The sequence below is a fragment of the Mustela putorius genome, unplaced genomic scaffold (assembly GCF_011764305.1).
Source record: "Mustela putorius furo isolate JIRA1106 unplaced genomic scaffold, ASM1176430v1.1 tig00000580_pilon_pilon_pilon, whole genome shotgun sequence".
Taxonomy (NCBI): Eukaryota; Metazoa; Chordata; class Mammalia; order Carnivora; family Mustelidae; genus Mustela; species Mustela putorius.
Genome location: NW_025421423.1, coordinates 4,398,302 through 4,542,480, shown reverse-complemented (window position 1 = coordinate 4,542,480; position 144,179 = coordinate 4,398,302). Strand labels below are relative to the sequence as shown.

Below are 144,179 nucleotides of genomic sequence, written 5' to 3'. Positions count from 1 at the left end.
ATTTTCCCCTACTGTCCTTGTTCTTTGTGCATGCCAAAGCATGATGCTTAATTTGCTTCAAGTTGGTGTTTCTTTAATCTAAATGTAGGTGCATTCTCTTTTTCCCCAGTTATGCTGAAGACATGGGTTTTGTGTGGTTCTATTTATCCTTCTTGCTCTGTGTTGTTTTTGAGATATTCAGAATTTTTGGCCATCATCTTGGCTACCCTTAGGGCTAATTTTGAATGCTTTAATTTAGAACACCATATCTTTTGTGTGACCCTATCAACCATGAAGATTTCATCGAGCTTTACTCCCTGGAGTTTTCACTAGGAATCTGTTAGCTATTTTGTGTTTTCTAGATGAAACTATGTGACGATATTGAATATGTTTTTACAAACTGCATGCTCCTCAACCCACAGGTTCTAATATTTCCCTCCCCCACCCCAGGAGACATCTTCCACACAGTTATGGATCTGAACTTAAGGTCCTCGGGTATGAGGGTGAACAAATAAAATATCCACTGGGACTTGTCCCTACATTGTCTCCAGTCTCTTTGTTTGTGTCTCAAACAAATAGCTCTTATCTTTTGACACCCTAGCCCAGAGCAATACTGAAGCAACCTTCTTAACTTGAGAGGTATAATTTATCATCTGACAGGGCCTGGTGCAAATTGTTACTCACCAACCTTAAATGAGACAGAGGGGACTGATGAGGGCCAATAGGGAATAATGAGAAGACAAAGCATTGGAAAGCAGAAGGCTGAGGCCTAGCCCCAGCTCTGCCACTGGCTCACTGTTTAACCTGGTGTAAGTCCTTATCCTGCTCTTTAACCCTCACCTTTCTCATCTGAACTGGATAATGCCCGGGGACCTTAGCAGCTCTAAAGAATTTAGGCGTCTCCTGAACCAAAGGGACTTTGGTTAGAATTTGGCCTCATGGCCTCCAAGAGCTCTATAGCCCTCATGGAGTAAGGCTACACAAGTAGGAGAAAGAGGAGTCCGATAAAGTAGGGCTGAACCCTCACCCTATGTTTAAGTGAGAGAAGATGAATAAAACAGTCATAGTCACCCAGCATCTAGCCCCTACTATATCACTCATGCCAAGTGACCAACCAGTCTCTGCTTGCATACCACCAACAATGGTAAGCTCACTCCCTTTAAAAAGTAATCCCTTTCACTTTATACCTTTAATGTAGTAGAGAAGGAAAGAAAAGAGTACTTACTTAAAGAGATATTATTCACAGAAAAAAAAAGTGATAAGAGGGAGATGTCAAGGATGAAGCCTAGGTTTCTCACTTATGAAAACACATGGATTAGTGGTACATTCACTTAGATAGGAAGAGATTAGGAGTGGGTAGAGAAAGATCATGAGTTCAGGCTCAGACACACAACTTTGAGGAACCATTAAGAAATCCAAGCCACAGCAAGTAGCTAGCTGGATATTCAGATCCAGAGCTCAAAGCAGACATTCAGACTGAGGATGAATAAGTCAAAGCTGCTTTTCTAAAGATTGATAAATGTGATCACTGAGGAAAATAGTATGAAATGAAAAGGAGGCACAGGGCATTGGATGGGAAGTTGAGGGCTACCAACTTCGAGAGCATGGGGAGATGAAGAAATATTTGCCAGTCTGAGAGGTGAAGGAAGAACCAGAAGAGTGTCACTTCAGAAATCATGGGAGGAGACATTCAGGAAAGGTGAGGTTGTCAGTATGTGAAGTGCTCTGAGGAGTCAGTAAGGACTGAAAATGTCTACTGGATGCAATGCAATGGAGATGCTTGGTGACTTTATTATGGTTTTGGTAAATCAATGGGGCCAGAAGTTAGAGTGGAGGGGTTGAGGGCCAGGTGGGAAGTGAGGAAATGGGCAACGAGTGTAGACAACTCCACGGAGGCATTTAGCTGTAAAAGGAGAGGAAAGAGATGGGCAGGACAGGGGTGGAATGTGACACATTAGATGCTTTCTTAAGTAGGAAAAGGTTTATCCTGGCTACGCATCAAGGTGATGATCCAGTTAAGACAGAATCATTGAATATACAGGTGAGGAAAGGAGGCTACCGATAGTTCCTTTGAACGCAGGAGGAGATGGGCTCAAAAGAGCAAAAAAGAAGGGTTGTTTCATCAGAGTTTCAAAACTCCTAGTACTGGGGCACCTGGGTGGCTCAGTGGGTTAAAGCTTCTGCCTTTGGCTCAGGTCATGATCTCAGGGTCCTGGGATCGAGCCCAACATCAGGCTCTCTGCTCAGCGGGGAGCCTGCTTCCTCCTCTCTCTCTCTCTCTCTCTCTCTCTTTCTCTCACTCTCTCTCTCTCTCTGCCTGCCTCTCTGCCTACTTGTGATCTCTGTCTGTCAAATAAATAAATAAAATCTTTAAAAAAAATTCTTAGTACTGTATTTCTACTAAGGCTGTACAAGTAAATAACTGGGGTGTTTTGTTTGAAATACCAGGTCAACTTATAAAATTACAAGTTTACAAAATTCTTTACATATATATTGTCTTTTTTTTGTTCTCTTCACATCTCAAAATTATCCAATTACTATGAAACATGTTTAAAAATATAACCAGTGTCTACAAACATTATGATATCTGAAGAAAAGTATTATTTATTCAGGAAAATAGAATTTAAGTAGTTTAGAGAAAGAAAATCCAGAAAACTGTTTTTGGCATACTCTTCTAGAATATTCTTTATCTTCTGAGTAACTGAAGGAAATCCAAACGGAAAATAACACCAACATTTGTATGATGATGTGCCATCTTTTTCCTCAAAGCAGAACCACTGAGCTAACAGGGAAGCAGACTGCTACAGTCTTGGGTCATCACCTGGTTCCTTACAAAGTCCCTGGCCAGTGTTTTTTTACCCCTCATTCACTGGCAGTTTAACTCATGTAAATTCAGAGCCATTCTCATTCCAACTCAAAAAGGGGAAAGGTCTCTCCATGAGGATCATCACTCAGAGGAGTTATTCCCCTTTCAAGGTCAAGCCCCACAAAGCCACTGAGGAGCTCACATTTACCTATTACCATGGGCTGCAACTCATTCTTCCATAGACCATTCATTTACAGATTCCTTCTCTAGTCTCATTTGCAGAGACCTTCAGGCAACTCACAGAGAAGGCCACAGGGACAAGTGCATAATGAAAATGAATACAACCCTTCACCACTAAGTCTTAGATTCATATAATCTAGGAGAATTCTAAGGAACCATGGGTTAGTGGGATCAAGCAGGGAAACCTCTCACCAATGGGGGTGCCCCTTATCAGCTTCTCTAACACAGCACTATGGCCTCTATTTGAACCCCTCAAGTGACAGGGGGATTCTATGCCATGAAACTGACACCAGAGAAAACAGGACACTCTCTTTGAGTTTTTAAAATGCTCTCCTTAGGAAGATAGGCTTGACTCCAATGAACCTTGGATACCACAAAAAAAGCGGATTCCCGCTTCACACAAAGGGCCATTTGAATAGATCTCACAGACTCATGTTAGCTGGTCTCTCTCTTTCCTTCTAATCAACAGGGTCTCCCGCCTAAGCCCACTTACAATCCAATATCATGGTTGGAAAAGTCCTCTGGGTATACAGCCCCACGTCTTCTGGGAGATTTTACTGGTTTGTCCTCTTTCCCTCATGGAGAAATGGTGGCTGTTCCATTCTTTCACTAAGAAGAAACCTTCAGAATTTGATAGAAGGGTCATGTCCTACCTTAAACCCACTTAACAAGGCAAAGTTAAGTCCACCCAGCAGAATGGTGAGAGGAAGAAGGCTCAGGCAAGAGCCCTCCTCGGACAGTGGCTTGTGAAAAGCAGGGCATCATGGGAACTGGGGCTGCTGCTCAGCTTTGCCCGCAATGCTGGCTCAGCCTCCATCCGCAGCACCCCCAGCCACCCAAGTGGAGGCAGACAAGATTGCAGAGTTCATAGTCTCCTTTACAGAAAGGAGAGCTAATGTCACTTAAAGTCCTGCAACCTGCTTTTGAAATAATGATTCTGGATATTATTGGGTTTTTTATTATCATGCACATCTTTCCATATCTATACATATAGATTGACCTCATTCATTTTGTAAGCTGAGTAGTACTCCGTTAAGTGGACGTACATTATTTATTTACATTAGCTCTTCTTAGACAGCTGAGATACTTCCAAGTCCTTCCAAAACTATAGTGACAATTTTCATGCATACACTTGTGGGCACTTCCCTTAGCATTCTCTGCCATCTGTGAATCCCTTTCCCTTTACCTTTTTTTCCACAATAAGCAATTAGCACCTTTTTGCACACATCTCTGTGCACACGTATAGTAGTTCTGAGGATATATCTCTTGAAGCTAAACTTGCTACACCAGAAAGGATGAATGTTTTTAAAATTAACCTCCAAATTGCCCTCCTAGAGGCCTTACTGATTTGTATAATCTCAGCAGTGGGAACCTAAGAATAAGTGCTTCCCTCATATTGACTACAACTTTGGCGATTTCTGAGTTAAAATTTTTGACAATTGGTTAGGTGGGAAAGGGACCTTTTTTATTTTTTTAAGAATTGCATTTGCCTGGTTATTGGTGAGATTGAGCATCCGTTTACATCTTTGTTGGTCATTTTTATTTCTACCTTGGTGGTGTGCCTGTTCACAGCCTTTGCTGTTTCTCTTCTGAGTTGTCTTTTTTCACACTGAGAGGAGCGCTCAGTACAATGAATACTTCATTAATATTCAATCTGTTTTATACACTACAGACTTCTTTTCACAGGTCCGTCACTTAACTTTCAACTTTTCTTGTCTTTGTTCATTTTTCTGTTGACATCGTCATATTTTCTGCTGATTTATAAGGACTTTCTCTACCTGAAGGGTATCTATCTTCGTCACCAGTCTCGCAAATATGTTTGTGTTCACCATTTTGTTTTCGGCTTTGTTGAGTCAGAAAAGATTTTTTGTTTATTTAGACACAGACGTATGCCTGTGGATATCTTAGGACTTTACAAAGCTTTTCCCCAGCCCGTCCTGAGGTATTCCCCAATATCTTCTTTAGCTTTGCCTAGCCATGACTCTTCAACACATCTGGAATTTATTTGTTGTGGAGGTATGCCGGAGGAATCTCATTTTTTGTTTCCAAAATAGTTGGTTACATTTCTCGGTATCTTTCATCAAATTAGTCATCCTTTCCTCTCTGGTTCGTAATCCCAACTTACTCATATACTCTTTATTTGGACTTAAAAGAGATTGAAATGATTAATATCAACAATCTTGACTTCATTTACAAGGGAGAAAAGAATCATTATTTGCTTTGGCTAGGAAAGGAGAGTGTGGTGTGGGATAAAATCGGGGGCAGGCAGTTAGGAGAGTCATGGAATTTGCTGTGAAAAAGGGAAGTCTGAGGAGGGAATGGCAAGAGAAAACTACTGAGTCACAGCAGGAACGCTGTTATCGCAGAAAGGATGGCGGGGGGGGGGGGGGGGGGGGGGGGGGAGTCCTGGAGAAAGTCTTACAAAGCAGATGATGCAAGCAGGACTGAGGAAGGGGCCCTGGGCTCCCCCCCACCCCACCCCGCTGAAGGGGAAAGCGTCCCAGTCGGTCCCCTGGCCATAGAGCCAAAATGGCGGTCACAAAGCCTGGGGAGTAGTGCGTGGGGAGTCATGGTTTGCTAATTAACTACTATGAAGAACGGATGTTGAGGCCATATTAAATAGCTTTAAAGTAATACATGTTCATTATTAAAAAGAGAGAAAACATTATTAAAATGAGAGAAAAGAGAAAAAAATAGAATAATGCCAGCTGCCTCCTATGGAGCACCTACTACGGCCCAGCACTTTATCAGCTGCTTTACATATATTTTATTTTACAAAGAAGAAAATGAAAACTCCCATAATTCCACCACCAGGGATGAACTACTGTTAACACTCTGCTGTGTTTCCTTCCCATCTTGCCCTTCTGACAGGTTCTGAGACACCTGCTAATATTTATTGAGCCCTTACTCCCATGCCCAGACTACCCAGACTAATAAAATATTTTGGACTTAAAAAAAAAAAAAACACTTTAGTAAGCCTTGTAACAATCCTAAGAGAAAGGGGCCCTTATTGTTTTAATTTTACAGATAAGGAGCTTGGGACCAAAGAGCTTAAGTAAAGTGCCCATTCTGTGTACTCAGTTTTGTAGATGACTTTGTATCATTTAAGCTAGTACCAGGAGGGTTTTCTCACATCAGTGACTCTCCCGAAGCAGAGATCATTTACAGCTGCCTGACATCCCCTCTCACGGGTATGCCGTTTACTTAACCATTTCAGTACTTCCGTTCAATCGCTAACGAGTTTTTAATAGAATAAACACTGCTGTTAGGAACCGAATATCCTTGCCCTGAAAACTCTGTGCATATCTAAACACGCAAATTCTTTTGAAAAATGACAGTGGAATTACTGAGTCAAGGTTTTTTCAGGCTTCTTCTCCATACTGTCAAATTGCCCTCCAGATAGGTCCTATCATTTTACACCCCACCAGAAACGAACAAAAGCACCCGTTCTATGCCCTTGCCAACACTATTACTGATTTTAAATCTTGACCAATTCATTTTTTAAAAAATAAAAATAAATCCTAACCTATTTAAATGGGCAAACAATTATGTCACATTTTAGTTCGTTTTTACCATGAGGGAGAAACAAAAAGAGACCGTGGTTCTTCCAAAATTCTTAATTAAGCCTCTCTCTAACGCCAAGCACTCTTCTGGAGGCTAAAGAGGGGACAATGAGCAAAACCGAACCAATCCCTGCCTTCCTGGGACTCTCAACCTAACATCAAACGTACTGACCCAGTAAATTCCAGTTGTAAGTTCTCTGTCTTTAGTGTTTACCAGCCCCTTTTAAAATAAAGCACTAAGGGTGCCTGGGTGGCTCAGTGGGTTAAGCCACTGCCTTCGGCTCAGGTCATGATCTCAGGGTCCTGGGATCGAGTCCCGCATTGGGCTCTCTGCTCAGCGGGGAGCCTGCTTCCCTCTCTCTCTCTATCCCTGCCTCTCTGTCTACTTGTGATCTCTCTCTGTCAAATAAATAAATGAAATCTTTAAAAAAAAATTAAAAAATAAAATAAAATAAAGCACTAAGGACTCATTTAATCCTCACAACAACCCTTTTGGGTAGTGACTATTATTACCCCCATTTTACAGATGAGGAAATTGAGTCATCAAAGATCAAGTAAGCTGTGCCAGGTCAGACGGGAAGGTATCAAAGGCAAGAATCAGACCCAGGCAGGCTGGCTCCTGGACGTCTAACCACCGCACCACACTACCTCCCCTCTGCCTGAGGTGTGCTAAGGGGCCACTGAGTCCCTGAAGGGATGGAAAGAAGATATAGGAAAATAGGAAAACCAAAATAAAATGTGTATGAGGGACTCCTGGGTGGCTCAGATGGTCAAGCTTCTGCCCTCAGTTCAGGTCATGATTTCAGGGTCCTGGGATCCAGTGCGGTGTCAGGATCCTTGCTCAGGAAGGAAGCCTGCTTCTCCCTCAGCCTGCCGCTGTCCGTCCTTCTGTTTTCTCTCTCTCTCCCTCTCTCTCACAAATTAATAAAATCTTTTAAAATTTCAAAAGAAGAAGAAGCAGCAAAGAAAATGTGTTTGAACAAATAGGAAGAGGATCAGACATATGCGTTCCTTTGGTCCAGAAATATTATCACGGAGTCCTGAACTGTATCTTTCCTCTCCTTGTGTCGGAGGTGGGGGTAAGGACAACTTGCAGCAAAAAGCAGCAGAGCATACATACATACACTGGGTAATAAACTGGAACAGTCCAAAGACAGAGGAAAGGAATGGTTTAAATTCCCCTGCTATGAGGCAGCGTCCTTGGACATCCTAGCCCTCAAGGAATGGCAACTACAGAGGGTTCAATCCTAGTAGCTTTCAGAACTCAGCAGACGGGGCGGAAAGAGGGGAGGAGAGGAGGGCGGGGAATGGAAACTTGTACTTTTCCTGGGCTTCTGGCCAAGCAATCTCCCAGTTTGGCCTGAGGCTACTTACTGCCTTCTCCGGACCTGCACTTCTGCGGGAGCCCGCGGGGCACGTTCCCCTGGGCTGCAGCGCCACCTAGCAGATGTGCCCTTGAAATGGCACCAGAACCGCCTGGGCCATCCTGGAGTCGGTCAACCACCACCTAGCCTCCGTGCTCAGTGCAGAGGTCACCGGGAGAAAACAAGTCATTGTCCTTGAGAAGGTCACCATCCATCGGGGGAGACCATCCCAGGTTCTAGAGCAGAGACTTATGCAAGCGCCTAGGGAACAGGGAGCACCAGGGAGGAGCGGGGCTGACCTTCAATGCGGTTCCCATTCCGGAAAGGCCACGCAGAGGAAGCCATATTCAAACCACTTCTTAACAAACAGAAGATGTGTTGCTATTAGTCTAGCAGCAGAAGATGAAAGGCAAGGAGATGAAAGGAAGGAGACCGGAGGTTCGAAGGCCCAGGAGTGTGACAGGTGAGTGCATTCAGGGAAGGTTGGAAAGTTCAAATCACAAGCCAATAGCAACCTTAACAGAGGATCAAGTTTAACTTCCTATTCGCAGAGGCCATTCCTGACATTCAGGCAAGGAGGGGACTTCATGCAGATTCACACCACCCTGGAACCCATATCTCCTGACACTGGGTCCCAGGCTCTTCCTCTGAACCACGGACGAACAAGGCCAGCAGCCAGCTCTCTAGAAAAGGTCACTATTACCTGCCAGGACCCAGTAGTAAGGCTGTGCCCATGGAACTTACACCTTGAACTCAAGAAGACCTGCTTGCGTTCAGAGCCCATGTCCATCAGTAGCTATGGGGCTTGCATCAGGGTGCTTAGTCTTGCTGAGTCTCCCTTTCCGTATCTCTTGGGTGGGAATCATAGAAGTCCTTACCCTATGGAGAGAGTTAATCTCAGGGACACAATGCCCAGCATACGCTCTATGCTCAGTCACCAGGTAGTAAAGATCATAATTGTAATATTGTCACTCTATTGAAATATTACTAGTATTTTTCTTACTTGAAAGTATCCACTAGTATTAATTGATTGTTTATGATGTATTATTTCTACCGTTTTAGTCCTGAATGCTTCCTGGAGAAACTGGAGCTATTCTATCTGGGGAAGAACAAACACAGAAGCCACAGTCCTATTTTAAAACTTGAAGGGCTGAGCTGGAACAGAAGGAGTGGAGGTGGTCTGAGGGGCCCCAGGGGGCTGGGCCAATGATGGTTGAGAGCTGCGGGATGGAAGATTTTACGTCCAAGTAAAGAAAACCTTCCTTACCCTCTGGGTGGCCTTGGGAGGAAGGTATGCACTTGCTCGTGGAAATATTCCTCCGAGACCAGATGACCATGTGTCGGGCCCTCACCCCACCTTGCACAGGACAGGAGATCATCTAGTCCATTTCACTTTCTGATCCCTTAAACATCTAATTTAGCTCTGCTTTCTAGGGGAATATGATTTGGTAGGTCATCTGGGAAGACAGATGTCTATGTTTATAAATTTCAAAGTCATGAGCAATGCTCAAAGAAGTCGGAATCCAAAATGCATAACCCTGTTTTTCAGAGTAATTCATTAGATTTTTGCTGGAAATGTGAGAAAGAGGCTGAGAAGTCCATGTCAGATTGGAGACACAGGGAATAGGACAGAGGAACAGAGGGCAGCTCAGCCTTATTCACCAGGTGCTGCTTGGAAAATGTGTCTTCATTCTGAGAAGATGGGAAGAGCTTTCACCATGCTGATAGTCACACAGGGTGTAGAGGTATCATCTTAAAATCATTAAATAATAGAACACCTTGAATGCTCCCTGTTCAAACATTTATGTAGAGTCTGCTGTGTGCAAAGCATTTGGAATATTCAAGTAAATCTAGGGATGCCTGGGTGGCTCAGTCAGTTAAATGTCTGCTTTCAGCTCAGGTCATGATCCTGGGGTCCTGAGATGGAGTCTGTATCAGGCTTCCTGCTCAGCAACGAGCCTGCTTCTCCCTCTTCCTGCAGCTCCTCCTGCTTGTGCTCTCTCTTTCTGTATCTCTTTCTGTCTCTGACAAGAAAGAAAGAAAGAAAGAAAAAGAAAGAAAGAAAGAAAGAAAATCTTTCAAAGTAAATCTAAAACCAGAGTCTATATGAAGCTAGGAGGTATATACTCTAGGAAAGTAATAAGACCCAGGCACAAAATAACTGTGATCCAAAGCCGAAAATCCTAATGTTACAATCAACATGTGACGTTGCATGACTCTCTGTAAGAGGCATTCGAGGAAGGTTTTGTGGAGGAACTGATAGTTGGGCTAGGCCTTTAATAACACATAGGATTTGGATCCCAAATGATAGATGGGAAGAACTTCTCAGGGGAGACAGGCAGTGTGGGCAGAGCATCAGGGGACTCAAGTATGGACTAGAGGTGGGAAAGTAGAGTCCCACTGCGGTCAGAGCACAGGGTGGTACAGGATATAAGATCAGAGAAGTCATCCTTCCACAATCCCACTCCCAGGTATATAGCCAAGAACATTGAAAATATGCCTCCACATAAAAACCTGTACACCAGTGTTCACAGCAGCAATACTCATAATAGCCAAAAAGTGGAAACAACCCAAATGTCCATCAACTGATGAATGGGTAAATAAAATGTAGTACATCTACCTATGCAATATCATTTAGCGTTGGCAATAAAAAGGAATGGTGGGCCGATAAATGTTACAACATGGATGAACCTTAGAAACATGTGCTCAGGGAAAGAAGTCAGACAGACACACACACAAAAGCCACACATGATATGATTCCACGTATATGAAAGGCCCGAAAACAGCATATCTATAGAGACAGAAAGACTGGTGGTTGCCCAAGGCTGGAGGGGATACATGATGGCATGTTTTGAAAGTTACACTTCAGATTTTCTGGCTCTTCCCACTGTTAGAGAATTCCTCCGCTCACAGCTCCCTCCAGGACTCTCCAGCCAAACTTGCCCTCCGGGTGAGCCTGGGAGGCAATTCTGAGTGTCCCCAGACATCCCAACTGAATGTTGCCCATCGTCGCAGATGTCCAAGACCGACTCATCGTGCCTTCACCGAGAGCAGCACCCTCCCCAGACTTTCCTGCCTCTTATTCGTACCAAATATGGCAGGAAAATACTCTGGTAAGTTAACAAGTACATCTTGACTCTCATTTTTCTTTTTTTAAAGCGCTCTCTTCACCCATTAAAGGAGGCTAAGACATTCAGGACTTAACTGCCTCCAAGCAAAGCTGGCATAGCTGAGATGTAAAGAGAAAGCAAAGAATCAGATTCTTGGCTTTTGGAGTGGGCTTTGGAAAGTCATAGCAAAAACAGTCTTGAAAGCCAAGAATGTGGTTTGGAAGAGCCAAGCATTTTAAGATTGAATAAGGCTCTGAGTTCTAGAGGCATGGTTTGCAGCATGGGAAGCAGAGTCAAAGGAGTGGGGACCTTAACTCCAGCTATCCATGGCTTTTCCTTCCCTCTTTAAACATATCTTCATCACATGGGCTCAGCCATTCCCATGTCTTCATCCCTTCCCTCCTGTCTGGCTCGAGGCTGAACCCCTCCCTGCCCTCCAGGCCTGGGCCTCACCTCATTCTCCCCTTCGCCCATCCTACACAGCCGACCACAGTGATCTTACTGAAATCCTACCGCAGCCCCGCGCCGTGTTTCCTCGTCACTCACTGGAAATGCCTATTGAATACCCGCTAGATGCTAGACATTGTGCTAGACAGGGGGCGGCGGGGGGGGCGTTATAAGCCAACTCTGGCCCCTGAGGCGAATCAGGTCTGCTACCTGTTTTTTGTGAATAAAGTTTTATTGGAACACAGCCCCACTCTCATTTATGTATCATTTATAGAAGTTGTCAGGCTAGGAGGGCAGAGCCAAGTAGTTGTGACAGAGGCAATACGGCCCAAAAAGTCTCAAAAATTGAATACCAGGCCCGTTACAGAAAACAACTTTACTGACCCATGTGCTCTGTGCTGAGCTTACCTCAGGGAGCAAAACAGACGCAGTCACCTGCTGCCTGTAGACCGAGGTCTTCCAGTTCCCACACTTTCTTCCATTTCCCTCTAATCACGAATCCTCTGAGAATACACTGGTTCCTAGACATCTGGAATTCATCCATCAGTGAAAATAATTTTCTTAATGACAGAGGACTGACGTGGGTGGTCAGGTGGGTATGTTTTTTTAAAAACCAACTACCATCTAATATTGTTAACATTTCCTAAGGAGGAAAACATTTTAACATTAAAGGGTAGCGAGGATATCATTTAAAATGAAGAAAAATTCCTCAAGCCACATGAGTTTTAAAAATTCATTCTGTTGGCTCTATTTTCCCCCCATTTTGCCGTGGCTGGTGAACATTCTTCACAAATCCTCACAGGTCTGTGATCAGGTGCTGAGGAACCTTCGATCGAGTCTAGGAGGACTGGTCTCGTCTGTATTGCTCCGATGTGTTATGAATCTCCCCCATGCAATTTTGCTTCCTCTCGCTCTCCTGCTCACTAAGCTGAACTGAGCTCATAAGTGGCCCGCGTGTAGGGTTCCCTCCGGCCACAGGCTACAGGCCCAGCTGCTCAACCAGATCCAGGCCATTGGCAGCACAGATGAGAGATACGGCTGTGGGTGTCTGTCAGCCACAGAGCAGGGTGACGGGACGGCCAGGAGGGCCACCTGGAGCGTGGCCCTGCCCCTAGGAACCCATTTGACACAGGGATGCTGACAGCTCCATGGCAAAGGTCCCCACCCAAATGCTTGAGAAATGAGCACTGGCCTCCTGATAAGTCTCTCACATGACCTGGGATGCCATGAGGGCCCCAGGCGGCAGCCACCAGCGCCCAGTCAGCAGGTGGTGGCAGGCGACACAGGGAGCTCGCCTTACTGACCAGCAGCCTTAGGATACCAGGTCCTCACTGCTCACATGAAGCTTCTGGAATCCCCTTAAACGATCTCGAAGTTCAGGGAAAAATAAATTATCGCTCCTCCAGGAAGATAATCCCAGCAGGGCTTGATGCCAAAGGGCACTTTTCTGCCTGACTTTCATTCTGGGACAAACACTGTCGTCCCCCAGCATCTCCCCACTGGTGTGTGTGTGTGTGTGTGTGTGTGTGTGTGTGTGTGAAAGACCCCTCGTGAAAAGCCTCCACCATGGGGGCAGTATGAACACAAAACATCCTATCTTTTTTGCAAACAGGGTGGGGATGGCAAATTTCAATCTGCCTTCCACATTAGAGGTTAGAGCTTTATTGTCCTGAGCAGGTCTCCAGCCAAAATGCACCATTTCTCAGACATTCCCATTTAATCCATTGGTAAGACAAAGGGGGGGGGGAAGCAAAGTTAAATTTCCAAAAGAAAATTAGAAACCTTGAGACGAAATTGGAAAGAAACACCTCACACACTACAAAGAAGGAAACTGAGGCCGGAAGGGGCAGAGAATTGCTCAAGATACCACCAGTAGAGCCGGAACTAGAAAGACTTTCTTGGTCAGTCCAAGTCTCTTCAACTATGCAGTGAAATGTCCAGGTTATCATTCCCCATAATCCAGAATGAAGGAGTTTTCCTTCTAGAAAATGAGAGAAGTACCAGCTTGGATATAGGACATGGTGAAGAGGGAGAATGCCCACAGCAGCAGATAGTGACGCAGCATTCTCTTACCCTTCATAGCCACGTTTCCATTAAAGGCTGAAGGAGGAGCGTCCCCAAATTTTAAGTGAAGACACCACAAAATTTGCTCTCTTAACACCTTCGTATTCACCCCGCAGGGGGAGCCGGATCCTGAAGAAGCACAGGAACCAAGCGAAGGTCATATACAGTCAGGTGGACGGTGGGATTAGGGGCTCGGCCTCAGAGGGTCCGTCCAGCTCTCTCCTTGGCAGGGCTTCAGATCAGCAGCAATCCCTGTCCTGAGGCTACCAGCCAGTCTTGAACTTGGGACTTCATCTCAGCTTTCCCTACAGAGAGTCAGCTGTTGTTTTAGGCCAGTCTGTGCCAGGCTGATATCGCATTCCTCTCCTTGGCCCTAGGGCCAGGGACACGCTTTCCTGCAGCCTGATGCCATCCCCCATGGTGTGATTTCTGTGTGGTGGCCCAGGGAACAGCTGGCTCGGGGGCTGGCAGGCTAAGCTCTGAGTCAGGCCTGGCTAACTTCATGAGGGTCACCTGCCCACCAGAAGGGCTTGAGTTTTACTGCCCTCCGGCCATGTGTCATAGCAGGACATACTGAACTCTCCCCGTGACTTGAGGACATGAGTTGGGCTGTCTAGGGCGAGGGGAGGGCAAGAGCCCTGAAGGGAATCCAGGCAGCACCCTTTCCCTGGGGGAGGGGGAATGCTTCGGTGCATTTGGCGGGGAGGCACCAATCTCAGGTCCCACCCTCATGCAAGGGGAACCAACAGTCTTGGCCTCAGAACCCCCAGTTCCAGACCCATCTCCAGCACACCGTCTTATGGGGCCTGTCTAGGGAACCAGCAGATTTCTTGGCAAAGGGTGGAGTGGTCGGGGTGCCCTTCCCTGGAGAAAGAGTCAAGAGCATCAGGAAGTGACACCCTGCCCATGGCCCAGATCCCCGGCTTCTATAGGCCCAAGGACCTCAAGGTCCTTTCCCTTGAAAGCAGAGGCTCAGAGAAGGGAAGAAGCTTCCCTTGGTCACATAGGCATTGAGAGCCAGGACTGAAATCCTGTCCTCTGTCCTGTCCAGTTCTCAGCCCACAAATGCTTTCAGGCGAAACACAGAACACTACCCAACAACAACACACCCATTCTCCTCAAGTACACATAGGACCTTCCTCTGGCCAGGCCACAAATTAAGTCACGATAGCCAAAAGGTAGAATCAACCCAAGTGTCCATCAACAGATGAATGGATAAACAAAATCTCATATATATGTATACACACACACACACACACACACACATTGGATACTCCTCAGCCTTAAAGAGGAGGGAAATTCTGACACATACGACAGCATGGATGAAACTTGAAGACATTATGCTAAGTGAAACGTCAGTCTCAAAAGGATAATTATTGTATGTTTCCAGCCTTATAAGGCGCCTTCAGTGGGCAAATTCATGGAGACAGAAACAGAATGGTGGCTGCCAGGGACTGTGGCAGGAGAGGGACTGGGAGCCATTGTCCGATGAGGACAGAGTTTTGGTTTTGGAAGATGACACGTTCTGGAGATGGATGACAGCGATGGTTGCACAGCAATGTGAATGTGCTTAATGCCGCTGAATAGTACACTCAAAAAATGGCTAAAATGATAAATTTTGGGTTATGTCCATTATATCACAATTTATAAAAATAAGTCACTTTTAAAAATGAAAGAATGAGGAGAGAATGTTCCAAGCAGTCCAGATTGGGGAGAGAAGTCTAGACATTAGAAACAGTTTGTACAAAAGCACAGAGGTCTGAAAGACATCTCTGTGTGTCAGGCTCACAGAGGCAAGGGCAGCCCCGTGGGCGGGAGAAGGTCTCAGAATGCCCGGCTGGGGAACCTTCATGCCGCTGTCTGGGCTCTAGGGAGGACATGCTCACCAGCCGCAGCTCAGAACATCAGACAGAGAGGTGCGCAGGTAGGGCAGACAGGACCTGGGACATGGGTGAAGAGTAACCTCTAGCCAGACAGTCCAAGGGAAACTTCTTTCTAAACAGCCCCAGCTGCCCAGCCCTGTGGTCACCGTCTGTGGTCTCCACCCCAGGGCTGTGGCAACAGTGATTCAAGCCATTTGCCTCAGGAGGCCCTTGGCTGAAGGCAGGAGGGATTCCCCTAAAAATGAAACCAGGAGTAGATGTGTTGGTGGGGGAGGAAGGGTGCGCCCGAAGCTCTTCTCTGCCGTGTCACTCTCCCTGCACCGTGCAGTCTGGGTGACGCCTGAGCCGTGACATCGGGCCGGTCTCCCCGCAGGCCCACTCTGCGGTGTCTGTCAGCTCACAGGGAGGCGAGGTCAGCAGCTCCCGTGTGAATATGGGCGTGAGGAGTGGGAGAGGGCCTCTGTGAAGTCTTCGAATCAAGTAAATGTGGAAAAACCCAACTTTGCATCTTTTACGGTGACATCAGGCAGCCCCATGTCTCTGTATGGGCCTCAGTTTGCCCGTCCGTGAAATGAAGGAATCAGACCCGTAATTCCATCGTTAGGCCCCCAACATGAGGAAGGACAGGGCGTTACTGGACACATTTCAGTAGGCGCACACATGGGTCAAAGCATGGGGGGAAAATAGATTAGCCCGTGTGGGAGATACACATCGCTACCACTCAACTTCTATGGCCTGGCCCGAAATCACATGTCGACCAAGTCCCTGAGCAGGCAACCTCTCCCTGGTGACAACTCTGAGAGCCGTCAAAGGAAGCTCTTATCTTCAGTGGAGAGTCAGCCATCTTGGCCACGTACATGTTTCAGACACAAAGCTCCTCTCAAATGCTCAACATCCTACACAAACACATGTGGGTCTTTTCTTGTCCATGGCTGTTCCTCTGTTTGCCAAACTTATATTCTGTACCCGCCTCTGCCCCAGATGTGGAACACGTGAACGAGTGGAATTTCCTTGAACATGGTTCTCGTGTGGTGGTGCATCCAGCCCCAACTGTGGCTTCTTCATCTGGGTGACCTCAGCCTCTGCCTCCGCCTCACCTCTGAAATTGCCAGGGCATCTCCCTCAGCCCTCTGTTTCACAAATAAACTTGCTCTTCAATACAGACTACTGTTTTCACTACTTCTAAAAACTTGTGCCACCCACCTCGGAAAGTAGAGTCTAAGAAGCACAGATAAGAAGCAGAGAGCTTAGCTCTGTGTCTGCACCAAGAGGCTGCTTTTTGAGTTCTTTGAGATAACAGAAAAAAGAGGGAGCCCTTGCACTTTGAAACTGTCCTGGCCCCTCAGAAATCTCCCTAAAAAGACAACAACAACAAAAAATGTCAGTGGCAAGGGGAATGTCCCCCAGAGAGGGACAGCTAATACTTGGGAATAATAATCAAGCTAAGAATTGACAAACTTCTGATACAGAGTCAGAGAGTAACTGTTTTAAGCTTTTCAGACCCCACAGTCTCAGTCCCAAGTATTCACCTCCACTCCTATAGCAAGAAAGCAGCCATAGACAATGTGTCAATGAATGAGCATGGCTCGGTTCCAATAAAACTTTATTTACAAAAACGGCCAGTGGCTACATTAGGCTCAACCAAAGTTGGTCAGCCCCTGACCTAAACAACCCCATTTGCTGGTCCTAACTTGAGAGGAAATGGAAAACTCTATTCATTTTGTAACAAAGTAAGAACTTGACTGGATGGTTTTTTAATTTTCCCACAAAGAAACTATAGTTTGCAGACGGTTTCCCAGGGGATCCCCTAAACTTTCATGGCAACAGTTCAACGTACAAAGGATGTAATGACAAAATCCATGAGTTCAGATTATGGCAGGGCACAGAAGACTTGGAAGCACAGACGTCAAAGAGCAAGCGGGACCCAGTGTACCCACCGGCTGAAAAGCAGAATGTACACCTGCTACCAGAAGATGAAGATTATTTCCCCAGCTCTGCCTGGTCTTCCTGCCTCCTGATCAACTCATTTTCCTCTTGGTCACTCTGGGCCGTCATGCTAGTTTCACTTCCTCCCTGTTCCAAAGAGTACACCCCACTTTAAACAGAAAACTGCTGATGGACCTCATCTTCAGAGAAGAGGGCAATTGTGGCATTCATATTGACCCAGACAAAGAGATGCAACCTGGCTTTGTGACTTTCCTGCTCATGACCTTGAGACTCTCACATTCTTCATTCTCCAGTTATTTCCTTGGTACAATAGGGATTCAAATTATTTCCCTAATTCATTGGGGGGCGATTAGGATCTAGTCATTCACCATGAAAGAACATGCTCATAAAGGACCATACCAGCAGACACACCGGTCATCACAGAATAAACAGAACACCTTTAGAGAGGGCCGGGGAGAGGCAATCTGGTCTGTCTGCTAGGGCAGGCTGAGGTCGAAATCATTTTTTTAACTTGAATAATGCAGTGAACCTGCTTATTTATTTATTTATTTATTCAAGAGTGAGAGCTCGCATGAGAGAGTGCATGACTGGGGAGGTGAGGGGTAGAGGGAGAAGGAGAAGCAGGCTCCCCACTGAGCAGGGAGCCCAATGTGAGGCTCGATCACAGGACCCCAAGATCATGACCTGAGCTGAAAGCAGAGGCTTAACCCACTGAGCCACCCAGGCGGTTAGACGGCAAGCACTGACTTCAGTGACTCTTACTATAATGTGTTTGATACATGATGAAACATAAAACTAGTTTTTGATTTCTAATCCTTTTTCATTTTTTTTTTCTAATTTTTCATAGAGAGAGAGAGCGAGCACAGGCAGGCAGAGGGGCAGGTAGAGGTAAATGGAGAAGCAGCTCCCCGCCAAGCAAGGAGCCCAATATGGGACTCGATCCCAGGATACCGGGATCATGACCTGAGCCGAAAGCAGCTGCCCAACCAACCGAGCCACCCAGGCGTCCCTCTTATCCTTCTTATGTAATGTATAGTGAGAGCATCTTTTAAAGAAGCCCGTGTCTAATGGCATCGAGGTACGGTGAGCCGCGTGGAGCGAAGGCCTGAGGAAGAGAGTGGAGGCGGGGACCCACCTTTTGAAAAAGATCCTCCAACTTTGTCCTGCCTTTTCTTTCTCGCATGGAGAGTATAACTGGCTGTATTCAGATCAACACGACTATGGTGGGCTACTTGGTGCCCTTCCCCCCAAATCCATATCTCAAAGTCCTAACCCCCTGTACCATGAGAGAGAATGGGGCTGTATTTGGAAATGGGGCCATTAAAGAGGGGATTAATGTAAAATGAGGCCATTCGTGTGGGCTCTAGCCCAGTGTGACTGGGGACTTCATAGAAGAGCAGCACAGAGAGGGAGAGAGTGAGGAGTTGGAGGGACGACCTCTTGAGGACAGAAGGCAGCCATCTGCAAGCCAAGGAGAGAAGCTGCCAGAGAAACCAAACCTGCCAACACCTTGATCTTGGACTTCCAGCCTCCAGAGCTGTGGAAAGACACTCCTGCTGTTTAAGCCCTTAGTCCGGGGTATTCCATTATAGTAGCCTGAGCTGACACATATGATGACATAAAGTTCATGATTTCTTTCAAAAGCCTTGCTTCTTGAGAAGAATACTGTGAGGCAGAAGCTGTTGTTGTAAATAGGTATGATTTGCATATGTGACTATGACTAACCTCCCATGGACACAGGGTGGGGGTTGGGGGTTGCTGGCAGCAGGGGTGGGGGACGTTTTGCTTATTTCTATCCAGTGATGACTGTCTAATGGCTACCAGGCCTGAGTGGCCATGCAGGGCCAAACAGATGGCGTTTAAGAAGTTTCTGGCTGGTGTGGGCCAGGCCCACAGTCTGTATTCATACGACCCAGTACTCCAGAGCTATTCAAACGGGCCAAGCATGGCCACCAGGCACAACGGGGCTGATCTCACAAACAGAACGAGAGAAAATGCAAGTCACGGAAGAGTACGTGTGGAATTCATACAGAACTCACACACGGGTGACTCAACTCTGCCATCCTGGGACAGATACTTACTTAGGTCATAAAACCAAAAAGAAAAGCAAGAAAATGACTTTCACATAAGTGAGAGGAGTGATGATCTGGACTGGGGAAGGGAGGTGGCGTTGTCGGGGGGCAGGGGACGCAGAGCAGTCGGGGGGGCAGGGGACGCAGAGCACGTGCAAGGCCCCATTTCTTGGCCTGCGTGGGGCTCTCACACAGCACTCTCAAAACCGCTCTCAAAAAGCGGTTTGCTTTCTAACTGGTCATTAAAATGTACAGATTTTAAAAATGTTTTGTTTTTATGTAAATGACATTACCAAAAAAAAAATAAATAAAAAACCAGAAAGAAAGCTGAAGCAAATAGGACTAAACATTAATTGTTCTCAATCCAGGCCTGGCAGGTCTATGTTACATCATTAATTATGCTTCTCTGTAATTTGGGTTTGGGTGGGGTTTTTTCTGCTCATATTATCATGCTGAGTGAAAGAAGCCAGGCAAAAAAGTGCACATACATTATATACACTTGCATGATGTTTAAGAAAATGCGAAGTCATCGTTAGTGACAGAAAGCAGCCCAGGGACTGCTGGTGGGGAGGAGGTGGCAGGGCAGGGGCAGGAGGAGAGGAAATGAGGAACGTTTTGGGGGGTGATGGATATGTGATGCTGATTGTGGCAATGATTTCATGGGTAGATACTTGGGTCAAAATGTATCAAATTATACCCTTTAAATATGGACAGTTTAGTCTATGTCAATTACACACCAAGAAAGCAGTTTTCAAAATATTCTTTCTTGTGCCTTTTCATATGTTTCACATAGTCTTCAATATACATATATTGTTTTGGAATGAGGGAGCCTGGAATAAAGAACTGGGGTGTCGGTTCCCAGACCACTGTATGTACCTTTGGGTCACTCACAGGCGTGGATACTGTCAATGTATTTTTGTCCTGCCTTGGATGTTAAAAAGCCCTCTGCTCTTCCCTCTTCCCTCTTCCTTCCCCTCTTTCTCTGTCCCCACTGCCTCTCCTTTCCCCTTGGCTCCTTTTCTCTTTGGCTCTCACTCTTGCTATCTCAGAAAACCCCTTTCTTGGGGCGCCTGGGTGGCTCAGTGGGTTGAGCCCTGGCTCTTGGTTTCGGCTCAGGTTCTGATCTCAGGATCCTAGAATCAAGCCCCACGTCAGGCTCTGACCTGAGCATGGAGTCTGCTTAGGATTCTCTCTCTCTCTTCCTCGCCCTCTGCCCCTCCCCCTCTCACTCTCATAAATAAACAAACAAACAAAATCTTTTAAAAAAAAAACAAACCTTTCTTCAGCTGAACCCACAGCTTTAGGAGACATAGTGACACTCAGACAATCCTTGGGCAGCACAACAGGAATCCAAAAAAAAAAAAAAAAAAAAAACCGTAACTTCTTCTGTTCAAAGCAAAGCAGGATGGTCAGTTTCAAATCCTGGTTGGGAGGCTGGGGATAAAGAAATAAATAAATCTTTCCCCTGGCCCTTCCACTTTCAGAGACTTTAATGGAGACAGCAGATGAAAGTGCCAACCATTGCTAGTACCCCATTCCCTCCCTTCAGCAGTGTGATGGCCTCTTAGTTTTAAGGCAATGAGTCATTGGCTATGCAAAGGGAGGCCCAGAACAGAGTCAGGGGCTGTGGCAGCCATTGCTGGTTTGCCTACCCAAAGTTTATTCCTCTCTTCTTACTTACACAGGGCCCTGATTTTGTTGAAGGTAGCAAAGTGCCTGGCTGAAAAGTTAGATTTCCCAGCCTCCCTTCCAGAGAAGAGTGGTCATATGACTACCTTCTGGTTAATGGTATAAAGGAAGAAACTAGATAAGATTTCTGGAAATTCTTCCTGAAAATGGGACTATATGGGCAGGTTCTTTGTTGGTCTTCCATCTTTTTCTGCCTGAAACATGGTTGTAATGACTGGTGTGGCTGCAGCCATTTTGTAGTCCTGAGGTGAGCTTGATTGAAGAGCGTTGGCTAGTGCTAAGGATAGCAAAACAGAAAGACAAGAGTTTAGGACATTGATGAGATTATGGCACCAGCCCTAGGATGCCTATCTCCAAAGTCCTTTCACAAAGGAGAAAAACCTAAATCATATTTAAGACATTGTTTTACAGGTCATTGTTGAGGCAAAACATAATTCCTCAATGATAGAGAATAGATGAGCTAAGTAATTCTGTGTTTTGAAGTGAGAGACAGGTAACTTCTGGGGTGAACCTTAAAGAAGTATGTTCTAACAAGGGAAAACAAGCAACACAATGATGCAAAACTCTCTTGTTTTCTTGAGTCTTCTAGAAAGTCTGCAACGCATGTGTAGGTGCTTTTTGTGCCCATGAGGGGAAATCCAGAAAAGAGGGTTGTGGTTCCTCATCAAATGGGCCCAAGGCAGGGGCAACACCTGGGTGATAGCAAGTTGATCCAGCAGTTGGATTAACTCAACATAAACAAAATCTCCAGCTAGAGGATGGGGAACCTTTATCATCACTAAAGAAGCTCATCTCACTATACCGGGGGTGAGTTCTAAACCAGTACCATTTGGTTTAGATACAACAGATACCGCAGTTAGGAGGAGGGCTGGGGAGGTAGGGGAAAAAACTCCATTTTATACATGAGGGAACTGAGGACCAGAGAGGTAGAGTGACAGATGGTTTGAAGGCCAGCTGTTCCAATTCAGGGCTTCTCTGTTTTTTATTCCCCCACAGCTAACGCTGGGATTCAAGAGAGGGAGGCAAGGCAACAGCCATGGAAGCACCAGTTGGACCCCAAAAATCCTGGTGGTCAGTGCTGACAAACATTGCAGTCAGACACCCTTATCGTAAACATGCTTATGTGTGAGTGTGTCCTCCCTCCGGTGCGGGTGTGCACCTGAAAGCCAGACACATACACATGTAGTAAGGGATGGTAGAAAGAGCGCTACGTTTGAATGTGTACAATCAAGGCTAGAATCCCAGCCCTGTGCTCACTACCAATGTGATGGTGGGCAAATCCTTTAATGTCTCTGGGCCTCAATGTTTTCATCTGTAACAGGAAGGATTGGCCAAATTAAGTTCTAAGAGCCAATCCAAACCTTCTAGAAGCCTATATAACATATGTCATTAAAATATGATTACATCAATTGAGCATGAAATGAGAATAAATTTAGCTTTATGTAAACACAGAAATGTGACTCCGCTGCTGTGCAAATCATAAGTCTTGGGAGAACAGTATAGATCTACAATGAGTACATTAATGGAGCCATGAATGAGTAGTTGTTCCTTCTATACTGTGCTATCCTTGAGTCACTTCCTTGTCGCCTTGGTGCATGCGACAGCACATTTCTAATTCCTCACTCCTAGGTATATAGGTACATTTACATTAGAAAATCTGCCTTAAACAGTGAAAATCATTTCCTTTAAATAAAAATTAAATAGACACAATGGGGACTTAAAATACATTCTGGTACTGTCACAATTGCACAAGAGCGTGTGACACGAAGCTGGTAATGTTAGACAAATCGGGTAGCTTATATTAAACACCCCAGTGACTTCTCTTCATAAATGCAGCCAAGCGGCCCCGGAGTAAGAGCCGGGGCCCCTCGTGAACTCTACACTCTTTACTCTGACATTTAACGAGCATGAATAACCAGGCATAAGACGGTATCATTTATGAGTGCTCCTGAACCCAGTGAAAGGGTGATTTCAAAGATTCTTTGAGGATCTTTAAGGCCTTGTCTATAAAATGTGCCTGGATTAGCTGGGCTCCTCCTCAGCCCCAGTCTCATCTTCAGCTGACCTAGAGTCCCAGGAACCAGGGAAGGGGAGAGTCGGGAGTCTGGAACCCTCACCTAAGACTACATTATGGAATTATCTGCTCGATTATCCTCCAATCATTCAGTCCTCCAGCAGCAGTTGAATAGGGAAAGGCATCCTGTTCCCTGCAGTTAGAAAGTTTAAGCTCATCAGACCTGTAAATGGAGCTCCTACTTGGCATCTACAGAATGGCCCAAAGAAGGCAGGGATTCCCGAAGAGCAGTGAGCTCCCCATTGCAGGAAGCATCCAAGCAGAGACCGAGCAGATGACTTCAGATTCAAACTGGAGGCTGGAATTGGAATTTTCTTTTCGGTACTAAAAGATGGGGATTCTACAACCTCCAGGACCAAATGTTACTCACTGTGAATACTCATTGTGACTACTTGTCGTTGAAGGCTTCTTACGAGCCAGGCACTGTGCTGAATGCCTGAGTTGAATTCTTTCATTTGCCCTCACACAATGGAAACACAGGTCTTTCTTTATCCCTTTCACACGGTATGATGTCTGAATATCTGCAGTCGAGGGAACCGAGGCTCCGGGTAGCGGAGCGTGGAGATTGCACAGCTCCTAGGGGCCAGGCTGGGTCGGGTCTCAGACCCAGGCAGGGCAGAAGGGGCAGCAACTGAATCATACAGGAAGCTCGCGGCAGCCCCACCTGGAATCCTCCCCCCTCCCCTAGCAACTGTTTTTTGAGGTTTGCCCACAAAGACAGAAGACACTGAGGGCTGGCAAAAACAGAGTTTGAGGGCCGGGTAGGTCTCTTCAAGGTCAGGGTCGTGTACTGAGACCATGAGGGAACAGTGGGAGCGTGGGGCATGGAGGCTTTGTGTCCTGAGAGCGACACTCCAGGGAAGGGAAATTCTAGCCCGCAGTGTTTCTGTTCCCTTGAGCTACAGCCTTAGTTCCTCTGAGAGACCCCAACTGGGCAGGATGTTTGAGGCCCGAGCTAGCCCCTGCTGCCATTCCTCACCCTCCTGACAGAGAGCCCTCATTTCTCAAGGCTGGACTGCCTCTTCTGGAGCCTTCGCTCCACCCGCTCCCAGCCTGAGCCCTTGAGGAGCCTGGGGCTCTCAGGCTCCTCTCAGATCCTGAGATTAGAGTCAGTAGAAAGTGAAAGAAAAATCTATGAGACTTCGCTTTCTCTGTCTCTCTCTCTCTCTCAAAAGGCAGCCCCCAGCAGTGTTTGTTCTCAGAGAGGCCCCCGAGAAGAAGGACAGTCACTTCCCTTTTTCTGGGAGATAATTGAAGAGAAGTAAGAAAGTACCTGTGTTTGAAGGCGAAATGATGACAATTAATCTCTAAGCAGAGGGCCTCACTGTTAAATTCTTTGGAGAAACAATTGTGGGAGTTTAATGACAATCAAGAGAGTGAAATTGAATTAAGAGAAGTAGTAATTAAATCAGGAAAGAAGTTTTTGCAAAGGGGATGGTAGAGGAAATTAAAACCAGTAATGCTGAAAAATGTGGTGGGCAGAGCACGGGGGCGGGGGGCTTGGTGCAGAAGAGGAAGGAGCAGACGCGGCCCAGCGGGTCGGGAGGGCTAGTGTCTGGCACCAGGAAAAGGAATTTGGAACTTGTTCTCCTTGGGAGGCCAGGTATGTGACTCTTCCAATTCGGGGCTAACTATGCCCACCTCCTAAAAGGGACAAGCTCTCCTGTAGGACAACAGAAGTCTCCAGTCAGATAGAGTAGAAAATAGCAGTAGATTCGAAGTAAGGTGACCCACAGTCCAGGTTTGCCCCAGACCCAGAATGATTTTTTTAGTAACTTTCCTGGGATTATTGCTTCTTTGCACACGCGAGCCCAGGAGTCTGAGCTGTGTAGACCAGAAGAGAGCAAGGGGAGGGTGGAACGGAAGAAGGGTAGAGAGGAAGAAGCAAAGAAGAAGGGGGAGAGAGGGAAGGAAGGAGGAAAAGAGAAGGAGCAGTGAACTGGGTCGGGCTCTTCAAGCCTGTAGCAGGGTCAGAGCTTGGTGAGAATACCTCACTGCTCACCTAAATTTAATTTGGATTTATGACAAAGGCCACCAATAGGCGAGGCAAAGGATGCCCAGGGCAATAGCGCCCATGTTTCCCAGTTCCCTGGTGTGTGTCACAGAGGTGTCCCCCCCACACACCAGCTCCCGCAGCTGTCCGTCAGGGAGGCTCCCTGCCAGTGACACCTCAGGGATGGACCAGGGGTTGCCACACCAGTATCTGATGGCCCACCCAGCCAGGATCATCACACGCTTGCCCCTTTCATTGTGTTCTGCCTCCTAGAGCCGACGGCAGGTTCCAGCTCAAGGAGCCTGTGGCAGTAGGTCCCAGACCTAGAGTTACAAGCTGGGCGGTTGGACCTTCTGTTTCCTAGTGTGTAAAATAGGGCAAATAGTCAATTCATTTACCTGCTGATTCAATAAGAAACCTCCATCTCTGAAATTATTGAAAAGAAGTACTTGTTGGGTACCTGGGTGGCTCAGTCAGTTAAGCATCTGCCTTCGGGTCCTGGGATTGAACACTGGGCTCCCTGGTCTGCGGGGAGTCTGCTTCTCTATCTTCCTCTGCCCTGATCTCCCTCTCTCACGTGCTCTCTCTCTCAAATAAATAAAATCTTAAAAAAAAAGAAAGAAAAGAAAAGCAGCACTTGTTAACCATTAGCTAATTAACAAGGCACTCTTGTATCTTCTCTCTCACTTATCCTTTTTGGTGGGAATCCTCACACCATGGGCAGTGACACAAAAGACAAACCAGAGGAGAACAGAGGAAGAAAGGGGGCCAACCACGATCTCCCAACGGGTAAACCGCAGGCCCGGCGCGTGAACCCAGGTCAGCACACCTCCACGTCTGGAAGATGGGGCAGGAAGCACACTAACTTTGGATGACTGAGTAGTGGCCCCAGAGTCCAACAGACTTACTTGGTCCTGGCCTGAGCCCTCCTCCTGCAGCATTTGAAGTGAGGGGTGACATAGCACTTTGCAGGAATCAAGAGCAGGACACTGTGCCCAGAAAAACTCCATATAGTGTACGGGATTTTCTGTTGAATAAAGCCGGCTCTGTAGACATTTTCCTCCATTTTAACTTGATGCCAACACTTGTAACATTTCAGAATGCCTTTTTCAATTCTTTCTATGACATCAGCCCCTGGAAGAAATACTGGAGTCTAGACCAAGCCAGGTGTGGAAACAAAAGCTCTGGCAGGATCCCCCTCTCCCAGGAACAGAGCTCACACCCAGTTTTACTGGAATGTGTTCAGGCTACTAGTGGACGCAGGGGCCCTAGTCTTTCCGTCCCTCACTAGTCTCAGGGACTCTTGGGGTCTTTCCCCAATGATTTAAAAGGCTCCACCCACACTGCAGTTGTAATTCATCTTCCCAGTTCTAATCTCTCAGCACTTCTGCTTAGCAGGAGCTGGCTCTCGTAGCCACTCAGAAGGGGCTAGAATGAGAGCCCACGGCAAAGGGGGTTTGAGAATTCTCTGGGCCAAGGTAGACAATGCAAGTAAAGATTTAATTTGTTAGGCTTTCAGAATTGTTATGAATGGCATATGGTCGCCTAGGACTCAAGAAGGAACACTCTAGAAATCTCTAAAAGAAAGGAAGACAAAAGGTGGTATATACATACAATGGAACATCATTCAGCCTTCAAAAGACTGACCTCACAGGCTGAGGAAGGGGAGCTCCTACACACACTACAACTTGGATGAATCTTGAGGACATGATGCTAAGTAGGATAAGCCAGTGACAAAATGGCAAAATGAGTCTACTCATTCGAGGCACTGAGAGTCCAATTCAGAGACAGAAATTCTAAGGGTGGTTTGCCAGAGGCTAAGGGGAGATGTGCGGGAGAGGGGAGTTGTTATTTGGCAGGTTTAGAGTTTAGGTTTTGCGAGATGAGAGTTCTGGAAATGGCAGGTGGTGACGGCTTCACAACACGCCACGTGCTCAGTACCCTTGACCTGCGCTCTTAAGGACGGCGAATACGGCGCATTTTGTGGTATGTGTATTTTAGCCCAGTTTTTCAAACTGAGAAAGAAAAGAGAAAGGAACAGCTTGAACACTGAGATTCTCAGCTACGGGATTAGCATTGTACCATCAGAGCCAAAAGCAGCTACGTAACATAATAGATGTTGTACAATTTTATACCCAACCACCAATTTTCTTTCTGCTGAATGAAGCATCTCCCTGCTCACCACTGAAAACTAGCATTTCCCTATCAATTGCCAGCTCCCAAAGCCCCATGACTTTTGGCTGTCAGTCCACTGGAGACCACTATGAGGCACACGGGGCTAACAGCCAGCATCTTGCAGGGAAGAGAACATACCCCCAAGAGCAAACAGCTCCTCCAAGTGGCTTCGGCATCTCCCCCAGAGAAAAAGACACCCCTCTAGACAGAGGAAGAGATTTCGTTTGCAAATTAAATACCTAACTTTTAGCTGTTACTGGAACCATCAACCTGAGTATCGGGGGAAAAAAAAAAATCCCATTAAATCTTTAATTTCTTCCAAGGGAAACTGACTCTTTCCCCTGAATTTCAAAACGAAGACAGCTGCTGTCTTTTCGTGCGATGAGCAGTGCCCAGGATCCAAGGGAGCCAGTTTTTCATTTTCCCCCAATAATCTGCCATTTATTTGGATTTACAAGTGCATGCTCGCCCATATACTGCCTTAGGAAATCTGTTTAAAAGACACATACTTCTCATCATTTAAACCTGGTTCCCCAGACCTAAAATTACTCCGCAGCCAGGACTCAAGAAATACACTAACGAAGCTGTTTAACTGTTCAATGAAGTTTTCCTTAAATGGACCTGAGAAAGAGATTTTTTAAATTCTCTATTTTTCAACTAATACACCTCTACATTTTGTGATCTGCACAACAATCAGGGCATTTCATATGGATCTCTCTTTAGAAATCATGGCTCAGGGTCCTGAGCTCCTGGAGCATGCACACTGAGCTACACTGGGTGTTTCCTAGGGTCGACGAGAAACTGAATGCTTATCCCCAGAAAGGCTACATAAGCTAAGTGAAACCTTAAAATTTTATTTTGGATTGGAATTATAACAACTCAGTTCAGAAGTGCTGGTATCTCACTCTGATTATGAAGGTCCCTTAATTATTGTCCCTGATTATTACAAATGAAAATTTTCCAAATGAAGACAAAATTTTATTTGATAAATCCAATTTACCAAATAAATTCTTTCAGAACAGTTTTAGCGACTAGTGAGAAATCAATGGAAATCTCTGGTCTGCACTCACAGAATTAAGAACTGAGAGAGACAAGAGGCAAACATATTATCTACAGTTTCAGAGACAAAGAACAGAATGAACAAACATTTTATCCAAGATATCTGGTTTATGATCCCTATGTCTTCTTCCCTGGGTACCAGCTGCCTCTGAACACAGATCTTCCTGATGGAGTCACAGGCACACGCTTTAATAATCACAAACACACAAAATTACAATCACCAGGACGTACCTGGAAGAAAGTAAACCATGGCCAATTACAGGATCTTGGATTTGAGTGACTACATGGTCAAATAAGGAACTGTTAATCCAACAAAGAAAACAATCTCCCCCAGTGTTTTCTCCATACTTACAAATCTAAAGGCAGAGAGACTACCGGCTCTAGCAGTCAGATATCAGCCATGAGACTTGGTATAAATCAATTAAAAAGTTTATTAGTCATAGAAAAAAACTGATTCCTTAAAGTCAATTCTTGTTAAGTTCCCTGTAAAACAATAAGCTTACAGAATATTTCTCTCTCACAAACAGAAAATCACTATGCTTTTGGTCCAAGATACGTTGGGTTTTTTTCCTTCTTCTTCAGATGACAGACAGATGGATGCAGCCGAATCTATGAACGAGTGTACTTGCCCCAAATGTGCAACATAAATACAGAAGCGATGAACAGAAGACTCATAACCAATACTGGGACAGGGCCACTGGAAGGAAGAAGAGAAGGCACGCTTACTCTGAGTAATAATACATATTATAGCTGTAACGAGGGAATAAAGCAGGGGAAGTACCTAAGACTCATCCAAGAATATCATTTACAACATTTAATACTATTCCTCAAATTATTATTATGGATATTTTGACAGTGCAGGGATGGCACTGTGATTACTTAGGAGGAATCCTTATCTCTCAGTAAAATGTATTAAAATATATACAAATAAAACGATTTGATGTCTTAGAGACACTAGTCTAATTTCAGTATTTCATATCTTTGATATTTTCCATAATAAAAAAATGAGAAAAATTTCCCAAACTCTTTAAGTGCCAATGACCCAATTACCAAACTATTATTTCAAATTAATATTTATAAAGGCAACCTTCACTGTCTAACTAAAATCTACTAGGCATACAAAGACACATACCACATTGTAAATTACAAAGTGTTTTTACTTGATCAACAAACTCATGACCCAGGGAAAACAAGTATTAATCTCATTTTTTTTCAAAGATTTTTTAAATTTATTTGACAGAGAGAGAGAGATAGAGAGATCACAAATAGGCAGAGAAGCAGGCAGAGAGAGAGGAGGAAACAGGCTCCCTGCTGAGCAAGAAGCCTGGAGTGGGGCTTGATCCTGGGACCCTGAGATCATGACCCAAGCCAAAGGCAGCAGCTTAACCCACTGAGCAACCCAGGCAGCCCTTAATCTCATTTTATAACAAGGAAAATTGAGGCGCAGAGATGATCACTTGCCTAACACACAGCCAGAACAGAAAGGAAAGATCTGAACTTCGGTTTTCTGATTTGATATATATTGCTTGTCTCTCTCTCTCTCTCTTTTTTTTTATTTTAGATTTTATTTATGTATTTGAGCTAGAGCATGCACAATCGGGGAGGGGCAGAAGGAAACAGATTCCCCACTGAGTATGGTGCTTGTCTCTCTCTCTCTCTCCCTCTCTCTCTAAGGTTCCCAACTAGTTCCACGTATGAGTTTATTAAAGGAAGGAGACAGGTTTTACTCAACAGCCCTTCACTAAATCAAATGCTTCTCAAATTGAGAATTAGTACATGGGTTTCTTAAAGGGAGAAGCCCTTGACCTCACATAACCTGTGAATGGGACTCTGATGAAACGTTATGGGGCCCTCCTTTGTGACTCTTCCTGCCAATACTGGTTTTGGAGAATTCAAGACGTCATTTGACCTCCCAGATACAACTGGGGAGTGGACAACAGAAAAGACCCCAGAAATCTTTACAGCGAAGGCAGTGGAGTAACCCAATGGAGCAGTGGAGTAAGAGTCCACTAGTGGCCAAAAGACAATGCACAGAGATCAAAGTCCTTGCTACACTATTCTGTTCTTCCAAAACGTGTACAATTCTGGGAATAAACAAATTTAAAAGTACATGGGAAGTAATCTTCATGGAGTTACACTTAATCACTCCCTTCCTTTGGTGCATGCAACGTTAGAGCAACAGGAGACACAAAGCACAAAGCCGAGAGCACAGCTCCCAGAGAGCTGGAATTCGGGAACCAGCTCTGTCAACCACGAGCAGAGACTGTGGCCCTGTTACTTACCTTCTCTGGCCTCATTTTCCTCAACCGTAAAATGGGAATAATCCCAGTGCTTCTCCCACAGGGTTGCTGAGGTACTAAATAAGTTCATATGAACACAATGCAGGGTTATAGTAAGGTCCCAGGAGATGCTATTATTGGCCTGAAAAAATTTTTTCTCAACTCCTGGGAAGAACCAGGACAAGCTCCAAGATATGGATCTGTGGATACAAATTCCCAACTGTGTCTTTTCATCGAAAACATCTATCTTACTGATGATCAACTGTGGCTGATGACACTTCAAGGAACAGCTTCTATCCTGGGGGGACTCACACGGTAAGCAGCAGCAGGCCAGCCCGGCTGTTGGAAAGCACAGAGCCGAGAGCTAGCGCAGGCCAGACGCCCCAGAAGAGGTCTGACCGCCTGACTGAGAAGTGTATACAGCGAGTCCCCTGGAGACCCTGAGGGTCGAGGGAATTCACAATTTCTCTCTGAAATACTCACAAAGATTACCTCAAAACAAAGACCAAAGGGTTTTTCACGCCACCAACTCACTAACCCCAACCCCAGGAGCACTTTCCGAAACTCATTCCCATCCAACCACAACAGAACAGTAAAAAAATCACTCAGTAAGACCAGATCTCAGGGAAGCCTTCGTCAACTACCCTGGTGATCCAAGCCACGCTATGAGTTAATGAAACTAATCCAAATAAATCTGACTTTGTCTCCTTCTGCTAGACAGCAGCAGCAGTACGGAAAGAGCATGGGACTGAACAGTCCGAAGACGCAGCTCCCGCCCCTGCGGGCTGTCTTCCACGTACAGGTAACAGCCTCTGTGAACCGAGCGGCTCTGAGAACAGGAGTGCGTCATTATGCCAATGCCTCAGGCACTGGGTTCAAGCAGGAAACAGCTGTAAGCAGGGGTGTTCGGGAGCCTCGTGCAAAGAGACGTGTGGGACCAGCTCGGCCACGTGGTACAAGAAACCATGGACGGAAAGTGAGGCGAGCGAGGCCTAGAGACTCTGGATGCCCATGTCCCGTCACCTAATAGCACTCCCGGACCAAAGAACTTAAGCCAGTGGTTATGTTCACCCTCCAGGGTCACCCACCACCCACCAAAGGCAAAGGGGGGGGCAAAGAACTTTTGGTAACACAGCCTAATACAGACACTCCCTTTAGGCTGTAATAACATCAGCTTGTGCCTCCAGGAGAGCTCTTAAAAATCACCCAGCTCCAATTCAAGTGGTTACTCCTATTTCTCAGTGTGGGACAAGAACAGCAAATGAGGAGCAATTTCATCTCATTAAGCAGTTTCCCCTCCAGTTCTCTCTGTTCTCGTCATTAATTCTGACACAGCTGCACGCAGGTTTTTCCCTTGCTTTCATCCAATCCATGGAGATGTTATTCCAGGTTCTGAACTAAATGACTGATAAGCAGACAAACCAAACTGAGCCCACCTGGCACGAGTGAAGCTGTCGGGTACATCTCATGAGAGCAAACGCCACCAGTGGAAGACACTGCACTCCCCCACACATGTGTGACGCTCAGAAACACAAGGTCTGTTCCCCAACACTTACACCTTGAGCCCAGGTGAGTCTTCTGTGTAGAATCGCCACATGCCCCCAGTGCCTGCTGAGGTCGTGCGCCCCGTGCTCCTTGTTCCACAGCTAGCATTTTTTCTGGAAAAAAGAAATAGTACAAAAAGGTTTTTCTCAGAAGCCCTTACTATAGTATTTAAACATACGCTCCCACTACGTTGTTTAAAAAAACAAAACAAAACAAAACAAAAAAAAAAAAACTTTCTTTGCTAGACCCGCTCCCCAAATTCTTGCTTTTACTTCATTGATCGTGATAACCACCAAGGACCTAGTACCTGCCATATGTTAATGAAGACAAGCATCCCAGAAAGTAGTCACCATTTCCAATGCATAAATGAAGAAAACGGACTCATAAAAGGTTAGGTAAAGTGCCTGGGACCACACAGCCAGCAGGCAGCCAAGCTCGGCAGTGAACCCAGTTCTCACCCCATCCACATGGGCACCTCATTTGAACATTGAATTTCAGATTCTCTTCTCAAGTATTTTCATGAAGTCAAGTAATAAACCCCTGCTTAAAAAGCCCTGAATCCATATAATCCATATAATCGGATTTTAAAATGACTACATTAAAATGTTTTTAAGTGACTGTATATACTACCAAAGAGAAAAAAACAATTAAGCTTTCATTGTCATCCAGGTCCTAAAATAGAGTGTACATTTTATAAAAAATTATTTTATAATCTGTTTTCACTATTTTTATATACTTGATTTTTTTTTATATATTTCACTATTTTGAATATATTCACTATTTTGATATACCATAGATCTTGGGTAGAAGTAGGGTGTAAAAAAGTGCAGAAAACACCCCAACCAGAACGTGTCCTCCTCACAGGGGATCCAGGTCTGTGAGATGAGCTGCGTGACACGGGCAGCCCAGGCTCACAGGAATAGCCCACTAGCGCTCGTGCCGTCCACCAGAGAACACAGGGAGAAACTAGAAGTGAAAACCCTATTACACCATCTCTTCTCACTGCTTTTCCAACTCTGGTCATAATCCCCACCTCCCCCTGCCATGGCCTTTACCCCAAAAACTAGTGCAGACTACATAGTGGGCCAGGAACTCATTAGTCCATGTGTATCACTGTTTCTATGAGATAACTGATGGAAAACAGTAAACATAATTGTACAGGGATTTACACAGCAATTCACACTTAGAAGAGCCTTCACACACAAGGCTATATATACATCATTTAAGCTGTGAGGTAGGCACCTGAAATTTTCCTTCTTGGTCGTTAAAAGGAACTTGAGCTAGATGGTAAACCCATGTGGACATGATAAGTCATCAGCTGAGCCAGGACTAGGACCCATGCACTTTCCCCTATTCCCAGAGCCTTCCAACTGCAGTGCCTGTTCTCAAAGTCTCTGGAATTACATGAGCCCCAAAGAAATCAGTCTAGGCTCTGTAAGATCTCTTACACCTACTGGCACATGGGACATGCAAAGGATTTGATAACCAGGAACTGGAAATACCAAATGTACTCAGAATATCCCCCATTCCTCCACTGGAAAGCCAGGGAGAAGTTAACAGAGCCCACTTAATCATTTAAGCTTCTGTTAGGGGTCTATTTTACCCTTTCTTTTTGGCCACAGTGTAACTGCCTCCCTCTTCCTATACCCTATGGTTCTTTCAAAAATCCTAAGATTACAGGGTGGCTTGATTCCTTCATGTATTCATCCTTTATTCTGTCAAGTCTTACAGCTGGATACGGATGATGGGCCACTTCTGCCCAAATCTAATGGAGATAAATATGGAAACATGAATGCTATTATAACCCCATGAACAAAATGCTTTGGCAGCAAAAGAGAAAACTCACAGCTGCTGCTGCTTTCCAAGTCAGGGAAGGCCTCAAGAACCCCTGAGCTTAGTCTAGCAGAATAAACAGAAGTGGGGGGAGGGGTCACCTAGTGAGTTCAGCAGTAATAAGCTCACTGTTGCTCGATCAGCAGAGAGGAGGAGAGGCAGGTGGGCTCAAGCAACACCAAGAACATTGGTATCCACCCTTTTTTTCAAGTTCAGCAACAAGAAAATGAGATAGGAACTAAGAAGATATGTGACAGAATCAGAGGGGAGGGCAGACTGGAGCGGAAATGACCTGGAGAAAAGACTTAGGTAGGAAATGCAAACACCCAGATGAGAGAAGTTGGGCTAAACTGGAAGAATGGACATGAAAAAGGAAATCCATTGGTGAGAAGTTGTTCCTGTGCCATTCGGTCCTGCAAATGACTAAACGACAGGGCACAGGAAAAGCGCACAAGGACCCTGAAGTTTAGGCCTTGGGGAAATGAATGTATAGTAGTAGTGCCGGATGGAAGTAAGAGAGATAAAACTGGGGCCGAAGCTAGAATGAAAAGACACCGAGTTTTGCATGGGACAAGTGACAGTGTGTGATGGGGACCTGCAGATCAAAACGTGACTGCAAAGCTTAGATCGAGACACACGAGTGGAATGACATCAGCTTTCTCAAAGTTGTCTCTGAGACAACAAACTCCAGTTTGTTGGCTTTCCTCTTACAAGGATGCCCCAAGGTGCCCCAAACTGAGTAATTACAAGAAAATACTGACGCTTTCTCAAGACACACAACACCTACGGCCACGTCGCCTGAGGTTCGGTGTGCCCTTGTGACTCTTTTCATCCCGGGGTCTCCTCCTCTGGACCAGCGAGTTCTTGGGCCCCATCTCTCCGAGCCCACAGCCAGAGGGTCGCGGGGGTCCTTACCTCTGCCGGACCGTGGATCCGGCCGCCCGGGCGGCCACTGCTTTGCTGGGAGAGCGCCCCGACGAGCCCACATTAGTGCCACTGGGGGTCGGACCAGGCTACAGAGAGAGACAAGTGGACAAGCTGGTGAGCGCCCCGCCACGCGCCCCCGACCCCCCGGCCCTGACGACCGAGACCAGCACCTGCAGGGGAGGCTGGGGAAAGCAAGAGTGCTACAAGCGGAGGGCCAGGCGGAAGGCCAGTGACAGGGCGAAGAGGAGAAGCGGGATCAAGGAGGGAAGGCTGTAGAGAAGTAAGTAGGGAAGCCGCCGTACCATGCTGGAGACTGAAAGGCGCTGGACGCTGAAACTGACGTCCAAGAAGCGGTCAGGGAACTCCTCAAAGGACCGGCGTCTGGAGGGGCTGGCTCAGGCCCCGCCCCCAGACCCCTCGCAGGGTCCTCGCCGGCTCCAGGGACGCCTGAGTTGTCCCACCATATGCCTGTACAAATTTTGTTACAGGCGACGTGGTCAACCGCTGTGTGGGAAGCACAGACCTTCCGCCTCCTTCCGTGGAATCGCAGCGTCCTTCATAGAGTCTAATCCCTACCAAAGGGCGGATATACCCACGGTCAGACGGGAAATTTCTTCTGGCAGACACAGGGCGCCCGCAGCTTTGCGCTGATGTGGCCCAACTGACGCCAGCGCCGCGAGGCGTGGTCGGCCCGGCAGAGGCCCGCTGGGAGCCGGGAAGGAGCATGCGCGGAAGCTCGGTAGAGCGCAGGGCGGTGGCGGGGCTTCTCGACCATGGCGGAGAGGCTGGGCGAAGACGAGGATCCTGGTCCCAACCCGTCGGTGCTGTTTCTGCACCCGGACCTGGGCGTGGGCGGCGCCGAGCGGCTGGTGCTAGACGCGGCGCTGGCCCTGCAGGCGCGCGGATGTAGCGTCAAGGTCTGGACGGCGCACTACGATCCCAGCCACAGCTTCGCGGACAGTCGCGAGCTGCAGGTGCGCTGCGCCGGGGACTGGCTCCCGCGCAGCCTGGGCTGGGGAGGCCGCGGGGCCGCGGTCTGCGCTTACGTGCGCATGATCTTCCTGGCGCTCTACGTGTTGTTCCTCGGCGATGAAGAGTTCGACGTGGTCGTGTGCGACCAGGTGAGGCGGCCACGAGTACGGCCACGCCCGACCCTCGCCTCGCCTCCTTTTCCCTCTAGGGAGGACGCCCTGTATGGCCTCTCGTGAGCTTTCCCGGCCTGCGGCTCGGAGAGCTCGGAACCGATCTGGAGAGGAGAGAACTGGGCGTGAGACTGGTTCTCGGACTGTAGTGTGGACACATTAAAGTTGCACGTTGGTACAGGACCCCACCCCCAGAAGCTTTCATCCTGGAGTCCTGAGGTTGGGGCCCAGAAATCTGCATTTTCGCTTGGGATCTTTGGGCGATTCCAAAGTAGTTGGGTCTTGGGGCTGCTCTAAGAAACACAAGCATTAGCAGTCAACCCTGAGTCACCTTTACTAATGAGTAACTCGTAGGTCTTCCCCTCTTTGCATTAATTATGTTGACTCTACTTCCAGGCCACATGCATCCATCCCACTGTGTGTAGCTTTTGCAGACAGCCCACCTCGTCCGCAGTGTTGTGTTAAAAACACCAAGTGAAACATGTCATCCCCCGTTAAAGTTTTAACGTGGCTCCCTCTTCGTCTTGGGAGAAGTCAGGTTTTTTTACCTCCATGCATCCTTCCAGAAGTTGCCTTCAGCTACACTAGCAGATATATCTGTTCTCCGATGCATCTTATTTGTAATAGTGAGGACTATGACACACCTGCTGTTTGATGACTTGCCCTTTTTTTCATCAGAAATTCTATTTGGGACATTTTTATGTATCAATATTAGAGCTTCACTTCATGGTTCTCAGTGGTTGCTGGAAAATCTGCTCTTGTTTAAAAGTATCATAATTTATACATTCTCTGTTAAAGGACATCATTGTGGCCAGTTTTATGCAAATAGATCAGTATTGAAATGGACATCCTTGTACCTGTTTTTCTTCTTCTGTCTGCTTGTCCTTGGAATAAATTCCTAGAAATAGTGTCCGAGAGTTTAAATGTCAATAGCGGTTGCCAAATTTGCCTTTCAAAGAAGTTCTGTCATTTTGCTCTGGTGCACAGTGGATGTATAAACTGTTTTAATCTTTGCCAAACTGATAGGTGGAAATGGTTTCACATTTGTATTTGTGTGTTTATCATGCTTGAGTTAGTTTGATCCTCCTTGCTTGTCCAGAAACTGTTCCCTTTTTTAAGAAATGTGGACATTTCTAGACATCCTGCATTTGTAGCCAGTCATTCAGCATGAGGCAGCTGAGACTAGAGAATAGAAAAAAAAAACCTGAACTTGGAAGTGGGAGACCTGGGTTTTGTACCAGATCTGCTACCTTCTAAGAAGCTTCAGATAAATCTGGCAGGATTCTTCAAGTGGTCAGAGAGGTAACCTAGAGATTAAGTAACCTGTAAAGATTACCCAACAAGAACATCTCTAGTAATGCCAGCATGTCGTTCATGCTTAGTAACAGTTATGGTTAACATTTACTGAGCGCATGCTGTGTGCTAAATTCTGGAGCATTTTACACATGCCGGTACATTTAGCAATCACAAGACAATCCAGGGGTTTTTTGAACTACAGTTGTCACCATGTTACAGAATAGAAAACAGACAGAGAAGGAGGTAAGATTACTTGTTCATGGTCACACAGCCAGCAGTCTTCATTCCAGAGCCTGCACTCCACTTTTTTAGGAGGAGACACTTGCTAGAGCCGCCCTGTCCAGTAGCATAGTCTCTAGACTCTGTGGCTATTAAGCACTTGAAATGTGGCTAGTCTGAGCTAAGATGAGGTATAAGTGTAAATTACACATCTGGTTTTAAAGATTTATGTGGCAAAATTGAACGTAAAGTGTCCTGTTAACTTTTTTGATAATGATACATTTTGAAATGATAATATTTTAGATAAAATTTTTTTTAATTTCATCCTTTAAAAATATTGTCATACAGTTACTAGATTTTTATTTCCATTGAGCCATGCTGTCCTAGAGAAAACCATTGGACTTACAGCTTTAAATATTTAGCACACAGCCAGCAGATGGGTCCAAGCCTTCCATACACGAGGCGTTGTATTGGGTGAGAGTCCAGGAGGTCACAAAGCAGAATCAGGCATTGCCCGTGATGAGCCCACAGACCAACAGGCAGGGTGGGTGGACATGCTTTTGACTTGGTTGAAGCTCAGCTGACTAGTCCATATCTGCTGTTGATTTTTGCTTCGGCTAGGTGTCTGCCTGCATCCCGGTGCTCAAGCTGGCCAGACGGCGCAAGAAAATCCTGTTTTATTGTCACTTCCCAGATCTGCTTCTCACCAGGAGAGATTCTTTTCTGAAACGCTTGTACAGGGCGCCGATTGACTGGGTAGAGGAATACACCACGGGCATGGCGGACTGCATCTTGGTCAATAGCCGGTTTACAGCTGCCGTTTTTAAGGAAACATTCAAGTCCCTGTCTCACATAGACCCCCATGTCCTCTACCCATCTCTGAATGTCACCAGCTTTGACTCCGCTGTTCCTGAGAAGCTCGATGGCCTTGTCCCCAAGGGGAAGAAATACCTGTTCCTCTCCATCAACAGATATGAAAGGAAGAAAAATCTGACTTTGGCACTGGAAGCCCTAGAAGAACTGCGTGGAAGGTTGACATCCCAGGATTGGGACAAGGTTCATCTAATCATGGCCGGCGGTTATGACGAAAGAGTCCTGGAGAATGTGGAACACTATCAGGAATTGAAGGAAATGGTCCGACAGTCCAACCTTGGACAGTGTGTGACCTTCCTGCGGTCTTTCTCAGACACACAGAAAATCGCACTTCTCCATGGCTGTACCTGTGTGCTTTACACACCGAGCAATGAACACTTCGGCATCGTCCCTTTGGAGGCCATGTACATGCAGTGCCCAGTCATTGCTGTGAATTCGGGTGGGCCCCTGGAGTCCGTCGTCCACGGCGTCACAGGGTTTCTATGTGAACCTGACCCAGTGCGCTTCTCAGAAGCGATGGAAAAGTTCATCCATGAACCTTCCTTAAAAGCCACAATGGGACTGGCTGGGAGAGCCAGGGTGAAGGAAAAGTTCTCCTCTGCAGCTTTTACAGAACAGCTCTACCAGTATGTCACCAAACTGCTGGTATAATCCAACTTTTATAAAGGCCTTTATGCTATATTCGTTAGTATCATTTTTTACAGATTGTAGACTCACTTTTGAAACTGAAAAAGAAACCTAAAATCTATTGCAGAAGAGATTAAAAGAAAAATGCACTTGAATCTTGAATCTGAACCACTTCCCCATGCACCGCTCCTTTTCATCTACTTTTGAAGAAAAATGGAATATCTTTTATGCTGTAACTATTCCATGTCTTACCAGTGTTAAGATATAAAAATGGTACAATTCCACATTCATCAAAAGATTTCAATTATAATTCTCTAGATTATTGTTGCTTTGCCTGTAAGTTTTGAGTTATAGTGTGCCTTGGTACACTATAGTTTAACTGTATCATCATTAAAGTTGATTAATTTAGGTTCATAGCATAATGAGAACAGGATCGCTGTAGTTCCCAAAATCAGTGCATTCACTGTCCTGTGTTAGTAAATTTTTGCTAGTCATACCTTCTCCGGGACCCATAGCAAGGATGTTCTGTACTTTTTTACAAAGATGATTTATTATATTTTTGCACACTGAGATGTGACAGTAAAATATGTTTGTCATAGGAAAAGAAAGCATACTAGATTTTGGCCTCTGTGATCTGGGATCGTTAAGAGTGTGGACAGCCAAGCCTGAAGTCTGAAGCTAGAGTAAACAAGATGTTAAAGTAAGAGGATGTCCTCACTCATGGGTGTGCGTCTGATGTAAGTTTGGTTTCTTCATGTCATCTGAGTCATCGGCTTTGTTAGTGTTGGTGTTTGGTTAGGGAAGCTCCTACTAAGCGTAAGACAGAATTGCTTTGTGTCCAAGTCCTGTGCCAGATGTCATGGCTATGGCGCTTCCCTTGACCCCCACCTCCTTCCTCCTCCCTCCTGCCAGCCTCAACGTGGTTTTCCTCTGCCATGGACCCTAGCCCTTTTGTGGCCCGGACCAGTCTTAGAGTTTCTTACTTACCTGTTGGCCTAAGTACGAATAAACGTAAAGCACTTTTCAACATATCTTCACAGCTAAATTTTTTTTTAACTGTTTTTTTTTTTAATTCCAGCCCAACATGGGGCTTGAACTCATGACCCCAAGGTCAAGAGTCTCATGTTCTACCAGCTGACCCAGTCAAGTACCCTAAAAGCTAAATTCATCTTTAGAAGAGCAACGATCACTAGCCAAAGGCTCCACATTGATCAATTCTGAGAGTATAGACGTGAGAGCCTAACAGCCTGTGTGACCTTGGATGAATTACGTCATTTCTCTGCCTCAGCTTTTTCATCTGCTGTAATATTCTACATTCGTCATAGAGCAGTTACGGCAGATTACCATAATGTATGTGAAGTACTTAAAACAGTACTTGGCACATAGTATGGGCTATATAAATGTTAGCTATTTTGTTACTTTGGTATATTGAAAAGCTGTAGAAATTCCACAGGGGTTCATGCTGCACTACTATATTGTTCTTTGGGTTGTTTTTTTGGTTTTTTTGTGTTGTTTTTTTTTTTTACGGAATAAAATTTCAGGTTGTAATTTATCACATTTGTCTGTATCAAAGAAGTATTTAATTAAATGAAATGACTGTACCAAAAAGATTTCTAAAACAAGAGTTAAATAAAGTGTTTTATGGAATGAAAAGTTGAGTTTGCTTTCCTTTGTCATCGTGAAAGCTTCCAGAGTCCAATCGAGTAGCTCATCCCCACGTGGAGGGTTTTGTATTTTGTGGCTTGGGTGCATGTGTTCCCCCAGGTTGCTGCAGCCTTTGCAAAAAGGCCTGGTGGTTCTGACCCCCCAGGTTTAAGACAGACTCCAGTCCATAAGTGGGGCCTGCCCATTCAGAGCCCTAAATCTTTTGCCTATTTGACCATTTTTAGGCAGTTCCTTCCAAAATGGACACCAGGGCCTCATGGGCCTTCAGTCTAACCACCCTTCATTGTCTCAAGTCCCAGCAGGTGACATAAGACCACAGATCTGGGGGGCAGGGTAGGGTGGGGAGTGGATGCAGAAGTCTGGATGCCGGGAGCTTCCAGCCTCTGGTGGATAGGTTCCTGGTTCCCAGACCCGGGATGCAACTTTGTCCACAGGAGGCGTCCCCAGCTTCCAAAACTAAACTGAAGCTGGGGAGGGCAGAAGCCTGGCACACTGAAGTAAATTGTCCAGGACCCTATCAGCAGTAATTCTAGCAATTACTGTGTGCTGGGCATGGTACTACACAGCAGACAACTCACTCATCCTGAGTTCTAGGAGGTGTATGTATTCTCACCTTTACAGAGGAGTGTGGGTAAGCAGCTTGCCTGGGTCACTCAGCCTGGTGGGGGGGCCGTCTTGAGGCCCTCCAGGTCCAAGTCCAACCACTCAGCCACTCAGTTTGCCTTCGCTCTAACCACACTTCCGTAGCATTTTTCCGTGAAACCACAGCACCGCAGGTGGGCTATGGAGGTCCTCAGGATGAGAAAGGTGTCGCTTGTCATCTCCCCACCTCGGCTTCAAAGCAATCTTGTAAGACCCGGTTTCATCTCCCTTCTTACCGACAAGGAAGCTCAGGGAGATGAAAGACTTGAAAGACGAACCAGCCAGGATTCAACAGCAGTTACCCAATCCCTCCAGGACGGCTCCAAACAGGACCTCTCTGCCCACTGCCCTTCAGCCACTGTTATGTACGGCAGCCCCCGAGTTTGCAGAGCTCTTTCCAGATTGCTCTCCACAGGATCACAGGCCCGTTGTAGGTAGCTTTGCAGCTGAGTTCGTGGGGGAAAGCTGAGGCGTAGAGCTGGGAAGACCCGGAGCTCTGACTCAAGCCCAGCACAGTGATGCCAGGTTGGCACTTGCCAGCTGTTGTACAACCTCTAACCTGCCCGATTCCCACCTGCACCTGCACTGTCTTGCCCAACCTCTTCCAACATCAGGAAGATGGGGCGCCCGAATGAGCACCTCGCTTCCCTGCTCTCTGCCCACCACCCCACCGCCAGCCAACCGCTCGCCTCCCCCAGCATCAGCCACTCTCCCGGAACCTCCTTTCTTTGCAATCCCGGACCCCATCATCCAGTCCACTCTGAGCTGAGCAGAGCCCCAGAGGTCACCAGCCTACTTTGCTTGTACACGGGTGGGAAAATGGAGGCCACAAAAGCAAAAGGGACCCACATAAGGTCATATGGGGTCATCAACTTCTTAAGGAAGCCACTCACATCCCCTGTACTTTTATCAGAGCCCCTCGTCGCCTGCCACTCGCTTTGAGCCCCTTATTTCTTCATCACTCATCGCAGCTCCCGCAGCTCCATCCCCAGCAGCCCGGGAGGGGGCTGCAGTCCAGACACCAGGGCCGTGCCTGCGAGCCAGGGCTGGCAACTCACTTCCCACCTGCCCTCTGATCAAAGAACAACCCCTGGGGAGGGAGGGGAGGGAGGGGCTTTACCGTCCTGAGTCCTGAGCCCGGGAGCTGTTGGCACCAGCCCTCTGTCCTGTCCGGAGGATTGGAGGATGGGGTGGGGCTCACAATGAGGGCGAACTGTCCTCGGACCCAGTGACATGAACACAAGCAAATGCTGCAATGCCTCGTAAGAAGCACTATCACTAGGCCAGCCCCTGATGTCATTCAGACAAATAGAGAAGAGACTCTTGGGGGACGTGCGTGTTGGGGTTTGAGGAAGGGGGGAAGGGGGCACAAGTGTAGCATAGATGTGACTTGCCTTTGTGACCTGCCACTCACCCAAGAAGTTGGCACACACCATTAGAACAGACTGCTAAGGGGCGCCTGGGTGGCTCAGTCAGTTAAGCATCAGGTCATGATCCCAAGGTCCTGGAATTGAGCCCCACATCGGGCTCCCTGCTTAACAGGGAGTCTGCTTCTCCCTCTGCCACTCCCACTGCTCAGGCTCTCACACACTCTCTAATAAATAAATAAAGTATATATTTTTAAATCCCCAAAAGAGAACAGACTGCTCAAATGTCAACGTCTGATTGGCTTTTGCTTTCTGGGTTACACAGAGAATTCCAGGGTTCCACAGTTATTGAGAAGTTGTCCTCATGATGATAATCTTAAGATCTACATTTCCTTCTTCGTAAAGTGGTATGATTGGCTCTAAGTAGCGCACCCCACAGGGTGGTTGTGGAGAAGGACAGATAAAAGAGTGAGTTTGGGGGGAGGGGAGGAACGGGGAGGGGTGCCTGGGTAGCTCAGTTGGTTAAGGGTCCCACCTGATTTCAGCTCAGGTCATGATCTCAGAGTCGTTTTGCCAAATATTCTGAGGTAATTCAATGGGGGAAAAGATAGTCTTTTCAAAAAATGGTGCTGGGACAATTGGATATCTGTATAGGGGGAAAAAATGAGCCTCAACCTTTACGTCACATCATATACAATACACTTGAAGGGGATTATAGGCCTACACATAAAAAGTAGACCGCAGAACTTACAGAAGAAAACAAAAGAAAATCTCCATAACCTTGGGGTAAGGAAAGATTTCTTAATAGGACACAAAAAGCAGAAAGCCTAAAGGGAAAAATTGATAAGTTGAATTTCATCAAAATTAAAAACTGCTGCTCTTCAAAAGACCCTTTAAAAAAAAAAAATGAAAAGACAAGCCACAGACTGGGAGAAAATATTCATAGTTAATATATCTGATAAAGACCTGCAGCGAGAATATGTAAAGAATTCTTACAACTTCAGAGAAAGAGGACAAAAACCCACATGTTATTTAATGAGCAGCAGATCTGAAAGGCCACTTCACAGAGAAGATGCATAAATACGGTATGCACATGATAAGACATCAGCGTCATTGATCGCCAAGGAAATGGGAAATTAAAACCACGGAGAGATCCCAGTACACGCCCATGAAACGAAAGACCCTGAGGAAGACTGTGGACAGAAAGATGGAACACGGAACACCTAGAGCTCTCAGCCATTGTTGGTGGGGGCTTGAAAAAGTACAAACACTTTCGAAAGCTGTTTGCAAGTTTCTTACAAAGTGAAGCATCACCCCTAGCATCCCAACCAGCAATCCCATTCAGGTATTTTGCTTCAACTAAGTGAACATATACCTGAACAAAGTCTTCTATTCAAATAGTCACAGCAACTTTATTCATTAATAGTCAAAAGCTGAGGGGCACCTGGGTGGCTCAGATGGTTAGGCGTCTGCCTTAGGCTCAAGTCAGGATCCCAGCCCCCATCCCAACCCCTGTGCAGGGGATCTGCTTCTCCCTCTCCCTCTGCCTCTGCCCTCTGCTCTCTCTCTCTCTCAAAATGAATGAATAAAATCCTTTTTAAAAAAAAATAGTCAAAAGCCGAAAACAATCCAAGCGCCCATCAATAGGTGAGTAAGAAATAAAATGTGGTTTTATACCATGTAATATTTCTCAGCAATAAAAAGGAATGAACTACTGATGAACACAGTGACATAGATAGATCTCAGAGCCACGTGACAGAAGTCAGACACAGAAGAATTCATACTTTAGGATTCCATTAATGTGAAACTTAAGAGAAAAAAATCCTATCTACAGTGACAGAAAGCAGGTCACTGTGTGCCTGTGGCCCAGGGCGAGGCAGAGACCTACTAGGTAAGGGCCCAAAGGAACTTTGGGATAATGGACATGTTCTATGTATTTATTATGGTTATAAGGATGTATGAATTTTTCAGAACTAATAAAATACTCACTCAAATTGAATGTATGTTATTGTATGGAAATCACACCCCATAAAGTTTTTTTAAAGCACGTGTGCTATAGTTTCATTTTTATAGGAAATAAAAGGTATTATAAGTGGGCACCTGGGTGGCTCAGTGGGTTAAAGCCTCTGCTTTCGGCTCAGGTCATGATCTCAGGGTCCTGGGATCAAGCCCCATATCTGGCTCTCTGCTCAGCAGGGATCCTGCTTCCTCCTCTCTCTGCCTCCCTCTCTGCCTACTTGTGATCTCTCGCTGCCAAATAAATAAATAAAATCTTTCATAAAAAGATATATAAGTGAAGAAATGTGGGAATATATGTGCATTTGTAGTTATAAAAGTTTCTAATCGAATATACACCAAGGTGGTAACTTTGGTTGTCCCCAGGTAAGTGTGACTATCCAAAGGCATTAAGTTTTTCTTCTGTTTGCTTTTATTTTCTGATATTCCATAAGCTGACTTTCCCATAAGAAAATAAAATAAAATTGAACATAAAAGTATAAAAGAATCTTAATGGTCAGTTATGTTTTCACAACATATTTTTAGACATTTGTATTTCCATCTGTGGCCCTCTTGGGGATGTATAGTTTATTCTAATTATTATTATTATTAATATGTATTTATTATTATTATTATTATGTATTAACATTGTTTATTATTATGTATTAAGATTGCTTCAACTTTTTGCTACTACAAGCAGCCTAGAGGAAAACTGACTTGAATTTCTTTTTTTTTTTTTTTTTTTTTTTTTTTAAAGATTTTATTTATTTATTTGACAGAGAGAGATCACAAGTAGGCAGAGAGGCAGGCAGAGAGAGAGAGAGGAGGAAGCAGGCTCCCTGCGGAGCAGAGAGCCCAATGCGGGACTCGATCCCAGGACCCTGAGATCATGACCTGAGCCGAAGGCAGCGGCTTAACCCACTGAGCCACCCAGGCGCCCCTGACTTGAATTTCTAAAAGCAAATATGTAGACTTTTCAAAAATGGAAATTTAGAAAGCAAAAGCATCCAAAACACAAACATATGAAAAGGTTGCCATACTGCCTAGCAACATACCAAAAGAAAAAAAAAAAGTAATTCTCAAAAACAAAACAAAACAAAATAAAATCACTCACTGGTGATTTTATTTTATTTTCAAACCAGATCGCCATGTTGACCAGCTTGCTTGCAGCCAAATTTTAGGCCTCTGTTGAGTTGTGGAACCTGGAAACCTAACTTAACCCTTCTGTTCAATAGAGCGATTCAGTACCTTGTATCAGGATGGACGTGCCACTATTTAACATTCTTAACAATTAGCTACGACTCTTTCCATGGCAAGTGACAGAAACCCAGTGCTAGCTTGGGCAGAAAAGGGAATTTTTAGGGAGCTACAGGGAGAGGTCATGTCATTCCAGAAAAACCTGTGCACCTGAAGGAGGAGAAGGGCAGGGAGGTAGCTAGGCTTGAGGTTCAACAGAAATTCAGATGCCACCACAACACCGTTTCTTCATGGGAGACTTCATTGTTGTTCACCATAAACTAGTCTCCTCCTCATGGCAGGAAACACGGTCACCAGTGGGAGCTAAGACCTCCATTTTACTGTCTGCGTCACCGAAGAGGATCAGGTCCTCTTTTTCAGACTGTGGAGAGACACCAGTGAAGGAATGAGATAGACCCTTCTCTTAAATTAGTACAGCAAGTTGGGGGCAAGGCTCTACAGTTTGCCAGACGCAGGTCATCTGCCATAGACTGTGCCCAGGATCCAGGATCCCACAGCAGCAGGACTCAAGGAGCCGAGAGAAGGGAGCCCAGGGGGAACCAAGGAACGAGGAGGAGGTCTGTGATAAAATAAAATCTTAAAAAGAAAAAAAAAGAAAAGAAATAAGCAGAGAAACCCTGGATTTAGAGTTTTTTCCCCTTACATCTAGGAGTAATGGCCTTTAATGCTTTATGAAAGATTACTGGAGTTGCTCTCATTATACCTTTATATAGATAGAGATAGATAGATAGTTATCTTTGTTTACCTACCTTCTTTAAAAAAAAAATCACTTTCTTTCTCTTTTGCCTTCTTCATTCTTGCACTGTTCTATGCATCTGCATAGAACATCTGCATTGTTTTATGTTGTTCTCCCATTACTTTAATAGAAATAATTTCTTTCAAATATTTTAATCTTTTTTTTAAAGATTTTATTTATTCATTTGACAGACAGAGATCACGAGTAGGGAGAGAGGCAACCAGAGAGAGAGGAAGGGAAGTAGGCTCCCTGCTGAGCAGAGAGCCCGATACGGGGCTCCATCCCAGGACCCAGGGATCACGAACTGAGCTAAAGGCAGAGGCTTTAACCCATTGAGCCACCCAGGCACCCCTTAATCTTTTGATGTCAGTTTGACAAGATAGTGGCTACGATTGCTCAGACGTATTTCAATGCAATCAGCTGATCTCACTGTTACTTACAAGTTCTTATCTGCCATCCTTACATTTCCTCCATGTGGAACACATCTTTGAATGACTTATTTCTCAGAGAGAACATATGCATCTGAGCAATTAATTCCCATGACCTGCACCTATAAATAGCTTGATTGTATATAAAATTCTCAAATTCCATGTTTTTCTTTCAAATCTTTGCCAATGTTGTATTATATTCTAGGCACCTTTTCCTGATTGTATGTTCTGGGGATAATAAGCTATCAAGGATGCTTCTGGGGCAAAGATTCCATGATCAGGGAAGCATGGGACATGTTCCATACGCATGGAATTATGCCAGACAAAGCAGCATAGTAAAGGCCAGGAGACATCCTGAGGTAATGAAGACGAGTTCAACTTTATTTTCAGTGTATCCAAGCTATCAGACCTCAGTAATCTTGAGAAAAAGCAAATGACCAATAATACAGGAATAGTTAACATTTGTTAACTATTGTTAACATTTGTTAACTACTATGAGTCAGGCACTGTTCTAGGACTTAGTCTATGTATATTGCCTCACTGGGTTCTCACAGCAGCTCTGTGTGGTGAATTTTCCCACCCATTCTAACAGAGGAGAAAAACTGAGGTGAAATGAGCTTAAGCAAATAAGCTAGAACATGGCAACATCAAACCCAACCCGTCAGCTCTACATCACAGCCTTAAGAGTCGTCGAGTAAGCGCACAATAAAGGCAACTTCTCTTCTCTACCCATCTCATTGCACCGAAGAGCAAAGGGAACTTTCCACCAACCGGTCTCTAACAGAATTTGCTGCTGCATTACCGTGAAGGCACTTTTGGAGGATAATGTGATTATCCACAGAGCAAGTGCTCCCACTCTGCTGTTGGCCACCATCCAGGACCCATCACTGAATACTCATCACCTCATCAATTCAGCCTCCTCGACTGACGGGCAAAACAACATCCAAATATTCATCGCACATCTGTGCCGGGCAGATTACACATTAGCAATTCAAATCCATCCAGCGCACGGGCCATTCCTGAAAATGTGTCTGTTTGGGTGAGATGCCTTGTTGTCTGGGACGGATAATAAGGCAACTCGGTCTAATCTTGAAGAACAATCAGCCCATCTTGCGAAGGTGACTGGCTGTGTGTGTTCTTGCCCTGGAAGCGTCAGAACAATGGCCCCTAATGCACTCGACTCAGCTGGCAATGAAGTCCCATCCTGATTAGTAGCTGTGGCTTGTGTCAATCACCACGGGATGCACCATTGTCCTCTGGTCCCCAACACGGTTTATTTACAGGGAAACAAAGGCTTTGGGGGGCTATGGCTGCTTCCCAGAGATTGCAAAATAGATTGAGCTGTCAAGCGCACAAAGTAGATGAAGATTAATGAGTTGTGTGGACAATAAATTTGAAGACATGACCATGAATATGCTAATAGGCATTATCCTGATACACTGTAATTGCTACCAAAATTAAAAGGTGGCATGAAGAAGATGGGTCACAAGGTGACAGGGAGATAATCTTGGACGCTTGAGACGCTCACCCCAGATAAGACCCTCTACAGGTTTCCTTTCCCCGGTTTAGCCGTCCCAGAGTATCATTGTTCGCAAGCGGTCTGAATAGGCTCCGTTTAAATGGGGACCTAAAGGCTGGGGTAAGGGGTTAAGCTGTAAAAGTCACTTTAGGGAGAGGTGCAATTAGAATTAGGAAGGTACTGATCAAAGGCGAGAAGCAGTCAGCTGTCGGGCTCCCTCCTCGTCTCCCAGGGACAGAATGAGGGACACCACTTCAAACTTGGGACCACCCTCCATCCCAAGCCAGAGCCACGGGGATTATTACAACTCCAAGAATGCTATTTGGATCACTTTTCAGGGAGGAGTGGGTGAGGTTTCAGAGTATTCCAATACTCTGATGATTTGGGGGAAAATAAACCTGATGGAGAAATCTGAAGAACGTAATGTTTCAAAGCAAGTGAAATCTTGTTTCCGTGCATGGTTTTGGAAAATCCTTACCCTGTAGACCTGTGGCATGACAGATTCCCAACCCTTTAGCATAGGCTACAGTCTTCCATGCAGTGGGATGCTGTTCTCTGTCCATATTCATCCCTTTCTTCCTTTCCAGCCTCACCTCTGGAGGATGACGGTTATGATTGAATAAAAAACATGGTGAAGCAATGTTCTGAGAGGCCATGAACACAAGGAAGAGAAAAACCCTCTTGTTTCATAGTTTCTATCCTCTGGGGGACCTGGGACCCTGAACCTCACACCCGGGAGGTCTGTGGAGCATCGCCCGTTGCTTGTTAAGAACTCCCCTTTGGCATCAGAGGAATAGACCCAGTCTTCTTCCCTGTGCTGGTTGCTGACTCCACAGAGAAAACCAGTCCCAGCATGACTCCCTCCCATCCCCCAAATCCTCACAGGTCTTTGTAGGGCTTCTGGAGCTGAGCCTGAGCTTTCAGATCTTTCTCCTGAAGCTACTTAGCCACCTGGAGATCATGTTGGACCAAGCGGTTCTGCTGAATGTTCAATGCCAAGTGATGCTCAACTGGACAGAAAGATTAAAGAGAGGAATGACAATGTCATGTTTTTTTTTGGCTTATTAGTACTATGCCTCAGAATAACTTAAGAAGAGCTTTTCCATTAAAAAGAGCTTCACATCCCAAAAAAAAAAAAAAAAAAAAAAAACTCCCCTTTGCTCCTTCAGGATAGAGACTGAGCACATATCCCCTGGTCTACCCCATGGAAAGGGCCCGCAGGAGGAAAGCCGGTTTGGGGAAGAGGCAGAGGGTAGAAAAGAGGAAGCAAGGTCGGGAGAAAGAAGGGGTCCCAGAGACTGTCTCAGGCTGACTCCGTATGGGCTGAAATCTGCCTCAGGGGAGGAAAAAAGGGATTTTGCACAAATGTGTGAAACAACCTCACTGAACGGTGGAGAAGAAGGCTCTGCCTGAAGTCACTTTGAAAATTCACGGTGTTTGTAAAACAAAAGGCACAAGGAACAGCACAGAAGCCTTTCAGTCTAGTTGACAAAATGGTTTCCCATGGGGGTGAAGGTTAATTCTGAAACTCCTCTGTGTGGGCACTGGGATCGGACCATTAACTAAAGGGATGGCAGGTGGTGGGAGCAGGTTGATCGTTGTTGGCGTGGGGGTTCGCAGGTGAGTCTGATGAGGGCAGCAGGGATGGGAGTTGGAGATAACAGTATGAATTCCTGTTGAACTTAAGAGAGACCCAGATGGTCACACAGAGAAATACGTACAGGGGCACCTGGGTGGCTCAGTCGATTGAGCATCAGATTCTTGATTTCTGCTGGGGTCATGACCTCAGGGTCCTGGGATTAAGCTCAACCTCGGGCTCCGCACTCAGCGTAGAGTCTGCTTGAGATTCTCTCCCTCTCCCTCTGTCCCTCCCCTGGCTCTTTCTCTCTCTCAAATAAATAAGTAAAATCTTTTTAAAAATTTTTTAAATAAATACATATAGACATGCGAATACACACAGAGTAGTGTACATGCAGGCATTTCCTGGTTTTCTCAGCAGAGAGGCCTCAGAAATAGTTATACTATTAGAATATACTATTAGAATAGAAATACTTTGGTAGCAACAAGCACACCCATACCCTGAACTGTGATGTCTAAGACTGTCCTCCAGTCAAAGGCTCCTTAGAGAAATGGCTGATCCCAGGATGGCACAGAAAATACACAAGCTGAGCCTAGAGCATCTTGGAATGCCAAAAAGGAAGATAGTGCTAAAAAGAAAAAAAATTTTAAACCCACATTGATGGGGGGCTATGTCATTGAGATATGGAAATGACAAAATAAAATAGTACTGGATTATAATCCAAAATATAAAGTAAATATCAATGAGTTCATAGTGATCTGAATAAATGACAAATAAATAAATAAATAAATGGGGGTAGGAAACCAATTTTTCAGGCAGAAGATATCCCATCTCAAGGAGGTGAGTGAGTCATAACCCTCTACACTATGGAAAGAGGGAAAAGAGTAACCTTTTTTTTTTTTTTAAAGATTTTATTTATTTATTTGTCAGAGAGAGAGGGAGAGAGAGCAAGCATAGTAAGACGGAATGGCAGGCAGAGGCAGAGGGAGAAGCAGGCTCCCTGCCGAGCAAGGAGTCCGATGTGGGACTCGATCCCAGGACGCTGGGATCATGACCTGAGTCGAAGGCAGCTGCTTAACCAACTGAGCCACCCAGGTGTCCCGACAAGAGTAACCTTATAGGAGAGAAATCTAACAAACACAACTTGGGGCAGCCGAACAAGGTCAACGGCCACAGTGACCAGTCCTGTTGACGGGATGTATCCTTGACATGCTCTGATGAGAAGGGAGATTTACGTCTGTGGCCCTCCTCCCCTAAATGCAGAACCCCAGCCTAATCCTGAGAAAAACACTGGGAAGTCCCAACAGGAAGACATTCTACAATACCCCTGATGCATACTTCTCAAAACAAATCATCAAAAGCAAGGCAAGTCTGGGGAGCTGCCACAGCCAAGAGGAGCCTAAGGAAACGTGCCCACTACATGTAATGCATCATGGATGGGGTCCTGGGACAGAAAAGGGACATGGAGGAAAATGGGTGAAAAGAAAGAAATCTGAACCATGTTTGGGCTTTAGTTAATTATAACGTATCAGCAACAGTTTATTCACTGTGACAAGGATACCACACTAATACAAGATGTTAATGACAGAGATAACTGGTGGTGAAATGTACAAGAACACTCTGCATCATCTATGCAATTTTTCTGTGTGTCTAAAATTATTCTAAGATAAAAAGTATATTTGGGGGAAAAGGAAGTTTGCAGCATCGTTTGTGCCTAGTCGTAAGCTAATACAAAAGACTATTCATTTTATTAATGGACTGTGTCTACACAGCCTTCTAGGGCTTGTGCAGGACGCAGCCCGAGTTCTTAGCTGCAAGTGACAGAAATCTCCTCTGAGAGATTGACGCAGACAAGGACTTCGCTGTAGGACACCGAGTAGCACACAGACACTACAAAAGGGCCTCTGAGGCCATGCAGCTGGGGCAGGGTTGGAAACCATGTTCAGAACTGGTCCAGGGGAGACACCACCGCTGCTGCCATGGGCCCCCTCACCCCACCCCGGGAGTTTATGCTGCACAGTTTACACTGTCGGTCCACTGATGCTAGGACATTCAGACGTAGCCCCCAGATCTACCTCCTCAGAGAAACCATGTAGCTGCTCTTGCTGTTAGTACCTTGCCAGAAGGACTTCTGCAGGACCCTCTCCTCTGCTTCAATAGTTCGAGAGTCAAATCAGGGGCACGAGTCCGATTTGGCCAAGGCACGACCACAGTCCTGCTTGGTGCAAAGAAGATGCGACAGTGACCATTTGGCATCCTCAGTCCCTACAGTGGGAGGCTATGAGAAGACCGGAGGAGGAAACTGAGGGCTGAGCTGGGTTTTCCTCCAAGGTGTGATTAATTGGCATTTCCTGTCACTGGGTTTGTGGGCAAAGCCAAGGGAACCCAGCTGAGATGGGAAATGGTCATTAATGAAGAGAAGTAAGTATCTAGGTTCTGGGTGACCCAGACGGCCAACTACACTGTGCTAACAGTGACTTAGATGGGAGCGAAATACTTGCTTTTAGTCAAACCACTGAACGGGTGTCATGGACTGCATTGTATTCCCACCAAATCCACATGTTGAAGCCCTAAGCTATAAGTCTATTTGGAGACAGGGCCTTTAAGGAGGTAACTGAGGTTAACTGAGAGTGTAACAGTCAGGCCCTAATCCAACAAGGGCTAGGTCGTAATCAGAAGAGGAAGAGACACAACCACACTCTCTCACCAGAAACCAACCCTGATGGCACCTTGACCATGGGCTTCCAGCCACCAGAGCTTTGAGGGAGTAGATGGTACTGGTATTTTGTTATGGCAGCCTGAGCTACGGCAGTGGGTGTTCAGGGGGTTATTTTCTTTGTTTTCTTGAAGCTCTTGTATGGTTTCTGTGGGGGACTGTGAGGAGAATCCCCATCGGACAGAAATGGTCTCCACAGAGCAGGGTCCACTTCCTGCTCAGACGTCAGAGGTGGTCCCTCCAGAGGTCCCTGCGCAGAGCAGAAGTGGCAGGGGCTGGGGATCAGAAAACCCCGATCCAGAGTTTCCAGGTAGTGACTCTGGGCAAAGTAGGTCTGAGTCTTCGCTCTAGGACAACAGCCTAAGCTCTTCCTGGTGCTGTTGGAAAAGGGTCTGAAGGGGCCACTTTTCTCCCAAGACCTGGTATTGGTTGTCACATAAAGGCAAGCCCTGCGGAACGCGTGACTTCCTTTCACACAGGACCCTGCAAGGACAGCAAATGCTGTGGGAAGAACACAGTTCCACTGGCTACACTGAGCAAAGGTCATTCTCACTTAAATTAAAAAACAATGAAAAACACAGCATCAGTGCAGATTACATCAAAACAGCTTAAAAAGAGAGAGACATTTGAATATAGACTGAATATTAGAAATTATAAAAATTTTTATTGATTTTCTTGGTAATAGTAATAGTAATAGAAGTATATGGTGATCTAGGACTATGTTACTATCCTTACAACATTTATGCTGAAGGATATAGGGATAAGGAGTCACGATGTCTGCAAATTACTTTCAAATGGTTTTGTGAAACAATTTTATGATTTTTTAAAAGATTTTATTTATTTATTTGACAGAGAGAGACAGAGAAGGAACACAAGCAGGGGAATGGGAGAGGGAGAAGCAGGCTTCCTGCCGAGCAGGAAGCCTGATGTGGGTGGGGTTCCATCCCAGGACCCTGGGAACATGACCTGAGCCGAAGGCAGACACCTAACAACTATCCACCCACGCACCCTGCAAAACAATTTTAAAAGACGTAGAAAGCAAGATAGAGCAAATATGGGGAAATGTTACAGGAGATAATGAGCTCATAGAAACCGGTGACTTGGATTGATCCATTTTTCTTCATCCACTCACCATCCACTCACCACTCCCTGCCCAAATCTGTCCTCCAGTCTCCCCGGCACATGGTGGGCACTCGATTTGTTTGGTGAATTCATATTAAAAATAAAATTCTCTTTACCTGTTAACATTTGCATAGCTAAGCAAAGATGCGGTTTGAAGCCATTTGCAGAGAAATACCCACATCTAATGACTTCCATAAGTAAACATAATCTCCTTAAAATCACAGTCGAACATTGATTTTTCCTCCCAGACTATAGTGTCAAGCAAGAGCCCACTTGTCCTCTGTCCCCAGATGCGCCCGCTGGACCCCACATTCTCAGGACACCTGGCTCACAGCACCCCACGCACTCCCCCCAGTGCTGCATGCCCCCACTAAGGTCCCTCCCCCACAAGGTCTTGGGAGCAAACCATGTGGGCAAAAGCAGTTCCGTGGAAAATAGTGCATGTGTGGTACATTTGGAAAACATTTATTTGAAACCAGCTGGTGAAAATTAAAATAATGGAGGGATGCCTGGGTGGTTCAATCAGTTAAGCATCTGCCTTCGGCTCAGGTTGTGACCCCAGGGTCCTAGGATCGAGTCCCGCATAGGGCTCCTTGCTCAGCAGGGAGCCTGCTTCTCCCTCTGCCTGCCACTCCCTCTGCTTGTGCTCTCTCGCTCTCTCTCTCTGACAATTAATAAATAAATGAAATCTTAAAAAATAACTAAAGTAATTGAAACATTACCCAAGAGGCAATGAACTCTATCTAGTTTCTTGTTTGAGAATGAATCAGACATTTAAAATACCCTATAAACATTTTCAGATTCTTCATTGTTTCAATTCACCTTCTATTTACTTTTTTTCTTATTCCAAAGGAAATTTAGTCTATGATAGAAAAATCAGAAATCAAGGGCAAGAAAAATAAAGTCATCCTTACCCTGAGATGACCATCACATTGCTGTAGGTCCTTTTGTGTAATAATAATAACAATAATAATAATAGATATTACCGTTCTAGTGGATGCTTAATACATAGTGGGCACATTTCAGTCTGCACAACAAGAATATGAGATTTACAGATGAAGAAATTGAGGCTGAGAGACGGTAAATCCCTTGCTCAGAATCACACAGCTGGGGAGCATAGGACCAGGGCTGGACCTACAGATCTGTTCACTTCCAGAGGCCAAATTCATGACCATAAATATCTGTGTTTTTTTTGTTTGTTTTTTTGTTTTTTGTTTTTTTTTTTACAAAAACAAGATTCTGCCAGAAATCTTCTGGATCTGGATCATTACATGTTTTTTTCTCCTTTCATTTTCCTTCTTTTTTTATTTTTTAGTAAAGATTTTATTGACTTTCTTTCTTTAGAGATAGAGCAAGAGCGAGGGGAGGAGCAGAGGGAGAGGGACAAGCAGACTCCTCACTGAGTGTGGAGATGCGGGACTTAATCTCAGGCCCCTGAGATTGTGACCTGAGCTAAAATCAAGAGTCACCTGCTCAACCAACTGAGAACCCAGGCACCCTTTGTGTTCATTTCCTCTTGCTGCTGCAACCAATTATTCCACATGTAGTGGCTTAAAACAACATATATTTATTCTGCACTGTTATGCCCTTATACCATAGGGCAGTCTGCACTGGGGTCTTCCCCTGGGATGGCTGGTCCCATCTGATCTGGTCATGACAGGAGGAAATCTGAAGACCTTCTGGAGCCGGAGATCCCAAGGGCCTGCCCTTGATGTGAGCATCTCTGTGCTAATCTCTAATCCAAACAAACCAAGTAGCTCTCCCAGACATTCCTCGCCCCCCACCAGATGTCTGGGAATTCCTGGATCTCTAGCCAAGATGGGTATGAAGCCAGGCGCACTACCCCTGCCCGCCCCTGGGCGGCGCTGTTTCTACCCTCCCTGTGCCCCATCGGACATGGCACCACAGGGACCGGCTGGCTCTGAGAAGCTTAGAGCACCAGCCCGCATACATCCTAATTCCCCCAAACTTAGCGGGTGGTTTCCTCCACGTGTACGGCCTCTCTGCGGCTCAGCCCCACAGTGAACAGTGTATTAGTCAGCTGTTGCCACCCTCGTGCTGTGTAACGAACCACGTGAAAACTCAGTGGCATCCACCATAAGCATCGATTTTTTTCACTCACCTGTCTGTGCTTTGGCTGGGACAGCTCTGCTCCCGGCTGAGGGCGGCTGGGACTGGCTCCAGGTTCAAGCTGAACTCACATTTGCTCCACAGGATTCCCTATTCTCCTTGGAACAGCAGCTGTCAGAGACACGTTCTTCCCGTGGAAAATCAAAGAAGCACTAGAGAACATGAAAACACATCACCTTTTAAGGCCTTGGCTCTGCCGTTCACAATCCACTGGTTTAATCAAGCCCCTTGGCCAACTCCGACACTAGCGAGGCAGGGAAATCCGTTCTGCCGTTCTGTGTATGGCAAGGTCACAAGACAGAGAGAGCGATGTTCAGGGTTTAGGAGAAACAGGAAGGGGGGGGAGAAACCATCTCTTCCCAGGAGCCTTTATGAAGACTTCAGAGACAAGATGACCTTCATGCTGTTTTTTAAAAAGTAGCCGTTTTTTAACCAAATGCCTCACAGAGGAGGGATATTCTGGTAGAAGTCACAGGTTAAGGGACCGAGACGTGGAAAGCACGCACTGAGTCCCGAAAGCGTGGTGTGATGGTCAGGGAGCCTGGAGAGAGGGGCAGAGTCCAATCACAGAGGATTTTATGAGCCAGGCTAGGGATTCTGAGGGTTGGACTTTGTTCTAGAAGCCATGAGGAGTCTGTGATGGGTTTTAAGCAAAGAAGAGGTCTGACCAACCTTGCACAAGGGCAGACGAGGAAGGGAGCTCCATGTGGGTCTTCTCACTTCCAAAGCAACACTCTTCCCAGGAGGGACTTTCTGCCCCACCCCCACCATCCCCCACCCCGCCCCAGCATTAAGCAGCACCACCAGGGTCTCATCCTCATGGTGAAAGAGGGCTGAGGAGGATCTTTTGACGGTCCTATGAACAGGAGCTGTCCTGTTTCACATGACCTACTTACAAAACTTGGATGACTACAGACCACTGATATAAATCCCTCATCTCTACAACATCTATTTTACTTGGTGACTAGGAATGTTTGAACAGCATACAAATTTACGGTCAGAAAATATTAGCTCCTAAACACTGAAACCCTGCACCCCAAATCACCTCTTTAAATTCAGATTGTTTTCCCATTCCATCATTTGCGATCGGAGTTTTCATCTTGGACAGATTTTTACAGGTCAGCCCTACACCAGGGATTTATTTGTGCCCATAAACAAAACCCCGATATTAATCGTCAACTATTTCTGATTCTTGGTTAACATTCTTAAACATCTTGTGTCCCAGGGGACTCTTTGCCCTGTCATATGAAGATGATGTTTCAAGATTTATATTTCCCCAAAGAAGCGAGTAGATCATAAAACCTAATGTATTCCGTGGTTCGGAATGATAATTTCGCAAAGAGGTGAGGGAATATTTCACTGCAGATCATTACAACATCCATGTAAGTTGTTAATATACTACTTACTACTTCCCTTTAAATATTCATCCAGCTCCTGTTTATGGACTAGTTCCTATGCCCCCCGTGTGGGCTGTGGGTGAGTCAGGCACCGGGGATGGGGACGAGTGAGGACAAAGCTGTGGTCTGTTTCCTGACCTGGGAAAGGAGGGTCGGAGGGTCGGGGATGGACATAGAAGGGAAGAAGCTGCCAGAGACACAACGACCCGTTGTGAACAGTGTGCTGGAGACCAAGACGGGAGAGAGCTTTGGCAAGGAGAAGGGGCTGGGGTGGGGGGAACATCAGGGTCCAGGACTGACACTCTCTGGGGCCACAGGACATCTTTTCCTAGACTCTTGGCCAGGTTGGGCAGAGGTCCATGTGTGTTTGTTTAATGGAATCAGAATCAGGAAATTTTAACACAGTATGGACTCTGTGTGTATTTACTGAGACAGGGTGAGGAGGAAGAGACAATGGTTAGAGATCACCTAGTCCAACCCACCCATTCCACAGATGAGAAAATCAAGGCCTGAAGAAAGAGAGGAGTGTCCCCAGGTTCCAGGTGCATCAGAAGCTCTTCTTCACCCCCTCCCTCCGACTTCCACAGCTGTGATCTTTCCTTCTCAGAACTGCTCCGAGGGCCAAAGGCTGAGAGATGCCCCAAGAGATCCCATCTCCTGACCACTGGACAGGTGAGGCGCACCTGAGGTCACACTGCGAGGCTGTGTCAAAACCGGGGCCAGAGTTCTCGCCCTGCGATCTACCACCTGCCCTCGCCTCCCTCCTGGCCTTGAGCTCTCAGATGTAGGGACATGGCTCTGTACCTTGACCACGAAGCAACCACCTGCTGGGACACCCCAAACATGCAGCGGTCTCCTCGGTCTCCCCCTCCTTCTTCACCATAGGCAGGATCCTGGCACAGACACCAGCAGGAGCAGCTGTGATTGAAACCTCTTGTCCTCACGCATCCTGTCCTTTAGAGCCCCTTCCCTTCCCTCCTGTCATGTAAGCCATCCCATTTTACAGACCAGACCACTGAGGCTGGAGAGTGTCAGAGCCCCCTGTGAACCAGTCCTCTGGACTCCCTAGATCAAGGGCCCGGCTTCCTAAGGTGCTGTCCCTAAACTAGGTTGCTCCCTGGGATTGGAGTAGCCGCTTTGAAGGCATTTAAAAGCTCAGGGAGTTGGGCAGGGTGGGGGCATCCCCACCAACTTTCCTTAGCAGTCATCTTCCAAGGCCTCAGGGACCAGGTGGAGGCCCAGTGTCCCTGCAGGAAAGTCCAATGTGTGAGTCACTGTCGCCCTCTGGTGGCCAAAGGACAAAGTGCTTCATTGCCCACTGGGAGAACAAAGACGCTCTCCAGGTCTCCTCCACCGTCCTCGGGAGAATTGGAGAGGAGACAGGTTTTTATCCTGGGGTCCCAGCCTTTGCTGCCATGGCACCACTGACAGAGAGGATGGACATCAGCTCAGGAGAGAGCGGCCTAGACCTGGCTGAGGGGCTGAGTCTGAGGACTGAGGTGAAGACATGACTTGCCTGTTGCTTTGCAGGGCGCTGTCGGAGAGTGCTCCAGGGCTCGCCAGGTGTGGGTCCCCCCTCAAAATCCACCCCGCCTGCTCCTCAGCTGCCACTGAAACCCGCTGTCGAGGCCCAGCTCTCGCCCCCTGCAGGAAGACTGGCTTTTCACAGCCCCCCAACTCATGTCCCCCTGCGACCCCCACACCCCGACTCTCCCAGAGCAGGGGACAGCTGGTGACACCTCCGCTTCCATGTCTGTCACAGGTCAGGGTGAGTGGGGACTGTGGCTGGTGAAATTTTGTGAAAGCAGGGGCTGGTCTTGTTCGGCTCCCACAATGAGGCCAGGCCCGGCCTGGGGTGAGTGAGCATGTTTGAGAGAAAAATCTCAGCCCAGCCCCGCCTGGCTATGGGTTTGAGGCTGAGGCCACAGAAAGAATTTCTGGGGTGGGGAGGAGGGAGGACTGAACAAGCCACCTGCCGGGCGTGTCTAGGCCTTTCCCACCTGCTTGCTCACTCGGTCCCGGCAGCTGTGCAGGAAGGTGGGCCCGAGTCTGGGCACAGGAACCAGGCTGCCCGGAGTCTGAGTTCTCACTCTGACGCTCGCCAGCTCTGGCACCTTACGTGGGTTATCCAACTTCATGCGACTCCGACGGTCCATCCAGAAAAGGGGGGTGATGTCAGCCTCCCCTCCTCCGGGCTCTTTGGAGCATCCAATGAGTGGACCTATAAAGGGGCGAGAGCCGTGGCTGGCACTTAGGAATGGTTCAGAAAAGCGAGCTCTTCCCGCATCGCTATGGACAAGTACTTGCAGGGAGCCTGGCCCCGGCGGGGAATGGTGTATCTCCAAGATGGAGCTAAGTAAGCTGCCTTCTCCATAAACATGGATCTTCCTAACGCCTGCACTTGGGATAAGCTTCTTCACCCTGTGGCCAGCATGCCGTTGATGGGAGGGAAAAAACATTATATGCCTTAAAGACATTTGTGGCGCGACGTGTATTGAATTAATGAATGAATGAAGAGGTTCTGTTTTCCTCTACATAGACCCACACCGCCTGCCTGGATCTGTGAAGGCAATAACTTCCTACCGAGATGCTGGCCGTGATGGCCAAGGTCTGCCGGTGCGGAGCAGAGACCAGCGGCAGAGAGAGGAGCCATCTATCTCTCGAGAACCCTGAAGACCGTCGTGTTAACCCAGGACCATTTAATATTTTCATTAATGACTTGAAGGATGGAACCAAGACCCAGCTAATCAGATGTCCGCACGATACAAAGCTGGAAGGGATCTTAGCTACTTTGGAGGACAAGATTAAAATACGATCCAAGCTTGATGAATGGCAGAGAGGGGCCTAAATCAATAAGAGAACGGCAATAAAGACAAACACCAGCTGCCGTTCACAGAGCCGAGGACATTACGCGGGTACCAAAGGGCGAGGAAAGAAATGAGTTTTGAGGGGGCCGAGAGGAGCCACTTGGAGGTAAATTCATCAAGTCAGAGTATTCGTAAAGTGGAGGCTCAGCTCTGTCATCCAGGGGACCTCAGACATCAGTGAGTTTTAAGAATTACCAGGAGAGCTTGGAAAAATGCAGACGGCCAGGCCTTGAGCTCCCCCCTCCCCCCGAGATTATGGCTCAGTAAGCTGGAGGGGGCGGAGATGATTCTGGTTGCTGTACGTCCTGTCCCCGGGTAGCCAGAGCCTGGCAGGGGAGCAGGCAGCCTCTGACTCCACCACTGGTTCTCAAATGTTTGCTCTAGAACACTCGTCCTGTGGGAGCTCTGCAAGAAGTGACTTCCGTGATCGAATCAGCTTGGAAATGCTTTTAGAAAGAAAAACCAAAAAGATCACAAAGTAAGTGAGCGTGTTTATGACTCCAGATTTCTCTGCAATTAACTAAACAGCTTGACTTGGTTTCATCCAGAGTCTCCCAGGTGTGTGACCAGAGAGCCATTGATTTCTTCACGTTCCATGGAGGAACAGATGTGGAGCACACTTCAGAAAATGGGATTCCCATTCAAGACCCTCCCACGTCAAATTCTCTGGGATGTCTCAGTCCTTTGCACTGTCTTGTGCTGAAACGTGTCCAGGGGGCTGGAAATTGAAATCGGTTTGAATGCTGCTCTCTCAGACTTCCCTGGGTCCTCTACCATTTAAGGAGAGGGCAAAGAAAACTTGCCAGAGGCTTCTGTTGCCTGCTAACAGTGCACCATGTATCCCAGATGAAGGAAGAGAGGGAGGGAGCTTTTCCTTCTTTGTTCATTGTCTTCCTTGAGCTTGTGTCAAAAACTGCTAGTTGCCTCCCCGTAGCCTATTCTCTTTGTGGGCTCAGTAACAGAATCCCCATAGTGTTGAAAGAAGGCCTGTGTCTCACTATAAAACCACACTTTTCAGCCTCCTTTGCAAATGAGGTGGTCAAGCAGATGCAGGCAGAAGTCACTGGGGAGATTTCTGGGGAATTCCTTTATAAGGGACTCACGCATTTGGAAGGCACCCTTTTTGCTCTTCCTCACTTCCTTCTTCTTCCTGCCTGGAATACAGATATAGTAGGAGCACTGGCAGCCATCTTGGGACATGCGGTGAACTCACAGTCGGAAGCCACTCAATAAGTAAGGATGGTATTGCAGAAAGCAGATTTTGATGGCATTGTGAGGTGACCCGGGCAACCCTGTGCTGCCTAGGAGAAAAAGATGCTCCCCACTTTGGTTTAAGCCATTGTTTTTCAGGTCTCTTTTTTACTAGCAGTTAAATGCAATTTTGAATTCACAGAGAGCAGAACCATCAAAACCTTTCTGTCCTAGTGAGGCTGTCACACTTTCCCAGAGACTCACATGGGAGACTCCTGCAAGAAGGGACTTGTGTCCGGTGAATGCCTGGCGATCGGCAGGTGCTCCCATCACCGGTCGCTGCACTCCTGGCTTGTTCTCTCCTCCTCTTCCTGATCTCCTGGACCGGCCTCACTAACTTTGCCATAGGACCTCCTCTTCACCGTTCCCATTGTGACTCCGGTATACATTCCAAACCTCACAGAAAGTCTATTTTCTTCTAATAATACAGGCCACCTTCTTACCCCTGAAGACAGGCAGGAGCCTGGTATCTCGCGTTCCATATTCCCAGTGCCTCCCGGTGACTGAGGAGATGCAGGGACCCATGGATGGGGGCTGAAGAAACACTGAACACATCAGATCCGTAGACACCTGTACCTACTGTGGCTCTGACATTGGGAAGCACTTGAAGGCAAATCTCACAAGGTTTTACTCAAGGATAATCAGACTCTTATCCCGGACACTCGACACCACAGCAGACCGCACTCTTTCTGCACAGTTCCCAGATCGTAGCCTCTCCTTATAAATGAAACCATCCCCCCATAAAAACTTTGTGAAATTCAAGAGGTCGGCATCTCCTATGTCATGTTTTTCCATCCACTCCCCGGTTGTCTGTCAGGTGCCCTGTGCTTCGTCTTCAGCCTCCTTTGGCCAAATAAACCAGTCAGGGCTCCATCCTCCAACTAACTGGATGGCTCAGGGAACAAACCCTCAAATCTGATTACAGGAAAATTCATTACTTGAAGTCTTCCTTCAGGGTTCCAAGCTCATAAAAGAAGCCTCCAGAGGCCCTGGCTTAGAGGAAAAGAGCCCCCCCCTCGTGCTGCACATCTACACATTGGCAATAATTAACCTGAACTAATTACGGTCAAGCCCCCGGTCAGTCTTCCCAGAGCAGGGCTGCCTCTGGACATGTCGGGTTGCAGAGCAAGATCTTTCACTCACACACAAAAGGAGCATTCAGTCGATCTTGGCATGAAAGAGCATGAGACCCAGAGAGGATCCTCCAGCAGCCAAAGCCGGGGCAGACTGGCATGTACGTGGTTGGAGCCCCCGTGAGGCGAATGCACCAGAATGTTCTCCACGGAGTCTGCTGCAGGATCCATCAGGAGTCCAGAGCAAAGATGACCGAAAATACCAGCACGTAAAGACAGGCAGCAAGCTAGGATTGGATATGCACATTTTATTTACCTGTTAACAGATGACATGGGACACCAGGGACAAAATGAGCACTCCAAAAGAAAAAACAGTCAGTGGTAAGGAAAGACCACTGACCGCGGGCAGAGCAACCAGACCACATCATCGGTGTGGTCTTTCCAAAGCTCAGCCTCACGCTAGAAATAAAAAGATGGGGGCAAAGAAATTACACACAGGGAGACTGTCTTTTCTTTTGAGATGGATAAAGTGGCTTCCGATGTTAATGTACATATTCACAAGGTGAGGGGGGCGAAAAGGTGAGAACAAAGGATGCAACTTTTTAGAAGGCAATTTGTCAACAGATAATAAGTCTTAAAATATGCACGTCCTTTAAGCGGGTAGCTTAACAACTTTAGCCTGGGGGCAGTGGCTCTCAAGCAGGGGCTGTTTTGTTACCCAGGGGACACGAGGCAGTCTGTGGATATTGCTTGTCAGGATATGGTGAGGGGAAGGCATCTAGGGGGTTGAGGCCAAGGATGCCGCCAGCACTCGGCAGTGCACAGCTCGGCCCCCCGCAATATGAATTAACCGTCCGAGAGGTCGATAGCGTCACCGTTCAGAAACCCTGCCTTAGGGGAGAAACGCAGGTAGGTACACAGGAACATATAGCCAAGGCTTTTCCATGTAGCATTGCATACAAAGTTAAAAGATTAAAAGCAGCGCACATCAATAGGGGACTTGCTCAATAAATCACACTTGGTGCATAGACTAGGAGACCAGAAAGCCACTAAAAATGAAATAAATCTCTTCACATGGAAATACATGCATCATCTACTGCTAAATGAGAACATCTGGTTTCAAAATCATATGCCTGATAGGATCCTCCTTTTTGTGCACGTATGGGTACAGAAAGCTGTCTGAATGCTCGAAGCCACCGTGTCACGCTTGATAAGGGTTTCCTCTAGGTGGAAACATGGTAGGTGATTACAGTTGTTTCTTTTAGCCTGTCGGTGTTTTCTGTTTTTTCTTCCAATAGCACGGCCAAGGGGGACCCTGCAATGGAGCATTTGAGACCGAGGACTTGAGAGTGGGGACACTGGCGGTCCCAGCTGGGTCATGTCCCAGCCGTGGGAAGACCACTCACATCTGGCACCAGTGAGCCCGCCTTCCCCCAGAGACGGGTTCACACCTCACCCTCATACAGTCACCTCCGGGCATGGCCATATTTCCCTTTTCTCTTCCTGGAAACTACCCAAAGCAACAATTTGTACTAAACCTGGAGACATTTAAAGTTCCAGAACCAAAATTACTTGCAAGGGCAACAGGAACAGGAAGAACATAGGAGGAAGTGGAGAGAAAGCCACCAGACAGAGCTCTGCAAACGAGAGATACCCCTACATGCAGAACTGGAGCGCCTTCTTCATAGCAGTGGGAAGGTAGGGGCTACTGGTTAGCAAAAGGTCATTTTCTGGACATGGTTGGGTTTGAAGAAACGGAGCAGGTGAGCCAAATGAGAAGTCACCCAAACAAGCACAGTGCCTTTAAAGGAAGCAGTTTTCCCCGAAAGCAGTTGAGGAGATGGAATTTGCGTGGCAAAACCAATCCTCACTCCCCCCAATAAAAGAAAAACAAATAAAAACCAGCTTCTTACCTCCAATGGCTAGGGAGCCATGAAATCTAACAAACTCAGTAGACCTTGGCATTATTTTTTTTAATATTTTATTTATTTATTTGACAGACAGAGATCACAAGTAGGCAGAGAGGCAGGCGGGGGTGTGGAAAGCAGACTCCCAGCTGAGCAGAGCCCGATGCTGTGCTCGATCCCAGGCCCCTAAGATCATGACCTGAGCTGAAGACCAGAGGCTTAACCCACTGAGCCACCCAGGCACCCCCCTCTTTGCATTATTTTTAAGACATCATTGTGCTGGGGACATAGTGGTGAAGCAGTGAGACCTGGTTCCTGCCTCTTAGAGCTCCCAGGCTGGTGGGGGAGCCAAAGCCATATGGGGGGTAGGAGCCTGGGCTCTGGAGGCAGACGAACCCAGCATCTAGACGCTACTTCTCCATGAAACCTCTCAGAGATGGTCTGTTTGCCTGCCCGGCAGGGGGAAGGACAACAGCACCTCCCTCGTGGGATTGTTGCAGGGTCTACCGACGGTAATGGGCATGAACGTCAGCGCGGTGGCCTGCAGGTAGCAGGAGCGGACTAGATGCTTGCTACCATGGCCTTCATACAGCCACAGTTACCAGGAGCGGCGACGAGCCGCAGCGGCAGCAGCAGGGAGAGTATGACGAAGGGCGAACAGAAATTGTCCTAAGAGCCTCATCCCAGCGCAGGGTGGAGGAGGTCTCTTTCAGATGGCGAGTCATGAAAGCCCCAGGAGACAGACCAGGAGTCTCTGGGCATTTACAAAAATCTGGGGGACAATTTGGATTCCACCAGTGTGGGGCACGGGTGTTCCAGCTGAGCTTAGCTGGATCTCAGGGGCCAGGAGACCCTTGCTGACATCTGCCCTATTATAAAGCAGAGGGCCCTCCGCCTCCCACCCCCAGCCCGCCTCTCCTGTCAGCAGGTGCAAGCAGCCTGGAGAAGCGAATGAAATGTTTACTGGAAAGATTAGCTTGTCAGTGGAGCCTGGACAGATGGCTATTGATCCTTCGCCCGTCTGTCATCCCTAGCTCATCTGAGACTAGGTGTGCAAGCGGGTTCTCTCTGACCCAGAGCTCGGGAGGGGGGCTGAGGCCCCAGATATAGGGGAGCACACGGGAAAAGAGGTTTACCATGTGAGAAGGTCTCTGAGATCTAGGCGTGGTCCGAGCGGTCTCTGAGTGTCTGGAAGCCCCCTGCTCAGGGGGCATGGAAAGAGCACAGGAAATTGCAGACTGGTGTTCAAATCCCGCCTTGATTTTGTGACCTCGGGCTCTGTGAGACTCAATTATTCTCATCTGTAAAATGGGAACAATAACACCTACCTCCTGGAGGTGTTTCAAGACCCAAATCAGGAAGTAGATACCAAAGTTCTGAGAACTACCATTGTGGAAGGGCTGTTTGATCTTAAAAACATGAGAAGTGGACCAGCAGTGAGAACTCTTGTCCTAGTCCCTGAATTCTTCTAACATGAAACACCATTCAGGGATCTTGAGGAGTCTGGCTTGTAGGACGTGCTGAAGAATCTGACCTTTGACCTGAGCACAGTGCTGAGCCACTAAGGGGTGAGACTTGATAAACTATAGGTTTAGTAAGATCATTCTGGCAGTAGGGAGACAAGGCTAAATTTGTCACAGCTAAAATAACCGCAGTAGGAATACAGAGGCCCCTTGGAGATCGAAGGTATGGGTCTCGACGATTAATTGGCTGGCTGATTGGACATGACGGATGGGGGGATAGGTGACTCCCACGTGCCTGGTGACCCTTTCAGGGAGACAGGAAGCCCCAAGAAGAAGCAGACAAGGGGAGGACAATGAGCTTATTTATAACACAGTAAGACTCCCAAGGAAGGTTCTCACCCCAGGTGGTTGGACGAGCCCAATGCTCAGGGGTCAGATCTGGACACCATAGGATTCAGGAGTCCTCGTCCTCCTCATCACCATCACTTAGTTGGTAATGGAAGCCACCAGAGTGGACAGGGCTCCCAGGAGGATGCCTGATGAGGAGAGAAGGGGCCGGAAGGGACAGGCAGAAGGAGATGCTTGAAAAGGGAAGAGAGGTTTCCTGAAAGCCAAAGGACAGTGAGTTTCAGGAAGGAGGGAGGCAGTGATCCACAGAAGAAGATTATGTAGAAAGATCCTATTCTTTAAAAAAAAAAAAAAACCCTAAAACGTGTCTTCTGAATTTAGGAACAAGGAGGTTATTTCGAACTTGGGAAGGCATTTCTGTGGGGCAAGTGAGAGTGGGCGGAAGGTGAGACTGTGCACTGAAGGTAGGCAGATCGCTCCACAGCGGAGGAGCGGAGAGAGGGGGGCTGGCCCCGCAGGGCACTGCGGGAGAGGGGGCTGTTGGAGAACTAGGACCGGGTCATAGAGAGTATTGCAATGTGGGGGAAGAATCCAGCACACAGAGAAGAAAGGAAGGAGGTCCCCGAGGGCAGGCAGACCGGGTGGGGGTGGGGGGATGCGGGGGCTCAGGACACCTCTACAACTACAGGGCAGCCCTTTAGTGAAGGGGGGAGGGCAGCTGAGCCCCAGCAGGGAGGAAGGGTGGCTAAACAGATACCCTACCTGTGTCTGTCCTCTTGGGTTGGGAGGTGAGGCCCTCTGATAAAGACGTGGAGGGATAGGGTAGGGCATTGAGGCCAAGCAGGAACTTGTCAACAGTCACTGTGGGACCTAAAGCGGCAGGACGACAGGAAAGGCCTGCCAGGCCCCGGGGGAGTGGGGGGGAGGCCCCCTGGGATGGAATCCTCCGCGAAGAGCTGGGACGGAGGGAGCGGCGCGAGGCTGAAGTTTCAGACAAGCGGGCCGTGGGAGCTGATGATGGGGGACTGGGCCGAGGAGGGTCAGCCGGGACCCCCACCATCAGATTGCCTGGCCGGGGGAGGCACGCCCCATCCCCACCCAGATGCGCATGTGGGGAGAAGCGGCGAGAACAGGCTGCGTGGGGACGCTGCCGCGGCCGTCCACAGAAGCTTCTCCCTCTGCATGGGTCTGAACTGTGACCCAGCCTGGCCCCCAGGCGCCGAGAGGACGCGGCTGGGCCCTTCAGACCTCGGATGCACCTGGCGGTGGAGCGAAAACCGCAGGGTGGGGCGGTGGTGGTGGAAGGGAGCGCCCGCTGCCTTCTCAGCCTCAGTTTCCCCACCCAGACAAGAAGCAGAGCGTTTGCAGGAAACCCTTAGGCCGCAGGCCAGCGCGGACCCTCTGCAGCGGCAAGCTTCGTGGGAACGCGCGCGTCACAGCCTGCGGTGCGGGCGAGGGGGGCGCGCTGGGCGAACCCAGTACCCCAGCGAGGCCGCCACCGGAGCTGAAGGTGTGGCGAGTCCCGTTAATGAAAGGCTTCTTTCGAGGTTATTAAGTTAGACTGGGGAGGTGGGTGGTCTTTCTTTCTACTGCCCTTCCAATTAACCATGCTTTGCTCGCTAAATGTTAATCTGGAGGACGGAGGAAGCCAGGCCTTCGGCAATGCTGCCTCTTATACAGGTTAATTGCTGGTAAGTGTTGCGCCTGGAGCACTGGGCCCAATGATGAAGGGCTTGGGAGTCCCTTGGAGGGTCCTCCTAGACTTAACCCCTTGGTGACCGACAGGAGGGCCGAGAAAAACCCCAGTGGGTCTTCCTGGGTTTTTGAGCAAGTGTGTGTGCTCACGGTGCGCTCCTCGCGGGTAAGAAGAGCCCGGTGGACCCCTTCCACGGGTTTGTCCTGAGATCAGGTATCCATCAAGAGAATGTTGGCAAAAATGCTTCTTGCCATCGTAGCGACGGCTGGTACCCGCCTCTGGCCCCCTCACATAATTACCTTTTCTTTTCTGCTATGAGAAAGTTTAAGACTTACTTTCAGAACAACTTTCAAGGAGGCAATGCAGCATTACTAGCTGTAATCGCCAAGCTGTAGTCAGAGCCTCCAAACTTGTTAATCTTATAACCGGAAGTTGTAAGACCAATATCTTCCTTTGACCAATATCTTCCCATGCTCCCTTCCCGCCCACAACTACCATTGTTGGCTTCTGTGAATTTGGCTTTTTAAAAAATTCCACATACACATGATTAACCTAGGAGATACATATCATGTAGCATTTGTCTTTCTCTGTCTGGCTTATTATCACTTAGCATAATGACCTTAAATTTTCTTCAAGTTGTTGAGAAGGGCAGGATTTCCTCATTTCTCACGGCTGAATAATACACCGTGTACAGGCATCACAGATACATCTCACATCTTTATCCATTCATCTGTTGAAGGACATTCGGGTTGTATCCCATCTTGCTTATTGTGAATAATGCTGCAATGAATATGGGAGCTCAGATATCTCTTTGAGATGCTGTTTTCAATTCCTTCTTTTGTTTTTTTAAAGGTATTATTTATTTATTTATTTATTTGAGAGCGAGAGAGAGAGAGAGAGTGCAGGTGCCAGAGAGAGATCACAAGCAAGAGGAGGGAGAAGCAAGCTCCTGGCTGAGCAATATGCCTGACATGCGGCTCCGTCCCAGAACCCTGGGATCGTGACCCCAGCCAAAGGCAGACGCTTAACTGACTGAGCCCCCCAGAGCCCCCCATTTCCTTCTGATATATACCCAGAAGTGGGATTGCTGGATCAGATGGCTGTTCTGGTTCTAATTTTTTGAGGAAATTCCATGCTGTTTTCCATAGTGACTGTCCTGTCTGCAGATTCTTTCAGGGCATTATCTATTCAAAAAATAAAAATTTTAAAAGAATATCCATTCCACAAGAAGCCCCTATGCTCCTAAGCACCGCTGTGAGCAGAGGGTGTAGTTGTGAGCTGGGTTCAGACAGGCAGAAGGAGTGAGGAAAACCAGGAAGACACAAATGTGACAGTTCTGTGGTGGCCGAGGCTACATAGGAAGCCGGCCCCGCATATGCTCTCTCTGTTCTGAGACTGATCCCACCCATCTCACCCCCCAACCCATAAACCTGTCCTCTTCCCCAACCGAGGGGGATTCTTGGCCTCTTCCTTCTTTTCAGAAAGGGTATAAATAGAAAGTTCAGAGTAGAAGCTGTCCCATTTCTAGTGCTTTCTCTCACAAGATCAGTTCAGAGCACAGGAACCCAGCCCAGGAGTGGCAGTGGGGGAGGGAAAGATGGATGGAGGGAGAAGACCTTTCCAGGAGGCCTTCAAGTGTCAGCTCATTCTTCAGCTGAATCGTCTACACTCGTTGCTGCCATAGGCGGCCCCCAGGCTGGGATCACGGGTGCGCCCACTGGGCAGTTGCTGGAGCAGCAGCTCCTACTGCGCAGACTCCAGCAAAAGGCAAGATGGGGGGAAATGAATTTACAGGAACTTCTCACAAAGATTATTGTGTGGTTACAACATTTCAATATATCTCTTTTTTTAGAGGGGAAGGAGTAATGAGTCATCTGAGGGACATGCTTGGGTAAGAAACTCTCAGCGTAGAGTGGGCTGGTTTTGGGTTTCACAGGCTGCTGGGGCCGGAGGGTGCACATCTCGTTTGCAGGCGGAGCTCACTTTGTCAGCAACGGAGAGAAGTCGGGCTGCGGCTGTCACCAGCAATCCTACTTCTTCTCCAGCAGGACACAGCCTCTTCCAAAAGTAGCAGTTTGGGGGACACCTGGGTGGCTCAGTCTGTTAAGTGTTGGACTCTTGGTTTGGGCTCAGGTCATGATCTCAGCAGCTTGGGGTCGAGCCCCGCAGTGGGCTCCATGCCCAGCAGGGACTCTGCTTGAGATTCTCTCTCTCCCCTCCTGCATGATTTCTCTCAAATAAATAAGTAATTTTTTAAAAGATTTGGTTTTGTTTGGTATAATATCATTTATGTAAAAGTGGGCAGGAGCTATGTATATGTATGTCTGTGTCTGTGTGTTTATACACATGTATCCCCAGAAGGATCCAGTAATGTGTTCACACTGGGTGCTTCTGGGGGAGCTCAGTAGCCCAGAGATTGTCTCAGTTAGGAGACAGAATAGGTGTTGTAAGATGTGACCCCAGGATACAAGGCTTAAACAAGATAGCATTTCATTTTTCTGCCACATACCAGGGCTGGTAGAATGGCAATGAAGGGTCAGAGACTCCCAGGCTGCTCCTGTTTAGTTGTCCTGCCATTGCTATGGTGTTGCCGAGCTCCGCATGGACAAGGACGGCTCCCCACCACATCTGCATTCTGGCCAACAGGAAAGGGAGAGTCAAGGGATTGGTAGGCACATCCCTATCCTTCAGAGGAGCCCAGCAATGTTGATCATGCTGCTTCCATTGGCCAGAACTCAGTCACTTGGCCACACCAAGGAAGTGTCCTCAGCAGAGCAGTCAGGAGCCTAGCTAAAATTTGGGGCTTTATTTCCAACAGAAGAAGGAAAGAACAGACAGAAGGAGACAAATAGTGGTCTTCATTTGCACTAGGATAAAGAAGCCATTTTCATTTTATATATCCATCTTAGACCATGTGCATTAAGAAGAATTTTAGGTTGGAACAATGTATTACATTGGAAGTCACAAATTGAGCACATGCACCCACTTCTCTGCTATGCCATGCACTCATTAGAATAAAATATAAGGTGTTTTAAAGAGAATTAAATCATATCAGTGCCAGAAAACAAGAGAGGGTGGCAGCAGATCAGAAAGTCTGAGAAAATGCAGGAAGCCAGAAGTCGATGGAAATGGGTTAACTGAGAAAGAATGAAGGTAAACCGTAGCCCCAGACTCCAGGACCAAGAACTTCCTTCTCAAGGGAGTCCCAGAGAAACTCCCAACTCAGACCCCAAAACTCCGAAACAGAAATACAGAGCATCCTCAAAATAACTGAGCAAGGGCCTATACTCAGTAGGGGCCCCCACCCTTGCCCCGACCCCCAACCCATAAGGAGAAACTGTGATTTCCAAAACTATGGGCAGTGTAGGGGTACCCTCCTACACTGTTGGTAGGAATGCAAGTTGGTGTAGCCACTCTAGAAAACAGTATGGAGGTTCCTCAAAAAGTTGAAAATACAGCTACCCTATGATCCAGCAATCACACTACTGGGTATTTACCCTAAAGATACAAATGTAGGGATCCAAAGGGGCACATGCACCCAAATGTTTATAGCAGCAATGTCCACAACAGCAAAACTAGGGAAAGAACCTAGATGTCCATCAACAGATGAATGGATAAAGAAGATGTGGTGTGTGTATACACACACACACACACACACACACTGGAATATTATGCAGCCATCAAAAGAAATTAAATCTTGCCATTTGCATCGACATAGATGGAACTAGAGGCCATTATGCTTAGTGAAATAACTCAATCAGTGAAAGACAATTATTGTATGATCTCTCTGAGATGAGAAATTTGAGAGGCAGGGTGGGGAGTTTTGGGGATAGGGAAGGAAAAAATGAAACAAGATGGGATCGAGAGAGAGACAAACCATAAAAGACTCTTAATCTCACAAAACAAACTGAGGGTTGCTGTGGGGAGGGAGGGAGGGAGGGTAGTTGGGTTATGGACATTGGGGAGGGTGTGTGCTATGGTGAGTGCTGTGAAATGTGTAAGCCTGATGATTCACAGACCTGTACCCCTGGAGCTAGTAATACATTATATGTTAATAAAAATAATTTTTAAAAATGTTTGAGGGAAACCAATAGCAAGAAAGCTAAACAAAGAAAAATAAAACAAGCCACCTTGGAAAAAATAAGACACAGTAGGGAATGTTCAAGAAGAAAACTCAAAGTATCTTTGGACAGATTTGAGAGAATGTTAAATCTCTAAAACAAGATCAGGCTGCCATTAAAAAGGGAGCCATGAGGAGAACAGGAAATCATTTCTGTATATACATAAGGTTGTCAAAGTTTAAAAATCCAGCAAACAGAAGGAATAATATAGCCAAGGCTGGAAACCAGACCAGTTATCTGGAAGTCAATGAAATCTACAACACAAGAAAAAAACACAAAGCAGTGAAAAATGAAAGAAAAGTCCATAGACAGATAAAAATTCAGGAAGATCACATCCATTCATTCAGTAGGAGTTTGAGGAAGAAAGAACTGCCCCCTCCCAAAAAAAAAAAAAGATAAAGAAAAAGAAAAGAGAAGAAAAAGAAAAAAGAAAAAGGCAGGGGGTGGGGATCAAAGACATAACAGAAAATTTTTCTTCGCTAGGGAAAACACAAATCTTCAAATTGAAAGAGCCCACCATGTATCAAGCAGGATAAATAAAAGCGAGATTCAGACTTAGATACTTACCAAAATTTCAGAACAACGATAAAAATCTTGAAGTCCTCCAGAAAGAAAAAAAAATAGGTCAGCTACCAAGGAGTGCAAATCTGACTAACATCAGATTTCACATCACAAATACTTTTAAACTATGCCTTTAAAATTCCAATGAACTATGAACTTGAGCCTAAATTACAGTGTTGGCCAAGCCAGCAGTCAGCCATGCTGGGAAATCTTATGATGGTGGCTCTTAAATTCACAAATCACTCAAGGGGGTACTGCAGGAAAGCCAAAGGATGCAGGAATGAAATTTCAAGGAACGTGAGATTAAAACAAACTACTAAAGAATAATGATAGCTGAGTAAAAGTGAGGAAAGTAAAAATGAAATTAGAAGGCAGCTTTGACACAGGGACTATAATCAGTAATCCAGTAACAACACTGTATAGCGACTGTTGGTACTAGATCACCACGGTGATCACTTCATGTGTAAGGATATCAAATCAGTATGCTGTACACCCTGCAAATCACAGGATATTGTATTTTAATTATAATTCAATTTAATTAACTTTAAAAATAAAGTGGGAAATTCCATTAGAAAAAAAAAAAGACAGCTTTGAACCTTGACAATTTCGTGGTCGTCGTTAAGTACGTGGGATTTTCTTTATTTCACTGTAGATCTGATTTCATTTTGTTCTGCTGTGATTAATATTTACATAACCACAGTACAGTGAATGCTATTTTTATTGGGTTTAAGTATGCAGAAGTTCAAGCCTGGAAGACTTGACTATGGTTTCTGGAACAGAATGTAAATGTTATAAACCATGAACATGGGGAAAATGATGGTGTTATGTGTTGCTGTGCAAGAGTGCACAGTCCAGGAAGAAGTAAATGTAAGTTGCAGAGTAATAGTAATAGTATGGACCGGGTTGTGAGGGATGGCAGGTTATGTACCTTGCGGTTGGGGGAAGGTATATATACATATACATATGGTATACATGGTATATATACATATTGTTAAAGATGTAAATTACATGCCCAGTAAAACACCTGGAAAACCTTCATTCACTTTCACTTTCTACACTTCTGTATCTTTTTGAATTTTTACAAGAAAGCTTAGGTTTTATAATTAAAAAATTTTAAATAGAAATATTGGTTTGAAGATTTGCTTAATTATTAGCCTGCCTGCGGGACTTAAGGTTTTTGGTGAGGCCCAAACAAAAAAACCCTGAGTAAAAAGAACTATGTGTTGTGGAACCCACATCTAAAGCAAGGCAGAAATGTTGGCTGGTCTAAATTTGTCGAAATAAAACAAAACAAAAATTCTCTGTGGACCAAACTCCAATGAAAGATCAACACTGCCATCTGCTGAGGACTTCTTGGAGAATAGGCTGAGTTGGGACAGCTTTCTGTTTTGGTTTTGGTTTTTTTGTTGTTGTTGTTCTTGTTTGTTTGTTTGTTTTTTAATTTTTTTTTATTTTTTCTTTTCAGCGTAACAGTATTCATTGTTTTTGCACCACACCCAGTGCTCCGTGCAATACGTGCCCTCCCTAATACCTACCACCAGGTTCCCCCAACCTCCCAGCTTCAAACCCTGAGGCTGTTTTTCAGAGTCCATAGTCTCTCATGATTCATCTCCCCTTCCAATTACCCTCAACTCCCTTCTCTCCATCTCCCCATGTCCTCTGTGTTATTTGTTATGCTCCACAAATAAGTGAAACCATATGATAATTGACTCTCTCTGCTTGACTTATTTCACTCAGCATAATCTGTTTTGTTTTTTAAGTTAACAAATACCTCCTGAGACCGGCACAGACCTGAAATCTGGTTTATCTTCTCCTGAGACCATGGGCTATGAGCAGCATGAGTAGGAAATCGGGATCATACAGAGAGATGCTCAGGAGGGCTGGGGCAAGGGTTTCAGAAATGCCAAAGAGCTGGCCCAAAGGACAAGACGATCTCCAGTTTCTGAGATCGTCAGAAACTAGAGCAAAGCCTTGGTGTGTGGGACCGATGACGAGGGGGAATAGGATACCAGAAAGGACTTTTCTTTTCATAAGTATTCCTCTCCAGAAATATACTGTGAAACAGTGAATACATCCCTGGTTACTAAAAATGGGTAGAGAGGCAGGATAACCCTCCATCCTGAGGTCACAGCAAGAATGTCTGCATTTCTGAGAAGTCAGATTACATGGCCCTGGCAAGCAGGCATTCAACAAGTCCCTCTTGGGTGCCTCCTGTGTGGAGTACTGGGCAAGTCCCCTTACAGCCAGGGACACGGATCCACAGATTGGCTTTTGGAACAACTCCCTCAGAGCCAATGTACCGAAGAGCCCAGGAGTCAAACTAGATCTGGTGAGCCTCTGCCAAGCCCAACTTGGGCTTATCGAGCCTCGGATTTCCATATCAACCTCATCCACGCTTAGGACACATTCCTTAAAAACATAGGCCCTGGGGCATCTTGGGGGCTAGGTTGGTTAAGCGTCTGCCTTTCGCTCAAGTCATGATCCCAGGGTCCTGGAACTGGGGCCCCACCTCAGGTCCCCTTATCAGTGGGGAGTCTGCTTCCCCTTCTCCCTCTGCCTCTCTCCCCTTGCTTGTGCTCTCTCAGGTGGTTGCTCTCTTTCTCTCAAATAAATAAATAAAATCTTAAAAAAAAAAACAAACCTATTTCCTACCATCTAACAAACCAAACTCTTATTCCTTTATATTTTAATTTTTTTATGTCCTGTTAGTCACCATACAGTACATCATTAGTTTTTGATATAGTGTTCCATGATGCATTGCTTGCGTAAAACACTCAGTGTTCATTACAACACATACCCTCTTTAATAATCATCACCCAGTTACTCCATCCTCCCCCCCACCCCACCCCACTTTAAACCCCTGTTTGTTTCCTGCAGTCCATAGTCTGTCATGGTTCTTCTCTGCCTCTGATTCCCCTCCTTTATTTTTCTCTTCCTTCTCCTAATGCCCTCCATGCTTTTCCTTCTGTTCCACAAATAAGTGAAACCATATGATAATTGTCTTTCTCTGCTTGACTTACTTCCCTTAGGATCATCTCCTCCAGTCCCATCCATGTCAATGCAAATGGTGGGTATTCATCCTTTCTGATGGCTGAGTAATATTCCATTGTATATATGGACCACATCTTCTTTATCCATTCGTCTGTTGAAGGGCATCTCGGCTCCCTCCCAAGTTTGAAAGTATCAGCATCCCAGTAACAGCAAAGCAGACTTCATTCTCTGATGAGTTTAAAAAAGAAACATAAGGAGAAAACTATTAGGATCACAAAATACTAGAACTGGAAAGACTTCCAAAATCATCCAGTTCACAATGTTTATACGCTGGGCTGAGTTCTGGAATGCTGTAAGTAAGTATTCTGAGTGTTTGTCAATCTGGAAGGACAGTACAAGAATAATAGAAAGATGTGAATGATCTGTATAGAAATTGCTATATTGTCAATGCTCAGTAAGTATTTAAGTATAAAAAGTATTCTTTCACTTTAAATAATTTAAATAAAAAATCCCCAAACTTCATCTTACTAAAAGGTGCTGGGTTCTAAGGACAGCCCACTGTCTTAGAAAAAATAACATCAAGTGCAAGAAAAATTCAAAGAAAAGGACATGGGTGGGGCTGATGGAAGAAATGAACAGAATAGCAAAAGTGAAGCCAGGGATTAGTGGAACCACGAGGAAGGACGAAGGAAGGGAGGCTGGGGATTGAGTTGAACCTACGGGATGATTTGGGGAGGACTGCCATTGTAATAGTACCGAGTCCTCTAACCCACAAACATGGAATGTTTCTCCCTTTATTTAGATCCCTAAATTCTCAGGAATTACATAAATTTCAATGAAATCAGTCTGTTTCTGTGTTCTCTTTGTGCTATTGTGAGTGGTTTTTTTCTTTTTTTTTAATTTGAGGGATTGTTAATATAGAGAATTCAATAGATCTTTTGTGTATGTATTGTACTTGTAGTCTATAACCTTGATAAATTTACTAGTTCTAGTAGTTTTTTTTGTGGATTCCTTAAGATCTTATAGGATCATGTCCTTTGTGAATAAAGATAGACCCCCCCACACACTTTAAATGACTCCTTCTTTGGGGGGAGAACAAGTGCGGGAGCTAGATAGAAGTTTCACTACAAGGTTGAATAGAGATAAGGAGAGTAGACATTCTTCATTTGCTCCTGATTTCAGGAGAAATGCACTCTCCCTCCATTAAGTATGTTAGACATGGTTTTTCATAGATTGAAGAGTCCTTTGTTAGGTTGAAGAAGTTGCCTCCTATTCCTACTTTGTTGAGTGTTTATCATGAATGGGTGTTGAATTCTGTCCAATGCTTTTCCTGTAGTCTATTTAATTGATCATATGGGTTTTATCCTTTTATCAATATGGTGTAAAGGATTGATTTGGGATGGTAAATCGCTTGATTTGCAGCGCTTGGATAAATCTCATTTAGTCCTGATGTATAAACATTTTTATTTTTTGCTGGATTCAGTTTGCTAATATTGTGTTAAGGATTTGTATCTATCTTTGTGGGATTTAAATAACTTTTTAAATATAGGTATTTAAAAGCATAAATATCCCTGTCAGCACTGTTTTAGCAGCATGCCATGAATTTGGATGTTTTTATCTTCATTTAGTTAAAATTATTTTCTAATTTCCCTTGTGGTTTCCTTAATGAGTTATTTAGAAAATGTGTTAATTTCCAATATATTTTGGGATTTCTTTCTGTGGTGACTTCTAATTTAATTTCAACATGGTTGGAGAAGATACTACCTATGATTTCAATTTGTTGTTGTTGTTGAGACCTGTTTTATGGCACAGTATATGGTCTTCTCTGGAGAATGTTCCATGTGGACTTGAGAAGAATGTATCTTTTGCTGCTGGTGGCTGGTGTTCTACAAATGAAGGACAAGTTGACTAACAGTGTTCTTTTATTTGCTTTTTTGTTTGTTCTATCAATTGTTGATAGATTGTTCTATCAGTTGTTGAGAGTAGGATATTGAAATCTCCATGTATTATTGTTGAATTATTTATTTCTTCTTCCAAATCTGTCCCTTTTTCTTCATGTATTGGGGGTTCTGTTGGTAGGTGCATACATATACACTAATGGTTGTTATATCTCCCTGATATATTGACCCTTTTAAAAATCATTTGAAATGTCCTCTATTTCTGGTAACATTTCTTGTCTCAAAGCCCATTTTGCCTGATACTATTATAGCTAATTATGCTTTTCTACTAATATAGCTATTCCTGCTTTCTTATGGTTACCATTTGCACAGTATATGTTTTTCCATACTTTTACTTTCAAACTATTTGTCTTTGAATCTTAAGTGTGTCTCTTGTAAACACCATATAGTTGAGTCTTTTTTTTTTTAATCCATTCTGACAATTTCTACCTTTTGAGTATTTAGTCCAATCACATTTAATGAAATTATTGGTATGCTTAGAGTTATGGCTAACATTTTGCTATTTGTTTTCCAAATGTCTGTATCTTTTTGCTTCTCTGTTCCTCTCTTGCTACCTTTTGTGTGCCATTTTAATTTCTGTTGATTTTTTAACACTGTTTTTTGAAGTATAGTGTTAGTGCTTGCTCTAGGGACCATGATAATATGCATTTCAATTTGTCAGTCTTCTTCATTTTAACACTAACATAATTCCAATAAAACATAAACGTTTGTTTCAATATAGCTCCATTTCCTACTCCCTCCTTTGTGCTGTTATTATAATACACATTGCATCTATGCTAGAGTGTTGCCATTATTGCTCTATACAGTAACATGCCATTTAAAAAAGAAAAGATACATTTATTGTGTAGGCAAATGTCTCCCCAAGATTCTCATCCTCTAGTTATTCAATCAAGGTACTGCCACGAAAGGACTTTGCAAATGAAATTAAAGTTACTAAATGGGGAAATGATCCTAGATTATCCAGATGGGCCCATTGTAATCACACTGTAATCACACATAATCTATAAACAATAGAAGAGGGAGGTAGAAGAGTCCATCAGAGAGAAATGCAATGGGAGAGAGAAACGAGATGAGGCAGGAGAGAACAGGGAGATGAAGTATGAAAAGGACCCATATTACTGTTGTTGGCTTTATTACTGTTGAAGATGGAGGAAAGGAACCAATAGCCAAGAATTGCAAGTGGCTTCCAGAGGCTGAGAATAACTCCTGGGACAGTCAGCAAGGAAATGGGGACCGTAGTCTTACAACCGCATGGAGCCGATTTTACCAACAACCTGACTGAGCTTGGAAGTGAATTTATCCTAAGCCTCCAGAAGGAATGCAGTACAGCCAACACCTTGATTTTGACCTAAAACATGGAGCAGAGAACCAACTCAGCCACATTATACGTGGACTTCTGAGCTACAGAAGCATGTGATCGATCATAAGCGGGTATTGTTGTAAGCCAGGACATTGGTGGTCATTTGTTACGTCGGTAATGCATGTACATGGTTCTATTTACTCATGTATTTACCATTTCCAGTAGTCCTCTTTGCATCCTGTGGGTTCGAGTGACCATCTGGTGTTATTTTTCATTCTGAAGGGTTTCTTTAAAAGCAGATCCACAGGCAACAAACAGAGTCTTTTTATCTCTTTACTTTGCCACCTTATTTATTTATTTATTTATTTATTTGCCTTCATTTTTGAAAGCCAGTTGTATCCAAATCCTCCCAACCAAAAATCTCTGGAGCTTCCTGAAAGTGCAAGCATCACTCATGAGCCCAACATCCCTCCACTGGCCTTGAGTCAGAGATTCCCAAGGGGACTCTTAGGATAACTTAGGACAGTTATCCTAAGCAGGCTTAAGATTAGATGTGGAAATACGGACACTCTGGGGCCTACTGGAGAGTGGTAACTTAATCCGAAACTGTAGGCCCTAAATCTGAGTCACACCCACAGGGTGGATGTTGAGCCCTTCTGAGCTGCTGGAGGAGCCTCAGGGCAGCAGGAGTCACCTTCCCTACATTCCTGTGTATCCAAGAATTGGAAAAAGAAGGAAAGGTCTGGGCTTGGTGTATAAAATTCTGCTCCATTGTACCCACTGCCCTCCCTGAGCCTCCCCGACTCAGGAACCAGAGATGAATGTGCCCATGGCATATTCTGCCTGCCCTGTTTGTAACTGCTGTAGCCTGTTCAGATCTAGGTAGGTCTGCTACACATTGAGAACATCTAGAATGTTTGGCTAAGTTTGGGGTAGGGGGGGTCCTGTTGTTGTTGTTGTTTTGAAGATTTTATTTATTTGACATACAGAGATCACAAGTAGGCGGGGAGGCAGGCAGAGAGAGGCGAGGAAGCAGGCTCCCCGCTGAGCAGAGAGCCCAATGCATGGCTCGATCCCAGGACCCTGAGATCATGAGCTGAGCTGAAGGCAGAGGCTTCAACCCACTGAGCCACTCAGGCGCCCCCCTGTTGTTGTTCTGAGAGATTTTTGCGGCCTCACTCTCTCTCCTTGAGACTGAGGTGAGCACCAAGGCTGGCTCGGGGCCTCCCCCAGCTACCACTGGGCCTCCCAAGCTGCAAGGCTTTGAACTGCCACATCAGACTCTCAGGGAACAAGCCAGAAGCGAAAGAAGCTCACAAAGGGGAAGCCCAGTGAAGGACACACAGCGACTCCTGAGCCTCTTATCTGCTCTCTCTGGACTCACCCCCCAAAATCCACACCCAGTTCACCTTTACCCATTCCCTAAACGCTCTTCTTAGTCCTCTGTCCCCTCCTTAGGGCACTTTGTTGGCCACCATCTCTCCTAGTTGCAAAAATCAGGTGAGATCATATATATGAAAACACGTGGAAAAACTCAAACACTAGGTAATGACAAGTGCAATCATCTCTCCGCATCTGGAATTAAGTCTCAAAAGTGTATTTAATCCACTCCGCACTGAATGACCACATCTATTTCAGCTTATGAATCCAATGACCACCTGGCTCCTCTTTTGAGTATCAGGGGTGCCAAGCAACAGTTCTAATGTTATTTTATGGTTGGTGTCCATAACCTTCCCCACATAGTTTTTGGCACGTAGGTGGCTCAGCCGGTTGAGCATCTGACTCTTGGTTTTGCTCAGGTAGTGATCTCATGGGTCAGTGGACGAAGTCCCCAGGACAGGAATACCACTCAGGCTCAGCGGAGGGGCTGCTTAAAGATTCTCTCCCTCTGTTCCTCCCCCCACCTGCACACACACTCTCTAAAATAAACCTTTAAAATAGATAAAAATGCCTAGGATTGCCAAAGTTTCTCAATCACACCTCCCTTTAAGCAAAGAACCGACCTCCTCTACACCATCTACTACAACATTAAGACCCCAAGTGTTTTAGTGCTGTCTACCACAGTATGTGCACATTCTATTATCGGTCTATGCCAATATTCCCCTTTCCTTCCGATTTTTCTTATCCTCTCAATGGATTCTTTCCCCTTTGAAATACTTAAATTGCCAATACTCCTTTATAATTCTACTCCTTCTGATAGAAAAGTTACCTTAAATTTCTTACCTTTCCCATTTCTCTTTAGCTCTCACAAAGAATCCTTTATTTCCATAATGATTTAATATTATTTCTTTCCCAATTCTTAAAAATTATGCATGGCTAAACCATGCATGACTGAGCGTCAGCTTTTATAACATCAACTTTTTCTACTCCTCTTTCAGAATAGCCCCATTGTTTTGTAAATCCTCAACTGTAAAACATACAAACAGTGCAGAGTTGCAAGATATGTCTGTGAGACCACATATGAAGAAACATTTTTTCTAAATTAGAAGAGGCCAGTATGAAACTGGTTCTGCTGTTTCTCTACATCTGTGTTTTAAAAATAATTTAACTTTTTTCCATGTTTTGACAAAAGCTCTACATGCTGGTGATGTGTCTTCTTTACTATGGAGAAGGAAAAAGAAAACCCCTAAATCCAGTCTTTGAACTGAAGTGACAGTCTGTAATGCAAGAGCCACAAGCCAGTCCGCAAAACCCCTTCCAGCGGTTAGTCAAGAGTTTGGGGGACACATCTCCTCATCCATTCTCTGCTCCGTTTTCTCATGAGCCAAGTTCCCACTCCCCGCATACTGTTTAAATCTACTTTAAACAAAGGGGGTGGGGGGGGGGCGCCTGAGTGGCTCAGTAGTATGGTTAAAGCCTCTGCTTTCAGCTCAGGTCATGATCTCAGGGTCCTGAGATCAAGCCCCACATTGGGCTCTCTGCTCAGCAGGGAGCCTGCTTCCTCCTCTCTCTCTGCCTACTTGTGAGCTCCATCTGTCAAATAAATAAAATCTTTAAAAAAAAAAAAGGAAAGGCTATTTTTACAAATTATGCCAATTCTCACAGATCCTTAAATTAGGAAAAGATGAGAACCCTCTAAATTTCCTTTGAAAACAACTGCAAAACTTTTGAGAATCAAAATACTTTCACTTTAACACAACCTTAGCAAATTTGCTGAGCAAGAGACAACGTAGTTCACAGGGAGGCAGGTCCCATCCTGCCCACCGACAGGTCAGCACCCCTGCGCATGTAGGAGGCACCTTGGGGCTGGGGCACTTCTCAACCATGTTAACCTGTACTGGGGAATAATCCAAAAGTTCTAATGTCTATCTACAGCAACTACATTTCATAACAGCATGGCTCGGTCCAATATACACACTTTATTTTAAATTATGCCACTTGTACTTGGGAAAAAAAGTCATTTATTTGCACTGCTTCCATTTTTCTACTGTAGTGTTAGGACTTGACATAAGCATCGCTCTTCTACTTCCTATTTACAACTCATTCAGAATATTACTACAAATACAATATACAACTTTAAAAACTTATGGGGAACTGCAGTTTTTGTTTTTCTTTCCTCTTTACAGGTTTCTCAAAATCATTCAATTTAAATGAAAATTTATATGGATATTTTCTGTACACATCTGAAAGGGCAGAAATCACACTGATAAAGCCAAAAGAATTTTGCACAAATACAATAAAATACAGAGAACAAAAACTATAGAAGATGTTATTTGGGGTACAAATATAAACAATACAGTACCATTTGAGTAATTTAGCAACATAACACTCATACTTTATAGAAATAAAACTGCAAACCTGGAGAATGCTCTGACAAATATTAAACATTATATATACAATGAGGTAAATGTACCTTGGTCTCTTGAGAGGTAATTTAAGTTTAAAGCAATTGACATTTTGAAGCATCTCCTTGACATATAAAGAAATACCAAACACCCCATTCCATTGGCACAATGTGAAAAAGGGATATCAAAACACGGTTCATGATATTCAATTCACAAATCTTGTCAAAATATAAAAACAAATTCAATTAAGTTCTTTTTTTAAGCTTTAAGAAACAGGCTGAATGTTATTAAACACATTCTTTAAAGTCTACAGTTACAAATAAGATTGCATAATGGTGCTGACAAGTTTAGGAGTACTGACAATCCTCAGAAGGTCTTAGAATTTCAGCATTCCTAGAGAGAGGGCCTGTGGGTAGTCTAGCATTCCAAAGTAGACACAAGGAGCTACAGATTACATGTCCAGACCCATTCTTTAGCATCTCAAAAATATCTGAACTGGCATTTCCTGCCATGCTGTAACAGAACCATTATTTGGAATCTCCATCATTTGGAGCCAGAACACTGCCACAGTCAAGAAACAAAAAGAAAGCTGACTTACAATCACTCTTTCAGTGCAAGGATAAAAATAAATGTCGACAGGACATGTCCAACAGGATACTGATTTTGTTCTGCATTTTAGTTGGCACTATGCCATCTTGTTTTAGAAAATATTCTATACGGGACAGCTCTCAGATGTACAGGGGGAACTGAAGGGAGCTCACGTGTGAGCTGCAGAATGGCCAAGTGGCCACTTTGTAAGAAGAACTGCAGTGTGCAATTGCTGACGTCACTAATCATGTCACTGTGCGCGGACTCGAGGCCCTTCTTGAGCCCTCTGACTATAGCAGAACTACAGGCTCCTCTCTTCTGACGGCGCCCTGTGCCCCTGCTTCGGGCACAATGAACTCCTGCCGCCGTAACTGCGACCTTGCTGCCTTCCACTGCTTAGCCATAGCCGAAGTCACAAAGCAGCCAGCAGGGCCATCATCCACTCCATCTCCAAACTTAGAGAACCCTCCCAGCAACATCCAGTGATTCAAGGAAATGGAAGCACGTTCCACAGCTATTCAAGGCTGCTGAGGGGAGATGGCTGGGGTGGTGGCAAGGCAATCTGTCTCTGAGTCAGGGGCCAGCAGGAAGACAGGCTGAGAGAAATGTAGGCTGAAGTTAAGAAGGAAGGACCAGGGATACCCGTGCCCCATGGGGTCTTACCTCCCTCATCCCCATTCCTCCGTGGCACTGATGAAATGGATGTGGACAGGTTATTGGTCTTAAGGTATATTTTAAACCAAGTTTAATTTTGAAAGGTGAGCATGTGAAGATGGGCAGTATAAACAAAGGCTTGTGTATCTAAACGACAAAATTAATACTCTAGTCAAACGTATCTGCAGTTACAGCCATAGTAATCATGATCTATTTCATTTTTAAGTGACTTTGATTTTCAATAATAACTAATCGGGGTTTATCAAACTGTCATTACCCATAAAAGGAATTTGCTGCGGTAATTTGTAAACTGAATTTAGAACTAAACTCGCATTTTTTAAAAAAGTTCCCTGACTCACCAAAAGTACATTTTATCCACTTAGACAAGAAGAGTATAATTACAATTCAATCTTTGATTTAATAAAGAATATCTTTAGTAAAAGTTGATTACCTTATATGAGAGTGAGAAATCATGTATCTCAATTTTAGATCAGACAAGAACTTTTGGTATGTTCTCAAAATTATATAAAAATAGTTTTAGCATTGGTCCCCTGGATTTCATAAAGCAGATCTGGCAGGCTTAGAATGGCGGGGGGGGGGGGGGGAATACCTAATCACAGAGCTAGAGATTAATCAGGAAATAAAACATAATTATAAAACAAACCCCTCAAACTCATTCATTTGCTTTGACAAAATCATGGTAACTAAAGAAAAAAACTCAAATTTGGAGTCAAAATATTAACCTCTAAGCACATTTTCCCCATGATGTTTTTAAACACATGAAACTGACACTAAATTCCTATGCATATGTCATTCATTCTAAAATTACTTTGGCTTTAAGACCAAATAGTCTTTCAAATTTATTCTATGTTTAAGAGATAAGACATAATCAGAATGCAGCTCAGTCAGTGTAAATGGCCACTACCTCTTATTGACCAAATACTATAAAGGTAATTCTGACCCTTTCATTTGGAAATTGATAGCACTATGAAGTCAATGTCTTGCCTCACTGCTATGATAGTTTTTCTCCCATCAGAATAAGATCACAGTGATAAAGAGAACTCTGAAAACTCTGAAAAGCCCTAAGACTTCAAGCACTGGAAGTAAAAATCAGTTATTATAAGCTAGTTTCAACTTACTGGGAAGAGTTGGCTTTAAACATTGAATCTGACTGAAAACATCTGTTAAATGGAGAACCTATACCCAGAACATTCTTTAGCTACCACTCTCCCAAATGTTAAGGGTGTACTAAACTTATTACCTAACCATGTAAATAAGCAGTTGCAGTATCTGCACACAGAAGGAAAGACTGAATTAGAAGCTGCCTTCCTCAAAGTGTAGTGAGACCTCAGAACCACGCTAACTCTAACCTTAGTTACAAAGACAGAAAGTCCACTGAACAATGACTCCTACATAACAAATGTGACTCTTTTGCACACCTGTTATCTACTCAAATGATTAACTACCTTTACCTTCCTAGAAAAAAGGCCTATTATTTAACATTAACCATACCCTAATTTTAAATGTAACTCATTTCTTAAAAAAATAACACTGTCTTTGAACAGATAAAGGAAAAAATGGCTTACAGAATGCCATACAACTTTTCACAAGCAGCTAGACAAATTTTCCCTTTTAGAAAAATCAATCTGTATGCTACAAGTTTTAAATTATTAGAGTACTATAAGCATCTACAGTGCCACTTGGTTTTTTTTTTTTTAAGGTATACTTACAGACAACACAATTTAGATGCAAAAACTTGATGTGAGAATATTCAAAAATGGCCATAATAACATTTACCAATTAATGCCACTTCATTTCTTTAGTGGTTTAAGCACATTTGGGTAGGAGAAAGGCATTTTCAAAATGGAATACCAAATGACATACTACAAAAAAACCTTCCAAAAAACAAAACAGAAAATGTCTGGGTTACCCAGATAAATAAACTTTTTGAATTAAAATACTCCAGCTTTTAAGACACACAGACTGTAAGCAATTCTACTCATTTTCATTAGAAAGACACAGAAGCGGCACTTACTGGTATAGTACAATCCCATTTTGAAGGCATGTAATGTTCTGAATATGTGAAAGAACAGTAATAGTATACAAAATACAATTGCATAAATTATGTTCCTCACTACTATATGAGGTCATTTTTAGACTCAAGATAAGAGTTTTATAAGTGTTAGTTTTAAGATCCTGAAAATTATAGAACAGTACATTCAAAGTCTGAATCAAGGAAACTCTTTAGTGGTTCAGAATCCTCTGAGAATGTACTAACCAGGAATAATAAATCACTTTCTTTAAAAATAAGAAATGTTTTGTATAACTCAACAATCCAGCTCCTTTACCCTTAAAGATGATCTTCAGCACAGCAGAGTTAACCTAAAGTTAAGACCAGCAATCATCTTTTCAAAAAAAAAAACAATACAAAAAAACCCCCAAGTTTTGTGTTAATAAAAAATAAAGGTAGACTACACAACATTTTGTAACTGTCCTGGGAAAGAAGTGTTCATAGTGCACAGAAAGGACCCTGGGTCCAAAGAAATCCTGGGGAGTTTCCGTTGACCTTATTACACTGTTGCAAAAGGAAGCAATATCCTTCTATTCCCTCTCAGTGAGGTAGAACAATTGACCTCCCAAATTAAAACCCAGGAGCAGATCTGAAGGAAAAGTAAAGTTCAGGCAAAGCTGCAGAACTACATTTTGATGCCTTCCTGTTGACTGAGTTGTGACAGTGTTTTCTTAATACGCAAAGCCGTAAGTCTTGCTGCTCCATTGGCATACCAACATTCTCTCATAATTTTAGCCATTACTCTCAAGGCCTGCAAAAAAATAGAAGAAAAATAATTAATGAGTGCCAATGAGTGCTTTCCATTCATCTGAATAAGACCCTTACTCTGTACATCTTATTTCCAAGTATTATATGTTCAATTTTTTTGTTTTGTTATATTTCCACATTATTTGTAATAGCAAATGAATAGAAATGACTTCAATTCCCATGAGAGAGTACTGGTGTCAGCAGCTGGAAAGCAGATGAATGAGGGCCAACCAACTTAGGAGACCTGAAAAAGCTGAATCCTAACCCAGAACTGTCAAGGCACAAGAGGAACCTGACTCAACCTTGATTCCTAGAATCAAGGAATTAACTGCATTGAGTTCCTCTGATGTGAATTTCAAGCTAAAAACAGGAGGATCAATCAGCTACAAGAGCTGGAACCCCAGGTACTTGCCTCTCCCCAAGCTTCACACAGTTGGATGACTGCCCCACTCCGACCCCAGCAAAAGATTAGAGGTTGTATCCAAGAGGGTAAAACAGATTTCTGACTTGGGGAAGGTGGGGGCAAAGTTCCATACTGACAACTCGCTAAATGACAAGACCATAGGTTTTCTCCCCAAAACACGGGCAGCAACTTGTAGATACTTCTCCAGGCAAGAGACTGAAAGAGTCTTATTTGGGAAATGTGAGCCCAATAGGAAAGACCTGAAGAAACCAACACATCAGTGACTCCCAATCACCGACAGAAGTAACCCAGTTAGGTCACTCCAAAGGTCACAGTGCATAAGCTCCATTCACATGCACAAAGTTTCCACCAGCTTCCAGCATCCTGTCCTTACACATGAGGAGAACAGGAGTTTGATCGGACATCGGAGAAAGCAGTATGAATACAGAAGCTGATACAAAGAGACCAAAGTAACTTGGACAAAATAGTTGTACAGAGAAGAAAATATCAACAATTTATTGTTTTTTGCTTCTTGTTTGATTTTGGACAAATGTGACAGAAGAATTGGAAAATAAACCTGATTTTTAAAAAAAGATAAAAGTTGATAAACCTCTCAGAAATTTTAGAAAAAAACCTGATGGATAAGAGGGAATAGATAAGAAAATGAGAAGGCCTCTTCAAGGGGCCTAACATTCAAAACTAGAGCGCAAGAAAGAGAATGGAGGAAAACAGAAAGGAACAAATCAAAGAAATACTTCTTTGTACTTCTAGGGACACTTCCTAGAAATGAACATTGGTTTCCATATAAAAACAACCAAATGCCCATCACATACATATACTTATTCCACATAATTATACATTTATGGGGAGCCTACCATTTATCAGATACTATCTTGGGTATTGTGGATACAAAAAAGAACAGACAAAATATCCCTACCCTCGTAAAGCTCACGTTCTAGGGAGCTGAAGTATCTCATTAATAAGTAAGTAAGATACACGGACAGTCAGTGGTAAGTGTTAAGGAGAAACATCATTTAGGGAAGGAGACAAAATATGCCAGGGAAAGAAGGTGATATTTTAAATGGGTATAATGTCTACTAACAAGGTAACATCTGAGCAGAGACTTAAAAAAGATGGGGGAAGTTGAATACACCAAGAGACAGGAAGTCACTGGGGTCCAGGAAGGAAGATTCACTGTAACAGAAACAAAGGGAATCCCAGGACAAAAGGTGAGGGATATTCCAAGATGAAAAGTGCACAGCTGGCCTAGGGAGCTATAGTTCCTGACTGGAAAGGATCAGAAGGTTCTGGAAGATACTTCCTCAGTTATTCTATCGGTTTCATGTTCTTAATGTATTTCAACTATTGAGAGGTGATTTATAAACCATAGAAAAGTGAAAGACTGACTTACTGTAAAGTGAAATAGAAAACTAACCAAATAGAGAAAAAACAAAAATGACAGCAATAGCATTAATTCAGTACACTGTGACAGTAACTGCAAATTGCATTTGTGCTCTTCATGTTTTCTCTTAACTTTTCCTCATGTTTAAAAAGAAATCTGCTTAATAATGTGCTCTACTTATTTAATGAATGCATGAATACTTAGGGTTTGAACTCCATAACATCAAGATCAAATTTGTAAAAGAAAAAATCTAGCCCAATTTCATTTGTTAAACATGCAAATTCTCTGACCACACTAAGAAGTATTTTTATCTGGGCCTGGATACTTGATTTCATTGAAACTCTCTCAATGTCTTGACTATTGAGTCCTACATTAATTTAAGATGTAAAATCAACTACTTAAGTCACCAGCTTCTTATTCCTCTTAAGCTATAAAACTTCACATCTGGAGGAAAAAGTTCTGCCTTGCCAATATTATAATAGTGATGGCTAGCAATTGCATAAAGATTAAATAAAATTTGTCTAATGAATTCTTTAAATTTACAAGTACAGAAGCATTCCTAAATTTTTTTTTAAGAGCTGGGGTTGAGACTCTCAGGCCCTGCTGGAAAGCATTTTCCCCACATTCCAGGTGAATGGTCACACAGGAAATCAGGTGAGTAAGACGTCAAATCATCGGAACCATCCTCTCAATCACCTTACCCAACTTCCTCCTTTTAAAAGGCACGTTAGGGTCTGGAAAACTGAAATGATTTGCCCAAAGTCAGACTCTGGAACGGTGGCCAGGCTAGTCTAGAATACAGTTTTCCTAATTTCCATCCAGCATCCACCCTGCTGTTCTGGGCTGCCCTGATAAAAGGACGGATCCATTTAAAATGCAGGTGACTTCTATTTGTAGAAGACATGATACTATACATAGGAAACCCTGAAGACTCCACCAAAAAAACTACTGGAACTGAGAAATAAATTCAGTAAAGTCACAAGATACAAATCAATGTACAGAAATCTTGTTGCATTCCTACACACTAATAACGAAACAGCAAGAGTGAAATTAGGAAAACAATCCCATTCACAGCCGTACCCAAAACAACAAAATATCTAGGAATAAACTTAACCACAGAGGTAAAAGACCTATACTATAAAACACTGCTGAAAGAAGTTCAAGATGATGCAAAGAAATTCAAAACATTCTATGCGCATGGGTTTGAAGAACAAATATTGTTAAAAATGTCTGTACTGCTCAAAGCAATCTACAAATATAAAGCAATCCCTATCAAAATACTAGCAGCATTTTTCATAGAACTAAAACAATTTTAAAATTTGTATGGAAATACAAAAAAAGCCGAACCAATCTTGGAAAAACAAAACAATAAAACTGGAGGTATCACAAATCCAGACTGTTTTATTACAAAGCTGTAGTAATTAAAAACAAGGTGATACCTGCATAAAAATAGACACAGAGATAAATGGAATAGAACAGAAAACCCAGAAATGAACCCAGATTATACGGTCGTATCTTTGACAAAACAAAAATGAATATACAATGGGAAAAATCTCTTCAACAAACGGTGTTGAGAAAACTGGTCAGTCACATGGAAAAGAGCGACACCGGACCACTTTGTTAAACCACACACAAAAATAAACTCAAAATGGATTAAAGACCTAAATGTGAGACCTGAAAGCACAAAAATCCCTGAAGAGAACACAGGCAGTAATTTCTCTAACATCAGCTGCAGCAATTATTTTTCTAGGTGTGTCTCCCGAGGCAAGGAAAATAAAAGCAAAAGTAAACTACTGGGACTACATTAAAATAACAAGCTTCTGAACAGCAAAGGAAAAAATCCACAAAACTAAAAGCAACCTACTGAATAAGAGAAGATTTTTTTTTTTTTAATTAACTTATTTATTTTAGAGAGAGAGAGAGAAGAGTGGGAGAAGGGGCAGAGGGAGAAGGAGAGAGTCTTAGGCAGACTCTGCACTGAGGGCAGAGCTTGATGGGGGGCTCAATCTCACCACCCTGAGATCATGACCGGAGCCAAACCAAGAGTCGGATGCTTAACTGAACTGCACCATCCAGGCACTCAGAGATGGTACTTTTTTTTTTAATTTTAATTTTTAATTTTTTATAAACATATATTTTTATCCCCAGGGGTACAGGTCTGTGAATCGCCAGGTTTACACACTTCACAGCACTCATCAAAGCACATACCCTCCCCAATGTCAGAGATGATACTTTTAAACGACATTATCGATAGAGGGATAGTATCCAAAATATGTAAAGAACTGATACAACTCAATACCCCAAAAAACAAAAAATCCAATTAAAAAATGGGCAGAAGACACAAACAGACATTTCTTCAAAGAAAACATCTAGATGGCCAACAGACACGTAAAAAGATGCTCAACATCATGCATCATCAGGGAAATGCAAATCCAAGCCACAATGAGGTATCACTTCACGCCTGTCAGAATGGCTAAAACCGAAAACAAGAAACAAGTGTTGTCGAGGATGTGAAGAAAAAGGGACCCTCTTGTATTGTTGGTGGGAAAGCAAACTGGTGCAGCCATTGTGGAAGACAGTATGGAGGCTCCTCAAAAAATTAAGAAGAGAAATACCCTATGATCCAGGAATCACACTACTGGGTATTTACCACCCCCACCCCAAATACAAAAAACATTGAGGGTTACAAGTACCCTATGTTTGTTGTAGCATTATTTTACAATCGCCAAACTATGGAAGCAGCTGTGTCCATACATACATGGATGGATAAAGAAAATGTGGTATATATACAATGGAATATTAAAAAAGAATGAAACCTTACCATTGGCAACAACCTGCATGAAGCTAGAGGGCAAAATGCTAAGTGAAGTAAGCTAAGTGAAGAGAAAGACAAATACAATATGATCTCACATGTGGAATTTAAGAAACAAAACAAATGAGCAAAGAAAAAAGCGAGAGAGAGAAAGAGAGACACAAACCAAGAGACAAACTCTTAACTACTGAGAACAAATTGATGATAACCAAAGGGGAGATACATTGGGGAATGGGTTAAATAGGTGATGGGAACTAGAGAGTGCACTTATTTTAAAACAAAAAACAAAAAAGGTAAACTTAGATCCCTCCATACTGGTAAGTGCATTTAATGTAACTGGATTGCACATTCCATGTAAAAGATAGATAAAATGAAAATGCAACTGCTTTGGTTCACTGGTAGATTTAAATACTATTCTGATACACTGATGGCCACTACAAGTGCTGCACAGCCCTTTTGATGTCCTTGAGACTAAACCTGAAAACCAAATTATTCTGTTTTTCACCCACTGGTTTAACTGCCATGGGGACAAAAAAAGAAAAAAGAAAATGCTTGTGTCTATTTTCCTTAAAGAAAAGTACCAAATTTCCACACACCAAGCAGAAGCAGTTTAGAAAATTGTGTATAATCCAAAATAAATACTCACTTCACAACTCTGCCATCTGTTTGGAATATTTGGCCTTAACTTCTGTTCACAAACAACTTTTCTCATTTCTTCAACTGATGGATCAGAAGGTACGAGATCATAATAAGGCAGCTGGTAATCTTCATGAATTCCTATATTGGTTAAAGAAATTTTTTTTTGAAAAATTTACTCAGATAATGCTAGACTATTCTTTGTCTAGGAACACCCAAGAGTTCTATTTCAGGGATTCATTAATTAATTAGTGAAGTGGAACAGGGCTTATAGCTTGCTCTGTCTCATAGACACCTGCCATCAACAGCCCATCTCTCTGAGTTGGTACTGGGCCCATACCCTGAAACTAAGTTTCACTGTGGGATCAGCAAAGACTCTTTTAATGATGGTTAACTACGAGCTGTAATGACCTGATTATCTTTTCCCAAAGAACCCTCATGTGCAAAAAATGAGAGTTTTTATTCTGTGAGTACTCAGCTTTGGTATAAGGAAAGACACTTTACCATGAAGATATAAATCCTACAAGCAAATCTGAGGTTTAAGTCCTTTACCTCTACTTGGATCTGTCCTCTTTGCTACAAAACAGAGACACAGTCTCCCTCTTATTGCCACATAAACCTGAGTCCCTAATCTCAACCAAGCCTAGACCCCGCAAGGATAAGAAACTACTGCTCAAGCAAATATCCAAAGTGCTCAATCTAAAATTTACTTAAAATAAACTTGTTTAAAAAGTAGTGAAATGGCAATGTAAGTATATTCTGTATATGTAACTTTCAGCTAAGAAGTTAGACAAAATAACAACATTCTTGGCAGGGGAGGGGAGAGGGAATGAATTTGACCCAAGTACATGCTAGAAACAGCTTCCTGGGTGGCCTCTCCATTCTAAATAACTATATTCCAAGATAACAAGGGCTTGGTTTTTGATGCTTCCCAAGATTCAAATGCAAACAGTAAAAGAATATACTAGAAGTGTGTCATTGCATTTCCTCTTACTGTAGGTTTATCTCCTTTACTTTCTTTGGCACGCTCAGTGATCACCTGGTGAACATAATTTTAGACTATTGATGTATATGATTTCATTCAGTTAAAAAAAAAAAAAAAGGCTCTCCTGGAACAGCCTCTGTTCATGACAAACTGTTGGGGGAAGGGGAGAAATTTACCACCAATGGAACATCGTCGAGCTATTTCCCAGAATACTAAGCCCATTGCATAGATGTCAGCACGTTTGAAGGATTCAAAGTGTTTCATATTTATGGAATCATCTAGAACTTCAGGGGCCATGTACCTAAAAAAGAAGTCAGCAAATTACTCTATGGAATGGTGGTCACATTACTTTTGAACTGTTTCATATATTTTCTTTTTCTCCTGAGAATTTTTTAAAAAATCAGTATTAAGACTTTTCTCCCCTTTCAGCATGGTTCTGCTACTTTTTAAAATGACTCCTAACTCTTATGGAAATTTTCCCAAAGTTCATAAAGTACAAAGTGAAAAATCATTCCATTATAACCACCCAGTGTTAACACTTTGATCAACATTCACAAATATTATATAGCCAAGATCATATTAAACTCAAGAAAAATATTAAATATACAAACTGATTTGAAAATTAATGATGTTAACTAAATGCCATGAAAAGCTGAAATAGCAATTTGATGCTATCTCGCTGTCTTATGATCTTAGTTTCCAATGGAAGACACATATGTGGGGCGCCTGGGTGGCTCAATGGGTTAAGCGTCTGCCTTTGGCTCACGTCATGATCTCAGGGTCCTGGGATTGAGCCCCACACTGGGCTCCCTGCTCAGTGGGAAGCCTGCTTCTCCCTCTCCCTCTGCTTGTGTTCCCTCTCCCCCTGCTTGTGTTCCCTCTCTTGCTGTCTCTCTTTCTGTCAAATAAGTAAAATCTTCAACAAAAAAAGAAAGAAAGACACATATGTAACAATCATGACTATTATCAATGTCTTAACATACACCACCTACTTTGTCAAGTACTATGCACAGACCACATAATTTAATCTAGAAGTCTTCTCACTAAAACAGATGTAAGGCAGGATGAGGACATAATCCAGGGAACAAAATAATAGATAAAAAATGAATGCTGGTCCTCCTACTGATGACACATTATAGGGTTCTGAAGTTTTAAAAATGCTACTAAGGTTACAGATCAGGATTCCTGAAGACTTGCAGCAACCACTGTCCTGGACCCCTAAGTCAAGAGTTCTGAGAGTCCTTGTTGAATCCAGAAATCATAAATACAACTGAGATAGACTGAAGCTTGGCTCTACCTAAGGCCAAGGCATTAACGTGAAGATACGCTGTGGCAACATGCTGTGACAATACACAGAGTAAGGCCTTTTGGGTCAGAAAAACTTAGGTTCAGTCTCAGCTCCTTAGGTTACCATCTGTATGAAGCTGACCCCATTACTTAATTTCCATGGGGCTGTTTCCTCATCTGTGAAATGAGGGCAATGACACCTACCTAGTCACGTTCCTTAGAAAACTCATGGATTCAACAAATGTTTACCGAGGATCTACTATGTATTAGACACTATAATGGTCTCTGGTAAAACAAGTCTACTCTCAAGCAGCTTGCAATCCAGTGGAATACGCAGACAGTAAATGGAGAGTTAGAATACGCTAAGTGCCTTAATAGTCCAGGTTCAGCCTGCTATGAGAGCCCTTGGTAAGAGCACCTCAGTCTAGAAAGGGTTTCCTCTGAGAAAGGGGGAGTACAAATCAGGGAAACAGCAGGGCAAAGTCTACTCTAAGATACAGTACATGCAGAAATTCTAAGGAAGAAAGAAAGGTGTATCTCCAGGAACTAAAAATCAGAAAATGCTTGGGCTAGCTATCATAGAGCATTTGAAGAGATCATTAACTGAGATTATATATATAAATTATATATGACAAATTAAAATGATTGGTACATATTGGGAACCCTATAAACATCAGCTACCATTACTATTATAACTAATATAACGAATGATAATATTTTCTGGAAGGGCCACCTTCATCAGCAGGCATCTTTAAAAGTCAGGTAACCTTGGCTTCAGAGCAGGCAAGACCATGAGATCTTCTACCTGTGGGCAATCTAATAAAGTAGAGGTTTGAGTTTCAGAAGATATGTACATACAAACAAGAAGGAAATGAAAAAGAAGTTGATTTCAGAAGATATTAAACACTCTTCACAAGCATACCTTTTTGTTCCCACTCTGTGATTTGGAGCAATATCTATCGTATCTGTGGCTGAATCATGTCTCACTGCCAGTCCTAAGTCTGCAATACAGCAAGTTCCATTCTTCTTTACCAAGATATTCTTGGATTTCAAATCTCTATGAGCAATGGCTGGTTTCCCTAAAGAAACAAAAAGTAAATGTGATTGCTTAAAAGGTGGTACCAATCACAGTTCTGCCGTTTAGGCCCAAAGCCTCTGCTCCAGCATTTCAGCCCACATTGCCCGCAATGCCTGACATGACTAAACAACCTCAAGTAAATCGTTATACCAAAAATTGCTGAAATTACATTTCTTCAAAGAAAAGAGAGAAAATAACATGCTCCAAAAGATGGTGCTCAAAAAACACAAGTAACAACTCAAAGACTGGGAGTTCAAGATGTTTGTTTGTTGATATCTTATGAATTATTTATGGAACTCTTGTCGCAGACTGGTATTTCAGTCCAAGGACCAAGCATCTACACCACTTCCTTTACCCACCAACTGTAATATATGCAGTATAAAATTGACAACCTTTAATACTAACAGTGGAAATCCTGGAGTCCTCCTATACTGCTGGCAGGAATGTAAAATTCTGCAGCCACTTTGGACAAGAGTCATAGTCTAGTAGTGCCTCAAACCATTAGTTACTGTATAATCCAGCAACTCCACTGTATAAGAGAACTAAAAACATATACCCACCAAAAAAGTATACACCAGTGTTCATAGCAGCATTATTCACAAAAGCCAAAAGTGGAAACAACCCAAGTGTCCTTCAACCAATGGACAAATGCAGTATACCCAATTAATGAAATACTACTCAGCCATAAAAAGGAATGAACTACTGATACATGCTATAACATGGATGAATCCCAAAAACATGCCAAGAGAAAGAAGCCAGTCACAGAAGACTACATATGATATGATTCCATTTACAGGAACTATCCAGAATAAGCAAATCTAAAGAGGCAGAAAATAGATTAGTGGTTGCTCAGGATTAAGGAGTTTGGGAGGAAATGGGGAGTGACTGCTATGGGCACAGTGTTTCTTCTTGGAGAGATGAAACGTTCTAAAACAGACTGTGGTGATACACAACTCTGTGAACATACTAAAAGCCACTGAATTATACACTTAAAATGGGTGAATTATATGACATGTGAATCATAACGCAATAGAACTGTTATTATCAACAGTAATGATTTACAGAGATGAGGGAGGCTAAGATGTGAAACAGCATGTGTGTAGTAATGTGGGGAGTGAGGGAGCCACCAGGTGGCAAGGGGATAATCACTAGAGAAGAGAGATATATTGGCATTTGATACCCTACATGGCACAAAAATCATACCATAACAATTTCATAACTAAAATTTAGTATATAATTTTTCAACTATAAAATGATTTCATACAGTCTCCTTATCTCAGGGTCAAATATAATTATTAGATGGCCAGATAACATTCGATGGTGGCATGCTGATTTTTAAAAAGCATGTTTCATATTACATTTGATACTACACATAAAAACACACATTCTGTTAGACTTGAATTCTCAAATCGGGATCCTCATAAATCACAAGACCAAATGCTACTTTTAAGAACTCACGTATCAGTGTTGCTACAATGACTAGAGACTCTCTGAACAAATTCCCCTATTCCTAACTCCACCTGAAATTTTCAACAGAAAGATAAAATAATTTCATCAAAATTTTAAATCATTTTAAACTTAAAATTTATTTTAAACATCTTCATTTAGGCTGACTTCTTACAAAAATTTTCTAACGGACGTTAGATTCATGGGAATTTCAAGCTTAAATAACGTAAGTACTTCGAGTTACCTTGGGTACCAACAATCTCCATGTGGAGATGGGCAAGTCCGCTTGCTGTGGACAAGGCAAGTTTTATCATTCCTTCCACAGTAACTGTATATCTGTTCAAATAATCAAAAAGGGATCCATGCTCATGATAATCTGACACCAACCAGAGCTGAGTCCATGTACCATTGTCTGTAGAGGAGAATAACAATGTTTCAAATGGGTTGCAGAACATCCATTTATCCATTCAAAATTTACCACTTTTACTCAGTCCTGAATTCCATGACTGCAACATGATGACGGTAATTAAGTCTATATGTTATTTCCCTCATATTTTCACACTGTCTCACACTAATACATACATAGCTTTTGGATCCTCTGAGTAAGTCCCCTATTCTTGAGATAAGGCAAGGAGAACTAATCCCACTTAAGAGATAAGGAATCATAGTTCAAAGATGGTGATTTTGAATCTATACAGATGATAGCAGAGCTGGGACTCCTGAGAAGTTAGAAAAATGTTTGGTTCAGGTTGGGTGCTCAGTGGTTCTTTCTAGAAGGAGGAAAGGAAAGGGGAGCATGAGGAAGATGAGAAGTATCTGGAGCCCACTGTGGCCACAGTAGGTAGGAATGGAATAGTATAAGACAAAACTGAAAGTGAGCTTAAACGAAGAAATGCAAGCTTTAATCACAGACTGTACATTCAGTTTACAAAGAAGTCAGGTAAGAGGATTATGATTCCAAGGTTTCCAACTCAGAAAAAATGTAAAAATAGTGGTATTATTGATAAATGAGAAAGCTGGGACAGGTCAGGAGGAAAAAAAACTGGGGCTGAATCCAGTTTTACATAAGGTGATTTTGAACCTCAACAACCAGGAATATGGATTCCAAATATTTGTCTATAAACTAATACATGGATTTGAAATATGTTTTCCCATGGAAATCGTGGTAAAGTTTCTGGCTAGGCTTCTAGGTTAGGCTGGTCCACAAAAGCTTATCTAGCATAGGAATAGCAAGAAAACCACATAGTAGGAAGCAGCACAATTCAGTAAAAGATACACACTTGGGGGTCATCCTGCCCTGGGATGAAATCCAGGGCCTAGTTATTATTGACTATGTGACCTCAGATAAGTGAGGCTCTGTTGCTTCTTTTACACAGCAAGAACACCTTACTTTCGCAAAACTGCTAAGAAGATTTAAAAAAACAGGACAACCTTCATTAAGCATTTAGTAGAATGCATGGCTCATAAGAACTTAAAATGGGTTGTCCCCTCCCTAATGGTTGCAAAAAACAGCAACAACAACAAAAACCCACCCCAACTGACATAAAATAGATTCTATATTTTAAGGCTGTTACTTCAAGGAAAGTAACTGATTATATGAGATTAAGAAGGGTATTTTCACAAGATTCGGGAGGGGATTTCTGGGTATTTTCAAAAGAATTTAGATACTCAGGACACTAGTTCTTTACAAACTTTATATATAAACAAAGTTTATTCTTCCTAAACTTTATAAACTGATTCTATTCAAACATATACCTTTTCTTTTCCCTGATACAAATGCATCACCATTTGTATCTGCATGCTTATTAATCATGACTGAATTCTGAAAGGCTGACAAAGAGGAACACAGGCAGATGGAAGAAAGAGAGATTTTCTGAGGTAATTAACAAGAGAGGCAGAAGAAGGATATGTAAGAGGCTGTGTAATATAAAGGGTTGCCTGAGGGGGGATTAACTAAATCAGGAGGATAAAGATAAAGAAGGGAACTGGGGTGGATGTAGCCCATCCTACAATGTGTGTAGGATGGACAAAGTCCATTAACCCCTGACAAAGAAGAAAGAAGAGGGTAGTGAAGACGCAGGAGGGTGAGCCAGTTCCCATGGTGACCACCAGATGACAGCACCAGCTTGGCTGCTGCCTGAGCAAATGGGGAAAAAAATTTCAGGGCACAGCAGCAAGGGCATTTTCTGCCAGGCTGTTTGCAACTTGGAACGTGCCTAAAACATGTTGGGCCTGGGTGAGGTTTGAGCCCCAAAAGGCAGATTTAAAAGCAACCACCACAGTCAAGTTTGAAACTATGCATGTGGCTAAGTCCTTAAAGGGAGCAATTACTGTTTGTAGACCTAGAGCCTTCACACAAATCAATAAAAAGAGTTTTTAGAAAACAAACACAACTACTAAGAAGTAAGAAATGAACACAGAAAATCTACAGTCACAGAACATTGTCTGTAAGGTTGTTTTAATAGTTAGAAGGGAAACTAAATGGTGCCAAAGCAGAAGAAAATGAAAACAAAGGACGTAATGGAACTATAACCACTGCTTTTGTTTTCACATTAAGTAATACTGAATTGGAAGTAACCACTGATAGATCACTGCCTACATCCATCACATTCATCACTGCCCCAAGTCACAAAAAAGAGATAATCAAGAGGCCCCTGGGAGGCTCAGTCAGTTAAGCATCCAACCCCTTCTTTTCTGCTCAGCTCAGGATCTCAGGATTTTGAGATCAAGCCCCAGGTGGTGCTCAGAGTTCAGCTGGGAGTCTGCTTAAGATTCCTTCCCCTTTCCCCCTCCCTGCCCTCCCTATCTGCTCTTCCGCCCTGCTCATGCTCTCTCTCTCTCTAAAATAAATAAATAAAATATTTTTCTTAATAGAAAGAGATAATCAAATATTATATGGCTCCTAATGTGATATATATATCGATATGTAACAAACAATATACAATACATTTTATACAAATATCATATAAAGTGCATAATATACAGGCAGGTATACAATATTTTCAGGAAACCAATAAAATGACTCAGATTGTCTCTAATCCTAACTACCAGTTTTTAAATACAAGGAGCAAGATCAAAGATACTATGGAAATTCAATCCACACACTCCAGAATGTGATAAGCCCTATAGGACAAACAATCCAGTTCTTCAAGAAACCACAAGGAAAAAAAAAATGAAGAGGAACAAAGGAATTTTAAGGGATTTAAATTAAATATCAACCAAATGCCATGTGTGGATTTTGCATCCTAAAAGTGAATAGCCAATTTTTTTTAAAAAAAGAATACACAACTGCAGAATGTGAAACTGACTGGATACTGATGACATTTCAAAAATTAACAACAGTAGTGTGGTCACGTTGCATTAAGATTCCTTAATCTAAAGATACAAATGAAACATGTTTATGGATAAAAAGATATACTATCATATCTTTGGCTTCAAATAATTCAGAGGCAGAGTAGGTAGAATCAGATCAAATATGATTGGCAATGACCTAATCACATTTGAAGATGGGTGATAGGCTCTATTTGCTCCACTTTTTATATATTGGAAATTTTCTAGAAATAAACTCTAAAAAAGAAACAAGTAATAACTGCTTACTGATAATAAATTCAAAAATATGGGAAAGCAAAAGGGAAAATCATTAAACAGTATTCTGAAGAAATAAATACTTGAAAGAAAATGGGAAGGGAGAAGAGGAAAAAGAGGACCATAGTTCAGGCCAATCTCAAAGAGAAAGGGACAGCATGCATCTGATTGCAGGCGGGGATGATGAGAGTGCTAACACGAGTCTCTGATGAAGCTACAAAAGCAGGAACTATGGGCACAACAGTAGAAGCCGGAGCCAAGACGGTAGATGAAGTACAGGGTGAAACCACTGGTCCCCGTCAGCACTCATTCTGACTCTCCCCTGACATACCTTCCGTGCTTCTTGCAGCATCGAACTGAGGCCAGGGCCCCAGGTATCTGTACCAAAGGCAAGAAAGCAGCCAGACGGTTGGTTACCTATGGGCACAGTGGCCCTGGAGAAACTATTTCTCTACTTAATGGAATTGATTTAAAAGTTTGTTTATTTAAAAGACTACTTAGCCCCTGCCAACTTAAAACACAGAACACACTGAGAAGTTATTTTTAATAGATAAGGTCATTAGTATCTATTAGAATGCCCTAATGGTCATGAAGAAATGTAAAGGAAACAGATCTCTGGGCTCTAACTTACCTCAAAATTTTGAGCACCCAGAGTTTATAAAACTCTATCTTTTCTATGCTATGACTATACTCAAATAACTAACTGCCTAAAACCAAAATAACAAAAGCACATCACTTTTAAATTTAAATATAGCTCTTTTATCTTATAGAACAATTGGAGATTTAGAAGCATGTCATGAGTCAAGAAAATCTTTAAAAAGTTCCTGTTTGTAAAGGTTTCTCATATATTCTATTTGACTTAATGGGTTTAATCTGTATGACAAACATTTATTTCTCATCAAATCTGACAGTGTTTAGTAGCCGTATTTGTAGAAAGGCTCAAGCAGATTTCATTATACTCAAAGGAGAAGTAGATGTTACTGACCTTTATTGTCTGCTGCTATAAATCCCAGGATGTTTTCATGACGTAACATTACGGTCTGATAAATCTCTGCCTCACGGAACCATGAGCGCTCTTCTCTAGAGGAAAATATTTTAACAGCAACTTCTTCTCCTCTCCACTTTCCCCGCCAAACTTCCCCAAATCGACCTTTGCCAATACTTTCTTGTAACACAATAGTTCTTGCAATTGTTCTCTGAACAAGCAATGGTAAACCTGAAAATGAAAATAGGCATTAAGGAGTGACAGAGTAACTCCAAAAGCTCTATCTTTAAAGAACTTACAATCTCACTGAGGAGTGACAAACTACATTTGCAAAAAATAGTAATTCATAATAAAATGAAAATAAGATAATAAATATAATAGATGAATCTAGAATCTGCCTAGAGAGTCCAGGTAGGCTTTATAAAGTAAGTTGAATTTGACTGTCCTTTACGGAAGGGATAGGGCCACAGGAGAAGGGGAGAGAAGGTTTTCAGGTAGGAGGAATATTAAAGCAAAGGCAGAAGAGGGAAATGAATGGATGTTTATGGAACCAGCTCAGTTAAACAGAAGGTGATGTGTATGGTAAAGCAGTGGAAGAGAGGAAAGCTGTCAGAGTATGAAGGGTACTGAATGCTGAGCTCAAGATGACCACCAAGAGGGGTGCCTGGGTGGATCAGTGGTTAAGCATCTGCCTTTGGCTCGGGTCATGATTCTAGGATCCTGGGATCGAGCCCCACATTGGGCTCTCTGCTCAGAAGGGAGCCTGCTTCTCCCTCCCCCTCTGCCTGCTGCTCCCCCTGCTTGTGTGTGTACTCTCTCTCTGTGAAATAAATAAAATCTTTAAAAAAGAAAAAATGACCAATGAGAGCTATGGATAAAACAGGAACTACTAAAAAATTTCTGAAAAGGGTTCATGAATGAGACGAAGCAATTTAAAAATCTTGTTTTAGAAGGATGAATCTGGTAACGGTTTTATTGATGGAAGGAGAAAACTATGTGAACACAAACATAAAATCAGTATGTACAATCCATACTGATTTTAAAAAATCAGTAAAAATTACCACACAAACCATTTCAAGACAAGTAATTTATGTGCTAGGAACTGGCTGCATAGGCAACATTAGTATCTTAAAGAATGATGCCAAGTAACTGAAAGTGGTGACGGGACGCTGGCATTATTTCACCATCTGAACATGCCCTACTCTAAAATATGTATTTTTAAAATATTGCCACACTTACTTGTTTACAGAAAAGGATTTTTCACTACCTACAACATTTAAGTATCACTATATATGGGACTATTCCAATTCACTCAGTATCATATCCCCTCATAGACTAAGTTAAGTGTTATATTATACTGACCCTGACAATAAAAATACCAGTATCAACCATGTTCTGCAAACTACTATTTCTTTCAGACAATCTATACACATAAATTTGTGTAATTTATAATCTATATTCAGAGTTCCTTGCTAGACCAAATTAGCCCAATGGTAGTACATGAAATTACGTGCTGTCTTTGGTTTCCTGACGTGAAATATTTCTTAATTGAAATGTTAAGTCTTTAAAGTGATCAGAAGTTTTTTCTCTTTTCATCTCTAAGTTTCTCAAATGGGTCCTTTTCCTCTTCTTGCTCTCTATCCTCCCCACCTCCGGCAAAGCAGTTAGCAGTCTGATTATAAATAATTGTTTTTATGTTTATAAGGAGGCTGCTAGCTAAAAATAGATCTGTGAAAAATCCTTATTTAAATCAAGGAGCTCTTTTATATTATGAAGATTCTTAATTATGTGGTTTAGTATAGATACTAATTTATGAAATTTTCTTACAGCCTTTGAATGGGGTCATACCATATACTTAAAGATTTAAAGTATACTTAAGAGTTAACTTCAGGAGGCTATTCTGGAAGTTAGAAAGACAAGGAGTACAGAAGAAAGGGGAATTACACACGGGAAGTCTGAAAATGTCTAACACATTCATGTCCCATGTAAATGATATGGCCAAGAAAGGCTACCAGGACAAGGAAAGTTTTTGTCTCCCCATTATCACTGGATTCTAGATCCCAAACTAAAATTCAAAGCCAAATCAAGATTCATCATATTATCTATATTTAGTTACCATAACCGACAGGAATACATGAGCATTTTTAAAAAGTAGTAATTTTCTTCTAAAGAGAAAAATAAATAGGCCTAATTCAAATCTCTATGTTCTCTGCTTTCCTCTCCTCTCCTTACAACTGCTTGAGAGAAAAACTTCCATAGGGAAAGCAGTGGCCCTAAGAGACTCAATCTCTTTCAGAAACTAGCACATGTGCACACACACTTTAACAGCAGCTTAAATAAGGGCACACATACAACCTGTGATTCAAATTTACACAACAGGGATTAGGTTAGCTTCACACATAGAGTTGCCTTCCCAAGTTAAAGATACAGTCTTTGAGAAATAGACCTTTCCTCCACTAAAGTCACGGTACTGAATAATAAACATATGAATATAACATGAAATGTTTAGTTTTAGCTTTTCTCAATGAGCAAAAGAACTAAAGAGGGTATACATAAAGCCACTGTACTGATTCACAGTCATGAGTCCCATGCATGAGACAGCGTTAAGGCTTTATAATGAATAGGAGGGAAACAGGTGGCATGTTCTGCTATCATTCAACACAGGATAGCTTCTGTCTCAATAAATCTGGAGGCCATTCAGCACATAATGAACTATGACGGGGAAAGGAGGCCTTCAACTAAGTTTTTTTGGTACAATGCAGCAAATTAATACCATATGTCAGATTGTTCTTCCAAGTATCTTTCCAATAAGTGTAACACCTGTCATTTGGACATAACTACAATTTATCAAAACATCTTGTCTCATTTGAACCTCATAACAATCCAATGACGTGTACAGGGCAGGGTTCATTACTTTCATTTTAAAGATAAAATAACTTGGGCATGAGACATCAGCTAACTGCCCGAAGCCACAGAGCTAGCAAACAATGTAGACAAGTTTTTGCAGAGTAAGGCATAAAAGAAAAGAGAGAAACTCTCAGATAACAGAGCTGTAGTTCCTGATGCATCTAAAAATACAGGTAAAATGGAAAAAGAGTGATTTCATTCTTGACTTCATGTCTGCATCCTGAAAAGTAAATAAATGTATTCTTATTCAGAAATCAGGTGCCATCCAGACAGCAATTTCTTCTAATCCTTTAGGTAGGCTGATTCCCCGGGAGGCCTGATACAGCACTACCGTCCCAAGTGGCATAAGCAGCTGTGATTTCTCTGGGTGGAAGTCTGGCAACGAGGGACTAATTCCAAATGAGCTTTAGACACCCTGATTTTCTGGGACTTTGGTCTTTGTTTATCATAGTTTTTTGATCTAGGATGACTTCTAGAATGAGCCAGATCTCCTTTGGGAATGCTTTGGATTAACTCAGAATCAACTGGAAACTCCAGGGAAACCCTAAAACAAGCTCTCTCTCCTCTCCTCTACCACTCTGGCCCAAAGACTGTCACATCTTCAGTGCCAAGGCTGTTCCATCTCAACCCAAATTCTTGCTGCCTCCCTGCTCACTATGGTCTCAGGGATCCTTAAAGGCTGTTTTGAGGGACCTAGGTTCCAGTGGCAAGCCTGTGTGTGTCCAGTGTCATGGACAGAAGTCACGTGCTGTATATACATGGCCAACAGACAACTTCAGGCCAAGAAGTCAGTTTCTTCATACTTTTATGACTCAACAGATATGCATACAATATATATTCATTTCCTTAAAATAAACAGACATTTGTCATTGCATGAACATTTGTTGTACTGTATGTGATTTCATGCTTCACTCATATTCTACCCCCAGTCACAACTTCTGCTTTAATGTTCGTTTAGTCACTTAATTATAAAATTATAATATATAATTATAAAATTAGTGAGATTTTCTTTCTTTTTTTAAATTTTATTTATTTATTTGACAGTCAGAGATCACAAGTAGGCAGAGAGGCAGGCGGGGGGGGGGGGCGGGAAACAGGCTCCCCGTTGAGCAGAGAGCCCGATGCAGGGCTTGATCCCAGGACCCTTGGCATCATGACCTGATCTAAAGGCAGAGGCCTAACCCACTGAGCCACCCAGGCGCAAATATACATATTTTCAAATCTTCATTTTATCCACAAACCAGGGCTTTCTTTGAAGTTGATTTATATTTCCAAAAGACAGTATATCTCAGTATCTGTTCCATATTTGTAATGAGGAAACAGAAGCCCAAAAGAAGAAACACAGTTTAACAAGGTCAGAGCCAACCAAAGACAAACTTGCACTGGAATCTAGATCTCTTGATTCCTAGCCCAGTGTCAAATTACAATATTGTGGAGGACAGGGGTCTGCCTCTCTTAGCATCCTTTCAAAGCACATGCAAGTGAAAAAAATAAATCCCTTTCAGTTTAAAGATGAAGCACCGCTGTACCAAAATCTACTTCAAGGAATGATTCTGGCAATTAGCCAGTCTATTTCTGAAACCACAAGAATCAGCAAATGGAACTGAGAAAAGCAAACATCACAGAGGCCATGGATCCATAAAATTATATGAGATAACAAGGAGGTTAGACATTTTTTAAAGTGAGAAAATCATTAGTTTAATAAAAAAAATAGGTCTGAGCTAAAGACAGCAATTTCATATGTTAAAAAAGCAAATAACCTTCACAATTCCAAACACATTTTCTGTCACGCTTGCTTTCAAGTATAAAAATAAAGCTGCTAAACAATCCTGAATAGAATGGGTAGCCGCAGATCATTTGAGTATCTGTCAACTTCAGCCTCATCCATAAGAAAATAATTATCCTTATTCTTTCTCTCTCATGGAGTCAAAAGGTGAGAAAGCTTTTCAATTTATACAAACAGGAAGCTGACTTACTTATTTCAACAGTAAAAGTACATTCTAATTTTCTATGCTAAAATAGTCATAGACTTCTATTGGGCTTAAGGTTGAACTAAGTTTTAAACACACTAAGCCAAATTGGCTTAACCAACTAATAAAATAAATAATATAGCTAACTTTTAGAAGATTCCTTAGGAAAAAGGAAAAATAATTCCCTTACCTGATCCAGAACCCGATGTCGTCATATCATAAATTAAATCTTTTAATGTGGTGCCCTCCGAAATAAAAGGGCGATCTAAGGAAGGATCCTCTTCATTTGGCACTCGATGGTGAATCACAGTACGGTTATGGCAGATATAAACCATCAACATGAGTGAGATGCAGACGAAGCAGACTGGTCCAGCAATGACAGCTGCCAGTTCAACGGGACCAAGGCCAGATGATGGCTTTCCTGAAAAAGGGCCTCAAATGAAATAAACATCAACAATAGCAAAAACACTGAAGGTGGCAACCGCAATTTCTTAATCCTCCCTATTTCCTATACTTGGCCACTACTCCCATTAGTCAGAGATCCATTCCAGAAGCTCACAGGGCTCAGATCCAGAACAAGTGAATCATCCTGTCTTCACCCATTGCCCCCCTACCCGCTTCATGATCACCAGCTCAGTCAACATCCACTTACTCTTCCTCTGCTCTTCAGCCTTCGACTAAGGAAGTAACTTTCCCATTCTTGGGATATTTATTTGATTTCTTATGATCCAATCCTAATTCTAGTAATTTCTTTTAAGAAGAAGGGTCCTTATACACTGAATACTTAATTATCTAAAGATGACTATTGCTTTTATATATGGAAAATCTTGGCTGATCTAAAGAATTCTGGTTAACAATTAATATATGATGTTTTACTGCCTTTTGGTATTTAAAAAAAGAAGAAAATCTGAACTTTTTCTGTCTCTAAGAGATAAGCAGTGTTACCTTATGCTGAATGCATAAACAATATTTTTCTTTGTTCTTAAAATTGACATTTTTTTATTATATGTATTTGGGAAAGTATTTTTTTCACTAATTTCATTAATTTTGCTAGCACATTCTTTTCTGTCTGCTTCTATGCCATTTTCTGGAATTTTTGCAGTAAGTATATTGGGTCACCTAGATTTATCCTCTATCTTAATCTGTTTACTATCTTTTCTCCCTGAATTGTAACACAATTTCTCAAGCTTTTCTCACACTAGGCTATAAAATATTAGTCTCCAGTCTGCTACTCACTTTCAATATTACATTTTTAAAAATAATCAATTGAGCTTTCCATCTAAAAAAGTGATCTTTAACCAAAAACGAACTTTGGACTATCTGAAAGTTCTTCCCTATCATGACATCTACCCAGTTCAGTTCACTTCTTTTCAACCACTGAATCTTTTTATTTGGTAATTTTTTTTGCTGTTTGCTTAACAGAAACCTGGGAATGAGGGATTTAGGTATGCTTATCATTAGAAATGAAGTTAGTTCTTCACAGGCTTTATGAGCCCTCATTTAGATATTTCGAGCCCAAACAATGGAAATGGGAAATTCTGGAATTAGAATTTTCTTTTTCATATTAGAATTGCAGATACCCTGAACAGAAGTCGGAAAAATTATAGTCCAATAGAAACTTGCCATGGGGAAGCTTCCCTAAAATGCTGAATATCTGGTTTTACTCTGCTGTTAGCACTCGAATGAAGGGTAAGACTGCCTCCCCCTGTAACCTGTGGGACTGGCCCTTTTCTGCTGGGCCACAGCAGTGCTTCCTACTTCAGTTAGCATGATGCCTGGACCAGCTGAGTGGAGAGTGAGCACCGTGGTCTGCCTCCCAGAGCAATGAAACCAGGTGATTCTTCCTAAAGGAGAATGGAGCCGTTGCTTCTGTAACGTCCTCACCTCAAACCCCTCAGAGTTTAAGGTTTGGTGGGATTTGTAAGAGGTCCTTTCACTTACTTCTTTTCATATGGGTAGTCAATCTTCACTAGTCTGAAGTTATCTGCAGTATAAATTATAGAAGTTTTCACAAGCACAGGAATGGGGATGGTATTCTTCCATCAATTTGGCTAGCATGAATACAAGTTTCCTGCATTTTTATATTCCTTTGATTATGACAGTTGAAATTTGGGATTTGAGGAAGGATAGGCTCAGACTAAGATCTTAAACCAGAACCTGAAAATTAAACTAATCCTTAGAGGGTATAAAGCCTTCAAATTCCTGACTCTGCTTGGACACTGTAAAATGTAAACTATAGTGAAGGACAAAAAAATTTAGAAATCATATGATTTATACACAAAGATGATAAAGCAAGGTTAAAATTACAAAATAAAGGCATCTGGGCTGTTTAGTGCTGCCCATTATCAATTACTTTAAAAGGCTGGATGATTATACAAGGAAAAGAAACTCACTCTAAGGATAAAGTAGGGACTGCCTGAGGACATACTGCTATGGCAGCTTTGTCAGAATTCGCCTTTAAGAGGCTCGCCTTTTAGACCTAAGTGACCTCAGAGAAAGTCTATTACTGGAACCACGTTGTCAAACAACACAACACCCAGTAGTCAGGATCTTGGCTACTCCTGTAACTCTACAACCACTGACAAGTTCCTTCTTGCCTCTGAACTGGATTCTAAGATTCCTTCCAGTTCTAAAACCATAGTCGGAATCAGCTTTTCTTGTAGTGTTAAGAAAAAAAATCTTATACAACAACTTACCAACAGTTGGGAGTTCTATTTTATTGCAATGGTCCTGGTTGCAGCAATAGGTTGTAGTAACAGACCCAGTTTTTGAAGACGGTGCACATACAAATGGTCTGTCTCGAGGAATTAGGTCAATTTCAGCTATACACATGCTATTGTGTATAACTTTGTCGGTGGTCTCTGTGACAGAGACAAAGCAGAGCCCATCTGTCACACAAGTAAAATTGTCTTTTGTACAAAGGTGGCAAAAACACTGTAATGCTGGAAAAAGAGAATAAGATTCTCTTAGAAAAAATTCTCCAGGTTAACAACTTGAAATTATCCCATATTCCCTAAAATAATACATTCCTGATCCTATTATAATCATACAATTTCTCTGCACTGTTCAAAAAACAAAACTCTTATTACTCTCAGAAGTTCCAAATTCTGTGAAAACCACACATACGTATGAGCCAAATATGGTAAAATCTGGACCCAGGTTTTTTTCTAAAGCCTTTTTGCTTCCAAGTACAAATTCTGACAAGTAATTTCATTAAGTTAAGGCAAGCATTTGCGCTCCTATTTGAAACACAGTACATTTAAATTTTTAACGGTCATACTTATTCTTATCAGTTGAAAGCTATGTATTCACATATTCCCCCCACTGGGAAGCAATGTGTGAAAGTACTTCTACCTACTCACAGTAGGTTAGAAATGTCATTTGGGTGGATTTATGGCAATGGAGTAAAATGGAAATAGATTTGTACTAAGCCAGACACTCTTTCCTCTTGTGCAAATGCTAAGAAGCACATACATCTTCTAGTTAGGGTTAGTGTACTTGCTCAGTAAGCCAAGAAGACTGCACCAGTAATACATAAATGCTCCAATCACACACCCAACCATACACTGTTCGAGAAACACAATGCTCCATGACCATTTGTATCTTTTGATCTTCGTGGCTCAAGAGGTGACTTCTTTCAGGAAGTCTTCCCCTAATTACCAACACCTTCCAACATACACAGACACACGGACACCCTCTCCACCATGTTCTCCAATGAGGTAAAATGCTGTCCAAAGCACACACTGCTTACCAGAATTGCTAGTTTTTTCTCTCCACTATGAAACTGCAAGATCCATAGTAATAATTTCTGTAAATTGATATTTAACATGAGGCCTGGTAAAAACCAGCATTCAAAAAATTTTTTTTGTTAAATCAATGATAGAATGGGTACTTACAATCTCATGAAACTGCAAAACACAGGTATGTCCTTAAGTCCAAAGAAACTTGCCAATTACTTTTTGGAGAGGAAAAAGTTACAGTTCAGGTAATGTAGTATACAGAATGGCTACTTATGATGAGACCAAGGAGGTCCACAAAGACTGTGTATTTAGAAAAAGAACAGCTCTGCAGGCAGGCCAGAAGAAAGCTAACTCTCTGCACAGCTAACTTGCTGTGCAGGAAGGGTTAACTCAGCAGGGTTGAGTTGCTCAAATCCTGCACATTCCCAAGAAAGACCTGTTTTCAGGCCTGGCCCTTGGCCAGTCCCTAGGAAATGAGCTCTGAGCCCTTGAAATACTCTCCATGATAAGAATGGAGTCACAAGCCTGTGTGACTGAGCTCCAATAAAACCACTGGGCACGAAGGCTCTGCTGAGCTTCCCAGGCTGGCAACACCGTACACGTGCGGTCACACTGTTGCTGAGCTATGGCATGTACCTGTGCTACTGCACAGGCTGAGGACACTTGGAAGCCGGCATCTGGTTTCTCCTGGGATTTGCCTTTCCCTTTTGATAATTTAATATGTATCTTTCCCACTGTAATAAACCATAACCAGGAGTATAGCTTTTCTGAGTCCCATGAGTCCTTCTGGCCAATCACTCAGCCTGAGGGTGGTCTTGGGGACCTTACCTCACTTGCTAAACCAAATTCAGGAATGTCAGGATCCCTTGAGGAAGTGATTCTTGGTTGCTGGATTAATTAATATACTTATTACCTTTACAGATTAGCAAAGTTTTACCTTAATCATTATAAAAAAAAATTTGTTCTTTCTTCTTAGACGTTCAACTGTTTGAATTAACTCCTCCCAAACACAGTAAGAACTCAAAATGAGTATTTAAAAAGACACAATCATAGTTTAACATTTACAAATTATTTTTCAATTTTGTTATTTAAATTCTATTTAGTTAACATACAGTAAATTGGTAGCTTCAGAGGTGATTTAGTGATTCATCAGTTGCATATAACACCCTGCTCATTACATCAAGAGTCCTCCTTCATGCCAATCACTCAATTACTCCAGCCCCCCACCCACCTCCCCTCCAGCAACCCTCAGTTTTTTTCCTAGAGTTAAGAGTCTCTTACGGTTTGCCTCCCTCTGTTTTCATCTTATTTTATTCTTCCTTCCCTTCCCCTATGTTCATCTGTTTTGTTCCTTAAATTCCAAAAGTGAAATTATATTAACATATAAAGATTATTTAAAGAGATGGTGGTTATTCATGGTGAGGTTTAGGGGTGGTTATTATAGATTCAATTCCCTAAAGAGGAATTCTGAATAAGAAACCCATGGACTGGTTTCAGGGATACATGAATGCCATGAAACTGTCAAATGTTGTATGTATTTGCATTTTGGAGGTTCATAGCTTCCAAGAGAATCACAAAGGGGTCTATCACCCACAAAAGATTAAAACCACCACCATAGGAGATCATCATCATTCTCTCCTGAATCCCCTTTACTTGCGGTTAGTCAACCAATATTTTCTAATCATTATTCTTATCCGTTACTGTGTCAAAAGCTTAGTGTACAAAGATTGGTATAATCCATGGTCACAGACCTTGAAGAGCTCCAAGGCCTACAAAAAGAGGCCTTGTTAATCGATACATTACTTAATTAATACATAATTAATTGATAATACATAATTAATAGTATTATTATAATATATTGATTATTAATATATAAGTGATTAATAATACATGATACAATGTGGTAATTGCTATATATATATATATATATATATATATATATATATATATATACTGTCATGAATATCCTCTCAGTTCTAAGATCTTCATCTTCTCCCTTAGCATATATGAAATGAGACCTAAACACCTGGTCTAACAATTAAGACTTTTACTATTGGGGTCCAACTTACCACTCACATTATAAATGCAATCTAGGGCCTCATACTTCTTACCATTTTAACAATCATGTCTTTCATGGCCATGGTCTTTACATATACTATCTCTATGCCTAGTTCAAACAAGATTTTTCATGATAGGCTCTAAACTCTGCCCTACTCTTAAGGTAAGTGGCAGGTCCTTACAATATGTTCCCATAGTCCTCTTTGTATACCTTTCAGATAGAACAAATCAATCTACTTATAGTTTGCTGTTAAAGTGTCTCTCATCACACTAAGAAGGGCCACGTTTTTTAAAATTCATTTTCCCACCACTGAATCCTGAACTTGGTGATCACAAAAATGTATGCTAAAACAAGTGTTACCCAAACAGGAGGTCACAAGTATGTTGGGAGAAGGGGAGTCTAAGAATTGTGTACAAAATTTTGCTAATGTTTTCATTTAAAAGATAATCTAAATAAATAAGATAATCTAAAATGAATGATAAAAATGCTAAAGTAACCACAATCTAAACAAAAACTATCAGAAGGCTTTCACTGATGCTTCTTCAGTTCTGTTAAAATCTTCTTCAGGCCAAATGGCCTAATGGCACTCTGTATAAGCAAAGCTCTGACAATAACTGTAACCAACAGTGAAAAATAAAGGAATCTAGAATCATCACAGCATATGATAAGACCGGCATGGTATATTCAAAGCTAATACCATACATATGCTACCATAATTACATGGATCCTATCTTTGTAGTACAATTGCAAAAGTTGATTAGAATTAAATGTGGTTGAAGTATCCAGTGACATTTTTCCATTCCCATTTCCAGCATGAGCTAGTGTAGAGAACCATTTAATAAAGATTTCAGTAATGACATAACGTTAACCTCATCTTCAAACGAACACCACAGCTGACATCTCATTAAAACTGGTATTTGAGGAATGCTTGCTGGCAAGTGTTTTGGTTAGATAGGAGGTCTGACAATCCTGAACTTAGAAACAAAGCCTGAAGTCATTAATAGCACCTTGCACAACATTACTTAGAATGGGTACTTGCAGCTTTTAGTATCACTGAAGTTAAAATACAGAAACAGATTTAAAATGGAATGAGACCTAAGGCTCTTTTTTTTCCTACTGTGAAACCTAAACATCACCTGTCACACTGAATAACAATATTAACTTGAAATCTGTTAGTTGTGTAGTTGTCTTTATATTTAATTTGCAGGCTTGGTTTATAGTTTTAAATGAGCCAAAAATAAAAAAATTTATATCTAGTTTCATAGCTATATAATTAAAGTAACATGACAAATACATTCCATATGTTTTCTTTTAAAGAGGTCATTACTTATGGCAAGTTTGAGAAAGTCTGTGCTAAAGGGGTTCTCTTAACAAGAGTCTTTCAGTAGGAACAGGTCGCTGGACAAACAGAAACATTACTTAACATGAAGCTTAACCAGGTAAGGGTTTACCTCTTGAAGGAATCTTAAACTTCTATTTTACCACTTTAAATCAGAGTTGAGACTGAATACAAAACTGCTGTTAAATATGAGATGCAGTAATATAGTTTAGGGAAAAAATAAGGTAATTTAAAAATCCCCATGAACTCATGAACTTTAGTTCCCATTTTTAAAAAATTCAAACTTATTAATAGATAGATCTGACCCCTCGTTATCTCCCTTTCTTAATTAGATTGTTGTTTCTGTTGATTTTCAAATGCATGTACAGGGCAAAATTTCTACCTAACAAAGGTATACAACAATGGCTTCTTCCCACCCCACAGCCCATAATTTCACGCCCCATGCCACCCTATCCCTTAACATCAGCCTCTCCTCGTCAACTTGACTTTCATTTAATTCTGCCATTTTTCATTGAGCATACCCATAGGCCAGATGCTGAGCAGGCTGTGGGGTAGAGGGATAAATAAGACAAGCTGGACTGAAGGAACTCACCAGGGTGGAAAAGTAAGGCATTAAACAGATCATTAAAATCCAGATGCTGGAAGAGAATGATCAAAGTGCTTTAACTCTGCCAACGTAGAAGGGAAGGCAAGAAAAGCTGCCCAGGACATCCAAATCAGAACTTGGAGAATATGTAAAACTGATCAATAGTTGAAGGTGAGAAAGCAGTCCTGACAGGGTTTTCTTTTCTCTGTGGTAGGATTTCATCATTGGTGGCTATAATGTGTTAATGAGACTATCAAATTTAAATAACTATTCAAGATACTAACCATAATGGTTTCATTTTATCAACAAAATGAACATAATACATTCCTGACCTATTTCATCATCTCAATGAAATCATCAAATGAGATACTATATATCAGCACATTTTGAAACTATTAATATAAAATCGTATGTGGCCATATAGAATTATCAAATATAATAAATGGCATTGTTCCAAACACAATTTATTTGTAGGCCACTAGAAAAACACATCTTCCCCAAAGTTACGTGTAAAATTCCACTCTACAATCTAAACAAACAGGGCCCTAGGAAACCTGGAAGATCATCTCATTTTAATTCAGTTCTATCATTTTATCAATGAAAAAACAAACCTTAAGAGTACCAAAATAATTTAACAATACTCCATCCATATTAGAGGTCAATGTAAATTCCTACTACATCACATCACAAATGTGATGGTGTTGGTATCTGTATGTTTCTGTGTCGGTATCCTTATGTTAAGTAACTCAACTTTCAGGACTCCCCCTGTGGTTCAGCAGTACAGCTTCCTGTTTGGACCTCTAGTTTGACTCTTTTGCCCGACAGCAAAGATAAGAATGAAATTCCCTGTTGAGGACATTTCTCCTACCTTGGTCACCTTTTGCTTCTGTGCCCTAATATCTACCAGCAGCCAATACTTCCTCCATTCTAAAATACATATTTGCCCACACTTAAACTTCTGAAATTTGCATCTGCACTACAATCAAGGTAAAAATAAAACTCCAGTTTCTAGACAGAAAGTTAAGACATGATTACAGTTGTTGCGATTTCTGCATGTGCAAACTTGGCCACGTATGGAAGGGATTATTCATTTAATCACTATCTTACTCATCTGCATTGGTAGCTCTCCTGAAACTAAAATTTAACTTAACCTTAATCCCCATTAGTCTTCATAAAGATTTCATTATGGCTCAGCACATACCTGTTGTATTCACAGAAAATTGTCAATCCTGTGCCAGGAAATAAAATTACTAGCAATAGAAATTTCCAAAGATTGCAGAATAAATCAAAGAATTTTCAAAATTTGAAGATGTTGGTGTGATGTGAAAGACTGTCAGAAACTGAACATCTAGATGTCATCAAAGAAAGCGGCAACAGTAATGAGAGATGGCAGAATCATTGAGGTTATCATCTTCAGTGATGGTGATAAATCTCAAGTTGAGATTCCAGCTCTTCATCCCAACTATAAAGGAAATTTCCATCATTGCCTCATTTCAGTGTCTGGAGGTCAAACATCAAAACACCATACTTCTACCAAATGCTAAGACCACCATGGGTTGATTCACAAGCTTAAGTATCTGGCTAGACAACTGGGATAGTAGACAGCTAGTGAAGAGTATACAAAACAGATATCTATGACCTTTGCTGATTAAATAAAAACTAGTTCAGAAACCTTGTCTTCCAGGCCAAGAGTGATAGTGTCTATAAAGCTTATCCCCCTTTTGATGTATATACTTCAATACTCTTTCCTTTTTCAATCCTTCCTTCACTCTAACAAGAACTTGACCAAAACATCTGGAGAAATTCACTCGTGAATTCACAATGTTCTTTTCTAAAATTCTTTAGGATATGAGACACACTGACACAACTTTGTTAGTTTATATGACATCACACTTCCCTAACTTAGTCGATAGTCCTTTGGGATATCTCAGATCTACGTCTCTATACTTCTTGACCTTATACTTGTGCTCCAGACTCATAATGTAACTTCCAAGAAATGCTCTGCTTGGCTTGCTTTTTAGTGCAAAATCAAAACATTTAAAACCAAATACAACATTATTCCTCTAATAGTGGTATATGTGATTAAAAAAAAAAAAAAAAGACCCCTTTCTTGCTGAGACAGCTCAGCAGTTAAAAAGGTACAAAGGGATGAAGATTTCTCTCACCAGAGACTGAATTCTGATTTTGCTGGTCATGATCCTTCTTTTCCTTTCCTTTCCCATTACAGCACAATTATACTTTACTATATAGAGAGAGTATTTCTAAATATTACAAATATGCACCAACAGGCTAGTGAAGGACATGCACAATGCCTTTTATTCAGTCTACTTAGCTACTGTTAAAAACAAGCTCATTTTTTGTCATGATTGTGTTTTGGGGGTGTTGAGTTTGAGGAATTCTTTATAGATCTTGGATATCAGCCCTTTGTCTGTGGTCATTTGCGAGTATCTTCTCTCATTCTGTGGGTTCCTTCTTTGTTTTGTTGACTGTTTTCTTTGCTGTGCAGAAGCTTTTTATCTTGATGAAATCCCAAAAGTTCACTTTAGCTTTTGCTTCCTTTCCCTTTGGAGACATGTCTTGAAAGAAGTTGCTGTGGCCAATGTTGAAGAAGTTATTGCCTATGTTCTCCTCTAGGATTTTGACAGATTCCTGCCTCACATTGAGGTCTTTCATCCATTTCGAGTTTATCTTTGTGTATGGTGTACACACCATATTCGAATGGTCAATTTTCATTCTTCTGTACATAGCTGTCCAATTTTCCCGTTTATTGAAGAGATTGTCTTTCTTCCACTGGATATTTTTTCCTGCTTTATCAAAGATTAGTTGACCATAGAGTTGAGGATCCACAGCTGGCTTCTCTATTCTGTTCCATTAATCTATGTGCTGTTTTTGTGCCAGTAACATGCTGTCTTAGTGATCACGGCTCTGTAATATAGCTTGAAATCAGGCAACGTGAAGTCCCCAGCTTTTTCTTTTTCAACATTTCCTTGGCAATTCGGGGTCTTTTCTGGTTCCATACAAATTTTATGATTGTTTGTTCCAGCACTTTGAAAAATGCTGGTGGAATTTTGATTGGGATGGCACTGAAGGTATGATTGCTCTGAGCAGTATAGACATTTTTACAATATTTATTCTTCTAATCCATGAGCATGGAATGCTTTTCCATCTTTTTGTATCTTCTTCAATTTCTTTCATGAGTGTTCTGTAGTTCCTCAAGTACAGATCCTTTACCTCTTTGGTTAGGTTTATTCCAAGGTATCTTATGGTTCATGGTGCTATAGTAAATGGAATCAATTCTCTAATTTCCCTTTCTATATGTTCATTGTTAGTGTATAAGAAAGCAACTAATTTCTGTGAGATTTTGTATCTTGCCACATTACTGAATTGCTGTATGAGTTCTAGTAGTTTGGGGGTGGAGTCTTTTGGGTTTTCCACATAAAGTATCATGTCATCTGCAAAGAAAGAGAGTTTGACTTCTTCTTTGCCAATTTGAATACCTTTTATTTCTTTTTGTTGTCTGATTGCTGTTGCTAGGACTTCTAGTACTATGTTGCACAACAGTGGTGAGAGTGGGCATCCTCGTCGTGTTCCTGATCTCAATGGGAAGGCTGTCAGCTTTTCCCCATTGAGAATGATATTTACTGCTGGTTTTTCATAGATAGATTTTACGAAGTTGAGGAATGTTCCCTCTATCCCAATATTTTGAAGAGTTTTAATCAGGAATGGATGCTGTATTTTGTCAAATGCTTTTTCTGCATCAATTGAGAGGACCATGTGTTTCTTCTCTCTTCTCTTATTGATTTGTTCTATCACATTGATTGATTTGTGAATGCTGAACCACCCTTGCATCCCAGGGATAAATCCCATCTGGTCAGACACACGAAAAACTGTTCATCATCATTAGCCATCAGGGAAATCCCAATCAAAATCACATTGAGATACCACCTTTATACCAGTTAGAATGGTCAAAATCAACAGGACAGTAAACAACAAGAGTTGGAGAGGATATGGAGAAAGGGGAACCCTTTTACACTGTTGGTGGGAATGCAAGTTGGTGCAGCCACTCTGGAAAGCAGTGTGGAGATTCCTCAAAAAATTAAAAATAGAGCTACCCTATGACCTTGCAATTACACTACTGGGTATTTACCCCAAAGATACAGATGCAGTGAAAAGAAGGGCCATCTGTAACCCAATGTTCATAGCAGCAATGGCCACAATCACCAAACTGTGGAAAGAGGCGAGATGCCCTTCAACAGACGAATGGATAAAGAAGATATGGTCCATATATACCATGGAATATTACACAAGCATCAGAAAGGATGAATCCCAAACTTTTGTATCAACATAGATGTGACTGGAGGAGATTATGCTGCATGAAATAAGTCAAACAGAGAAAGTCAATTATATGGTTTCACTTACTTGTGGAGCCTAAGGTATAACATGGAGGACATTAGGAGAAGGAAAGTAAAAGTGAAGTGGAATAAATCAGTGGGGGAGATGAAGCATGAGAGACTGTGGACTGTGAGAAACAAACAGGGTTTTAGAAGGGAGGGCATGGGAGATGGGTAAACCTGGTGGTGGGTATTAAGGAGGGCACTTATTGCATGGAGCACTGGGTGTTCATTAAAAAAATGAAACTTGGAACACTGAGAAAAAAAAAAGAAACACAGAAGCTCACACAACTGCTAGCAAAGATGAAAGCAAAAGCAAAGTTAGAAGTTGAAACAAATCCTTTCAGGTACTAATGGCTACCCTATTACAGGCTAGTCTAAGTCTGTACTCCAGCTCTTCGGCCTTCCCCTCCCCACTACTCCCAAAGCCATGCCCTCTCTTGAGGGATTTGTCCTCTTCCTCTTCCAGTTCCACCTCTGGGGAAAGCATATATATGCTCTCTTCCTCTTTTGAATATGCTGCAAATCTCTGTGAATAAGACTAAAACCCTGACCATCAACTGAGTTTTGGTCTTCAAAGCACTCAACTGAAAAGAACTCAGTTCTTCTCACCTCCACCCCTTTAGATCACCTGGCAGCAGTAATGTCAAAGTCAGCTTGTCAAAATACAAGTACAAAATACAAAATACAAAAATACAAAATACAAAAAACAAGTACCATACAACATTAAAGTGAATTCTCTAGTCTAGTTCAGCTAACACTGCAGTTTCAAATTTAGGGCTTCAAAACAAAAATATGATTTATCCAGACATTTCTCCAGAAAGTCCAAGCACTTAAGAAACATCATTTTTGATTCACATACAACTCCAACTTGCAAGACTAGGGACCCACTTAAATTCTCAATCACTTGCTTCTCCACAATACCTCCATTTGCTGATCTCCTGAGCTCCATGGAATTAGTTGATATTATGTTAACTGATATCAGAGAAACCCACACTAAGAACAGGCTGCCTAAATGGCAAGATGAGATTTAATAGGGGCAATTAATATAAAGGCTTTCATTTAGTCTCAAAATAAAATAAACTGCACAAGTATAGAATAAAGATTTGCTTAGCAGATTTGGGGAATCTGTTTAACAACAGATTTGAAAAGAGTCAACAGCATTTACTATTAACTGTAGCCATGGTGATGGGGGAAACAGAGGGAGAATTGGACACAAAATTCCACAAATGTCCAAATAATAAGTAATCAGTACATGTTACTTGAACATCAATCTGCCGTGTAAATATGAGTCAAAAAATCAAAGAATGAATTCAACAAAGTTCGATCTGAAACTTTGGATCTGTGGAGACAACCACCTCATTTTATAGATGTAGTGTCAATTCACCTTACTCCAATAATAAATCAAATCATGAGGTCAGGATGTGGTAAATTTTGTTTCATAAAAATCATTTCCGAACTACAGCTCCTCCCTATAATGAATTGACTGCCCCACAGAAGATAATGACTTCTCTGTCATTAGAGATACTTAAGTAGAGGCTTAATAACCAGTAGTCAGAATTTGTGAAGTAGGGATCTCCTGCACTAAGTAAAAGGTTAATCTAAAACGTTACAATTCTTTTTTTTTTTTTTTTAAAGTAGACTCCAGGTCCAGTGTGAGGCCCACCATGGAGTCCAATTTGGGGCTTAAACTCAGGACCCTACATCAACACCTGAGCTGAGATCAAAATTCCAACACTTAACTGACTGAGCCACCCAAAGTCACTTCTACATTTCTTTAAAAGTAAGATTCTATTATTTTACAAGTTATATCAAATATTAAACATTCATGTTTTCATTTTTTGACCAATTGACTTAAGTTCACATCTTCAAGGTACGGCAATTATGGCAGCACATCTCATTTTATATTGTTTGTTCATCTCGTCATTAAACTGTGAACTTCTTTGGGTCAGGGCCTGGGTTAGTATTTTATGAGTACTTTATGCATCTCTGCATTACTAGACCTTGGCACACAGGAAGGGATCCAGTATGTTTCTTGAATAAACATTCAGGAGTGTCTCTTTAGTATGTGGGTGGCCACTACCACCAAGGTCCTCAATAAAATGGCAAGCAAACTTTCTCTTTTATCCTTTACTATCTTCATTTTTGAAGTCCTTTTCCCATCTCTCAATGCTCTTTCAACTATCCGAAACTCCCACTTAGGTACCTCCCTGGTGCCCAAGTGATAAAAAATATCCCATTATCCAGAATAACCTATTCCTCCATATAAATGGAAGGCAACCTGACACTTTCAAAATGACAAATGAACATAACCTGTGACCCAGAAGGAATGTAGCTTATAGATATACTTTACATGTGTTAATATGCCTTAAGTACGTGGTTATTAATTTCCTAAGAGTTTATACTAGATTGTTTCTAAACTTGCCTATGCACGTATCAATAGAACCGGTAAAATAACATAATGGTACCACTATAAAATGGAAGAGTGTAATATCAAAAAAATGTTTTCTATGTATTAATGTATCATGAATGTGTTATATATGTATATATGTATTATATATGTAATAATGTATTAATGTGGACTGACCCCTAAGATGTATTAAGTAAAAATCTGCCTAGTGCAGAAGTGTGTATTTGATACAGTAACATCTGTGCTAAAAAGCAAAGGAAGAAGGGAAAATGCACACACACAGATACTATAAAGTATTTCTCTGGGAAAAAAGAAAAACACTGGCTTCCAAGGAAGGGAACTGGATACCCAGAAGATAGGGGTGGGAGGAGACTTTTCACTACACACTCATTTGTACCTTTTGAATTTAGAAAAAATGTGAGTATATTAGATCTATTCAAAGTTACAAAAAAATTAAAAATGTCTTTCCGCTCCCATCCCTTTTCCCTATACTATCTTCAAAACTCCAACTCAGGATATTTACTCTATGGAGCATGGATACTTCATGCTGATTTCAAAACTTTAAATTCTTTCTGGAAAACAAGTTGCCAAGTAAGAGACTGTAAAGCCTAGTTCTTTTTAATTCAGGAATTCTACTTCTTAGAATTTAGTCTAAAGGAATAACAGGAGATAAGAGCAAAGACATAAGCACACAGATGGTTGTTACAGTATTTTATGGTTGAAAACACCCTGTATGAATGACAATATGGCAGTGACAAAATAAATTATGATATAATCATAAATGGGAGACTATATAGACATTAAAGCTGATATTTCAGAAGCATTTCTAAGGACAGGAAAATGGTCATACTACTAAAACTATATATAATGGGATTACAATTTCATCACTATCGAGTGGTCATCTTTTTTTTTCCCACGTCAACGAGTTGGGGAGTATGTTGGTATACGTAACAGATGTATGCACTGTGCCTTACCCTAGCCCCTAAAAAGAAATGGAGAAACTTTTATTTATGATTATTAATGCTAAAACAATAATTGAATATCTTATTTTTCCCAATCTAAACACACTTTTATAGTTTCTCATTATTATTTTTTAAAGATTTTATTTATTTATTTGACAGACAGATCACAAGTAGGCAGAGAGGCAGGCAGGAAGAGAGAGGAGGAAGCAGGCTCTCCGCAGAGCAGAGAGCCCGATGCCGGGCTCGATCCCAGGACCCTGGGATCATGACCTGAGCCAAAGGCAGAGGCTTTAACCCACTGAGCTACCCAGGTGCCCCTTTCATTATATTTTATGTTGACTAGTGGGTATTACAAAAGTATGGTAGTTAACATAATGGAATTCAGAGACAAAAAGACTTAAGTTCAAATCCTATTTTTGCCAGACAGCCTCTAAGTAATCTTGGGGAAACTGCTTAACTTTTTTAAGCCTGTTTTCTAAATTTGTAACAATAGCAATTTCAGAAGATGTGGACTGAGATAATATATACAGATATAAGAATACTTAGCATAGTACCTGGCAGATAAAATGCTCGTCAATTCATTTATGCACTCATCCAACAGGCATTTAATAGCACCTATCATGTGCCAGTTCCTGTTATATATGCTGGACAGAAAATCAGAGAAAACCCTTACACAACTGTAGAAAAGACAACACTGACACACAATATCTAATGTAAACAGTATGCACATAAAGCAGTGAACAGTCCCCAGAGCTATCTCTGTATCTCTGCACTCACAGATACCCACAGAGTTTTTCCAGCAATACGATTGTTTGAATAGGGTTAGGTCCAAGAACTTCACTGTAGTAGCATGAGATGTACCTACAAGAAAGTTTATTTTCAGTTCCAACCCAAACTATCAAGTGTTGGAACACAGCCAGTGTGCACATATCCCTAACTAATCATCATAACTAGGGGTACCTGTGTGGTTGAGTCGGTAAAGTGTCTGACTCTTGCTCTCAGCCCAGGTCTCGATCTTGGGGTAGTGAGTTCAAGCTCCCTGTTGGGCTCTATCGTGGGGGTGGAGCTCATTTTGGGGGAAAAAAATAACTCATAAAATGTTCATGCAAAGAAAAACCTGATAATTACCTGATCTTAACCTCCTGTTTTACAGATGAGGAAACAGAAGTGCCCAAATAGTTACATCTACATAATCTAGATATATTCTAAAGGCACAGGGAAAAAAAGGATTGTTAGAAAAATCTATGGTGATTTCCCCCAAGTAGGACAAGATGAAGGACTCAAGCCTTCCTCTGGAGAGCAAGAGTGGCTATAGGTGATGTAACTTGGTTGCATAGGTACTGAGGTACAATGATGAACCTAAATCAAAGTGGCAAATCATTCTGGGGTAAAATAAAGTTGAAACAGAACTGTGGTAAGAGAAGGAAGTGGTAACCACCCACCAGCTGCCTTTGAATTAAAGGAAGAGCAGAGTCAAGAGTCACACCTGAGCCTGCAAACAGCAAAAGGCCTCCTAGAGGCACAGCTGAAAAAAAGAGCTGGTGGCACTACGCAGTTCACTATTTTAGAAGCACAGAGTAAGGCCTAAACGTCTTTTACCAGGAAAGAACAGTGTATACAACCTGTATAGGAACAAAAAAAGACCTTTAGGAGGGGAGAGATACCTACCATGAGATTCCTGCTCTTGAGGAGCTCACAACATAAGGTGAAGAAGAGCCGACACGCTACAGATGGAGGGTAGCACACACAAGGGGCTGAAAGAGCAGAGAGAAGGGAGACTTGTCTCAAAGATGGTGCCTCCCCTGAGCCTTATAGAAGGCTAAAGAAGAAAGGAAAAAGTGTTCCCAGGAACATGTTGTACAAAGATTTGTATATAGATTCGGAATAAGAGAGTTAAGTAGTTTAGAAAAATGTAAATGGATCATATAATCATGACATAAACAAAATTAAAAACAAAACAAAACAAAAAATCAACAAAATTCAGCACCTATTCATGATAAAACACAAAAGTCACTATATAAAGAAAGCCAATTTCTTAAACAAAGTGCTTTTCTTAAACAAGCAATAAATAGAAAACAAAAATTAGGGATGCCTCAGTGGCTCAATCAGTTAAGCACCTGTCTTTGGCTCAGGCTGTGACCCCAGGGTCCTGGGATCAAATCCCACATGGGGCTCCACATGAGAAGCAGGGAGCCTGCTCCTCCCTCTGCCTGCCACTATCCCCTGCTTGTGCTTACTCTCTCTCTCTCTCTCTCTCTCTTTCTCTGACAAATAAATAAACAAAAATCTTAGAAAAAAAAAGAAAACAAAAATTCAAAAATATATCATTTACAAAAGCATCCAAAATCAAATATCTAGGAATAAGTCTAACAATACATAAGACCTGACCTCTAAAGGGAATGCTTCAAAGCATTGCTTATTTGACATAAATTATGAAGGATATAAAATAAAATCTATTTATTTGTAAATGGAGGAACATGCCAGTCTCCTCACTGGAAGATTCAATACTATAAGATATCAATATTCTGCAAAGTGATCTGTAAATTTTTAATAAATGAATGTATTATTTATTTTAACTTTTTCTTTTAGTTGTTATGAATTTCTACTTTGGGTATTCTTTGTAGACCTTCTTATCATCAATTTCTGGAAAAACTCAAGAAGTATTTTAAAAGAATACTGTTCATGATCAAAAACTGGAATGTATTATATCTTTACTATTGTTATTCAAATATTCTTTTCTTCATCTATAGTGAATTTATCAATTTCTTATTGTATTTTTAACAGTTCTGGCCTTATATATTTTGACATTATTAGTTGCATAAAGATTCATGACATGTCTTGAGAGACAGTACTTCATCAATATAAAATACACCTCTTTCTTCCCTTTAATGCTTTTATTGCTTGAATTTTGTTATGTATTAATCCTACTGTATTTAATCTTTTGGGGTCAGATTTGCTTTTTTCTATTCTACTATTTTCAACTTTTTCATGTCACTTTAGGTGTCTTTTGAAAAAAAAAAAAATAGCTAAGTTTGAAGCCCTCCATGTACATATTAATCCAACCTGAGAATTTGACTTTTCAACAGAGAAATTTAACTCCTCATTTTTATTAAGCATTCATAGACTTATAACTGCCACACATCCACCACTTATTTTTTTAACTTGGGTTTTATTTTTGTTAAAGTTATGTATGTATAGAGTTTAAGGTGTCAAATGGTTCTACAAGACTGTTACCCACACAACAAAAGAAGATTTCAGCCCCCCAACACCCAGCCCTTCCTATTCCTGCTCCACAGAAGGAATCACACTGTCTATACTTGAGTCTCTTAGTATTTAGCTTTATGTCATTCCCATACATTTTCAGAACAAAAACTTACTGAATTTAGCTAAAAGAGGGATGGTAGAGACACTGCTGGAAATTTCAGGAACCTGATGAACCACAAATACAGTTACTCAAGTTTTAATTTCTTGACTTCCCTAGTATGAAATTTTCATCTTGCTTGTCAAACAAAATATCAAAGCAAGTTGTTCAATTCTGGTTGCAGTCTCCTAGAGGAATATGGCTAAATTAAACCAAGCAAGGACAAAAAGGCCAGCTAAAATGGCGGGACTTTTATACTTTTACAATACTCATGTTTCTATAGTATTTTATAATATTTCTCACCATTAAATCCATGACTTCTTTGGGGGCATGAAGATGTGAGCATCTAGTGCTCTTTGAGCTCCTTTCAGAAGAACCAACCAAGGAAAGTTTTCAGACAACACGAAACAAATATCCAGGGGCTTTGCACTGTGAATATAGGTTTCAAATTGCTGTTAGCATTGATGCTACCTAGCATTTTGGTTACTGAAGACCTCTAGTAGGGGGTTGGTTATTAAAAGATTTAAGGGTCTGCCAGGGCTTGATGTTATTAGCCTTTGGAGAACTGAAGATAACAACATTGAATTATGCTGTACAGAATTATGTAGCATATGTATAGAATTGATGACAGAAGTCAGTAATTACTGGGCCCCAGCTATGGTTTAGAATGTTTCACAGGTGATTGTACTCATCTGCTCCATGAGATTTTTTCTCCAGTTCCAGGATCTCTAAGCTAAATTAGATGCAAGCACCCAATTGCTTAGAACAGCTATTTTCTTAGGATATACCATCTGTTTGCAATGCCCAGCTAATTCTGAGTCTGTTGCTCCCTGAAGACCATCCCCCACAGTTTCTGCCTGACTCCTAAATTCATATTTATTGAAACTCCTCCCTCCTTCTCATTTTCCCATCATAAGGCAAGGGAAGGCTAGATCTAACAAAACTTTTAAAAAGTTTAGTTAAAAGAATACGTGGCCATGTTTTTTATTTTTTGGGTTTTAAAGAATAAAGTGGAAGAAATGACTGTGATCTTGGAAAAAAAGACTACATGAAGGGAGAGAGACCCAAGCTTATGAATGCATTATAAATAAGGAAGAGAACAAAAGTTAAAATTTACCATGGGAATGATGAAAGCAAAACAATAGAAAGAAAATAAATTAGAGCATTTGTTCATAGGAAAGTGATCTACAGTGATGACTATGTTAATCGGTTTGTTTGTTGGTGATTAGGGAATTTCAAATTTGCAATGTACAAATACCCTTTATAATTTAAAAAAAAAAAAAAAAACAGGAGAGAGAAAAGAAAGAAAAGGAAAAGAAAACATCATGACAGATCTGTGGTTCCCAATCAATCCTTGAAGAATGTCAAAGAAAGGGCCTAGAATGTGTATACCAGAGGCACTGGATCCTGATTGTTTTATTTCCTTTGGCTAAAGCAAGTACTGCTGGTTTGTCTATATTTAGAAAGATCAATGACAGAAACACATCTGGGATGATAAGGAGATACTACAGATTTATTTAAAATTTTTTTTAAAGATTTTATTTATTTATTTGACAGAGAGAGATCACAAGTAGGCAGAGAGGCAGGCAGAAAGAGAAGAAGGGAAGCAGGCTCCCTGCTGAGCAGAGAGCCCAATGTGGGACTCGATCCCAGGACCCTGAGATCATGACCTGAGCTGAAGGCAGCGGCTTAACCCACTGAGCCACCCAGGCGCCCCTACAGATTTATTTAAATTAAGCTCCAGCAACTTTTTATTATGAAGATTTTCAAAATATTCAGAAAAACTGACAACTGCGAACAACTATATACTCACAACCTAAATTCTACAGTTGTTACTATCTTGTTATATAGATTTCATCATTATTTATCCATCTATGTATCCAACTGTTGAGGGTCTGATTTGATAGCATTTAAAAAGATCTTCCACAAATTTAGGTAATTAAAAAAATCATTCTCCCTAATGGAGACTTGGGTCATGATGAAAAGGGATGCTAAGTGAGGTTCTAACTGAGGAAGACGCTGGATTCCTGTTTAGTCATTAGCTTAATTATTATCCTGAAATTACCCTGATTATCCTGAAATACCACATACCTTCTAAGCCGCAGTTTCCTCATCTGTAAAATAAAGTGAGACAAAATGATAATCATGATCCCCTTAGTTATGATCCTTTCTAGCCTAAAAATTTTGTTTCTATGAAAAAATAGTTTCCTTAATAACTGCCATTTACTTTGTTTTCTATGTAGCAGGAGGTATGCTATCATTTTATTTACTCTTCACAGGTCCTTTAAAATTTTTGAGATACCACATGAAAACTACCAACTGTTTTTAGTAGCATGTAGCCAGTATGACCTATTTCCAGTTGTACTTCCCCTTCACATTTTCAGTACTTTTTATTAGCATCAGTTTTGTACTGCTTTGATGAACTAGTTGGAACCAGCAAACAGAAATTATCTATGCTCACTGAGAAAAACAAGCAACCTCTAGTCCCTGGTTTGTAATTTTTTTCCAAATGTGAAATGAGATAAAACAGCTAAAACTACTTTAACTTGTTTATTTTGGTAAAATAATTACATATAATTATTGTTGAAGAAAATCTACAATACACAATCTTGGTGTTTTTATTTAAATCTGTTGCACACTGAATAACAAAATTAAAATGTCAGTTTTTCAATTGCAGAAAGTACTCAAATCAACAGCCATGTGCTAAACAAAGAGACTCAATTAGAGCACATTATGGTTTGATTTGGGAATGAATAAATCAAGGAAAAAAACCAACAAAGACCATACATATATTGTCGTGTTTGTATAAACGAAAAGCCATAGTTAGTGACTTTCTATCTCTACATTCTTCTTCAGGCTTAACTATCTCCATGTTCATTACTGTCAAATATATTTATCAGTTCTCACTTCTAAAAGAAAAAGCCATTTGTTTTTGCTTTTTTCCATGAGAGCTATTTGTATTTCGATGCATATTTAAGATCTTATATTGTAGAAATGTAACAGGATGCCCGCACAAGGTGTCCTAGAACTATAAATACGCACTATTATGTAATCAGTGAGGTTCACACCTAGGAAATCTGGATGGAACGGTTATCCTAAAGCAAATGAACAAAAATAAGGAGGCTCAGCCCTGTTGATGAGAACGAAACCCTGGAACTGCAGGATAAGAAAGGAAACTGAATCTACTCAAGTCATGGAGAGTGATAAACCCAAACTTTTCACTTAATTTCCCATGCCCCATACAAAGACTTCTATAATAGATAATGTTCATGAATACGAAGAAACTTATTTTTCCCATTGAACTCGGCATGTCTCCAATCAAAGAATAGCCTTCATGGTAACATCCGTGGGTATCTTTAACATGGATATTGGGGTTACTATGCAACCTACATGTGTAGGGCCACACTCTCCGAGTAAGTGTGGTCTCTCCAAAAGGAAGTCATCGTTCCCAACATCCATCACCCAGAAAGGAGGCAGCTCTTCAAAAAGAAAACCAAAGCAAAGATACTCTCTGGACCTTGCTGTTTTGGCCCTGTTTGAAGAAAGATAAATGCCTAGCTCTATTCACTTCTGGTGGCAGCACTCAGATGATGGAGACAGGCCAAAAGATAAGGACATGAGGAAAAAGCATTTGTAAGCCAGCCTGAGCAGTTTCATGTTGCTTTCTCTATTCATTAACCTCCAGCTTTTAGCAAAGCTTGATTTAAACGCTACAGTCTTACCTCAGCTGTTCCACTGGCATTAGGGTAAGACTAGTGTGTCTATACTTGGATCACAGACTTAGTATGAAGAAGTAAAATGGTAGCATGCTCCTCAATACATGTTGAAGAGATTCTCTGAGAAAGAGAATCAGGGCTGAGGTCCAGCAACCTCTTACCACTTAGAGGTTCTCCCTGTGTTGCATCTTTGTGCCTGGGGTTCCTCATTATTAAGGAAAGTGGCAGTCTCCCTTAAATGCTCAATAATAGGCAACAAAATGCAAATTCTCAGGTTCCCTTATTGCTCTCACTGCTTGAAAACTCAGAGCTAACTATTGTGTTCAGCTACAAAAGCTTTCCTCAGCTAAAAGTTATGGATAATTGTTCTTTCTTTTCCCCTTTTATTTATTGGCTCTTATCTTTCTGATCATTAGTTCTGGTCTTACTGCATATGTTTTTATTTCAAGTTTCCTAAATCCTTTTCTGGAAAACAGCCAGAGTACACAAGCTGATCAGTGAATAAATTTTTCCCACATAAGAAAGTTACAAAATAGTGCTCATCTCAAAGCTATGAATGCTAGGGAGGTTGAGAGCCTGTATGTTGGCTTCTTTTCTACCTCATCCAGGAACCAGAGCAGATTTCCAAGAAGTCAAAGAGAGCATGAAGGCTAATGTCAGTACAATCAAAAGATCACAAATAATTCTGAGTACATACTTCTTTGGCGCTGGAGGGGGTAAAGGGAACAAAGCACAGATCTGCAATCCAGGAGAGAAGGGTATCTCAGTGAACAGTGCAAAGCTCCAGATCTAAGCTAGGGGTTCAGGGTCAAAATAAATACTTCACTTAAGGTGGCTTTTTTAGGGCACCGGAATTAAAAGAGAGCAAGAGAGAGAATGAGGTGGAAGGTAAATGTTGGTAATTGCTTCTTTGCCTAAGATTCCCTCCCATTACCAGCCATGTTCTAGTCTTACATCTTGCTGCCTACTCCAATTGATGATGCTACCTTTACCTCAAACTCAACATGTTCAAATCAGATTTCATTTCCCCTCAATCTTTCAGCTATTTCATTACTAGGCATTGCTAGGCATAGTTAGGCATTATGCGGGTGTAAAAATCCTGGTCATTCTTTTTTGATTTCATGTAGTCCTTAATTTTCGTACTTCAGCTTTCTACAACTAAGATCGACTGCCATTTAACAAATACTTACGGAGAGCCTATAACACATCACATACTGTCTGTGTCCTTTACACTGGGGAACAAGACAAAAATATCCATTATCACAGAGCTTATATTCTAGTAGGAAGAAGGAGATAACAGACATAGTAAATAAGTAAATATGAATAAGTAAATAAAGGATTTCAGGAGGTAGTAAATTTACCAAAAAAAAGAAAGGCAGAATCGGATAATAGCAATTTTTTAAAGGGTGGTAAGGGTAAGTCTCATTGAGAAAAAGGTTAACATCTGAGCAAAGATGTGCAAGAGGTGAGGGAGGAGGCTGTGCAGGTACATAGGGAAGAGCATGGAGGCAAAGTGACAGCCATGCAAACAAAGGCCCCACTACCAGCTCCTATGATTTCTTTGAAATGTCATAGAACCACCCTTCTACTCCATTCCTAATGCCTCATCCACTCTAACTTTACCCATCCCACAAAGCAGGAGATCAATTCCTACCACTTCTATAAAGCAGTGCCTGTGGTTGCTATTATTGAATCTGTAATTATCATATTTCCCAACCATCTTATTTCTTGAAAGCAAGTTCACCTCTTTCTATATTTCCCCTTGTGTTGGTCTCTGCTAAATATTCGTTAAGATTGAATGAGCTATTTCTTCTACAAAGCTGAAGCTCTTTGCCAACTTAAAAATATGTTTTTTCAAAGATTTTATTTACTTATTTGAGAAAGAGAGAAGGAGAGAGAGAGAGCATGTGCCATGAGAAGCAGGTTCTCCACCAAGCAGGGAATCCAATATCGGACTCTATCTGGAACTCCAGGGTCATAACCTGAGCTGAAGGCAGATGCTTAATCAACTGAGCCATCCAGGCGCCCCTAAAAACACTTTTATTAGCAGGGTGCACCTGGGTGGTTCAGTTGGTTTAGTATGTGCCGTCAGCTCTGGTCATAATCCTGAGGTCCTGGGATGGAGATGGAGCATGGGGCTCCCTGCTCAGTGGGGAGTCTGCTTCTCTCTCTCTCTCTCTCTATCCCTCTGCCCGTCCCTGCCACTTGTGCACCATCTCGCTTGCTCTCTCTCAAATAAATAAATAATATCTGCTTTAAAAAAAAACACACAAACTTTTATTAGCTTTGATAAACTACTGAAAGAGACAGAATGATTAAAAAATGGTTTTGTCATATTAAAAAAAAGCATGGACGGGTAGAACAAGCCAAAGTGTTCATGGTGGACAGTGACAGCTTTCTTTTCTCAATTCAGATTTTCAGATACTTTCAGGTCTGTGCTCATGTTACTCTGAAAAGCAAAGAGTTTGCTATGAAAATACATAAATCAATACAACTAATGAGTGATGAACTATCATTAGACTCATCAGAGAGATTCAAATTACCTAAAACTATAATTCTAAGACTACAAGCCTCTGAGTAACTTGGAGTTGTGGAGAGGCAAACTATAGTCAAGACAAGCCAAAGCAAAGGCCCATGGTTAAAAAAAGGAGGAACCCTTCCTGATCAAGTGCCAAAACAAAGACTTTACTGTATGTGGAAGCAACACGATATACAGGAAAGAGTACACCATCCAAAATGCTCAAGCGCAGGTTCCACCATTTATTAACATCATGACCTCAGTTTCCTGGTCTGCAAAATGGAAACTCAGAACCTCTTATTTTGACAAACTTTCATAGATACAAACTAAGTTCCGATCTGAGCAAAAATCCTGTTCATTCTGCCTACCCAAGCAGATGGAGTTAATGGTCATGCACAATCATCTGAACCTCGGTGGTTAGACTATTGTTAGTCTACAGACCTCTATTCTATCTGAAGCAGTATCTTTTTAAATATATATATATTTATGATTAAAAGATGAAAGAATATTAATATCTTTGGATAACATCTAAGAGAGCTGAAAAGAATCTTTGGTTGGAACCAATGTCATCAAACCTACAGTTACCTCTTGAGCACTGGTCACCTGGACTTAGTAACAAACGGACGTTAGAAAAATCTTTTGGAATGGGCACCTGGGTGATGCAGTCAGCTGAGAACTGACTCTGGGTTTTGGTTCAGGTTGTGATCTCCACCCAGGTCATGAGATGGAGCCCCATGATGGGCTCCGCACTTAGAGGAGTCTGCTTAGGATTCTCTCCCTCTCCCCCCCCTGCTTGGGCTCTCTCACATGCTCTCTCTCTCTCTCTCTAAAATAAATACATCTTTTAAAAATCCTTTTGGAGGGGCGCCTGGGTGGCTCAGTGGATTAAGCCGCTGCCTTCGGCTCAGGTCATGATCTCAGTGTCCTGGGATCGAGCCCCGCATCGGGCTCTTTGCTCAGCGGGAGCCTGCTTCTCTCTCTCTCTCTCTGCCTGACTTTCCGCCGACTTGTGATCTCTCTCTCTGTCAAATAAATAAATAAAAAAATCTTTAAAAAAAAAAAAAAAAAAAAAAATCCTTTTGGAAGGGGCGCCTGGGTGGTTCAATGGGTTAAGCCCCTGCCTTTGGCTCAGGTCATGCATGGTCTCAGGGTCCTGGAATCAAGTCCCGCGTCCGGCTCTCTGCTCAGCAGGGCATCTGCTTCCCCCGCCCCCTCTGCCTGCTTCTCTGCCTTCTTATGATCTCTTTTTCTCTCTCTCTCTGTGTCAAATAAATAAACAAAACAAACAAATAAATAAATAAATAAATGAAAAATAAAAATTCTCTTGGAAATTACCTGGTACATAAGTAAGAAGATTTTGTGCTATTATACAATTATCACCCAGAGTTGGCTATGAGAATTAAATGACATAGGCAGATAGAATCCTGCCACTTTTTTTTTTAAGATTTATTTATTTGAGAGGAAGCGAGAGCATGAAGCAGGGCAAGTGCAGATAGGGAGGGAGAGAGAATCCCAAGCAGACTCTGCACTGAGCATGGAGCCCTACATGGTGCTCCTGGCTCCATCTCACAACCAGGACATCATGACCTGAGTGAACCCAAACCAAGAGTTGAGGTTTAACCCACTGAGCCACCCAAGCTCCCCTGGCACATTCTTATATGTTCTTTCCAGACTGATAAAATGGTACATGGACCACTGAACCTTCAAGAAATGTCAAAGCAACCTATATCCCCTGCAAGTCATATATATATTTTTTTTTTGAGTTAGGAATCATTCTTTTAATGTGTATTCTCTTGGAATGCCAAAACAACAGAGCAGTTTTACAAAAGGCCAGAGCTGATCTATAAAATTGGACCCATACAAACTGAATCCAGACTTACTCTATTCTTACTCTTCATAATGTTTTTGAAAGTGATTGTCTTAAGGCAAAATCCCTACAAACCAACCAATCATAAGTCCATATCAAAAAAGGTAACCATAAGAAACCTATCTGCATTATCTGAGCCAAAACTGTACAGCTAAAACTGGATCTATTTCAAAGTAGCAACAAACTTAATGTTTATGAATAATGTTTGGATTTGATATTGAGAAAACTCAGTTAAGAAAGGCATTAATTACTTTAAGTATTGGAGCTAGGCTCAGTCAAGATAAACCATAATTTTTAAGAAAGTTTTCTCAAGCCAGTTCTATGGGACAAAGCATGAAAATCACTGAGAAACACGCCAGCATCTGCTCAATTCCAGAAGCAGGAAGCAAAGATGTGACCCAATCACATGATAATAAACCACAGTCCATCTGTTCAGAGAACTTGCATTATGTAAGCCACAACCAAGAAAGAACAGCAAAAGACAGACAGTTTGTTGACATGTGCAGAGGGCTCTGTGGTTTGAAGAAACATGTTCTCACATCAAAAGAGCCATCCATAAAATAATGGCATTTTCAAAACCCATGTCATTAGAAATGAACATATCTGATACACTACAAAGATACTACCTGAATGGTGCGGAGGTTCAGATAAACTGTTTCAACAGGCCTAAAAGAACCTTTCAGCAAAGATCTACACATAAGCAGCCCTTCACAGAGTAACAGATTTATCTCCCTCCCCATTACTTTGTTCATGTCAGTTTCCTATTTAATTTCAACAACAGAGGAGATCATCTAAAATTCTAAACCTAGACCATGTAACTGCAATTACAACCATTTTAATTAAACCCCAGTTTCACCATCTTTTAAACTACTAAAGCCTACTCTTCTCAGTCAATAAACTCTACACCAGGTCTTTTTATCATCAATATAAAAAAGATATTGACCTCCTCTTGAGGACTTTTTAACTACCACCACCACCACTACCCCTCCCCGCCCACAGTCCATCAGAAGTCACTTTTCATAAGTTCTGTGAAATTCAAGATAACTTCACTTAGGTAAGTCACTCCATTAATCCTGCCCTCCCCCTTCCAAATCCTTCATACTTTAAAGAGCACAGATTAGGAATGAGATAATCTAAATTCTTGTTTTAGTTCTGCCTGACCCTGAGAAATTCACCTAACCTCTGATGTTATTTTCTTCCCTTATAAACTGAAGTGACTTAGAATCTTCACCAACTGAATGCTCACCCCTAGTGGGCGGCCCGTAGTATTATTTTCCCTTATTCATCCCACTTAGATTACCTTTTTATTTTGTTTCCAGTCACAGATTACAGAGTTTTCAGAACTGGGGGAAAGAAATAGTGGTTAATACATCCAAACCCTACAGTATAGAATAAGGAACTCAACTCTAAAGAGGAACTTGCCAGCCAGTCAATAAAACTTTTGGTTCTGCCCTGGAGTAGGCCTCAGGACAGCTTACCACTCATCGAATCTCCCTCTCTGCCCACTTGAATTCTAGCTACCCTTCAAAGTCAATTTAAGTCCTGAAGTGTCCAGGAAGCCTCCCCCAATCACATCAGCCTACATTAATCATTTTTCTCTTTGACTGTTGATGCCTTTCTGTAGGGGTGATATTAAAAATATTTAACAACTGGTTCCAAAATGGTACCAACCAATCAGAAAGGATGTCTGATCAATCAAAACACATGTGACCCGGTGGCAATTGCTGCTTGAACATCAGCCCTACCTATTACTGTCAATACAAAATTGCAATCTCAAACTCCAAAACAGCTCTCATTTGGTCTTCAAGAGCTCATGAATTAGGAAATGTGGGTACCATTTAGATTTTCTGCATAACTGGAGGTGAAGTTGGGACTAATAATCAAATCTAATAACCAACTGCTCTTTTGTCACATTACACAATTTTCCTATTATTATATACACAGAATGGTCAATTAATATTGCATAAACTGTACTCATGTAAAACAGTATAAATACCAAAGAATGTTCAGTCAAATGAAATTCATTTAATCAACAAGCATGTAAATGGAACAGAATATAAAACACAGTGCTAGGTTCTAAAAGCATAAAGGAAAGAAAAGACATACCTTTGCCCTCTGGGGACCTATAACACATTCACAATTACAGATAAATAACAGCACAAGATGGTAGAAATGAACAACCAAACTGTAACCCTAAGTGCTCTACAGTTCGGGGAAATAAAGAATTCAGGAACTAAACCAGTACATGAAGCCAGAACTGAGAACTTCTCTCCTCATACTCTCAAAAGGGACAAAATTAAGTATGTAGTTAAAAGGGAAAAAGAAAAAAAAATCAGGAGTCAGTGGAAAAACAGAACTGGTTAGAATTGAGGGCTTAGAGTAGTAGCAAGAAGTGAGCTCTTTGGTTGAATACTCAGAGATGGCTCTAATCATAAGTCACAAGTACTTCTCTAAGTGCTGAATACAAATGGAAAATCTTGTAAGCCCTTTGGGAGGATGCCTGAGGAAGATTAGCTTGGCAGTAGCCTATAGAAAAGCCTACATGAGAGAAACTGGAAAGCAACTAAATTTAAGAGTAACAGGCAGGACTAAACTGATGGCTGCATACAAAGAAAGGAAGAGACATTCAAGAGGCACTGATAAAAAGAAGAGTTGGGTTCTAGGCATGTTTTCAAAGAAAAAACTCACATGACAGCAGAAAGGAAATCAGATTCTCAAAATGGATATATGTGTATATATATACATATATATCTCACAAGGAATATATATGTAGACATAGTACAGTACTCATCTGTGTACTAGGGACAGGGAACTAATTTCCCTAGAGAAATCAATGTTAGAAAGAGGAGAATCTAGGCAGAGAAATACAAAACTGATAGCCAGACAATAAGGAACAACTGCAAGGTCTTAAAAAGGAAGCCAAATTATAAATTTAAAAGTGCATTTGAGTTTCTTCAGAATGTATGAAAGATCAGCATCAACATAACCAACAAGCGTGGGCAGACCAGTTGAGGTAGTCTAGACTTAAGAATTATTACTCACCTGAACCAGCTTTGTATTGTATACATGCCAGTGTAGTCTATAAGCTTCTCCCAAACATGGACTGAGCAATGTTCCTTATATCAATTAAGTCTAAAACTGTTACTTGAATACATGAACGCTTAGTGTGCCAGGCTAAGTGGAAAAGGGTGAACTTAATGCCAATAGGTAACTATTGATTCTCCCACCTGTCCACATATTTACCTTGCCCCCACTCCTTAGACCAGTGTCAAATATCCAGTTTCCTCTAATGTAGGCCCAATATGAAGAGACTCCAGGAATGTGCTAAGAGTCAGAAGGAAGCCAACCTGATTTACATATTTTAAGGGTAAAATTAAAAATTAGATAATAAAGACCAATTGTTCATTAGTGGACTGAATAGAAAGATGGGTTGTGCCAGTCATGTGTGTGCATGTATACACACACACACACACACAGAGTTTGGTTTTTGTTTTGTTTTGTTTTGTTTTGAATTAAAGCACGTAGGTTTTGGAAACACTGAACTCTGGGTCCAAATCCTAACTCTAGTCCCTAGCAGTTGAGTATTTAACCTGTTCCAAATTCAGTTTTCTCATCTATAAATGGGCCAAATGCCACTAACCCTAAGGGTTTTATCATAAGCGTTAGATAATGTACTCTGGTGTACTTTACGGGTCTACATCATAGTAAGCTCTTAACAGACAGCTACTGGCACTCTCATTCTTGAGCTTTTGTTTTTGAAAACATTTGGTATTCAATTTTAGAGACAGAAATGTACTTTCACTGTAATTTAGTTTCTAACACTAAGGATCTATATTTCAGTTTCTAGTATTTTAACCTGGATGTTAACAAAGTTTTTCACTGCTCTTTCCAGGGAGATTGGTTATGACCACGTACCCCATCCTGATTAGTATTTTGGAAAACGGAGCAAACATTCTCACTTGAAAGCCCACTACACAGAGACTACTGATTCAAACCACTGTCACTCAAGAAAAGGAACACTAGCGATATTCCTTCGAGGAAATAAAAGCATTTGATCAATTCACAGAGTCATTTCCATTCAAACATTCCAAACCCCGCAGAGTGAGCAAACGTTCAAGTTTCTACTACGAAAACAATCTGTAGCCTTCTGGTTACTGGATTCACTTCAACACTTCCCAGACGCACGAAAGAAGAAACATTCCGCACATCTTCGTGCCTCCTCCTCCTCACACAAAGCTTCGCGACTCCCCTTCCAAAGCCACCCCTGGCTGGAGAAGCAGCTCCTCTCAGCGGGGTCGGGCCGGCGACCACAGCCAGGGCGGCCCTGTGACCCGGGGGTCTCCATCACACGTCGCCCCCTCCCACCGCTCGGCAGGCTCAGAGTTCCTACCCCGCCCGGGAAGCCTCGGTCGACCCCCAACCCCGCCCCGGGCTCCGGGAGCCCCGTGCACCCTCCCGCTCGGGGGTGGGGGGTGCCCAGACAACGCCACACAGCGCCCCGGCTCCGCCAGGCCCGGCCAGCCACACACCCTCTGGCCTTCGGTCCGCGCCCCCTCGCTCCCCCGAAGGCAGCCCAGTCCTCGGACCGCTCTACCCGACGCCACCTCCCCCAGGGGAGCCGGGAGCAGGGGCCGCCACCGGCCGCCGGGCACATCCACCCGCGCTCAGACACACGCCCCCGCCCCGCCCCGCCCCGCCCGCGCTCCCTGCCCGCGGTTTGCGTGGCGGCCGCCAGGCCAGGCTAGCCCGGCCCCGGGCCGGCGCCGCCACCTGCGCCCCCGGCCCCGCGCCATGTTTGAGAAAGAGAGGGAGCGAGCCAGAGGCCGGGCCCGGCCCGCGCGCCCCGCAGCCACCCGCCAGCCCCGCCGCGTTGCCGCTCACCCGTCGTCCCCGGGACCACCGTCGCCGCCGCCGCCAGCACGAGGAGGAGCAGCCGGGGACGCGGAGCAGCGGCCGCCGCCTCCATGGTCCCGCCACCACCGCCTGTGGCCCGGTCCGACCCGGCCGCCGCCTCGCCTCAGCAAGCCTTGCCTCGCCCCACCTCCCGCCGCCGCGGCGGCCTCGCTCCGGCCCTTTGTAACTGCTCGGGGGCTGAGCGTCCATTGGCTGCCGGGCTCCCGCCGGCCCCGCCTCCCAGCCGTCTGCGAGCGGCCGAGCGGGACCCAGCCCGGAGCCCCGCCTACAGGCCCACTGGACAGCCAATCCACAGCCGCGGGCGCCGGCCTCTGGCCACGCCCCCAGACTTCCCCGGGGGCAGTGCTGCCAGACCCCTGCCCCAGCCAGAGCGGCTCCCCGCAAGGAGGAGGCCGGCTAGAGGCAGGGTGTAGCGCGCCCTGGCATGGCCTAGCCTCGGGCCCCGGAGGTCTAGGGTTATGCGAGGGGTGTGTCTGGGTGTGAGTCGCTTTTGGAAAAAGGCTGTGGCCGCTCTAGGCGCTTTTCTTGTAGCCTTCTCCAAGATCGTAAGATCTAGTACTGACCTCAGTCCCACCCGAACCCCATTCACAGCCCTGCACCACCAATCCCCAACACGTTCACTCAGATCCGAGGTATCGCCACGCAGCCTTCAACTTCCACTTCCCAGATCCACGCCTCAACTTTCAACATGCCCCCCAAATCTTTCCTCAGTGCCTTCCCTATACGACTCAGTCTTCTGTTTCCTCCCGCTGTTAGTGTCTAATCCCAACCGAATTCCAGGCCCTGAAAGTCCTGAAATCCTGGCTTCGGACTTCATTCAGATCCTGAGCTCCGACACGCCCCCCAAATAGCCTCTCTCCTTCGGAACAAAGAGCAGACCCAGAACGGGGCTCCAAATCACACTCCTTCCTTCTGACCTCTTCCTAATCCAGGTGGGAAAGGGAAGGACCCCATCCTCACCCCCAAAGGACGAGGACTCCTCTTCTTAGCTCGTAGCACTCCTCCTTTGGCGGAGGGGGAGCAGTCAATACTTTGACTTGCCTCTGACACGCCTGCACAATAATTCTGAGGTGTCACTAGAAACCCAAATAAACTCGGCTACGTTTTCATTCTGAATTCCTAATTTATTGTGAGACGCTCCACCCACCTTCCCTCTGGGACACCAAAATGAGCTCCAGATTTGTAATTCTTCCTGTCAGACTAGTCCTCTTTTCAGACACAAACACAGCCGAGGAGGCTGTTACATAGAACAGAGAACATTTTTCCACAGAACCTTTTAAGGAGAAAATTTTATTTTCTGTGTGATTTGAGCTTGGAATTAAATAAACCTTGGTAGCAGGAATCAAGAGTCACCCTGTAGGATCGATTTGCAAATCACTTCAGCGCGGCTCCTCCGTGAGCACTTGACCTGCCTGCGAAGACTTCCGTCCAGAGCTGTAAGAGGACAGGGTGGGGGTTTTGGAGCTGGGATCTGGGACCTGCCCTATTCCCCTCCTGAGTAGGACTCTTATTTCAACAAGTCCGTTAACCTTTCTGAGTCTCCATGTCCTCATCTATAAAATGGAAATAGTATCTACCTCCCAAGGTCAGTGAGAAGATAAAAGATTTGGGGCTTCTTCTACCCCTCTTTCAAGTTCTATTTCTAGGTCGTTCCTCCAGACACTTCATCCTCTTCCCTGGACGAGTAAGGGTTGGGGGCGGGGAGGGTTGTACACGGAACTGCCTACCTAGGGATGCAGCTACTAACAAAAACATGGCATAGCCTGCTCTCTTGGGCTCTCTTGGTTGCTGGAGGCCATCAGCAGCAAGCTCTCAGCCTGCTCCCTGCCATGGGCCGACCAAGCAGGGAAAGACAGCTTCTGGCTGGTTCCAGTCCCAATCTGCGCTCTCAGTTCCAGTCTTTTCAGAGGAGATGTGGAGGGTTAAGTCCAGGTCTTAGGATACCTGATGTCTGTAGACTGTTTTTCCACTGCTCTAGTCTCAGTGTCTTCCATGAGAGCTCAGGAGATGTTTATTGTATAAATGAATGAATGAATGAATGAATGAGTCTCCTCAGACAAGTGAGGTGTCTGTCCTCTCATCAGATTCTCTTATTAGATTCTTCATCTCTAAAATGAAATATTGTAGGGGCCCCTGGATGGCTCAGTCAGTTGGGCCTCTGCCTTCGACTCCGGTCATGATCCCAGGGTCCAGAGATCGAGCCCCCCATCGGGCTCCCTGCTCAGCGGAAAGCCTGCTTCTCTCTCCCTCTGCTGCTCCCCCTGCTTGTGCACGTGCTCGCTCTCTCTGTGTCAAATAAATATTTTATTTTTTAAAAAAATTAAAAAATAAAATGAAATATTGTACTTACCCCATTTATAAATAAAAGGGATTGAATCACATGTCTTGGACCCCTTAGATGACGTAATGTGTCTGGAACAGTGTCTAGAAAATAGTAAATACATTTTTCTAAAGAACATAGTAAATATTTAGTTAACGCCATTTCCTTTGCCAAGGCTCTGTTTGATTCTAATCAGCATCATGTTCGGTTAACCTGTGCCTTTGCCTTACAGAGCCTCAGTTAATCAGTGTTGGGTTATCTTCTATGACACACTTCCAGTTCCTTAACATTTTCCATGGAATTGAGTGTCTTCGTTAGTACACTGAAGAACAGGAAGGAGAAACAGACTATTTTTAAATTTTATTTTCCTGATATTAGGAAGAAATTTCCATGAGCCATGGATCCACAAATAAACTACATTGGAATGGAACAATAAATTATAAGTTTAAAATCATAGTTCTCAAACTTTAAAACGTCTCCAAATTAATGGGGAACTTTTTTAAAAATGCAGATTCCCGGGTGTGAGCCCTAGAGAGTCTGCATCAGTTCATCTGAAGGAGGTCCAGGACTTTGCATATGGAACAGAGGCCCCGGGTGATTCTGAGGCTGGTGTCAACAGGCCACACTTGGAAAGACAGTGGTTTAGAAAGTGTTACCTTGAAATTCAGTAAATAAAAATGCATGTACTTATTTTACCTTTTTTTAAAAAATATTATTTTATTTATTTATTTGACAGAGATCACAAGTAGGCAGAGAGGCAGAGAGAGAGGAGGAAGCAGGCTCTCTGCCGAGCAGAGAGCCCGATGTGGGGCTCGATCCCAGGACCCTGAGATCATGACCTGAGCTGAAGGCAGAGGCTTAACCCACTGAGCCACCCAGGCACCCCTTATTTTACCTTTTGAGAAAGGGAGGGCAGTGGAAAGAAGCCTCTGGCTTTGGAGGCCTAGCTGAATTTCGGCTCTACCATTTACTAGATGTAAGATCTGTGCATGCCACTTGATTTCTCTGAGATTTCACATCCCCCAGTGTGAAATTGGATAATGACACTGACTCGTATATTTGTTGTAAGGTATAAATGAGCTATGCACATGAAAAATCTATCATAAATATGAATTCCTTTCACAGTCTCTATGGCTCTGGAAAAGGCTTTTTTACTCTGTCTTGGTTTGATGGAGAAGAAACTGAGGACCAGCCCCCAGCAAGTCAGCTTCAGAGCCAGGACTAAGAAACTCTCCCTCCAGTGCTTTGTCCTATGCACAATGCTACTTCTCAGTCCTTATGCCAAGCACATTGTTTTCTTTTCCTTTTGGATTATTCCCTCAGGTAAAATGTTTTCTCCTAAATGGAGAGCAGACACGGTTAGTTGCCTAAACTATATTCATTCCTACATTCATTCACTTTATGAACAGAATCCTCATTTCCTTTGGGAAAGCCATTCACCTAGCTAAAAATCTTAATTTCCCAGGCATCTGCACCTAGATATGACCATGCGACAGAGTTCTAGACAGTGAAATATAAGAAGTCTACAAGGAAGAGCTTGTCTGGAACATACTGTTTTCCTTATAAAGACTCATCACATTCTCACCTTCTTTCCATCTGGAACAAAGCTGCAACGCCTGGAAGTACAGCAGCCATTTTGTGAGCATAAGGATGGTGTCCATAACACCATCTACACCATCATTCCTAGAAAAACTAGGAATGAATAGAGTAGATAACTAGGAGTGGAGAGAGTCTGGGTCCTTGATAAATTCCTTGAGCAACCGTACCAGCTCTAAATGCTTACCACTGATGTTCATATTATACGAGAAAAATAAACGTCTCCTTTTTTTAACCTTAAAACACTTTAATTCTGGTCAATGCTATCTATTATATATTTTTATTTCTGTCTTATTTTTTAGCCTTCAAGCTAGTATTGATTTATACCATTATTATCTATTGCTAACCCCTAGGCTCCTAACTAAATAACAAATCACTTCAAAACTTAGTGGCCTAGAATAATAACCATATATTATTTCTCATGAGACTGTGGGTAGGCTGGGCTGTTTTTCTTGGTCTAGGCCAATTTAAATTGATCTCAGCTGAGCTCACATATGAGTCTGCTATCAGGTGGCAGCTCATCTGGGAACCAAGCAGATCTATAATGGTCTAGCTCAGCTCCTTTATGTGGTTTTTCTCTCTCTAACAGGCTAGCCTGGGTTTGTTAACATGACAGTTCAGGGATCCAAGATAATGAAAGGCAGTTTACAATGGGCACATCATTTCTGCCACCTCCCATTGCTTTGGGAATGAATTAGGCCAAACCCAAATTCAAAAGAAATAGATTCCACCCCTTGATAAAAGGAACTGCAAAATCACATTGCAAAGGGGTGTAGATATCAGGAGAGATGCAAGTGTGGCCATTTTTTGCAAACACTTTTTACCACTTTTTCTGATCTTCATTTTTTTTTTTATCCCTAGACTTTCCATCTCAAATCACTTTAATTCCGCCTGAAGTACATCCTTTCAATTTCCCCTTAACGAAAGCTAACTGGTAGCAAACAATTTTAGTTTTTGTTTGATAGAGATGACTACATTTAACCCTTATTTTTGGACAGTGTGTTTTTTTCCACTGGCTACAGAATTGTAGATTGGCAATTGTTTTTTCTCAACAACTAAAGCGACCATTTCACTGTCTCTGGTTTCCATTGTAGTTCATGAGAAATCAAGTCCACTTCTTCTTTGTAGGTAATTGGTCTTTTTTGTTTACTTTTTTTTAATGGACTTTATTTTTTATAAATAAAAATGTTTATAAATGTTATAAATAACAAATAAAATATTCATTTTTTAGTTTCACAGCAAAATTGAGCATAAATTACATAGAGTTCCCATATATTCCCTGTCTCTACCCAGGCACAGCATGCCCCACTGTAAATATCCCCCATCAGCGTGGTCCATTTATTATAATCAATGAATCCTGCACTGCACGTTATTACCCAAAATCCATAACTTACTTTAGACTTCACTCTTTGTGTTGTATATTCTATGGGTTTTAACAAATGTTTAATGATGTTTATCCACTACTCCAGTATCACACAGTAGTTTCACTGCCCTAAAAATCCTCTGTGCCCAGCCTCCTCCCCCTCTCTCCCCCTAATCCTTGGCACCCACCGATTTTTTTGCTGTCACCATGATTTTGCCTTTTCCAGAATGTCATATAGTCAAAATCATACTGTAGCCTTTTAAGATTGGCTTCTTTCACTTAGTAATATGCATTTAAGTTTCCTCTCTATCTTTCCATGGCTTGATGGTTCATTTCTTTTTAGCGCTGAATAATATTCCGTTACATAGATTCACTAGAGTTTCTTTATCCATTCACCCCCT

The 144,179-nt window shown here is 42.8% G+C and overlaps 3 protein-coding genes and 1 long non-coding RNA gene across 6 annotated transcripts; 1 reads left to right on the top strand and 3 right to left on the bottom strand.

Annotated features, from left to right (window-relative positions):
• Positions 1 to 21,111: 21,111 nt before the first annotated feature.
• LOC123392492 lies at positions 21,112 to 24,345 on the bottom strand. The gene is made up of 2 exons (XR_006607219.1): positions 23,609 to 24,345; positions 21,112 to 21,441 (listed from the first exon to the last, which is right to left on the bottom strand). It is a non-coding gene; the product is annotated as an uncharacterized LOC123392492 (long non-coding RNA).
• Positions 24,346 to 28,876: 4,531 nt separating this feature from the next.
• On the bottom strand, positions 28,877 to 35,525 carry SEC61B (SEC61 translocon subunit beta). Its single transcript, XM_004747690.3, has 4 exons — positions 35,352 to 35,525; positions 35,038 to 35,135; positions 32,301 to 32,402; positions 28,877 to 29,162 (listed from the first exon to the last, which is right to left on the bottom strand). Exons 1-4 carry the CDS (start codon positions 35,352 to 35,354, stop codon positions 29,075 to 29,077), a joined length of 291 nt encoding a protein of 96 aa, XP_004747747.1. The 5' UTR covers positions 35,355 to 35,525; the 3' UTR covers positions 28,877 to 29,074.
• Positions 35,526 to 35,739: 214 nt separating this feature from the next.
• Positions 35,740 to 40,859, top strand: ALG2 (ALG2 alpha-1,3/1,6-mannosyltransferase). The gene is made up of 2 exons (XM_004747689.3): positions 35,740 to 36,170; positions 38,328 to 40,859. The coding sequence occupies exons 1-2, from the start codon at positions 35,823 to 35,825 to the stop codon at positions 39,228 to 39,230; spliced, it is 1,251 nt and encodes a 416-aa protein (XP_004747746.1). The 5' UTR covers positions 35,740 to 35,822; the 3' UTR covers positions 39,231 to 40,859.
• A 41,776-nt stretch (positions 40,860 to 82,635) lies between these two features.
• TGFBR1 (transforming growth factor beta receptor 1) lies at positions 82,636 to 138,659 on the bottom strand. 3 transcript variants are annotated; one of them, XM_045081623.1, is made up of 9 exons: positions 138,467 to 138,656; positions 109,333 to 109,578; positions 106,827 to 107,069; positions 101,760 to 101,990; positions 97,434 to 97,601; positions 95,588 to 95,744; positions 93,555 to 93,679; positions 92,404 to 92,534; positions 82,636 to 87,144 (listed from the first exon to the last, which is right to left on the bottom strand). In XM_045081623.1, exons 1-9 carry the CDS (start codon positions 138,549 to 138,551, stop codon positions 87,019 to 87,021), a joined length of 1,512 nt encoding a protein of 503 aa, XP_044937558.1. In that variant the 5' UTR covers positions 138,552 to 138,656; the 3' UTR covers positions 82,636 to 87,018. The 3 variants fall into 3 exon arrangements, with proteins under 3 accessions (XP_044937558.1, XP_044937559.1, XP_044937560.1); XM_045081624.1 differs by having other exon boundaries at positions 106,827 to 107,057; positions 138,467 to 138,655; XM_045081625.1 differs by lacking the exons at positions 82,636 to 87,144; positions 93,555 to 93,679 and having other exon boundaries at positions 92,405 to 92,534; positions 138,467 to 138,659.
• Between the last annotated feature and the right edge of the window lie 5,520 nt (positions 138,660 to 144,179).

Bases quoted from the DNA above. Each gene is read 5' to 3' on its own strand.
- SEC61B (XM_004747690.3), bottom strand. The intron at 32,403-35,037 runs GTAAGGACCCCC...TCTTTTTTCCAG, and splicing joins GGATCCACGGTCCGGCAGAG to AAAAAATGCTAGCTGTGGAA. The intron at 29,163-32,300 runs GTAAGTGTTGGG...TCTTCCTTCCAG, and splicing joins GACTCACCTGGGCTCAAGGT to TGGCCCTGTCCCAGTATTGG.
- ALG2 (XM_004747689.3), top strand. From the start codon at position 35,823: ATGGCGGAGAGGCTGGGCGAAGACGAGGATCCTGGTCCCAACCCGTCG. The intron at 36,171-38,327 runs GTGAGGCGGCCA...TGCTTCGGCTAG, and splicing joins ACGTGGTCGTGTGCGACCAG to GTGTCTGCCTGCATCCCGGT.
- TGFBR1 (XM_045081623.1), bottom strand. From the start codon at position 138,551: ATGGAGGCGGCGGCCGCTGCTCCGCGTCCCCGGCTGCTCCTCCTCGTG. The intron at 107,070-109,332 runs GTAAGTTGTTGT...ATTTCATTTGAG, and splicing joins AATAGAACTCCCAACTGTTG to GCCCTTTTTCAGGAAAGCCA. The intron at 87,145-92,403 runs GTGAGTATTTAT...ATTTTTTTGCAG, and splicing joins ACAGATGGCAGAGTTGTGAA to GCCTTGAGAGTAATGGCTAA.